At 32.6% G+C, this 144,179-nt stretch overlaps 10 protein-coding genes, 1 long non-coding RNA gene and 1 pseudogene across 44 annotated transcripts; 2 read left to right on the plus strand and 10 right to left on the minus strand.

The window, feature by feature from the left end:
- Positions 1-6,949: 6,949 nt before the first annotated feature.
- LOC112789516 (DNA-directed RNA polymerase I subunit 1) lies at positions 6,950-21,312 on the minus strand. The gene is made up of 21 exons (XM_025831451.3): positions 20,931-21,312; positions 20,684-20,853; positions 19,571-19,730; positions 19,200-19,484; positions 18,029-18,238; positions 17,742-17,912; positions 17,047-17,206; positions 16,507-16,691; positions 15,471-15,734; positions 14,697-14,785; positions 14,390-14,537; positions 13,930-14,148; positions 12,579-12,899; positions 12,346-12,490; positions 11,603-11,811; positions 11,065-11,267; positions 10,251-10,449; positions 9,886-10,148; positions 9,290-9,430; positions 8,355-9,156; positions 6,950-7,803 (listed from the first exon to the last, which is right to left on the minus strand). The coding sequence occupies exons 1-21, from the start codon at positions 20,946-20,948 to the stop codon at positions 7,207-7,209; spliced, it is 4,959 nt and encodes a 1,652-aa protein (XP_025687236.1). The 5' UTR covers positions 20,949-21,312; the 3' UTR covers positions 6,950-7,206.
- Positions 21,313-22,401: 1,089 nt separating this feature from the next.
- On the minus strand, positions 22,402-27,938 carry LOC112789525 (putative pentatricopeptide repeat-containing protein At1g17630). 28 transcript variants are annotated; one of them, XM_072234959.1, is made up of 6 exons: positions 25,472-27,938; positions 25,214-25,265; positions 24,967-25,053; positions 24,243-24,381; positions 24,081-24,138; positions 22,402-23,869 (listed from the first exon to the last, which is right to left on the minus strand). In XM_072234959.1, the coding sequence occupies exon 1, from the start codon at positions 27,641-27,643 to the stop codon at positions 25,478-25,480; it is 2,166 nt and encodes a 721-aa protein (XP_072091060.1). In that variant the 5' UTR covers positions 27,644-27,938; the 3' UTR covers positions 22,402-23,869; positions 24,081-24,138; positions 24,243-24,381; positions 24,967-25,053; positions 25,214-25,265; positions 25,472-25,477. The 28 variants fall into 28 exon arrangements, with proteins under 28 accessions (XP_072091060.1, XP_072091054.1, XP_072091049.1 ...); XM_072234953.1 differs by having other exon boundaries at positions 22,402-23,998; XM_072234948.1 differs by adding an exon at positions 23,951-23,998 and having other exon boundaries at positions 24,243-25,053.
- Positions 27,939-31,259: 3,321 nt separating this feature from the next.
- On the minus strand, positions 31,260-36,879 carry LOC112789565 (uncharacterized; annotated as a pseudogene).
- Positions 36,880-42,545: 5,666 nt separating this feature from the next.
- LOC112789577 (protein STRICTOSIDINE SYNTHASE-LIKE 7) lies at positions 42,546-59,510 on the minus strand. 2 transcript variants are annotated; one of them, XM_072234979.1, is made up of 5 exons: positions 59,016-59,510; positions 48,447-48,754; positions 47,209-47,341; positions 44,786-44,910; positions 42,816-42,990 (listed from the first exon to the last, which is right to left on the minus strand). In XM_072234979.1, the coding sequence occupies exons 1-5, from the start codon at positions 59,466-59,468 to the stop codon at positions 42,966-42,968; spliced, it is 1,044 nt and encodes a 347-aa protein (XP_072091080.1). In that variant the 5' UTR covers positions 59,469-59,510; the 3' UTR covers positions 42,816-42,965. The 2 variants fall into 2 exon arrangements, with proteins under 2 accessions (XP_025687319.1, XP_072091080.1); XM_025831534.3 differs by lacking the exon at positions 44,786-44,910 and having other exon boundaries at positions 42,546-42,990.
- Positions 51,327-52,303, plus strand: LOC112789585 (uncharacterized). Its single transcript, XR_011880904.1, has 2 exons — positions 51,327-51,899; positions 51,990-52,303. It is a non-coding gene; the product is annotated as an uncharacterized lncRNA (long non-coding RNA).
- Positions 52,357-57,596, minus strand: LOC140184388 (uncharacterized). The gene is made up of 6 exons (XM_072234974.1): positions 56,578-57,596; positions 54,647-56,341; positions 53,972-54,563; positions 53,432-53,874; positions 53,153-53,206; positions 52,357-53,044 (listed from the first exon to the last, which is right to left on the minus strand). The coding sequence occupies exons 2-6, from the start codon at positions 56,339-56,341 to the stop codon at positions 52,706-52,708; spliced, it is 3,123 nt and encodes a 1,040-aa protein (XP_072091075.1). The 5' UTR covers positions 56,578-57,596; the 3' UTR covers positions 52,357-52,705.
- A 3,696-nt stretch (positions 59,511-63,206) lies between the features above and the next one.
- LOC112789595 (uncharacterized) lies at positions 63,207-70,292 on the minus strand. Of its 4 annotated transcripts, none has more exons than XM_072235000.1 (8): positions 70,277-70,292; positions 67,290-67,335; positions 66,814-66,942; positions 65,454-66,452; positions 65,218-65,331; positions 64,293-64,475; positions 63,974-64,191; positions 63,207-63,760 (listed from the first exon to the last, which is right to left on the minus strand). In XM_072235000.1, exons 4-8 carry the CDS (start codon positions 66,357-66,359, stop codon positions 63,409-63,411), a joined length of 1,773 nt encoding a protein of 590 aa, XP_072091101.1. In that variant the 5' UTR covers positions 66,360-66,452; positions 66,814-66,942; positions 67,290-67,335; positions 70,277-70,292; the 3' UTR covers positions 63,207-63,408. The 4 variants fall into 4 exon arrangements, with proteins under 4 accessions (XP_072091101.1, XP_029150405.1, XP_025687337.2 ...); XM_029294572.2 differs by lacking the exon at positions 70,277-70,292 and adding an exon at positions 68,435-68,896; XM_025831552.3 differs by lacking the exons at positions 67,290-67,335; positions 70,277-70,292 and adding an exon at positions 68,435-68,973.
- Positions 70,293-75,183: 4,891 nt separating this feature from the next.
- Positions 75,184-78,475, minus strand: LOC112789607 (S-adenosyl-L-methionine:benzoic acid/salicylic acid carboxyl methyltransferase 3). Its single transcript, XM_025831572.2, has 4 exons — positions 78,324-78,475; positions 77,363-77,788; positions 76,327-76,581; positions 75,184-75,956 (listed from the first exon to the last, which is right to left on the minus strand). Exons 1-4 carry the CDS (start codon positions 78,396-78,398, stop codon positions 75,576-75,578), a joined length of 1,137 nt encoding a protein of 378 aa, XP_025687357.1. The 5' UTR covers positions 78,399-78,475; the 3' UTR covers positions 75,184-75,575.
- Positions 78,476-90,489: 12,014 nt separating this feature from the next.
- Positions 90,490-97,747, minus strand: LOC112710912 (serine carboxypeptidase 1-like). Its single transcript, XM_072233498.1, has 8 exons — positions 97,319-97,747; positions 95,754-95,861; positions 95,358-95,647; positions 94,740-94,994; positions 94,543-94,649; positions 94,367-94,453; positions 93,833-93,938; positions 90,490-90,831 (listed from the first exon to the last, which is right to left on the minus strand). The coding sequence occupies exons 1-8, from the start codon at positions 97,722-97,724 to the stop codon at positions 90,679-90,681; spliced, it is 1,512 nt and encodes a 503-aa protein (XP_072089599.1). The 5' UTR covers positions 97,725-97,747; the 3' UTR covers positions 90,490-90,678.
- Positions 97,748-100,951: 3,204 nt separating this feature from the next.
- Positions 100,952-114,364, minus strand: LOC112789616 (aldehyde dehydrogenase family 3 member F1). The gene is made up of 10 exons (XM_025831583.3): positions 113,928-114,364; positions 113,010-113,078; positions 112,399-112,495; positions 104,065-104,271; positions 103,437-103,561; positions 103,236-103,340; positions 102,375-102,547; positions 102,186-102,276; positions 101,917-102,066; positions 100,952-101,586 (listed from the first exon to the last, which is right to left on the minus strand). The coding sequence occupies exons 1-10, from the start codon at positions 114,126-114,128 to the stop codon at positions 101,344-101,346; spliced, it is 1,461 nt and encodes a 486-aa protein (XP_025687368.1). The 5' UTR covers positions 114,129-114,364; the 3' UTR covers positions 100,952-101,343.
- Positions 114,365-123,148: 8,784 nt separating this feature from the next.
- On the plus strand, positions 123,149-127,807 carry LOC112789626 (uncharacterized). 3 transcript variants are annotated; one of them, XR_011880916.1, is made up of 9 exons: positions 123,149-123,645; positions 123,773-125,191; positions 125,306-125,488; positions 125,569-125,623; positions 125,981-126,129; positions 126,546-126,749; positions 126,896-126,961; positions 127,078-127,206; positions 127,329-127,807. XR_011880916.1 is itself a non-coding variant. In XM_025831594.3 (8 exons), the coding sequence occupies exons 1-8, from the start codon at positions 123,580-123,582 to the stop codon at positions 127,440-127,442; spliced, it is 2,202 nt and encodes a 733-aa protein (XP_025687379.1). In that variant the 5' UTR covers positions 123,149-123,579; the 3' UTR covers positions 127,443-127,807. The 3 variants fall into 3 exon arrangements, 1 of the variants encoding a protein (XP_025687379.1); XR_011880915.1 differs by having other exon boundaries at positions 126,546-126,961; XM_025831594.3 differs by lacking the exon at positions 126,896-126,961 and having other exon boundaries at positions 126,546-126,632.
- Positions 127,808-135,933: 8,126 nt separating this feature from the next.
- On the minus strand, positions 135,934-142,752 carry LOC112789643 (E3 ubiquitin-protein ligase RGLG4). Its single transcript, XM_025831619.2, has 11 exons — positions 141,911-142,752; positions 138,773-138,857; positions 138,365-138,505; positions 138,184-138,297; positions 137,887-137,984; positions 137,741-137,820; positions 137,553-137,658; positions 137,339-137,466; positions 137,145-137,256; positions 136,978-137,034; positions 135,934-136,307 (listed from the first exon to the last, which is right to left on the minus strand). The coding sequence occupies exons 1-11, from the start codon at positions 142,235-142,237 to the stop codon at positions 136,221-136,223; spliced, it is 1,335 nt and encodes a 444-aa protein (XP_025687404.1). The 5' UTR covers positions 142,238-142,752; the 3' UTR covers positions 135,934-136,220.
- Between the last annotated feature and the right edge of the window lie 1,427 nt (positions 142,753-144,179).

Raw genomic sequence — 144,179 nt, forward strand, 5'->3', positions numbered from 1 at the left:
AAAAGTTATCCAAAATTACAATTACAGTTTGAACTTGCTGTTTCTCAACTTTATAGAAAAGAAGCAAATCATCAGTAAATATCAAGTGAGAAATTCTTGGACCCCTCTAGAAACAGCAACTGGCTTCCACATGTCCCTATCAAGTTGACAATTAATAAAACAGGAGAATCTTTTCATACACAACACAAAAAGATATGGTGACATAAAGTCTCTTTGCCTAAGTCCCCGACTAGGAGTGAAATTATTTAATCTATCTTCATTCCAAAGAATAGACAGCGAGGAGGCAGTGACATAATGCATAATTAGATTGACTGTAGGAATATGAAAGCCAAAACTCATAAGGGTTTGTTTCAGAAACTTTCGATTAACCCTGTCGTAAGCTTTTTCTAGATAAATCTTAAAAGCCAGGATGTCTTTCTTTGTTTTCTTCATGAAATGGAGAACCTCTTGCACAATAATAATGTTGTCAGGGGTTTTCCTTTCTAAAATAAACCCTCCTTAAAGGGGCCCAATAATATCCGTGAGATGAGAACGAAGTCTATTGACCAGGACCTTCATTATAACTTTGTAAACCACATTGCAGAGATTAATAGGTCTAAAATTCTTTATAGAGACAATGTTTCTACCTCCAAAATAAGAAGTAGAAGAGTCTCCATCATCCTCAAATCCATATCTATACCAAAGAATGCTTAGCTAACCCTATTCCAAACATCAAAAAATAAGATAATAATATTATTGTAAAGCTATTAGATTAAATTTGGATTAAGTACTAATGCGGTACTTATGATTTGGGATAAAAATTAAAATTGTCTTTGACTATTTTTTTTTCCTCAAAATTGTTCTTGGTGTTAAATTTATTATTAAAATCATCTGTTTGTTCCAATCATTATTTAAAAGACACAACTATCATTTTGTTTTGTTTCCTTTCTGCCATTCTCGCATGCAAAGCTTGTTTTCATTTATCCTTCATCACTTATCAAGTAACAAAATGTTTCACTATCCAATGTGGTTGCTTGAAGCCTCAACTTAGATTTGTAGCGATTGAAGTTGAACCGGTGGAGAAGAGAGTTTGCGATAGCGATTTATCAGAAGTGTTGTCTTGCCTAGTTTGTTCAGCATTCATTGAAGTGTTGCTTGAGGTATGGTACTTCCTGTTCTGTTGACTCTTTGTTTGACTTTGGTTCAGCTCTTTGATACATGCGATTGGAATAGGGTTTCTAGTTTTATTTTTTGTTGCATGTTAGTCATTAATGATTCAATGTAGGTTAAATGTATTTTTAATAAGACTAGGATTTGATGTTATTTTGATATTTTTTATTTTAGTATTATATTGTGATTATTGTTAACTGATAGGGTTTTAAGAGCAGAAAATGGAATATTTTAACGTGACTGAGGCATCATGAGGGTAGATTTGGTTATGGTAGTAGACCATTACAGTATCTGAGTGGACAAACAACAATTATTGAAGACATTGAAGGTGATTGGTGGTCTTTATTTGAAGAATAAGCAGAGATCAAGAAAATTTGGTTATATGGAGTCTAACATCTTGGCCTTATGGTATAAGGATCCAATAGTTGAAGACTTTGAGGGAACTTGAGTTGTTTAATGGCGATGTACTTGAAATGTGCAAAACAGTTGAAAAAGAAAATCATGTTGAGTTATTTGTAGTACACAAGGTTGAGGACGATAATGTGTTCCCTTCAGGTGGTTACATTGATGTTGGGAGACATGAGGAGGTTGGTAGGGTTGGCAATTCATACCCTACCCGCGGGTACCCAACCAAGTCCAACCCGTTCAGGTAGGGTAGGCTACCCTACCCACTGCGGGTAGGGTAGGATACGGTCCGGGTGTGCTTGTGGGTAGGGTAGGGTACGGGTTTAGGGTGTACCCTATCATACCCGCACCTTAAATATATAATACATATTTTATAAAAATTAGGTGTATAGTGAAAGAAGTGAGAGTTGAACCCACAACCTCTCTTATGTAATGACTTATAATAAGTAAACAACCGCTAAACTAGTTAGTTAATTTAGTAATTTAGAGTATTAGTTTGTTATTTTTTATGTTATAAATATGTATAAAATTTGAAATGATTGAATTTTATATTTACTTTGAAAAAATTTGATATATCTGCGGGTAGGTTATGGTTTAGAACTTTAGGGTGCGGGTAGGGTTAGGGTTGAGAGATTCTCAACCCGCGGATAGGATAGGGTAGAGTTTTAATAGAATTTTCAACCCGCGGGTAGGGTTAGGATAGGGTCCAAACCCTACCCTACCCTACCCATTGCCAGCCCTAGAGGTTGGTCATGAAGTTGCGGTGGATATGAATTGGTGGTTTATCACTACAAGAAAAATATTAAGTACTGTCGGATTTAGCATTGCACATTAGCGTCGGCTTTACTGACAGATTTATGGATGGTTTTCATGTGGAATTTGTCAGGTTAAATCGTTACTGGCGGATTTTTGTTTCTGACAGTAAATTTGATGGTAATGGTTGGAGAAAAAACGGAAAAATAAGCACTAAATATAGCATGAAATTTGGTGGAACATTGCGTTTTGGTGGCCGCAATGCGTAAATCCGACGGTAATGAGACCTAAAATTTAAAGTGCGAACCCTCTTCTCCTTCATTTTGAAATCTCTCTCTCTCTCTCTCTCTGTGTGTGTGTGTGTGCATGTGTGTTTGTGTGTCGCTGTCGCTATCCAGCACCATCACTGTATCTCTCTCTCCTGAGTTCTTCCTGTATTCGCTCTTCAGGTTCCATAGTCACTCTTTTTCTTTGTATGTTAATTTAGGATTTCGGATTTGATTATTATATGCTAATTTATTAAGAGTTAATTATACGTTAGTTTAAGATTTAGAATTTGATTATTATATGCTAATTTAGGATTTAAGGTTAAGTTATAGAATTTAGTTATATGCTGATTTAGGATTTGGTTATCATATGCTAATTTAGGATTTAGGATGAAATTAATTTTTTTTTGGTGACTTAGGATGAAATTAATTTAGAATTTAGGAACTAGTTATATGTTAATTTAGAATTTAGAATTTGGTTATCATATGCTACTTTAGGATTTAGAAGTAAGTTAAGCTTCATATTAATAATTAAAATGCACTTTCAAGTAAATTTATATGAGTATAAATTGCTTTAAATTTAGTACTATGATTCCAAATAGAGATAGATATATGTATATGCTAAGTAAAAGTGCGTTCTATATATACAACATTATATATATAGTATGAATTTAAGTATGAAAACAAAGTGAACTTAGAATAAAAAGATAGATGGTAATGGAGATATGAAGTTTCTTTACATGGCTTTCAAATAAAAAATTAAATATAAAAAGTATGCACTTTCTTAAAGTTGTTTAGTTATAGTGATTTTTGAATATTTCAAAAGCCAAGTGTGATAGTACATACACAAGAGAGAAACATTTATTGTATACTCTTATTTATATGTAATAATTTCTATGAATTAATGAGAATGTTGCCTTTTCAATGTATAAATAAGTTAATATATTCTGCTGGAAATGTTATGAATTTAATTGAATTTTGAGTGATGCTGTGGCTTGAGCTTGGTTGGATTTGTGGGAAGTGTAAAGGTGGATATATGTCCAATTTTAGGAGAGGTTATGTCAAATTTTTTTAAAATAATGTAAATATTGAAAGATTTATGTAGTATATATGCTATTTAGTATTAATAATATATTTTTTTTGTAGACATAATAACAGGTAGCAGAGGTAGATCAAGTGGGTTTTATGGTCGTGGTAGAAGGAGGGTTTTCACCGAATCCCCAGGTACTGTTCAGTCATCGCTCTCTACCCCGACTACCCCATCGACCCCTGTGACGTCACAGGCGGGTCCAACGAACCAACAGTTCATCATGGTCCTGAATCCGAACTACGTGCCTCCTTCTGCTATGCCTTCTACAGATCCAGCGGCAGAGCCTGCAGTGGGTGATTTGTTTAATGTGTCCTAGTAGGATGACCCTCCCCCACCGCCCGTCATACGGATGACGATTTGGCCTAATAGCATGCATGCGTGAGTTATTACTATTTTAATGTCTTTTATACAAATAAGGTTTATATGTTTTTATGTATTTGTTAATCTTAAGTTTTTTTCATTGATAGGTTTTCACCGAACAACAATGCATGTACACAAAAAATATTTGAGGTGATTAAGTCAATGTGCAACTACCCGTGGCTGAGCTACACGAAGATCCTTGCTCAGACTAGAGAGCGATGGTTTCAGAAGTGGGCGATAAGAACCCAATATTATTGAATTAACTGTATTTGAACTATTTTTTATTTTGACTAATTAATGTTGTTAAATCACTTTGTGCAGTTAAAATTTATATGAGATACAAAACATGATTTCATGATCAGGAAGATCTAAAACCACCTGGAAGCTAAACGACTTCAGCAGATGATGAGCGACGTTCGTCAGGGGCGCGACCAACGGAGAATCTAGATCCGTCCATCTATCAAGAAGGAACTGGAGGCCCATTTTAGAATTGATGAGAGCTTCAAGCATTGCCGTCTGATGAACGTCACTAACAGGGCTTCGCCGAGGTCGTCAAAGTATACAGGTGGGTCGGCGACCTTCATGAAGACGAAGAGCAGACTAGTAAATAGTTTGCTATGTTTGTTAATTTTTACTTGAATTAGTTGTTTCTTAATTTATTTTATTGGTTGATTTCAATATGTGTAGTCTAAGTTGTTAGATCATGAGGCGACACTGGCGGAGACCTTTAAGTATACCCATACGTTGAAGGCCAACAAGGAGAGATATGGTGATGAGCGGTCTGTGGCTCATTATGTGAGTTTCAATTAATTCTAAGTTTGAAATTTATTTGATTTAAAGTCAATTAACTACTATTCTAATCACAACGTATGTTACACAAGAGGACTGCACGCAGAGATTGAGGCCGCGACCCAGCAATCTCAGCCGCCTAGTGGGAACGATAACCCCGACTTTGATACCTCAGTGGTAGATCCTGATAGGATTTGGTTCGAAACTGCCTTTGAACCCATAAGAATCGCATCTTTAGGTTGGGATCGTTCTTCGCTAGTGGCCTTCGCGCCTCTACATTGGCGGCTTCATCTACTTCTATCTCTGTCACCAGTCCTACCAATCCTGAGGAAGTTGTCGATTTGAGGGAGGAGGTGCAGAATCTCACACAAGAGCTTCACCAACAAGCTCAGCAGTCTGAGCAGAGGTACAATGAGCTTCTTGTACGTATGGGAGACACCGCAGCCATTAACTCGTAGATGACGGAGAAACTGGAGCGACTTGATCGTTTGCGAAAGCAGATAGAGGTGTATAACGAGTAAAAGCACGTTGGAGGCAATGGCGATGCTAGTAGGGCACTAACTTCAGCACCTACTTCGTCGCCTCAGCAGGAGAAAGACGACGACGATTACCCGAATCTGTATGATTTAGGAATTTAATTTATTTTATGTCTATTTCATTGTATTCTACTTCTGTGATATTTTATTATATTTAGACAATTAATATTTAATAAAATCGTTGGTTGATATCCGATAATTTTAAATTTTTGTCTTAATTATATTAACAAGAATTTTTATTTAACTATTAATTTGAAAAAATTACCGTAAGATTTACTAGAAAAAAAATTCGACAATAATTAAACTCCAAAACACATAATATGGTGCCAAAAATTATTATCGGAATAATCGAAAATAATCAGCAACTTAGTGTGTGTTTGGATTACCGTTTGCAAACGGAGGTTTGTATAAAATTGATTTTGTAAAAGTGATTTTGATCAAAAGTGAGTTAGTATTAACGTGGTTTATGTTTGGTAATTTTTATTCAAAATAGATTATAGTAAACTAAATATTGTTTGGATTACATTATTCAAAATCACTTTTAGATAGAAAATTACAAAAAAGGACATGAGTTTAAATAATTATTTTATGTTATCTTATAATTTTATTTTAAATATTTAAATAAATTTTAATATTTTTTTAGTATTATTAGTATTCTTTAGTACTCTAATAGAATTAATAGAATCATAATACAAAGTAAAAAAAAATATTCTATACAAAAAAGAAATAACAATAACAGTAAAAGAACTCATAAAAAAACAGAAGTTTTATAAAAAAATAATATGCATAAGAAAGTATTAAAAAGATATATTATAAAAAAGAAAATAATAAATATATAAATAATAAAGGGTATAATTGGTACATAGAACATAAAGTTTAATCCAACGTGAAAAGCTGAACGGAAAAGCTAGAATTTTTAGCTTTTGGTAAACGTGGGTTGAAGACAAAAATCACTTCTACGTTTACAGAATAAAACCATTGCCAAACATGAAGATGAATCGTTCAAGGAGCTCAAACGAGCTTTTCTCTTCTCCAACGTAAATCCAAACACACCCTTAGTCTCCCCAAAGTTGATTTGTGCATATTCAGCTACTGGATGAAATGAAATGCCCAAATACATATTTGAACCGTTATTGTTTTATTTGACGAGTATAAGTCTTCGACGAATCAGTCTCTTTTCTTATAATTATATTTTTGAAAACTAAATTATTTTATAATAAAATTTGTTATAAAATTTTCTGTCTACTAAGAATACTAAAAATTTTATTAAAAGCGGTGAAAGACTAATCTGATAATTCTCGAGAATTTTTATTGAATAATAAAATTTTATTAAAAATCAAAATTCCATTCTAAAATTTATTAGAAACCAATTTTAATATTTACTTACTCTTACTCCTAAAAGACAAGTAGAAAACCTAACTAAAATAGTAATTATATCAATTGTCCTAGTTTAATTCATAGTTATGTCTTTTTAAAGACCAATTTGAAACGTTTGAAACGTTTAAACTTTCAAAAACTCTCCGTGGTTCTTATTTGTAAACAAACAACCTTCCATAACTCAAGACACAAAATAAATAAATATATAATATTAATAAAGAACATGAGTAAAATCACATTTTAAAAATATATCGTTAAACGTAGATATTATACATAAAAAATCGCATTATACATAGCTATTGATGGAAATGGGAATAACATTTCAAAGCATTATACTACTGCCTCTAAACAAACTACTACACAACCAGAGAAAAATGTGCCTGTAAAAATTTGTAAACAATGAATTGTACAAGGTGTCAAAATTTGCCAGATTTTCTAGGCATGAATCAACCAGAGATCTAGGAGTAACATGGCAACGACCTTATATTTCCAGTTTCTGTAACAAGTCATGGCAACCGGTTCCCATCTTCACAGGCAAACCAAGACAAATTCTAGAAGATGGAGTGTCCAAGGTGTCGACCAAGCCGTGAGAAGATGCTTCAACGATGAACTTGGACGCCGTCTCAAAGCACATCTTGAGGAAAGGGGAAGTAGAGAATGCTATGCCTCCGGATCTGCTCATCGGACGATACTTACCAGCGAAAGTCATGAAATCGGCGATAAGCATCAAGTGCCGGATGTCTACGGATATCCCATAAGACTTGAAGACATTTTTAACTTCCCTGATGATGGTCTCTCTGGCTGCTTCCACACCATAAGTCTTTAACATAGCATGGACATCGTTGGAATAAATGTACCTTACATCAAGATGATCTTCTAAGTCCCAAAATGTTTGAAAATTCACACCAGAAGTTTGAAGTGCTGGTATTTTTTCCTTTTCGGCGGCAGGGATATCTTCCCTTGAACGGTGATCTTCGCCGTAGTAGATTACTCCACTTTCTTTGCATGTAACAGCCTTACATTGGCCAACCTTTCCATACTTCTGGATGCAAACCTTATTGGCTGTTTTCTGAGCAATCTGCATAAAGTTAATTAAAAAATAAGTGAGCCTTTTTATGTTTGAAAGCAATGAGAAGGTAGAGAGATAACATACACTCATTTGTTAACCATCACTTGTCAACCAAACGAAGGTTACCATCTTCCCTCAACATCATTCATGCATTAATGTCTCTACAATATTTGCATGTCTAAGCTCAAATAACAACTTGACAAAATCTACAGCATATGCATCTTTTCTATAAAATTACCATGATAGCACCTTGCTAATATTTCCTAGTTGCAAGGGAATCAAACCTAGAATTGCAGAGGATACTGCATACAAGACTAGAATAACTATGTTGTTCTTTAGGCATAACCAAGGTAGAGAACATCAAGATTTATATCGTAAAATCGTCCGACCTAGTAGAAATTTGTAAAATCAGTTAACTCATTAAAATCATAATACCCGGAGATTTTAGGAGTTAAATAGAAATTCTGGCTACTATGGGTATAACCCACAGGTATTGAACATTCAGACTGATGCTGTGACACAGACCACAAGCACAGAAATCAACTATGAAATTAGTGTACCTGAGCCAATAAAATATGCGGTTCGTGAGTAAATTGGAAGTGGATCTCAAAATGCATCCCTTTTGCTTCCACAAAAATTGATCTATCATATTTCTTTCTTACTGGTCCAGATTTTTTCTTCTCTTTTTCACCACTAGATTTGGGCTTAGATTTCCGATCAATTTTTTCAGGTGAGACATCCCCATCAGGATCTGCCAGGTCTTCAAGTCCTTGAGAATCACGGGCATCAAGTGTGATGTTCTTATCATCCTCCTTATCACTTTCACCATAATCACCATCAGATACTTCTGATAACTCATTATCACGCGTCTCATCTTCAGGATCATCTTCATAATCAACCTCATCAGTAACTTGCTGTTTTCTCTTCTGTGCTTCAAAACCAAGATCCTCATCCCCTTCTGTTTCATCAGCCCCACCATCATCATCGTCACCATCATTACTCCGGCCTTTCTTTGCAGAATCCGTTTCATTGCCGTCTACATCATCCGAGCTATTTGTGGTGGATTTCTCTGTCTTAAAATCTTTAATGCCACCAATTTTGGAAAGCAGTGCCACATGATTCTGAATGGCATCCTCCAACTCCCTCACAAAGAGAACTCTTAGTGTGTCCTCCCAATCTTCAAGTGTTATATCCGTGTATTTTGGATAGTGTTTAGGTTTATATAGCTTCATCACAAGTTTATATACTCTGTAAATCTGACCATTACAAACAACTACTGGTACAACAGACACTTCCATACTTTCAATAATGTCAGCTACAGTTATTCTCTTCAACTTATCGGAAAGACAAATTGCATCTTCCCTGCAAGCAACAACTATGTCAAACATGTATTGTAGTTTGTATAAATATCTACACATAGGGAAAGCAAGGGGTGTTCAGAAACAAAACTACAAACAAATAGATTAGAGAACAGAAAGCAACGCCAGCATCTCACATTGATTTGTCAGCTCTCAAGGGGCATGTCATAAATGGAGTCAGTATATGTTCTGAGGCATTCATCACGATCTCTTGCAGACGCGGAATTCCAAGAGTCACATTCATTTCCCCTCGACCAGCAAGATGAAAAGTATTCAAGCTGCAGAATAAAAATGCAAAAAAATAAATAACAAGCACTGTTTACATCTTAAGTATTGAAAAATAGTAGCTGGTAAAAGAATAGATGTACAGTTCCAATCCCACTAGCTCCCCTATGAGGCATAAAATTTAAATGTTTATCTTGTGAAGTTTTACTCCCTTAACATTTTACTTCAGTGAAAAACAGAAAACCAGCTTTTGATTACAAACTCCATACGCAAGTATAAAGCAGTTATTCTTATTAGTTCAGGCTATGATTTCAAAGATCCAGCAATTTATATGAAAAATAGTTCAAATTAAGCATATGCTGGGCAATATCGAAGTACTATGCCACGTTAATAAAAATTGTTCCTTCCAAATTGCCATAAATTATCTGGTCATTTTACTTCAAATACAAAAAAAATAGCAACAAGGCTCATCAAGAAGCATATTCTCTCAGAAAAAATAGGGTCTTACGTCATTTGTGTTGCTGGTTCCCCGACAGATTGAGAGGCTAAAACACCAACTGCCTCTCCTGGTTGCGCAAGGCTTGACACATACTTGTGCTCCATCAACTTCAAGAAATCTGATCGTTTCAATGAACTACGATTTCTCTTCTTTGAAGAAAAATTATGAATGAAGTTTTCAGCTTTTCCTTTAAGAGCATCAGGCAACTTGCTAATATAAGGACTGGATCTGTCAAGCTCACGGCAACAGTTGCTGTAAACCAGTTCATTATTCTGAAATCGGCACAATAAACAAACATATAAACAACATACAAATTGCATGCATTATTTAGGATTTTCAAAAAATAACAATAATAGCAGTAAAAAAGTGCATACAGTCGACAAGGCTTCAAATTTGGTAATAAAGCTGGTTTGATGGATATCTACGCCATCTTCTCCATAACGAAATTGAATAACTGAACCATCAGAATCACGAACAGTGTGATCATAACTAACTTTGAGACACTCAAGATTTTTCATTAGACATCTTTGCAGGTAACCACTCCGAGAAGTTTTAACTGCAGTATCAACCAACCTGAGCAGCAAACATTCATTTGTTAAGACAACCATACTGTAATCAAAGAAATAAACCTTACATGTGAAATACTATCAAATTATTTATCCAAAATATGAATTGAAAGATTTTCCATTAGGGAAAGTGTTGTGGAGTGAAGAGAATGGTTCAGACAGCTTTGAAAAGAACATAAACAAATGAACAATGAGATGCATGTCAGCAGCTAATCAACGTGCACATTATAAAGTTGAAATGTAATCAACATGCATACAACATGCATTCCCAAGTTCAAGTTACTTATATACCAATACATCTAAGCAAATGTCACTCAGATTAAATTTAAACTCGCTTAAAATCGTTTTCTTTTTTACATATTTTTTTTTGGGTATATTGATAAAGCTGAAATGATAATGTGATTTGCAACGTGCATACGTTACCATGTATTAAGTGACATTATAACCTTTACTTCTTGACAATACTGACAAGCATACAAGCATATAACTATATATTATATATCAGTCCCTTCTTGACAATACACACAAGCAAACACCAATACAAAACATTAACAACCATACACGTATCAATAAAACATTCAGAACAAACTGCTATCATGTTGAGTCCATAAGCTTTTTTTACCCTTCACGCCCTGCCATGCAATGAAAGTAATATTCCTGTGGACGAAGGGCTGTGAGAAAACGATCAATAATGAACCCTCCTGCTCTAGGGGAACAATCCCAGGGAGGAAAGCTTGGCAAGGTCTTTCCAGAAACCATGCGTGGAACTCGTTTTCCTTCCAACTCTTGCTGGCCTAAATGAGAAGATATCTGCTGGAAATTGACCTGTTTCAAAACAATATGAATCAACTTAATATTTTTAAATGGTTAAATGCCATCAAATATATCAACAAGACTTGTATCAATTGGAAAATACTAACAAATATACAGAGAATAAAGTGATATTAACACTGAAAAAACAATCAGACTAACTAGTTCTATATCATCAACTGAAAAAAGCAAATGCCAGACTAGCAAAACTTGATTACTTTGTAAAAGAATCCATCCAAAATAGTCGCAAAAGCAAATTCATTGTATCTATGCCATTCTGTAACCTAACCTGCTAAAATCTAATATAGCAGTGTAACACAGACAAATTAACATCACAACAGTATACTTACCATACTACCCTTGGCTCCAGATGTAGTCATAAGAGAAATCCAATTTTTCCCAGATGGTTTCCATATACCTTCGGATAATAGCTCCTTTAAACCTCCTGAGCTTGTTTTGGAGTTAAGACTGCTTATCATCTTCCGATCCAAGTATGTTAAGGCTGCATCTCCATTACTGCGTATTTTTTTCTCAATATTCCACTGCAGTGTGGTTGGGTCTGAAATAACAAATATGCCACAAATCACAGATTTTACATAGGAAAACTAACTGCACTAAGTAAATGTCAAGTAGCATAGATATGCTGTCATGCTGAACTATAAGTTGGATGCATGGACCAATATATATTTGACCAATATATATATATGATAGCGTAGAAGAAATGCATTGGTCGATATGTCTCATTATATGATAGCTTAGAAGAAATGCATACCAAAATTTTATTTGGTTTGAAATATGCTTTAACCGGAGTATCTATGAAACAATACTAGCTATATAGATTCTGTGTACTCAGGAAACACATCCATATTAGATAGGAGTAATGAATTATCTTAGGATAGTAGAGTTACTACCAAAGTTTACTTAGTATTCTATTTTCACATCATAAACTCATGTCATTTAATAAATTAGATAGGAGTCATATAAGTAGAACGTGGATAGAAAGCTAGCAATTAAGCAATGTTACTACATCAGGAAATGGTATTTATTTTATAATCATATGGTTTGCAGCAGAAACCAAATTTAAGAATATTACCTATATTATCACCTTCCATGACTCCGACAAATTCCCGATGAACAATGTCACCAATTTCCTCGCAGCTTTTAAGTTGATTCATTCTTTCACCATCCTTTCTTTCTGTTATCAGAAGATCATCAACTCCACATGTGAACCCATGCATCTGAAAAACAGAAAAATATAAAGAATATTGAGGATAGATAAATCAATAAAGTAACCCAAGATTATATATTAACTCATTGGCAGCTAACCTGCAAGAAGTTTGTGAATAAACGACTAAACGCTGAAAGAAGGTTTCCCGCAATGTTTGAGCCATAAAGTTCTTGTACTGTATGTACTATACCATAGTCACCAAATTGAGCCTTATCAACCACGCCACGCACCAAATCATTTCTATATATCAACAATTTGTCCTCATCAGGCTCATCCTTCATCTTACTTGACTTCTTAGTGGTTCGTCCTTTAGTGTTTCTGTTTCGAGTCTTGAAAAAATTAGCTGGTATTTTCGCATTCTTCTCAACTGTAAATGGTGGGGAACCTCTAGTGACATAGTATAACAATGCACTAATGACCTGCAACATAGCCGAAACCAAATTCACTTACAAAAATTAAGGTCCTAATATAAAGAAGCAAATCTTGAATCATAACTCAGTAGAAAAGTAATGGTATGTACCATACAATCCAGTTTTTCATATACTAAGAAATCAAAATTACAAGAAAGAACAGAATTGACAAAACGAGAAGGATCCAGAAAATTTATCAAGAAAATAACTGTTAGATATTAGATAAACATCCAGCAATGTCTCCATAGTATCTTAGAATAGAATAAGTATCTTAGATCTCTAAGAATAATTTATCTATTTCTTTATAGTTCGTGATTTCTCTATATTAAATTAAGAGTATGATATTAGCACTCGTCATAAAATAGCTGATGCATCTTCTGAATTGCAGTATCTTGCATCGAATTCAGCTGCGCACTCACTCCTCTCCTGTTATTCTATCCTCGAAATTTCAATATAGTATCTGAACAGCAGCACCTTCCAAGTCATGTCCCATCACTATTCTATTTTCAAGTTGACCAGAACTTCAGACTCTTAATAATATGACAACTTTCATCCTACTATTACCGTAAGTTGACCAGAAATTGATGCTCTATTTAAATAATATGCCAAATTTCATCCTAGTATTACTGTAGCCAATCATGTCTTACGGATCTTTTGTTCACAATCATGACTGTTATTTCTCTCTCTCTAGTGGGTCTAAGTACCACAACACTACAGCATGCCCTTAAATCACATCACCATCAATATTCTTCAACACAGCACCAGGAGCTACTCCTTAGAAACTGCTACCACACTTATAATCATTGTTGCATCCAGTAATTCCCTGATCATCTACAGACAAAAATCACATATAGTTTCCTTCCTGCATTTTGTGACTTTTGATATTTGATTAAATCGGTCTATCAATACATGTTCTATGGAGTAATTATGGAGGAGAAAGGCTAAAGGAATTTTTAAATGACATTCTTCCAATGCCAAAGATAAAAGGCCCTTCATATAATAGCAAAAAAGCCAAAAAACGAACCAAATGATAGTATACCTGTTTTCCTGTCCAAAGGGGCTCTGGCTTCCATATGGCTGGAGGAAACAAAAACATTTCACTCTCGGAAGTTGATGTGAAAACTTTCTGCCCAGGTTTTGCATAGAAAGATCCCACCATAGGCATGGATACACCAGAACTGTAGAGAAGTTGATTGAATGCTTCACAGCTTAAAAATGTATCCTTTTTTGTTAGAAGGGCAGCACTTACAATATGATCCTGGAAATTTATTTAAAAGGCAGAGAGAAAAAATTCAGTATATAAAAAAAATAAAAAATAAATAATAATAACAAAGGCTGTCTATGCAGTTAACATGTTAATTATTTATGCAAATAGAGGGGTGAGGATCAGATTGCTTCCAATCCATTTAGCAATTCATGCAGTGTGCATGTAATTCTTCAATCCATAATGTTGGGATCTTCATTAAACTGCCACCTTTCTAAATTATTTATGCAAATACCTGAATCAAGGCTCTTATTGGATCACCACTGGTAGGCTTCACATATTGGTTGTTGGCATTTACAATATTGTAAGCTTCAGCACGGGAAATTTCATCTTGTGGAAAATGCACATTAATCTCGTCACCATCAAAATCAGCATTGTAAGTACTGAAATAATAAGGAATCGAGGAGGGAAAAGTTATTGACTGCATCAAAGTAAATTCTAAGGATACTTATTAATTTGAGGTATCAGAGAGTCAAAATGTACCCAATAATAATAATTTATTCCACAAGAACACCAAGCTTAAAACTAAAATAAAATATTACCTACAGTTCGCATAGTGCATACGCACTGTTTTCTCCCCCTTCAGAACACGAACTATATGCGCCATTATACTAGGTTTATGAAGTGTAGGCTGCAACAGAATGTATAGTTCAATTCAAACCAGAAAGTACACACTAGCAATGTTTATATCACATCTCTGATCAATATTGTCTTCACAAACCAGCATATTTACCAAGTCATGGAATCATAACAATTATGGTTAACTTAAAATTGAATATAGTTAAATATACCCAATTAGCAGTTCCAAATAGTATATGAGAATATTCAATCACCATACATCGGGTGTAATTATTTGATTTTCTTTTCTTGTATGATTAAAAGAAAAGAATTTCCAATTAGGGGAATAAAGTGCAGTAACATTACAAGGCTTGGTTTGGTAAAACTTTTTGAAGACGTGTTTGTGCTTTCGAAAAGCACCTAAAGTGGAGCTTTTTAAAGTTGACTTGTGCTTATCAAAATAAAAAATCTAATATAATCTCATATATTAGTAAATTTCCAAATTTACTCTTACATTTATATCTATTGTAGTATTTTTAAATTTTAGAAGCTATTTTACCAAACACAATGGTTGTTATTTGTGCTTATTGAAAATCATTTTTAATTTATTTACCAAACATAGATGCTACAACTTTTAGAAAGCTATATTTTAAAAGCTAGCTTTGATAAGCTACCTTTAAAAAGTAAAAGCTTTACCAAACCAAACTTAAATGTGCTGACAAAACACCATACAATAAGATTATAAGATAATGAAGTACCTGTCTATTGACAAGCACGACATCACCATCCTTCAAGTGGCGATACACAATTTTTCCTTCAAATTCTTGATCGCATATCTTTCCATTATGCATGATAACCCCTCTTGATGATGGTAATTTCCTTGATGTCAAAGCAAGCAACTTCCCTTTTGGTGGAAGCTTTACTATTGATGATTTATCGCCATAATGTGTGGCACCTGGATGGGTTTCTGGACCATTAAGAATAGCATTCCTTAACTTCACTACATTCCAAGGAGTAACTCTCTGTAGGTTACCAAGGGCAGAAAACAAAATGAGATACTCAGAGCTTAGAGGATGTGACTTTCCATAGCTAGTAGTCTCGTATTCCATGCAACTTATCAAGGGGAAAAAACATAATGACATACTCATCTTTGAAGATGTGATTTTCCATAGCCAGTGATATCATATTCCATGCAAGTTATCAAAGGCAGAAAACAAAATGACATACTCGTCTTAGAAGATGTGATTTTCCATAGTTAGTAATATCACATTCCATGCACAGTCCAAACATAAACTTAGACATCGGAAATCATCAATGCTATCAACTGCTTATCAACATTCAGTCATTTACAATATCCTACAGATTGTTTGATTTCCTTAATAAACACTAAACATTTCACTTCACAATAGAGAAATTTCCCATCCTATGTTCCTAATTCCCTGATATAATATGGAGGCCAAGATTTCACACTTCAATTTACAAATTATTTGCGGCAGAATACTTATTTTTCAATTTGAAACTGTATAGTTTTCTTCAAATTACATAGGTTGCATCAGATAAAAGGTGATTTGTCTATAAGATAACTGCATGTAAATAGCATAGGCAGAAAATTAACTAAATAAAGATGCAACGTCAATACCAGAATATATTAGCTTTTATTAGATCTGTAAGTAAATGTTTTGAAGGTATGAAATATGCAGAATGCTAAACTGAACAGACAAAATTCTTAATAGAAATGCAAATGAAGAACGTAACTTACATGCATATTGGGTAATACAAAATTATAATTCTCACCTCAGGATATGTTAACCTTAGAGCAAAATATGGGGGAATCCCAATTTCATTCACTGCTAAATAAGGATCCGGTGATATGACAGAGCGGCATGCAAAATTAACCCTCTTTCCCATCATTTTCTGGCGGAAGAGGCCTTCCTTCTTCTCCAGCAACTGACAAATTCCATTACTTGCATCTCTTTGGCCTAGACCAATCAAGAAGTAAAAGAAAATCATGTGTAACCATCACTAGCAAGAGAAATAAAAATATTTACATATTGACATGTTTATGAAGTAATCCACATTCGGCGTAGCCTGGTACAAACTACCAAGGACTGCACCCTTCATCTCAGTCACATAATGTAGTCATGTTGGGTATTATCATATATTGTGCACATATTGTTCTTTGTCCTCTCTTAAATATTCACGAGAAAAAGATGAGAGTGCTCAACAGACATTTATCACATAAAGAAATTTATAAAATATATTACCCAACTACACCCAAGTCCGCATGTTACAACTAAAAAAAGAAAACAAAACAAAACCAGCATAAGTTCTCACCAGAAGTGTTACTGTTAAAGAGCACATTTACAGATTGCTGAAGTTCCATCCACCTGGCTAAAACCATCGAGGGATCCTTCTTGTTTAGATGGGCATCCCCTAATCTTATGTTAGCCTGCAGAATCTTACTCAACAAAACAGTATGAGCATGCTCCGATACCTACAAACACAATTGCCCAAGTCAATAAGGTGAATGTAGAATAAAAAAGACAGTCAAGTATTCACAAAACAATGAAAGGACTAAAAAGGAGTAGTTATACTTTGAATGTCAGCAATTTACAAGCCTCATCCTACTAAATGAGATTAGCTACATTGAAAGAGTAAGTGTGTTCTTGTGATAAACCAAGAAAGAAACTGGATTTGCATTTCATCCTTATATCCTCCCTTCACATGATCTTTACATCCTGCTGGCTTCCCTTCCTAAGAATGGCCCGAATGATTCATGATAGAATTTTCTAACAAAAATCCTTCATTTCCAATCTATATATATCTGCAAACAATTTCATAAGTAAATTTTTCCTACATTTATATCCCACAACAATTTCAAATTCAGAGTACTTCCCTAAACCTATACCTTGCATTGACAAACTTTGGAAATATTCCACACTCCACAGTAGAACCAAGAACATGGAGTACAAACAAAGAAGATAGAGAAATAGTACAACTCATTAACAGTATTTATTATTCACACTTACCATATCACCTCCTTTAGTGGGAGGGCGGAATTTGATTGGTGGAACAAAAATATTCTCAAGAAAGAACATTGAGTGCCCTGCTTTCTTTCCATATCCCTGACCTTGAATATCATTAATATAGGAACAGAATCGAGCCTCATTTTTCCACAAAAGTTCTAACGTCATTTTAACCTGTAATTTGAATAGAATTAATATATGATTCTAAATTTTCCAACAGCATGTGAAACTTTTCTGTGTCCAGCTGACACTTTACATTGAGGTTAATTCAATATTTGGAAGAAACTAACTTGTGATGGTAACAAAGGACCAGAAAGTCGATTTTGCTCAGCAAGCTTGTAAGACAACTCGTGTCTTTTGGCATCACTTTTCTTGGTCCCAGCAGAGTTGATATCCTCTCCATATGTTGTATCCCTGTCATCGGTTATAGTCTCACTTGCCAAGATTGTATCATCAGAATTTATGACATTTGCTCTAGCATCAGCAGCTGACAGACCATCCTAGATACATAAGCATGTGGATTGTTGAAACACCCACAAGAATGAACCTATGTAAATAACATAATGTCCTTCGGAAAGAAGAAAAAATAATAAAAAGTTGAAAATTCACCATTAAATTCTATGATTTTCTACTTCTCATATTTAAAACGGCCAGCAACAAAAAAAATAGCGGGAGGAGCATGAAAGGTGCACACAGCACAATTGCAAACATGACGAATACTGTGCATAGAAAACAGAACAACAAATATGCATAGCAGCAAGCAATCATTCAGAACTTGAAAAATAAACCATTATAAATTCAGAATGCATCATCTATCATAAGACTCGAAGATGTTAGAGCAAGCTGTTAGGAACATGGGTATTATGGGTGGTCCAAAGTCCCACTTCGGGTAGTATGGGATACTTGATGTTGTATATAAGGAGAGTGGTTCTTCCCCCTTATCAGCTAGCTTTTAAGGTGTGGTTCCCCACTTCCCTTAGATACTTAAGCAAGCTCAAAATAAAAAAGTATAGCCTAAATATGTTAAAGACTAGGATATTAAAGCAAGCTCAAAATAAAAAGTAGCCCAAAATATTAAAGATTGTTTAAAAGAAATAAAGTGAACAAGAAACTATAACCAAAACAGACAAGATGAAAAGAGAAATCGAGTCAAAAGAATGATGAATGCCTTCTACCCAGAAAAAGAGATAATACGCATGTTGAGTGAAATGAACCCCCCCCCCCCCCCCAAAAAACACCCCTTCTTTTCCCTCAACGCATGTAGGCATTTACAATGTAGATATACAAAAGAAGAATATGTGTGTGTGTGAGTGAGAGAGAGAGAGAGAGAGAGAGAGAGCAGTAAGAAACTCAAATCAAGCTCTGTAAATTACCAGTACTAGCATAGACAAGATATAGCATTTAAATCTTTATGATACTTTAATATCAGAAAGCAATTTTAAGTGAAATTTAAGAATTTACCTTACGGAACCATCCAAAGGTTGGTTGGCTAATTTTAGGATTAATGGAACCACACCGTTGACATTTTTTAGAAGACTTCTTCAAAAATTTCTGTACAATAGAAATTGCCTCTTCGAACTGCAGCGAGGTCCAACTTTCTCCCTGCTGTTCAGAGCTACAAGACTGGCTCTTATCATCATCATCACTTTGATACATGGATTCATCTTTATTAATTGAATCCAATCTTTTTGCCCCAATGATATCCCCTTTCATAATAAGCTCCAACTGGGAACTACATTTTTCCACCTTGCAGCAACAGAAGACCATATGAGTAGTGACCAACAAATGCATAAAAATATTATAAAATCATGAGCTTATGGAGAAATATTTACCAGTTCTTTATTAGCCCTAAAATGACAGCAAGTGAAACAAGTTCTTTGTAGAATATTTCTAAGAAGACTGATCATCAAGGGGTTGTAGACAGGGGAAACAAGCTCTATATGACCAAAATGACCTGGACAAAGGTGATACAATTGACCACATGTTTTACAACTGCATCGAGGAAAAAGAGAGATCTCAATTATCCACCTCAAGAAAACTTTGTGCAATACCAATAAAATATCAAATTAAGATCTATTGATAACATGAAATCATTTCTGTTCCAATTTGTCTCATCTCCAGTCCACAGAGCTATATCAAAAGAACCAACTTGGCTGATTCAAAAGAGTAAGATACGAAATTTCCATCCAAATGTAAAACTGTTAGCTATCATCAACAAGAATACAAGTTTTGAAGAAGTCCTATGAAGAAAACCAGAACTTTTCAAGAATAAAATAATTTCTTGTATGCAGACTGTAGCCGAAACAATTCAAAGGATAAAGGATGAAAAATAAATAAACAAAGGATGAAACAAGAGAAACAAAAAATTTAAAAATATAATAATAAAATAAAATAAAACAAAAACTAATTAACAAAAAATGAAGCCGCCTCCAAAAAATAGGATTTCACAAGCATGGATGTCCAACAAAGCACCACCACTAAAACCTAAACCCAGCAAAGCACTACTACTACTAAGCCCTCTCCAGAATAGGATTTGACAGGCATGGACGCCCAGGAAAGCACCACCACTAAACCCTAAACCCAGAAAAGCACCTAGCACCTAGTAGTAGTAGTAATAATCCATCTATACCAATATATAAAGGGTAATGGAGTACTTAGGTTGGTGTACTTGGATTGTTCTCTTTAATCTCTCACTCATTTTTTCATGTCTTTCTATTACTAAATGAAAAAAAGGAATTTTCTTCACACCTAGGATTTAAAGTTTTAAACCATGAAATTAAAGACCTTGTCATATTGGCTAGCCTCAGGGTGATTACCATTTATTTAACACATTCACAATGACATGTAAAAATAAAGAGCAGATTCATAGTGACTTCACTTCCCGCTAGTAGTAGTAGTAATAATAATAATAATAATCAGAATATGCTTTATTAAAAAAAACATACGGCAATTTCTCTTCGGATGGACCCAAAGCTGGATCATATAAACCACCAGGAGCGGGGACACCGATAGTATCAAGCAAGTTAGCGTTTGTAATCTTGACGCGGCTGTTCTTCTTCACCTCTTCATCAGTGTAGAAGCTGAACACAACCTCCTCAACAGAATTCGAAGCACCCTAAAAAATAAGAGAGGTTAAGATTTTTAAGTGATTGTGAGAAAGGTAGATGAAAGAAAGAAGAGGTTGTGGAGTACCTGGATTGAGAGAACCATGGCTTGGCTTTGGTCGTTGCTTGAAGTGAAGAGAGAAAGCAAGAGTGGAAGAGTTATGAAGTAGGTGTGAATGGAAGTGAAAGGAGGGAATTAGTAGCAGTGTTGGAAAGAAGGGAAGGAGGGAGGCGCTGCTGCGTTTGATAGTTGGGAAGCTGAAATGAGTTGGACACGATGTATAAGAGAGTTTTGCTGTGACAGGGGAAACATCAGCTGAGCCGAAGCAACAGTCAGCAGAATTATGCGAGGCAGACAGGCAGTATATTAACTAGAGAGTTTTTTTTTTTGTAAAAAAATAGGGGCATAAGCCCAAAATAAAAAAACACAAAAATAAGGTTCAATTTTGGGAACAAGTTTTTCAGGCGGTAGTCTAGCGGTGGAGAAAGGTCCGATAATTTATCAGGTCTGACGTCTGATTTGTGTTTGATTCGGCTTGGCCGGACTTATTATAAAATAGATATAAAATTAGACTCTTAAAAATTTTAATATGTTAATAAGTTAGGTCCAGATTTATTAATTAATTTTATTGGCCTATAAAATTTAATTGGATTTGTTAAAATATAATTAAATATATAAATAATTTTTTATTATTAACAAAACTATAAGATATTTTAAATTTATTATATTTAATTATAAATATTTTTTTATATTTTAAATATTTTAAAAGATTAAAATTTTTTATAAATATTAAATATAATATATTATATATAAATATTTTAATTAAAAAATAATTTTTTTAATAAAATTTTTATTTTTGTAAAAAGATAAAATTATCAGACCTTTTAACAGATTTTAGACCAGAATAGACTAAATAACAGATTATACCTAGTACTTTATAAATAGTTTATAGTAGACTACAAGTCAAGCTCGAGTTAATTAACTACATGACAAGTCAAGCCTTTTAAGAGCAAAGTCTAGCCTAACTTGGCCTGTTTTCACTCCTAGACGGCACATCAACAAATTAGAATCCTTGCTCACAATCAAGATTTTGTTTAGCTAACCAATCTACACATGAGTTAGCTTCTCTATATATGTGTTTGAATTCAACTTGCCAAGGTTTCAATTTCATTCTCTCTATATTTCTGATTAAAGCATTGTGACATTTGCAGAAAAGTCTGGAGTTGGATATGCTGTTGAAGGAGATCTCTAAATCTGTTTTAACTATTACACAAGGCATCTCCGAAGATCTCTAAATCTGTTTTAACTATTACACGAGGCATCTCCATCTGCCACGCTATCTCAAAGTCATGAAGGATTTTTCATAGTTTAGCTTCATCAATGCTACATTGTCTCAATTTGAGGGGTTAATTTTTTATAAGAATTGGATTAATCTTTTTATTACCGTTGGACTTTTTTTGTTAGTAGATGCATTGGAATTTTTTTTTCAAGATATGAAATTTTATTAATAAAAATTGCAATAGAGTAATATTGGTCTATTTGAGGACTCTAGCAAAGATAAGGTGGGAATTAACCCAAGAAAATAATAATAGAATAACCTAAAAGGAAATAGAAAAAAAAAACTTCACAATTAGTTGTCTTAAGGTGATATTCCTTTTACATGTTTTGTGTCTCTTTTCAAATAGTATCTAGTATAATTCTTTTGCCATCAAAAAATAATTTGTTCTTAGATATCCAAATCCTCCATAGCACTATTGTAGGAAGACTTCGATACTTTTTGTTAGAACCCGTTTGCTTTATTTTTTAAAGCATCTTTCTCCACCAATTACAAAAGCTACCATCCCCATCAACTCCATTTGGACTGCTAAACAAGAGCCCCATGTGATTCCACACTTGCCGCAAGTGATTACAATTTACAAGTAAGTAAGCAATGGGTCAAAGTTTCGTCCTACATTTCACATCTTGGACAGATCACAGGGATAGCTTGAATGCGGGCGTGCAATCGGTGCCTAACCGGAAAGCCATTGTAGAGAGCTTTCCATGCAAAGACCTTAACTTTGGCCGGATAGTCAAGATCCCAAATCGAATTCCATAGATTTTTGTCTCCGAAAACTGGTGGAAGACTTTCAAGTGGCAGGTGAAAAAACTTGAAGCATACCTCATATCCTGACCATACAGAGTAAGAACCCTTTTTCCTTGTACCAAATCAATTTATCTTCTTCTTTAATGCTTACTTGAAGTATCTCTTGTGTAATTTCTGGTATGAAGTTGCTGGCTATAAGTGATGCATTCCAATTACCTTCCTCAGTGATGAGTTGAGAAACCCAAATTAAGCTTGGATTAAGCTCCTGATTCTATCTGTCTCAGTGTCAATGGTCCTTATCTTCCAACCCAACAATCTTTCCAAATCTTCACTGTTGATCTCCTCCCAATCTGCCAGCAAACCCCCTTTTCCAGAACCTTTCGTCTTTCTAATAGATTTCTCCAAGCCCAGACAGATTGTAGCCAACATCAGCTTTTAGAAATGAAGAGTGTCTAAAATACCTTTTGAATACTTTAGTCACTAGGGAATTCGGTCTGGTAATCAATCTCCATCCCTGTTTTCCTAGCGTAGCGAGATTAAAAGCTTTTCGGTCCTTAAACTCCAATCCTCTTTGATTTTTTAGTCTACACAGTGTGTCTCACTTAATCCAGTGAAGACTCTCTTCTTCTTGTTTCTGTCCCCACCAAAATTGCATAAATATTCTCTGAATTTCATCTATGAAAGTTTAAAGCACCCCAAAGTGTATATCGGGATAGCCGTACCCACAGATTTAATTAAAACTTCACGACCACTAATCGACAATAATGATCTTTTTCAATGCTGTAATTTTTTTGCAACTTTATCTTTGACATAAGCCAATGTTGCTTTTTTTTTTTATTTCTGGATTGTTGTTGGTAAACCCAGATATTTGTCTTGAGCGCCAACATTCAGGACCTGAAGAATGGTTGCAAAGATTTTCCTTTCTGATTGCGGTGTATTCCGACTGAAAAGCACAAAAAAAGAGTAGTATTCAATGATTTACCTTCGTTGATACTCTGTTTTTAGTTTGTTTGGTTTGCTTTACCAAAGTAGGGTTTCGAGAAAGAGACTGTGAGATGAAAGTAGTGATTTGCTACAAACAAAAAGCAAAAACACAAAATCACATAATGATTTGCCACAAATAAGAAGAAAGAAAGAAGAATCCAACAATTTACCTTCGTTGATGCTCATTTGGTTTGCGGTTCTGTGTCTTTGTTGATGCTTGTTTAGTTTCTGAGAGTGAGAATATAAGAGGAAGTAGTGATTATGATTTATGAGTGATTATGATTTATGCTGTCTACCAAAGGTTTGGGTGAGTGGGAGCATGTTTTACACACCCTTAGTGCTAAGAATGGTTTTTGTTGGGGTTGCAATAACTTGGTTGGACTTGGTTCACAAAAAAGTTTGTCCATGTAGCATCACTGTACCAAATATTATGAAAAAGTGCTGCCAAAGTAATTAGCTTCTCAAGACATCCTAAAACAGAAAAATTAAAACCAAAATCGAGTAAATAGTTATGGTAAGCTATATGGATGTTCTTCACAGAAAACAGAAAGCTATATGGATGTTACAATCTCAATTATTAGTATACCTTTTTTTCCCCTAAACACTATAGTTAAAGTATGCATAAACAAAAACCAAAGAGAGGGAGTATATGTTGATCCTGGTCTAAAAAGGTTACTCTTGCAGCAATCTCAAGGAAGATAACTCTTGGAAACAAGAGGAACCTATCTTGAGGTAGAAATTAAGGTTTCAATTAACTTTAGTTTCTTATTCGTAGTTCAACTACTCACAATTGCATAAGTTGACCAATCTTAGCCTTAGATGTGGCTGCGCTCAACCTTCAACAACTTATGAGTTTTTAAAAAAAGTACAATAACAACATATTCTCTCAGCTATGTAATATACACGAACTAAAAATTCGTACTAGCAGGTGTTAATTGCAGAACCAAATAAAAAAAATTAATGAATATGATCTTATAGAATAAAAACAGCCATAACACATACCAACTCCAACAAAGTCAATTAACATGAGAAACCCACCTTTTATAAATAACATACCATAGAAGAACTGGAGATGCAAAATGATTTTCCTGATATCTCCATTAGTAAAAGAGGATGGAAGTTGACTCCTTCATATTCAAAAACCTGCAGGTCATTCAAAGAATCTCATTATAAATTTGGCCTTCAATTATTTTTTCTCATCCGTTTGGGGGAACAGAGTATGGAACCTGTGTACAATGATAAGTGACATAATTCCCATAAATTTCTTATGGACAAAATTTAAAAATGATAAAGAGGTGGGTACCATGTCACTGATTCTCCCATGGGTGATATTATTCCAATCGCGAGAACGTTTCCTGAGAATCCACAACAAAGATAAGGGGTGTTATCATGTGGAAGATCATATGAGGATCAGATCTCTGGAGTTGTCACTGCCGAAATCATTGGATTCGACGTTGATGCAGTCACCCACAGCCGGATTAGATCACCGAGATTGTCACTGCAGCAAGAACTCCACTATATACTGCGACGACCCAGTGCAAAAAATAAATAATCTTCTTGCCTCTAATTAGTTTGTAACAAGCAAGAGCTCTGATTCGTCGTCAATACATTGCTGATTAAGGCAGCTATATCGTTTATTTATACTTGTCATTTGACGTGTCAATTCCTCAAGGATCCCATAAGTTTCATCTTGCCTCAAATGCAATATGCTTCCTGCTGAGAATGAATAAAATTTCTTTCTCACTTCAATCCAACTCTGTCCAGGTGTTTTCTTTAACCCTTTTGATTTTGCTGAGACCCTAACCCTTGCTGAATCCTCCCATCTTCCACTTGCAGCATAAATATTGGAAAGCAGCATGAAGCTGCCAGTTATTTCTGACTTCAGGGTCAGAATGTTTGATTCTGTTTCTTCTGCAATGTCTGTGTCTCTGTGCATTCTACATGAGTTTAGAAGAGCTCCCCAAACGCAGTCATTAGGTTCAATTGGCATGTTTCTAACAATGTCGCTTGCTTCTTGCAGAAGTCCAGCGCGACCAAGGAGATCAACCATGCATGCATAGTGCTCTACATTAGGTTTAATCCCAAATTCACTGGCCATCCGATTGAAAAGGCCACGACCTGCAGCCACTAATCCAGCATGGCTGCAAGCGGATAGAACAGCAACAAAAGAAATGTTATCTGGCTTCATTCCAGCTTCAAGCATCTCATCAAAAGTTCTTAATGATCTCTCGCCAAGTCCATGGATTCCATAACCACCAATCAATGAATTCCATGAGATTATATCTCTACCCTTAATATTATCAAATACCAAATGCCCTTCCTTGAAACCACCACACTTCATATACATGTTAATCAGACCATTTCCCACCAAAATATTGTCATCCATCTGAATCCTAATAGCATAACCATGGAGCTCCCTGCCAAGATTCAATGCTGCTAACTCTGCACAAACTGATAAAACACTGGAAATCGTCACACAATTGGCGATTACTCTGCAAAGCTGCATTTGCCTAAAAAGTTCAAGTGACTCCTCACAACGGCCCTTAGAAGCAAAGCCACATATTACTGCACTCCAACTTATGACATTAGGCCTCACTAGCAAATAACTATCCAATTTCTCCATCTGCAAAAACAATGCATAGGCCTCATCACACAATCCTGATTCAGCATAAGCTGATATTAAAGCATTCCAGCTTACTAGGTTCCTGGCCTTCATCTCAAAAAACACTTTATGAGCATCCTTAAGATGCTCATGCTTCCCATAACCACCTATCAGTGCATTCTTTACAAACAAATAATCTTCATATCCACCTTTAACAACATACCCGTGGATTTCACTGCCCCTGTCAACATCAACCATATCAGCACAAACAGATAACACCACAGCTAATCCTTCAGCACTGATTTCAACCCCCCTTGTTCTCATCAACTTAAACAACTTAAGGGTTTTATCATAAAATCCACATCTAGCATGGCTTGACAACAGTGAAGTCCATGTCACAGAGTTAGGTTGCAAACCTTCCAATTCCATCCTCTTAAAGATCCTAGAAGCACCAACAGGATCGCAACTCAAAGCGTAGCCTGAAACCATGGTATTCCAGGAGACAAGGCTTCTCACAAGCATTCTATCAAACAGGTGGCACGCATATTCCATTTTCCCAAGCTTCCCATACATGCTCAAAAGTTCATTAACCACATGAAGATGATTCCAAAAACCCATTTGCAAAACATGACAATGGACAATATTGCAGAAACCAGTGGCACCGACATTGGAACAAGCTCGAATTACCAGAGGAAGAGTAAACCCATCGGGCAAAAATCCAAGCTTTCGCATGGCAACATAAAGCTGAACCGCAAATTCATAATAACCATAAGTGACATTGGCTCTGATGATGGAATTCCATAGAAGAAGGTTCTGGAGTTCGTCAAAAGGGACCAAACTGAACACTTTGCGTGCATCAGAGACAAGCCCAAAGCGTGAATATAGGGATATGAGCCTGGAGGCCAAGAAGGGGGAACGATGCGCATCCGTGACGAAGATTTGGGAATGGATTTGGCGAGCTTGTTGGAGAGTAAGGGATTGCTGAATAAGAGAATCGAAATAACCGAGAAGTTCATAGTGGTGAGTGACGCAAGTGTGGAAATGGTGGAAAGATATTAAAGGTTTGAAAAGAAGAATGCGATGGAAACGTGAGGAGCGAGAGAAGAAGCAATCAGACACAGCATTGAGCATCACGGACCTAGCCAATGGCAGATGATGTCATCGCAGGTGAAAACAATGAAGGAAGCTGTAGCAACAATCCTATCCTACTATCTTCTTAAGGCCCCTGCTATGGTGATTTATGTGGAGAAAGTAGAAACCAACTTAAGTTTGACGACCAAATCCCAAACTGCTCCCGAGATTCATGTTACACTATTATCGTCTCGAAGAGAGATGCACATATTGGTTTTTCGCAAGGTTACAAGAACCAAACCCGTCGAATAATTGGTTCAATGGTCTAACCAATGTCTAACCATCGTTGGTCTAACCAATGTCTAACCATCATTGAACTGGTTTAATTAAATACAAAATAAAATTATTAAAAAATCAATATATAATTTCATATATTTAAATTTAATAATTTTTAGGCTAATAAAATTTAAAGTTTTACAATTTTATATAGTAACTTGTCTATAATTTATCGTTAAAGATTCACAAATAAGTTTAAACACTAAAGTTTATGATTAAAAATGAGTACCCATTTTGGTCCTCAAAGATTTCAAACTGGACACTTTAGTCCCCAACTAAAATTAATTACTCAATTGGTCCATAACAATTAACTTTGTCAGTCACTTAGGTCCTTTACTCCGTTAATTTTAACGGAGGACAAAATAGACCCTGACAACTCTAACAGGGGACAAAATAGTCCCTGATCTCCTCTGTTTGAAAACGACACTGTTCTCTTCCAATTTCCATCATATCTCACATAATACTAACAGTCTAACACTGTAACTTCAAACTACACAATGCACACTCTATAAATTTAATGTTCATAAGAAAAAAAATCCTCCACGGGTTGAGTTGCTGATGTGATTTGTAATTTTAAAAAGATTGAATACTAGAGATAGATTATGTAAGTTTAAGATTGTACCAGAAGCGGAATCCTTTTGTGTCTTATGTAAGGATAGATTGGAGACGGTACATCACTTATTTTTTTCATGTGATCGTATATGGAAGTTGTGGGGATCAATCTTGATGGATTGGAGTGTGATTTGGGTTTGGCCAAGAACCATCAAAGAATGCTTTGAGGTGTGGATGGATAGAAAGATAAGGAAAGATATGAAGGAAGTGTGGATGGTGTTATTTTTTTCTATAATATGGTGCACATAGAGATATAGAAATAACATTGTCTTTAATAATGGAGTGTTGGTATTAGAGAAGTTAAAGGAGGAAGTTGTAGAATGCACAAATCGATGGTGTCAAGATTGACAATATAGGAGTAAATGATGTACTTATGAGTACAAATATCAAGTCTAAGGTGAATAAGAAGACATATGAAGTTGATTTTTGATGCATGATTTACTGATCTATGAAAAAGGCCAATAATTCTGCAAATTAAAAGTTGGAAGGAGAATGATCATGATTTGATGTTGTATAACTGATCAGGTTCATCTTAAAGTGTCTTTAGAGGAGCCAAAATCATTATATTCTTTTGCTTCCTGTTTGCTGTTTTATGCTAGTTGTTATGTTTTCTTTGTAGTTATTGCTCTGTTTTTGTTACTGTTTTTTGGAATTACACCCACTTTGTTTGGAATTGAGTGGAGATGTAATTTGCATATGATGTCGAAAGAGAATCTTTTCATGATGTCCTAATGTCCAATAATCTATATTGCTTGTCGGAGAGTGGAAAAAGGCGTGCCCTTGGAGTAGTTGTGGAACTTGGTCTTGAGGATGTCGTGGAGGTTGTCGGGGTTGGAGGTGATGTTATCAAAGACGTGGAAGTGGATGCTTTTGGTGGGTGAAGTACAGAGGAGGTGGATGTATCAATCACAAAGATTTAGAAAGTGTGTGGTCCATGACATGTTGAGGTAGGTGCGATACGTTTGACAATTACACCATGGCTTAATCTTGGAGCTAAAGAGGAGGAAGGAAAAGATGGAAAAGAAGACTATGAAGGTGAAGAAGGAGAGTATGAATGTTAGGGTTATGCGAGATATGATAAAAATTGGGGAAGAACAGTGTCGTTTTCGAATAAAGGGGTCAGGGATCATTTTGTCCTTTGTTAGAGTTGTCAGGGATTATTTTGTCCCATGTTAGAGTTTTCAGAGACCATTTTGTCTTCCGTTAGAGTTGACAGAGCCAAGAACCTAAGTGACTGATGGAATTAATTGTTAGAGACCAATCGAATAATTAATTTTAATTGGGGACTAAAATGTCTTGTTTGAAATTCTTTGAGGACCAAAATGGGTATATACTCAAAATTTATCAAAACACCACCAAAAGAAACAACAACAAACAAGTTTTCTAGTTTAATTAATATGAAACTAGTCTAGTTTGAGCTTTTTCTTTTTTTGGAACACAAGATTTGAACCAATTTAACCAACCGAAATATTAGCACACCTTTAATTTTTATTGCATCTAAATTCAGATGATTATTTGCCACAACTATTCCCAAAAATCAAAGATAAAAAAGAATAACATACCAAGTTGAGAATGAGGGACATGAATGAAGAGATCAACTCCACCATATGGGAATTTCTCCAAGTCAATAAAGTCTCTAATCCAAAACATGCATCCAACATAAGAATCATAAGCATAAGCCAACGAAATCATATGAAGGAGGAAAAAAACTTGATGCAAGAAATCATAGAATTATAAGATGCCAACGAACCACTATAAAATCAGACTCGTTAAGATGGATGAATACTGCCCCTCAGAAATCCCACGGTTCTTGCTATCTATCTCAATTACCAAAACACCTTGATGCATTATCCACATCTTTGCATGGACAGTTCAAATAGATTGAAAATCTGCACTTCATGCAATTGATTTGCAACATAAACTTTAAACTAAATAATGGCACATGGGTAGAGGCCTCCAAGCCAATCAACCTAGTGTATGTAGCAAAGGAACGCCATATAGAAATCCAATGCAGAATTGTGTCAATATGTTTCTATCTTGAATCAATGATAGCAAAATAACAACTCACACAAAATGCATTTCCAGGGAACATGAAGAAGTAAATGTTGTAATAACTAACCTTAGCAATATAGTAATTAGTTTCATAGCAAAATAGAGCAGCATTATATCATATTAAAATCATAACAGAAACCAAATCAATTAAAATCAGAGGAGAAGAGACACTTGAGTTACCTAAGCAGAGGTTGAGTCACTCGAATCCAGAAAGGAGAAGAGACACGCGAGGAGCAGAGACCACCCAGCAGCAAGAGCAAGACACGACGAGGGGCAGAGAACCAGCGAGCACGAGACAGGGCGCAAAGCAGAGAAGCAACGACGACGAGACACGATGCGGAGCAAAGAGGCAGCGACGGCAAGACTGGCGGGGAGCAGAGAAGAGGTGACAGCCAGAAACGACAGGGAGCAGGGAAGCGTAAATGACGCACTGCAGAGGAGAGAAGCAGCGACGGCGCACAACAGGCACGCAATGAAGAGAAACTGAGCTGAGACGGGCAGTGAATACTGAATAGAGTGGGGGCTGCTACTTCGACGATGGTGGGGGCTGGGTGGAGACCGACAAAAAAACTATGCCAGAGACCGACAAAAAACTACCCTGTTATTTTTAGGGTCCAATAAAAGCTTATGCAACGTCGTTTTGACATATATTGGCATCTAAAACAATTTTTGCATATATCAAAAGAATTTTCACATATATCAAACAATTTTCACAGATTTAGTATCCTTCCTCTACCATCATAAATAAATAAGACAGATACCACACGAGAATCCGAAAAACCAATTTCACAATTACATTCCCGCTCGAAATGAATCTCTCTTGGATTAGTTTATATAACAAAGCAACTATTATAATACAAGGTATTTCTTTTTCCTGCCTGTGCTCTCTCCATATTCTTGTCTTCTCCAGTAGATTTAAGTTCCTTCAGTACGGGTGATATTATTGATTTCCTGAAAAATGTCAATCCATCCAAGCTTGCATGAAGGCTCAAAGTGTACATCCTGAGACTCTGGAATTTAATAGAAAATGTTGTCATCATTAGATTTTTGGACTATCATCCAGTATGCATTGATATCTCATTTAATAATGTAGTCATTTAAACAACCAGAGGTATAGAATTCACCAAATTACATGGGAGCACATCATTGGATTCCTTTTGTAAAGCTATATAACACTTAGATTAAAATCAAGTTCAATAGAAACTTAGAAAGTGGTTGATTTTGATGTGGTCTATGTAAAACTTTTAGGAACATTAGTTAACAAGAAATGAGGTGTCAAAAGAATATCTCTGGAAAAATACTTAATACATCAATATAGAAAAGAACTAGAACAAAGCTATTCAAAACCCTCGCCTAACCCCAAAGTGTGCACACAGTGTGTGCGCGCACACACACACACACATACATACATTAAAAGATGTAAACGAAGGAATTAACATAAATTAAAATGCAACCTTATCTTTGGCGATAGCATTTATCTCTATCAGTTAGGCTATCATATTTGTCAGGTAGTGGAAGCAGCGATTTTATGAGGATTGCAAGTGAAAACACAGAAAGTTCTCCTGCAGAAGGAAAAACAAGAGAAGGTCATAAAAGTATACTGATAACAGGCTAACAAGCAATTTCAAAAGACTCCCGACCCAACCCTACCCCTTTCACATTTTTTAAACTTTTACTAAGAAAAAAAAAAAAGAAAGGAAGACAACTATCTAAAACACAATGTATAAATAAAATAAGGTACAGAGAACATTCATCAGGAACAATATATATTTAAAATACTATTCTATTGGTAGTTTGCTTTTTGCATGTGTATGACCAAAATTCCAAAAAACTGTAAGCCCACAAATTTTTTTCCCATTTATGTAACGCTTAACACAAATGGAAGTATATGATATAAGCTACAACATTGAGGTTCAAATATATAATGTTAAAATACAGATAAGATAATTTTAATATAAAGAAGAAGAAAAGCTATTTAAGATTCCTACTGGATTTTACCTTTCTCTCTGTGTTTTATCGAACCTCTTGCAGCTAGTATATCACAATATTAACATGCGCTTTCAACTGTTCAAACTGATCATCTATGAGTCTCTCCATATCACAATAGAGCTGAAATCACTGATTTCAACAACTTCAGTTAGCAGCTTCCATAACATTCACTCCGAAGCGGAAATACAGCCTCTACCATATCTATTAATGGAAGGTATGCAGCTTCGCACACAGTTTATTAAATTAAAAGGGTGAAAAAGAGGTTTATCAACTAATGAAACAATCAGATGAATCACAAGCATAAAGAGTAACTGCTTTGTGAGAGCAGAGAAGAATAATGAATATCCACCCTAATCTGTACAGCAAAAACCACTCGCAGTTAAAATAATAAAATGTACTCAACAAGCAGCATTGGCTGACATTCCAAATCAAGATAAAAAGGGAGCTTATATTCTTGTTCTTCTTTGGTTGATTAATTTTTTCTCTTATTGTGCCATATACATCTTATAAAAGAAAAGCATTGAATTTTAAGTTGTTGAAATGTTTACCCTGGTGTACCTTTCCCCACTTCTTATAAGTAATAGTAGAGATTTAGAAGAACAATATAATTTCAATATTTAACAATGTTCAGTAGCAAATTAAGTCCTAGAAGTAGCAAGATAAAGTTTAACAGTCCTAACACAACCTAGAAAGCAAAATTCGTAATTGGAAAATGTTTATAATTCAAGAGACCAGGAATGGAGGACCCATTAATTCCAAAGGCATAAATCTGATTTACTAGAACTTCTTAGAAATAATATCTTTTTACAAACTTGTATTCTCAATTGTTCCTGGACTTTCAATCAAACAAAGGAAACCTTTATAACATTAACTGAGCCACATTCTAGTAAGGCAAAACAAGTTGTATACAACATCTAGAAGCATCTAAGTGAATAATATACTATTGAATTGAAATGAACTATGAAACAATACTTCTGTGATGCTCTATAAAAAATAATAAAACAAACTCATGCCTGAAAAGAATTTTTCCTGAAAAAATAATAACACAGGGTATGAAGTGTGTGAGCTACACTAACATTCAAGTATAAAAAAAATTACAAGTTCACCTCACAGATATGGATACAACAGTAATGAAATATATTAGACTTTACGAGCCAACGTCCTCTGCTTGGTTCCATGTTGTACAACCTTTTCTTCCACAGGAAGGCCCTTGCGCCGTCTGACTGTGTTAATTAACTTTCTAGCTGTATTTGGCAGAACACTAGAACCATCTCCAAACTCTTCAATTTCCTCTTCCGTTCTGGGTACAAAGAAAGGATCCTCTGGAAGTGCTTCCCAGTGACTAAGGACAAGAAGCGCACTTGCAGCACCAGAAGTCCCTTTGCGGAGCTCATCCGCAAAACCAAAGCTCTCAGAAACTGGAACATATGCATGCACAGTGAAGAAAGGGGAACCTTCCTGCATCTCTTCTTTCAGAACTCGGGCCCGTCTTCGGTTAAGTACAGCATACATTGGACCCAAACATTCAGTAGGTGTATTCAATTCACAGAAGTACATTGCTTCCACAAGCCGGGGTTTATTCTGAAGCACGGCTGCTCTACATGCATCCTTGACAGTGGCAATTACCTGCCCTGCAAAGATCCCATACTGTTCTGATTGTAGATGTGTTTCAGATTCATCGTTCTGTTCAATAAGCGGAGATATCCACGCCTCAACAAGAAATGCCAAACCCCACATAGGTTCATCACATAAGGGTCCGGCGGCAGTGGCCAGTTCGAACCCGGATACGACACTACTCTCAAGGCGCTCGGCTTCTTTGTACAAAGCTTGACTTGCATTTGAAGATGTCTCCGCAACTGAATTTCCATCACTAGAATCAGGCACAAAGCCCAACTTATCAGACACATGAGAACAACCCCGTACTAAAACAGAGTTATCCGTACCCTCTGCTTTAATATTAGGAGTTAAGAGAATGTTCGGACCAATCTGTCTAGGTCCTAGAGCCCATATCCTCCTCAAAAGTTTCAGCCACTCCAATTTACATCTCTCAGCATGATCATTATCAATCTCATTCCAGCTCAGCACATCACTCTCCACTGCATCTACAATGCGTTTTCTTAGAACCTCAGCCGGATTATCATTCTCAGTAACATTTGGTCTCTGGCAATCCAATGTTTTTATCGTCTGCGCTGACTTAATTCCAATAACATCACCAACTAAATCAGGACTTTCATCAAGCACCTTTGTAAGAGAAGGCAAAAGTTTTATCACACGCACACGGACAACACATCTACCATTTGGTGTTGTTTTCTCAACATAATCTGTGCTCTTAGTAAAAGCTTTTAAACTTTCCAGCATCTTGGATGCCTCTCCCTCAATGGTCTCTTTGTAGGACACAAGAGGCGGTGATACTTCCAAACTTACTTTTGCAAACCTCTCCTTCAAATCCTTTATGCATCTCTCCAGGTGAACCTCCCCGGCTGCAGAGAGCACATGTTCTCCTCTTGCAGAAACAGTAACCTCGACAAACGGATCTGCTCGATTCAAAAGCCTCAATCCTTTCAGCAGTGCACCCACATCCGCTGGATCAGACGGCTCAATTGCAACTCTCAGCGTCGGGGCAACTTGGAATGCGAGACTTGAAAACGGCCAACAATTCATGCTAGAACTGAGAGTAGCTGATTTCAGGATATGCTGGCCGAGGCCCCGAATGGCAACAACATTTCCTGCTTTGGCAGATGTCACTACTTTCAATCCCTGGCCCATCATCAAATACAAGGTCTGCAATTCAGCTTCCTGCACATGTTTCTGCATTGATTCCCTTTTCAATGGATCATACAAAGCAGAGAGAATGAAAACTCTCTGACCAGCATGCAAAACCCCACTAAATATCCTAGCAAATGCCAAGAAACACTCGTCCGACTCGCTTTCTCCTTCGCCGCCATAACTATTCCCATTCTCCCCTCTCAGGGGAGGAAGCATTTTAACCGGCACCGCAAACATCTTGGACACAAAAGCAACACAAGGAGCATCCTCCCTCAAATCACAAACCTCCACAGACTTCCTCACACGCTCTGTTTCCTCCAAAACACTCCTATCAACTCCAACCTCACTATCCACCTCAACCTTCGGCATCAATCGCGATATCCGGTATGTCTGTGCTGCAGCAGGGTCTGGCATACACCTAACCACCATCGACAACACAGCATCCGCGAGCGGCAGCCACCTGCTGATAACCGCCTGAAGCACAGCCTTGGGATCTTTATTCTGAAGCTCCCTCGCCGGCACCGACAAATTAAAGGACCTAACAACCTTCTCAACCACACCCTTACCCTCATCACCACCCTTAAGCGCACCCTCATAAACCTGCCACAGTGGTTCCAACACAAACTGAACAAACATCGGTTTCGCATTACCCTTACCAGTGTCTCCACCACCACCAACTTTCTTCTTAGCAATCATCTTCGTCTTCGGATTAAAATGCCAAGGTCCCCATAGAGCCTTCAACAACGCATTTACACTAGCACCAAGCTTGGAAGCATAAATCTCAGCGAATTTATTGATTCCAAATCCCCAACCGTCTAAAGCGCAAGCGAATATCACATTCCCTTTCTGCGGTTGAAACTCGTCAGCTTCATCATCTGCTTCCTCATTCTCAATCTCGTTAGGGTTCATACCTGACGTGGCAAGAAGGGAATCCACGTCAGATAGGTACTTCTCGGAACGGAATGCGCTAACGATGCCGTTAACTTCTTGAACGATGCGCAATAAGCGGACGTAGGCCTCGGACGGCGTGAGTTTAAGCTCCGTGATGAGGCGGTCGATCTTGTTGAGGACGAGGCAAGGGGAGAGGCGCTCGATCCAGCACTGGCGGAGGACGGCGTGGGTTTGGATGTGGACGCCTTCGACAGCGTCGACGAGGAGGAGTGCGCCGTCGCTGAGGCGGGCGGCGGTGGAAACCTCGCTGCAGAAGTCCATGTGGCCGGGGGAGTCGATGAGGTTGATGGAGTGGTCGCCGTAACGGAGGCAGATGGAGGAGGACTTCATGGTGATGGCGCGGCGCTGCTCCTCGTCGAGGTAGTCCATGAAGCGGACTCTTCCGGCGAGTTTTGGATGGAGGAGGGCGCCACCTGCAGCAGCGATGAGGTGGTCGGCGAGGGTGGTCTTGCCGTGGTCCACGTGGGCAAGGATGCATATGTTACGGATTTTGCTGGTCTCTGTTCCTTCAGAACTTTCTTCCATTTCGGATGTTGTGTGAAATGGGAATAGACGATGAAAGAAAGGAAGAAGAAGAAAGTGAAGAAATCAAACGATGAAAAACCCTAAACCCAATATTATATTGGAGTAGCGGTCTATAATTTAATTTTTTTTTTTTGAAATAATAATTGTTTGGGTTAATTTATAAAAAAATATTTTTTTTAAGTTATCTTCTTAAAAGATCTAATGAAAAAATAAAAATTATTTTATGTTTAGATATTTTATGTAAAAAAATTTTTTTGTCTATTAATTATGTTTGGGTATAACAATATAAAAATATTTTTTATTTATTTATTATATGAAAAACATCTTTTTTTTTAAGAAAAATATTTTTTAAAAAAGATGTAAATTACCGGTTCTTAAAAAATATATTTTTTATTTTTCTAGTGATTTTACTTTTACTACTAGAAATTTGCCAAACACGCTAAAAAATTAAAAAAATCTTTTTTTATCAAGATAATGACGCCCAAACAAATACTAAATTGGAGTAGCGGTCTATAATTTGATTTTTTTTAGAGTAAATTACCAGTATCTTTGAGAATGCCGACAAAAATAACCTCTACTTTTATTGACAATAAAAATACATTTATTTAATATTGAAAAAATATTATAAAAATATCTGACTACAAATAAAAATCTATTTTATTAACAGAGTTGGCTGAGCTATCAAATGAATTCAGTTACTTACACCTTTTTTCTGCTTCTTCATTTTCCCTAACTCTTTTCTTTTCTCTCAAACCTCCCAGAAAGAACTTATGTTTCATCCTTTTTACTTTCACTATGAATCCATGGTTGCTGCCTTCCGATCTTTTCTGTCTCGCACTTTTATACCCCATTTCCCGCTCTATTTCTTTCTCTATTCTCACTTTCACTTCTCCAACACACAGAATATTTGTTCATCAACCCACGCCACTTTCTCTTTGTCTTTAATGGCAGAACCTCGTTGTTGCCATTGCTGTTTGTTCGCTGCCTTTCTATTGTTGTCAGAAGTGGATCTCGCAGTTCCTTACCCTCTTCACTCTCGCAACAGATCTCTTGATCTTTCCTCTCAGATTCGCCCTCGTTGTCGCCTTACTCTCCTCTCTTGTAGTAAGCCAGCAGTAAACAGTCCCTCTTCCTCTCTCTCCAGAACGGTACAGAGCTCTTTCTCCAACTCTTTTTTTTATCATTCTTTCTCTTTGGATTCTACTTTTATTAGATTATTAAAAAACACATAATGAGAAATTCAGGAATTGCATATTATGGATTATTATGGCTGATTATTGCCGTGGCTGAGATGAAAAGGAGCAGGCGTAAGGTCTATTATGGGAGGAGGAGGGAGGGAGTCACTGAGATGTTGTTTATTGTTGTTGTAGTTGCTTTGGGGAGTGAGGGAGGACGGGAGGAGAGGGCAGCATCACCGTAGATGCCGTCATTGAGGAGAGAGAGAAGCAAAATAACAAGGAAAGAGAAAGAGATAGGCGACGAGAGAGAAGAATCGAAGAAGGAGAATTGGATGAGCAAGACAACACTGGCAAAGAGTAAGACCATTGTCGTACTTGAGGGAGAGAAACTGTAAAAGAAGAGGTAACATCGTATTTGAAGAGAGAAATAGTGAAGAAGATGTTGTTGTAGGAGCTTCAGCTAGGAAGATGATGTTGTTGTCGTTGTTGCAATTTCGGAGTGACTCAAATATGTTGTTGTTGCAGCGGCTTCTAGAAGCTTTGGGGGAGATGGATGTGGTGGTATGGTGGTGGTGACGATGACAATGACGATAATGAAAAAAATGAAGAAAAATGAGAAGGAGAAGAAGAAGAAGCAACAGGAGGAGGAGAAAGAAGAAGAAGAAGAAGACAAAATTTCGCAACGTAAACTAAATAACTTGGATGTAAAATTGATTGGATGTGTAGCTGAGTTCTTAAGCTTTTAGTATGTATTAGTTAGTTAGTGTTAGATGAAATCATTATTTAGCAATCTTTTTAGTTAATGAAAAATAAGCATTTTAAATATATTATATATAATATATTATTTAAAATGATAAAGTACTAAATTGATCCCTTACGTTTGGGTATAATCCTGTTTTGATCTTTAATGATTAAATTAAAGTGTCTTATTTGAATCCAAAAAAGTTTTATTTAGCTTCAATGTAATCCCACCTTAAGGTCAAAGTTAAATAATTAACGAAATGTCCTACGTGACAACAGTGCAAGAACAAAGTCGATAATCTAGAGAACAAGTACAAGCTCCAATAGTACAAAATCAATAATGGATGCATTAATACATTTATTTATCATTGTCTTTAGTTCTATAGAAAATATTTCTTTAAATTGTATAGAGAATGATAAATAAATGTATTGATGCATTAACGGTGAAAATGGATCCTCTCCATTTTTTTTAACACTTGAGAGAATAAAGTGTGATCTTTCATCTTTAATTCTATAAGTGGGACCAAAATTAAATAGGAGAGATAGTAATGAAGGGTGAGATTAAACACTGGACACTATCCAGTTTTTTTCCACTGGAGAGGATCCATTCTCATTGACGGTTGATTTTGTGCTTATAGAGCTTGTTCTTACTGTTATCACGTAGAACATTTCGTTAATTATTTAATTTTGACCTTAAAGTGGGACTACATTGAATCTAAATGAAATTTTTTTTGATTTAAATAGAATAATTTAAACCTTAAGGACTAAAACAGGATTACACCCCTAAACGTAAGAGGATCAATTTAGCACTTTATTCTATTTAAAAATATTTAAAATATGATATACATTTAAATTCAAATATATTTTGAATTTAAATATTAAATATATTTCAAATTCAAATATATTGTTTAAATATATTAATATATTATACAATATATTATTTAAAAAATATGTAAAATAATTTAAAAATATAATATATGTTTTTAAAAACTGAATGCCGAATACATGTTATATATATATATATATATATATATATATATATATATATATATATATATATATATATATATATATATATATATATTAATTATTAATTTATATATATTCAAATAATTTGTAAATATTCAATAGGAGTTAGAGAAATAATTTATAATCAATGTAAATAATATTATATATATATATATATATATATATATATATATATATATATATATATATATATATAAGACTAATTCTATTCGCAACTTATTTTATATTGTACATATTTAATATAAAAAGTGATTAACTCATATTCACACATATAAACTATCTCAAAAACTTTTTTTTTTAATTTGGGTCGAATTTGTAATATAACTGATAACAAAAATCAGATTAAAATCAAATCATAGAATAATTTAATAATACAGATATAACATTAAAATGAATACAATATAAACTAATTTGAGTTGATCGAGTGGTTAACTCACTCGTCCACTTAAGCAAGTGTGGAGAGTTTGAATCCCGCTTTGTGCATATAGCAATCCATTGTCCAGCAACAAATCCTTAAATGAAACTCCAATTTGTGACGAATTAATCTTTAACATATCAAGTTAGAAATACCGTAGACAACTAAAAAAATGTAAACGACATACAACACCACCTAAGTAGTATATAGTCCATATCCTATAACATACCTTGAAAAGAAGGTTGTTCCAGCAGTGGAATTTCAATATGTCATCCCTTATATTTATTCTGAGTTTCTATCAATATATCAATGTTTATACTCTTCACTCATCATGACCTTTATTACCATATTACTACTACATAAAATCATTTTCATTACACTTCACATTTCATGACCGTGTCAAGTTTTTTTATCCTATTTTTAAGCTTGCTTCACATGTACACACTTTCTTGAAATTTTAATTTTTGTAATTTTAAATTCAAATTTAAAATTAAAAAAGAGAATCTCTCCATTCTCTATTTCCAGTTTTTTCTCTTCCTCCTCAAAATTAAAAAAAATCTCTCCATTAATTTTTCTCCTCTGTTCACCTGTTCTCTTTTTCTTTAGTTTTTATTGGTCTCCTCCGTTCACTTTCTTGAGACACCCCAACTATCAGGCGGAGGCACGAAATTTTATAGGGAATCTGCTTCGATCACGGATTTCTAATGCTTTGCGATGACAAGTTATATATGTTTTTTATTATTTAATCTAACGTATATTTTCTAATTTTGGTAATATTTGAAATATTGATGTTGTTATGCATATGCGCCTTTGTTTGGTATGTAGCTGTTCATGCAGAAAAGCTAGAACCTCATTGTTGTTACCAGAAATTTATTTCCAATTCGCTAAAAGGTCTTAACCTCTTTTCTTCTTATATTCAATTTGCTTACAATATACAAAACCAAATGAGATTTCTTATGCCAATGTACGTCAAAAGGTTGGACCTTCTTTCATAATGGGATTTCATTGGAGGGGTTCTACATCATCAGAAATTTTTCTTACCAGGAGATGGCACAGATTTTGTCTTCAACTCGAAGGAAGCAAGGTCAAATTTGACGTTCCTGTTAATGATGAGAAATCAATAAATTTAGAAGTTTTAAGTATTTAGTATTTGTTAGGATTTTCTCTTCCATTAAACATTATAAATCCTTTTGGTTATTCATTATGCAGTTAATTTGTTTCTATTTATATATGTAATAGATATATTTATTTGAATAGTCTAATTATCATGCTCATTAATTTTTTTATTAATTTCTGTTTCCTTATTAATTTTTCTTCTAGAATGCTTTATACATAATTTTCGTTGTATTCTTACATGATATCCAAGTTCCTATTACAAAATTATTGCATTCTAATTATCAGATGACTCTGTACAGTAATATGATAATTTTTTAATTGATAAAATTTTGAACTAAATCATACTCATGTAATAAGTTTCAAAATTTCTCTTATATCATATGTAACGGTAATTTATATACTACTAAAAATTCATATAATCTTCATAATATGTTTCTACTAGATTTCTTCAATAAATACATAACTATTTGTATAGATGTATCATTCTGTATGTCTAAACATAAAGCGAGTTATTATAACTCAATGCACCCATACCATATATCTATTAATATTAAACTTGTTATGATAACTCAAATTTATATTCTTAAATACAATTTAACACTTTCATGTCGTATATAATTTTTGTAGTATTGATCATAATTTATATTTAGTTGTTACTTCAAAGTATTGGATTAGTTTCAATGACTTCTCATTCATCTTACACATAAAATAGTTCAATAAATGTTTTGACACTTATTTTATACTAATTCTTAATAATTTAATCTCTCTTTGAATCTACGTTTTTGTTCTTTTTTTCACTATTCTATTTTACTATTCACATCATTATTTTTTTGTTTTTATATTTAGTTACACTATCACTTAAATTCGTACATTTTATTTATTTATTTTTTTGTGTACAATATCATTATTCATAATTTTAATCATCTATCATGATTTTTTTTAGCGAATTATCTTAATTGTACAGCATAAAAAATTTTATGTTCTTCCTATTATTATTGATTTTTTTGTGAAAGTCATAATGATTGTTCAAATTATAAATATTACCTTCTCTCAATTTGTTTTATCACACTAAAACAACTCTTTCAGTATTATCACAAAATTAACTTGATTATATTTTTTGTTTTTTCATTTTAAACAATAACTTTATTTTTTAACTTGCTAAAGGATATTAAAACTGTCAACAAAAGTCAAAACTACAGAATAAATGTCAAAATTCTGAAATTATAATCAATCTCACCAAATAATTTAAATTATTATAAAACACTTATACATATGTTATTAATATAAAAATACTTTCATAGTGAATGTTTTCATTAAACTTACCATACTCGTGCATCGCACGTGACAATTAACTAATAAAACTAAAAAGTTGAATAACGTGCATATATAACTTATATTATTTTTTATTTTTATTTTTTTGAAGATGATGAGCTGATAGCAGGATATTGCTTCACATCAAGACGTAGTATAAAGGGATAAAAAAGGGAACCACAATAAATGTGATCACCAATTTTAATTCCACTTGCTAATGCTAATTTGGGATCAGAATAGTGACCAATTGGTTTTCCATCCAAATCCACAGATATAACTCCTCCATTTTTCGCTATACTTGGATTCACTACATACTTTGCGAACATTCCTAAAGCCTTCCGAATCAAGGGATATTTGAATATTATATCCAGTTCTGAGGTTGATCCCTGCATTAATTCAAAAGCACCAAAAAAAAAAGCATTATAATGTGTTATTACTTCTTATAGGCATTGATTACCAAATATTTAAACTATAGACATTTGATTGAAAAATAATGTTTGCAACATATAGTGATTTAAAGTTAAAAACAAAATATAAAATATGTTAAAAACAAGAGATTAAACTGAAAAAAATATGATGTATTATTAAGTGAATCGCCAAAGATACAATGTATAAGAGTATATATAGGTGCTAGAAGAATTAAAACAATAAAAGTGTATAATTTTACAGTAAATATACAGTTATGATATATAAATATAAATGATGCTAACTGATCTTAATTGATCTTAATTATTATACCCTGACATTTCCCTCAAATTCAAGTGGGAGTTAAGGATACCATCTTGAGTTTGGATACTAGAGTCCGAAAACGAGTTGGATGATGAGCCTTCGTGAAGACATCAGCGGTCTGATACAGAGTTCCAACAACTATGAGACGAACAACATCAAGAAGGAGACATTGCCGGACAAAGTGACAATCAATCTCAATGTGTTTGGTACGCTAATGAAAAACATCATTATGGACAATCTGAATAGCACTGCAGTTGCCACAAAAAATATCAGTTGGGGATGACTGAGGAAATGAGAGAGTCATCAAGAAATAAACATAACCAGTAGTAGAACAACGATCAGTAAGATCACTAGCCCAATCAGCATCTGAGTACGCCTGAAGGGTTATAGATGAATGGGTAGAAAAATGAAGGCCATGAAACAGAGTGCCTTTGATGTAGCGAAAAATGCGAAAAATTGTCGCATAGTGAGTAGTACGAGGAGCTGATAAGAACTGGCTAAGAACATGAACTGGATAGCCGATATATGGTCGTGTGACAATCAAGCAGACAAGACCTCCAACCAACTATCGATAAAGAGTAGGATTATCCAAAATAGTGCCATCCATAGGAGTAAACCGACCATTAGGCTCAAGAGAAGTAGACTCAGCGCGACTATCTGTAAGAGAGATAGATACCATCATTTGTGGATATAACTTCTAGGCCAAGAAAATAACTGAGAGAACCAAGATCTTTCATCTCAAAAGTGTGGTGAAGAGATGCTTTAAGATCAGAGATACCATCAATATCATCTCCAGTAATGATCATGTCATCAACATACAAGAGTAAAAGAACAACTCCACGTTCACTTTTACAAATAAAGAGAGCATTCTCATAAGAGTTGCACGTGAAATCGAGATTGCATATATTGGTGCTGAACTTTTCAAACTATTCATGAGGAGCTTGCTTAAGACCATAAAGAGCCTTACGAAGGAGACAGACTTTGCTAGGAGAACAAGGATACTCCAGGAATGGTTTCATATACACCTTTTTCAAATCTCATTAAGAAATGCATTCTTCACATCCATCTAACTGAGAGATCATTTTTTGACGGTAGCAATGGCCAAGAGAGCTGAACAGATGTGAGACGAATAACAAGAGCAAAAGTCTCTTCATAATCAACACCATACTCTTGAGAACATCTTTGAGCAGCCAATCGTGTTGTATAATGGTCAATAGAACCATCAAAGCGAGTCTCGATCTTGTTTACTCATCTGCTACCCACAATTTCGTAATCAGAAGGAGGATTAACTAAGTCCAAAGTGTGTGCATTTTCAAGTACCTAGATTTCTTCCTACATTACTTGCTGTCAATTTGGATTTGTGGAGGCTTCTCAGAATGACTGAGGTTCATGGTGGTGAAGAATAGTAGAAAAACAATGATAATCAAGAAGATGAGGAGGTGAATTTCTTACCTTAGAAGAACAATTAAAGGGAGGAGGTATGACAACAGGAGCAGGATCATCATGTGGTCTGGAATCATTGGGAGATAGAGAAGGCGGAAGAGTAGGAAGCTCGAGAGGTTCATTGGAGGTAGAACCTGTAGAATCATCACTAGGAAAAAGATCAACATTGGGGTTAGTGAAAAATAGTGACTGAGTAGAAGAAATGGACTCAAATAGGGATAACTTAGAAACTATGTGATGCTCCCTGAATACGACATGACGAGATATATAGATATGTCTAGAAAGAGGATCCCAACAACGATAACCCTTGTGTTCAGTATGGGCAAGACGGTGATGCTACAAGTGAAGGATAGATGGAGAAGAAATAGCACAGAGATTTGACGCAGGAGGAATATGAAGATTCTCGAGCTCAAACAACCTTCCGACCTTACGTCCAGTCTCGATGATTTGTCCTATCCGACAATCTTGTACACGATAGTCAGAAATAGAAAAATTGACATCAAAACCAAGATCAACAAGTTGAGCAACAGAAATAAGATTAAAGTTTAATTGTGGAATATAATAAGTATCAGGAAGATTAAGATTTGACTATGAAATAAAACCTTTATGTGTCGCATGCAAGAGGGAACTATCAACAGTATTGATAGAAGGTGCATTTGTAGTGGAGATAAAGACGAGAAAAGATTACATAAAGGAGACATGTGATGAAAGCAACTGGAATCAAAATACCATTCAAAATTACCTAGAGGAATGGAAAAAGCAGAAGAAGTAATACCAGAAAAAGAAAGAAGTTGCTTAAGAAGGGACTCAATATCTGATAGAGAAACAGGAGACGAGTGGAGAGAAACGGAGCTGGTAGGTTCAGTAGCAACAACAGCAGCAAAAGCAGGCACATTCTTGTAGAAGTTGGAACGACAATAATACTTGAACTGATCAAGATGTGGTGGGTGAGTAAGATAGATAGTAATCAAGTGTCCTAAGAGCTTGCAATAACGACAGAACAGTGTTGGACAATTGTAGCTAATGTGACATTTCTGCTTGCATTTGCGACACTCAGAAAAGGATAAGAAGAGGCACCTAGAACGATTACAATTTCAACAAAATTTTGACAAAGATGAAAGAGAGAAGAAACTGCAAAATTGGGGTAGAAATTGAGAAAACAGAGTGCAGAATCAAAAATAGTTCACCAAAAAACCTTAGGATGGGTCCCACAGCATGCCACGTTAGCACTACGTCAGTGCCACATTAGCGGATGGAAGACACGTGGCGTTGCAGGAGCGGAGGATGAAGCCACGTCAACAATGACGCGTCAATGAGCTGGAATGCGGATCTGGCCACGGGTCGGATTGAGCCTACACGCGGGCTGAACACGGGTCGAAGGAAGCTGCGGGTCCGCAACACATCGACGGTTCGGAAGCGTTGATCTTGGACGCAGATCAAGAATTCTAGAGCGTTTGGGAAGGAAAAAAAGATGATGGTGGCAGAGAGCTTGCAATGGCGTGTCAGAGCATTTCCGATGACGTGGTTTGGCTCGTTGGACTCAGAACGACGAGACGAAGAGGATGATATGGTCACTGACAGAGAAAAACGTCGGTAATGTAATAAAATACAAAGACAAAGAGACTGTCGGAAAAAAGAAAACATGAAAGGTTATGAACTATTTTCCATCAGAAAAAAAACCTAAGTTCTTGATACTATGTTAAAAACAAAAGAATAAACTGAAGAAAGTATGATGTATTATTGAGTGAGTCGCTAAAGATACAATGTACAATGGTATATATAAGTGCTAGAAAAATTAAAACAATAAAAACGTAGAATCCTACAATAAATATACAAATATATTATATAAATATAAATGATGCTAACTAATTTTAATTGATCATAATTATACTCTAACAAAATATATAATCAGAATTAAACTTATTATATATATGATACGAAAATTCAGTTATAAAATTTTAAATCATTAGAAGCTAATAATAATAATTAAAATTATAAGAAATTTTCAGATTAATTAAACCATAAAACATGGAGGTCAAGGAAAAGGTTGACGGGATACTACTCTTTTTGGTATGAATAAAAATTATTAGCATAGGAGATCGGATTTCCCCCTTAAAATTTACATAAATATATAGAAGTTCCATTATTTACCACATAAATGCTATATATTTATATAGAAAAAATATTTTTTAAAATAAAAGATTAATAAAATAATAAAATAAGATGATAATTACTATTAAATTTATAATTTTTATTATGTACGAGTTTTATTATTTTAAATATGATTACTAGATCTTTATTTTCTTTTACTTTACCAACTTACTCATTACCAATAAAAACACCATACATATATAATTATAATTATTGAAGGTAAACATAATTAATGATAAAAGTAAAAGTAATTTTATTGAAATTGATGAGAATTGTTTTACCGAGCCTAAACCAATCCAATATTGGCCTTGTTCATCATAATGAATGTTATCAGGGTAGCCAGGTAGGTTATCACAAAATTTTTCAACACTTCCTTTCTTAGGGCCTTCTATGTAATATTTCTTGCATTTCATCCTGGATAGATAATCAAAGAACCTTCAAATATATGCTCAATTTACGGTTAATACAATATAATTTCAATGGAGCACAAGCCTTATTATTAATTTGCCCATCGCTAATATTAATTACACAATTTTCTTTTGAAAATGTACCTTCCATGCATGTATTTAAATTACCAGAAGTGGTCTAATAGTGAGAGATTTAGATAATATTACATGAGATTATAGCTTCAAATTAAAAGAAATTGACGCGTATGATTAATAATTGTTTAATTAGAAATTATAATTTGAAGGGAAAAAAATTTTAAATGATGTGTATATATATGATTTTTTTTTTTTTTGGTATTAGAGTCAATAACTATCTTTATAATACACTCTAAAGTCCATTAGCCCATTAAGATTATTATTAGGATCATTATAAGATTATTAACAATCAATTAAGGGTATACTTAGTCTATAAACAAATGCCAATAATGGTGCAATACAAAAGCTCTATGAATATTCTTTCAAAAATAATGCTATTCGTATATTAAAATTAACTACTAAAATTAGTTATTAATATATTTGTGTATAATACATGTGTAGTTTAATTAATTTTTAATATATATTTATATTTTAACATGTATTTTATATATTAATAATTAATTTTGATAACTGATTTTAATATACACGTAACATAGCGAACTAAATACAAAAATTATTTGTCTTAAAAATAAAAAATTCTTTCATTCTAATAAAAAATTCTTTCATTCTATTATAATTGCAAGTTATTAAGGCATAAAAACCTAAGGTATCCATCGCTATTTTCTTATTTTTGTTTCTATATACTTTTTCATAAAAAAAAACCTAAACTTAACTAAAATAATTAAAGAATTTAATTTTAATACACTTATAATATAAAACATTTTATACTGTTATTCAATCATATTCGATTTTTTAACTGATTATTAATGTGATTAATATCAAAAGTAGTTCTTTTTATTGACATGTCTATATAATTAAATGTATGTATAAAATTATTTTACATTAATAACTAACATATCAAAATTAAATCATAATTTTTATATACCTTTACTTAAGCATTTTAATAATAGAATGTTCTAACAGAATGTAAGACTTACAGAACACTTTCACAGAAGATGACAAATTGCTGATCTGGTGAGACAGCAACACCATTGGGGAAGTAGAGATTATGGAGAAGCACTTTTGTTTTCTTGGTTGTTGGATCATAACTCATGAATCTACCATGAGGCTTACCCTCCAACAAGTCTAAGAAGTGGTCCTTTAATGAGTATTTGTATGAAGCATCTGTGAAATAAATGGTACCATCTTTTGCTACATCAACACCATCCGTTAATTTGAATTTCAATCCATCAACCTCATCGGTAAGAACCTCTACCTTCTTATCCTTTGTAATTCTCAACAACCCCTACATCATTAAATTAATTAAGTTGAATTCTGAGTGTACATATCAGTGTTTAAAAAATATAAATTAGAAAGTGCATATTATTGCCACACTGCATTTTATTTCTCAATTTTTATTATTATTAATTGATTCATCTTGTCTCATAATAATGTATAGCTTCTTTTTTTTTATATAATTTTTTAGGAATATTCTTACTTCAATATTAATATAATTAATATTTTAATGAAAAATTAACTATATAATTGATTTTTGGGTAAAGTACTAAATTGGTCTTATGCAAAAGCTAGTGCACTCCAAGTAAAGTAGGGAGTGCAGCACTCTTTAAAAGTTAACCTACTATTAAAAGTGATCAGGTAAATTAAATTTATTATTATTATTATTATTATTATTTTGTTATGGGGTGAACAAACAAACCGACACTAACAAAAAAAACTAATTCGCTCGTTTAATAGAGGACTATCTTTACACCAAAAAAATACTCAGAAAAATTTAATCGAATTCCTCCGTTACTCTGTTATTGTTGATGTGATGTCTTCAAGCATTTTCACTGTTTTGTTTACTAGCAGGTGTTTTTACTATTGTTCTATCTAGCCATAGATTTTGACGCTCTTGAACCCACTCCATTCCACCTCTATCATAAATGGACCTTCAAAGCCGAAAAAATTGCCGCCATTATAACAAGTTCATTATCTTTTATTTCAAATTATCCTCAACTTGTACGTAATAGACTGAAAAATTAAAATATAATTTTATTTAAACAATTATTTGTATTATTTTTATTAATTTATTCAAAAAATAATTAAATTTTGAAGCTAATTGGTATAAAATATTACAGATATAAAACTAAAAAAAAATTTTATTTGTATAAAAATGAGCCTAATAAATAATTATTCTATTTAAATATAATTAAGAGTATTTATTTCTTTGTCAATGAGTTATAATTCAAATGACATAGTCTCTATATTCACCTAAAAGTTGGTAAAAAAATACTTCTTTTTTTTATTAACTTTTTTAAACATTAATTATTTATTTTACATACTATATAGAAATAAATGAATATAATATTTATTGAGTAGACACAGTTACGTAAAAAAATTTTATTGTCATAGTATTTGAACCAAAGAAAAGAAAGTATTTATTTTAAGAAAAACTAACAATATATTTTTAATAATATTCTTAATACAAAATAATAAATTTTAAATATTTTTTTAAATAATATATATTAACTAAAATAATATAATTATCCCAAATAATATATTATAAATATAGTAAAATGACATATTTCAATAAAAAAATTGTTAATAAAAAATTATATGAATTTTTGTTTCGCACAAAATAAAATTATTATATGTTTGTTTGCTTTTTATGTTATATATATGGTTTTTTTAATTAAATTAATATAATACAAAATCTTTTATTATTCTATTTATATTTAATGTTTTAATTTTGTTTTTCACAAAATAAAATTATATATATATATATATATATATATATATATATATATATATATATATAACACAAAAAATTTTATCATTGTGTTTATATTTAATATTATAATTTTATTTCACCATAAAACAAAATTTATTTAAATTTTAATATTATATACATAAAATATATATATAACACAATTTTTTATCATTGTGTTTATATTCAATATTATAATTTTATTTCACACAAAACAAAATTTATTTAAATTTTAATATTATTTAAATTTTTTTTAGATTTAATACATGAATTTTTAACTTATTTTTTATGTATTGTTTATTTTAATTCTAAAGTCCAATAATTTTTTTTACAGACATGTTGTTTTTAATATTTATATACTATTTTTTTATTTTGAATTTCAGCCTGAGACTTATAAAAAAATTCTAAAACTTGTAAAAAATTATTAACCTGATTAACAGGTTACCTTTTTAAATCCAGACCATTCAAATAAAATATAATAAATGAAGAGTTTAGATTTAATAAATTCACAAGGTGTGCAGCACTCCATACTTAGCAAGGAGCGTTTAAGAATGAGCCTATGTTTGGGCATAATTTTGTTTTGATTCTTAAAGTTTAAAATGTCCTATTTGAATCCAAAAAAGTTTCATTTAGCATCAATTTAGTCTCACATGATGTCAAAGTTAAATAATTAACGAAATGTCCTATATAACAACAGTACAAGAATAAAATTGATAATCTGGAGAACAAATACAAGCTCCAGAGGCACAAAATCAACCGTTGATGCATCAATACATTTATTTATCATTCTCTTTAATTCTATATTATAAGAAAAATAATAAATAAATGTATTGATACATCAACGGTTGATTTTGTGTCGCTGGAGCTTGTACTTGTTTTTCAAATTATCGATTTTATTCTTGTACTGTTATTATGTGTGACATTCCGTTAATTATTTAAGTTTGACCCCACTGTGGGACTAAATTGATACTAAATAAAATTTTTTTGGATTCAAATATGACACTTTAAATCTTAAAGACTAAAACAGAATTACGCCTAAACATATGGACCAATTTAATACATTACCCTTGATTTTTTATATATATTTAGTTAAACTTAATTGTATGTTAAATTCGTTACGTTAATTTTTTTATCATCGTGCTTTTGTAAATTTAAATTTTAGAGTAAAGGACATTTTCGTCCCTGACCTTTGTTTTGGCGGACATTTTCGTCCCGGAGAATTAGGAAATACTTAAATGTCCCTGACCCCGTTAAAAAGTAGACGTTTTCACCCCTCCGTTTGAATGTCTCCGTTTAAGGTTGACGGAAAACGGTGACGTGGCTCCGTGGCGCTGACCTGGCCTTAACGGACTGCCACGTCGGCTGGGCTTTTTAAAAGAGGACAACGCGGTCCCCGAACTAAGAAACGCTGTCGTTTCTCAGTCATCCCCAACCTATGAAATCCTGGAGCCCTAATGCTTCGAATGCATTCTGAGGGTGATGTGGGAGAAGGAAGAAAGGGAGGAGTCCGAGCATGGCATCTGAAGGTGTGTCCTCAAGCTCGAGAAGAGGCCCAGTTCCGACCGCCAAAGATGGAAATGAGTGCGTGTCACCAAAGTGCTTCTGTGGAGAGAACGCAATCTTGTTCATGTCGAGGACGACCAGAAATCCGAAGAGATTGTTTCTGGGATGTCCCTTTTATAAGGTATGCAACGAAAATATGTGTAACTCCGTTTATGGTAGGGTTTATCCTTAATTCCTGATTTTCTGAACTTTGAGGGTTGATTTTGTGTAGGTTAGACAACCATGGTGCAAGTATTTTCTGTGGCTGGACGAGCACATAGCTGGTCTTGGTGTTGGTGTTACAAGACACTTAGGGCATGAGCAAATTCTGCATGGTGATGAGCATTACTGGAACAAAGACATGGAAAAGAGGATAAGATTGCTGGAGAAGAGGATAGAAGGGTTAGAGGTTAAGAAAAATCCAATTGGGTGGAGCATATGTGTGATGTTTGTATTGCTGATATTTGCATTATTTAGTTATAAGAAATGATGTAAGACCGGCCAAATGGTGAAAATGAAATGTATTAATCATTTGTGTATCTGACATATGTTTGGGTCATTTTTGTGATTATGTATGTATGAAAAGAAAGTTGGGAAAGTAGTAGGAAATCAAACTTTCAACCATTAACATGTACATAAAGTTGGCAAAGTTACAAGAGATCAAACTTTCATCCATGTACATAAAGCTGGCAAAGTTACAAACAAGATCAAACTTTCAACCATTAACATCAAAATAGAAGGAAAGTAGTATGACTTTCAACCATTAAAATCAAAATAAAAGGAAAGTAGTATGTCTTTCTACCGTTAACATCTTGTAACCTCACAAGTATTGTTTGAACCAAAATAAAGACCCAAACCAAAAAAAGGAAACAGTATCTAGAATTTCCGGTTATCATTTACATTGGGTCATACATAAACCAAAAAAAGCATAATATCGTCAGCCGTCAATCATGTTGATTCCTTAGAAATTTGTTCAGTTGGTGTTATTGTTTTGGGGTCTTCCTCAGCTGGTGCTACTTGCGGTGTGCTAGACTGTCCTTGAGTTAGTGGTGCCGGTGGCCTGAAGATCTTCTGCTTAGGTCTGAATTTTGAATGTTTAAGGCGAGAAGTATTGTTAACCATCGATGGAACCTTGCCTGGAACTTTACTTGGAGGGGTTGTTGTTGGGGCGGGTGGCCTGAATGGAGTGACTCTTGCTCCCGGAGTTGGTATCACAAGTGTGGATCTAGTAAATCTGGATGGAGCTGGTGCAACATTTGCAGGGTTTGGTGTAGCTGCACTCGTAACCTGCACGCAATAGCATACCAAAAGATGGGGTAAAAATAAAACACATCAACTGGTTTCAAACAAGTCATATATGTAATTGATCAGAAAGACAAGAAACTAAATAGTTACAGCAGTTGGTTGTTGCAGGGGTGTGGTATTGCTTGGTTGGCTACTTGAAGAATCCTGGAGAGTTAATGAACATGATCAATAAGCATGATAATAAGACAGATGAGTCCCCTAGAATTTCTATACTAAGACATATTGATCCCTGAGGAATTCCATACTAATATGCATTAAACCCTATCCTATTAGATAGTAAGACAGATCAGTCCCTGATAAAGTTATTTCTAACTCAGCAATTCCAGAAGAGTGTGTTATTCAAACCACAAATAGGGAATGCAAACTTACCCCTGCAGTTGGAGCTGACTGTGACAAAGGAAGCACAACCAGTTGTTGAGAGCTGCCTCCTTCTTTCTTCTTAGGCTTCTTTGTTTTCGGCTTCCAATTGGGGTTTGATGGAGCTCCTTTGCAGGTTTTGTAGTTGTGGCCCTTTTCACCACACTTACTGCAAGCCACGGAGAATGACTTCTTCAATTTTCCCCCTTGCATCAATGGCTCAGCAGGATCTTTCTGTCTGTTGTGAACTTTTGGCCGGCCAATAGGCCTCTTGATGATGGGGGGTTCTGGTGCTGAGTATTCAGTTCGGGGCCAGAAATCTGCACTGGGGACTGGTTTGATGCAATGTGAGTAAGTCCGTTTTATGGATTCCATACACAACCAGGGGTGCACGTAATCTTCAGCCCTGTCACGCCTTTTCATTATAGCAGCAAGGGCATGTGTGCATGGCATTCCTACCCAAAAAAATGTATTCAGGCTTAACTCAGAGTATAGAATAGGTAAGTTACATGTGAAGAAACAGTTAACAACTATAGGTGAACAAACAATTACCAGTAAGTTGCCATCGATTGCAGGAGCATGTGTACTTAATCAGGTCCACATCAACCTTGACTCCTTTGCGGCTCACCTCAAACCTTTTTCTTTCATTATCTCCAACCCACTCTGCCACCCACTTTGTGCTAAGAGTCAGTAATTTTTCCAACCGTTTTTGCTGCACTGGTGCTAGTTTACCAGGGTGATTTTCCAAAACTCGCTTGTGGTTTACCATCCTCCTCATCAGGTAACACCTGATCTCTTCACACATAGTGAGGATTGGCTTGCAGCGATAGTTAACTATTTTGGCATTGAACACCTCACACATGTTGTTGGTGAGGTTATCAACTTTCGGGCCATGTGAAAAATAAGCCTTGACCCATGTCTCTGGCTCAAACTTGGAGAGGTATTCCCAAGCCCCCTGATTCACTGCCTTCAGCCGTTCCATACAGTCTTTGAACTCTGCAACTGTTGTGCATCTGGCACACTCCCAGACAACCTCTCTTATGTATAGATCTTTGAATCTATTAACGAAGTTCTTCCACATGTGCATCACGCAGTTCCTGTGCCTGGCTTTTGGCATGACTTCCTTTAAGGCAGGGAGTAAACCCTGCATTGAACATGAGCAGCCATCATTTAGAACTCAGCAAATATATAGTAAGTGTGCAACAATGAACCAAGCAAACATCAAACCTTTTGTTGATCTGAAATGAAGTTCCAGCCATGATTTATGTCGTCTCCTATGTCTGCCTGAAGGTTAGTGAGGAACCATTTCCAGGCATCCTTCGTCTCAGCCCTGACGACCCCATATGCAACCACATAAAATTGGTTGTTCGCGTCTTGGGCAACTGCTGATAAAAGCCACCCCATGTAGTATGTCTTGAGAAAGCATCCATCCAGGTGCAGCAAAGGCCTACACCCTTCCTTGAACCCTCGCTTACAGGCATCTAAGCATATGTATATCTTGTCGAAAACAGGGGGAGCTTCAGGAAGTGTCATAAGTTCCAGCCTTGCAGTAGATCCTGGATTAGAACTTAAAATCTGCTCACAATAATCCCTTATCCTCTTGTATTGTTCCTTCTCGTTTCCCATAATCTTATCCCTGGCCTCAACCACTGCTCTATACACCATTTTAGGATGGGGAGCAAGAGAAAATTCCTCCCTTAGGAACTCAGTTGCCTCCCTAGTAGTCATGTGTGGTTGGGTAGCCATCCTCTTCACAATTTTCCTGCTGATCCAATGCTGGTCTGCTGCGTTACTCCCTAAATCCCTTGCACAACTATGCTCTGGCTGGTAGGTCTTAATTTGGTAACATTGCAGAGTTTTGTTGTAAGAAAGATGAACCAAGAAATTGCATTCTTCATCCTTGCAGCCCACTCTCACTCTCTCCCTATCATTTTTGATCCACTTAACCTCCCTACCTTCAGCAATTAATGAGTCCTTCACCACATCTTTAAACCGTTCAACACTTGCAAACCTCATCCCTAACTCAAATCTGCCCTGACCATGAGCATAGTCATCGTCAAACTCTGAAAACTTGTGGCCTTCACCTTCATCATCTGATCCCATAGGTGTGTGCAACTCCTCCGACTCATACTCAAACATGATTTCCTCAGGCTCTGTGGGGACTTCACTTACATAGTATCTCCATGCATTATCCAGTCCTGGCCTACACCCACCACCTCCTCCATCACTAGGCCCAGCAGCAGACCCTAAACCAGCTTCACCAGCCGTCCCCTTTTTCCCCTGACCGCTATCTTCTCCAGTTGGATGCTCCCTTTTACCATCTTGCACCTTCTTTGTGAATTTCTTTTTCGGGGTTATCACCTTCTTTCTTGGCTCCCTTACTCTTTTCCTCTTGCCACGAACAGCCTCTTTACTACTCTCAGAATCACTTCCATCACTCTCCAACCCAGCTGGTGGAGGTTTATATAATACATCTTCGGTGCTCTCATACCCATCATCCGATGAAGAGGATGTCTTCAATTCCTTTAATATTTCATCCACATCCACTTCATCGTCACCATCCTTGCCAGCATCAAATACTTCCTCCGGAGCATCAATGGGGTGGTCAAAGTAAATGTGGAACTCAAGACTCTGTTGGTGCTTCACTAAGTTCTCCCGCATTGCATTGATCCCTGCGTCCCCGGTTAACTCGTTCAGCCCAGACTCAAGCAACGCACTTGTTCGATCATACCAGTATACTGCTTTGTAGGACTGGTATCCCAAACCCTTAAATAAAGTTACAAGGTCCCCGAAGTTCACAAAATCTAAGTCCATCTCCGGGAACCTCTCTTCTTTACCATTCGCATAAACAAGAACACCATCACTACCTCTCACGAAGCTACCACCGTGGTGAAAAACTGGCACCACAAAAACATCCACCATCTGAAAATTACCAACCAACAACTATGTGTGAGTACTACATTACATTGAAAATTTATTACAAAATCCCCCTTTGCCCTAACACAGTACCTCCTACGACTACTACTAGACACCATGCTCTAAAAACCATTTTTTGCCCTCATTACACCTCTGTTACATACATTGTCAACATGCACGCATCATCACTTCACCCTTACTACAAACTACAGAAATTTCAGGAGTAAGGAGGGCGATCTTACCTTGAAAGGAAGGCAGCGGTGCTAACCTCCACGGTAACCTTCTTTCTTGCCTCCGACCGCTCACTCACCGAACGCCGATTGCTCTTCCACGTAGTGCAATTTTTGGAGGGAGAAACAGGGGAGGGGTTTTGATCGTCTTCGTGTTATGTGTATTGCGTGGGTGAGTTGTGCTTAGTTTCGAAAGGTTGGGGAGAAACGGCTGCGTTTTGGGCTCTGGGGACATATTTGTCCTCTTTTACAAAGCCCAGCCTACGTGGCAACCCGTTAAGGCCAGGTCAGCGCCACGGAGCCACGTCACCGTTTTCCGTCAACCTTTAACGGAGACACTCAAACGGAGGGGTGAAAACGTCTACTTTTTAACGGGGTCAGGGACATTTAAGTATTTCCTAATCCTCGGGGACGAAAATGTCCTCCAAAACAAAGGTCAGGGACGAAATTGTCCTTTACTCTAAATTTTATAATACTTAATTGGATATTAATAACTTTTAGTTAAAAATAAAATGATTTGTATACTACTATGTTATTGTTTCGCTCTTTTAATTTAAAATTTGTATTATATATTATCTTACTGGTATATAATTAATTAATATACTTATTTCATGTCAGGCAGCTTGTTCATATCTTATGTAAGCTTAACTGTATTATATTATATTCGTCCTTTTTGTCATATATAGTGATATCTTAATTAGTACTAATAATTAATAATCCATAGTTAGCTTCTACACCAACTTGTCAATTTCATTAGTAAAGTAAGGGAAAGAAGAAACAAGTGACAATATTATATGCAAATATAATTTCTCTATGCAAATTATGTATCTGACATGTATATTAGCTACTAATAAGTTGTATCTGCGTTTGTTTACAGGGATAGGATACTGAAATAAGAATACTGAGACATAAAATCATGTTTGACAGAGGAGACAATGTGTTTAAAGATACTAAATTAGTGTATTTTATGTCCATCCTGACAGAAAGAACACGGAGACACTAACGAGAGACATAATTTATTTTTTATTTTTTCTTTCGTTATTCTTGTTAATTTTTCATAATTATATTTTTATTGTTATATTTTTTATCTCAAATTTTTTGAATTAAAAAAAAGAAGAGAATAAATTGAATTTTCGTTATTTGTTTTAATTTATCACCAAACAAAATATAAGAACACAAAATTTTGTGTTTCTATCCATCAGTGTTTTATTCTATTCTATTCTCAGTGTCTTGTCTTATACTGTTCTTAAAAACAAGCCTTAGTTATAACTTATAAATTTATAAGAATAGAAAGTAAGTTTCATTTGTATCTTTCTTTCTAAACAACATATTACTGCACTATATGTTTATTATTGTATAACAAAAAATATTGCTAGCTGGTGTCTGAGTATCTTTGTATTCATAACTGGACTTATATATTCATTCATTTAGTTGAGTTAATTTGCATGCCATATTAATTCATCAATAATACAAAATAAATAAATGAAACTCATTACAAATTAAAAGAAGAGGATTTAATTTTGTCATACTCAAATACCTACTATATTAATTTAATTATCTTAAGAAATTAAAAATGAGAAACATGTCCTATAATTGATCAATGATAATCTAATAACAGCTAGTTTAACTTTAGAAAGATGAAGTTCTAAAACACCATAATATAATAGACAACAATGACAGACATAAACTAAAATATTTAGTAAATAAAACTAAAAATTATTTTCAATAAATAAAAATATTTTAATTTTTAAAATTTTAAAAGACTTTAATAATAGATGTAAATATATAAAAAATAAATACTATATACCTACAAAAAATCAATCACCAAATAATTATTATATATGTATATTATTTAATTTATTTTTAATATATATATATATATATTATATTTCAATATGAACTAATTCAATAAATTTATTCTTTTTCACGCATAATATAATTATATTTTTTATTTTCAAATAAAAAAAATATTTATACTTTTAAAAAATATTTACACTTCTTCAAAATACCTTATCAAACCTAACTTTGATCTAATTATATATACAAAGCCATCATATCATCTTCATTTTAAAATAGAAAGATTCTTTCCAAAACATAAATAAAAATGGGTAGAACTATCCTGTAATTATTTTTATGTAAATTATTAGTTAATAATTATTAAATAATTTAATATATTTAACTAAATTATTATCTAATAATTTTCGATTAGCATTTTTATACAAAAATAACGACTAAATTTTCACCATAAAAATATAAATAATTTTATACGTTATGTTACGTGTATATTAAAATCAGCTATTAAAGTCAATTATAAGTATAAAATACATGCCAAAATATAAATACACACTAAAAATAATTAAACTACATATATTTATACACAAATATATTTGTGGCTGATTTTAGTATATAAATAATATTTTTGTAGTTTTATATATATCTAAGACGGGTACCTTATTGGCATCGCCAACAATGAGTGCACCGCCGTGATCCAAAGCTACCCCAAGTGGTCTTCCACCGGTGTTGACCCAGTCTTCCACCACTTCCGAGCCACTCACCGAGTCATCACTCAACTTGACTCGCTTGATCCAACCATCCCTACACCCCGTGTAAACCACGTTCGTCGCCACGTCGTAAACTAAATCTTCCGGCCCCGCCACGCGTCCATTTCCGATAACCTCAGACCCTCGTCGCATGTTGTCGTTGCGAGCCAGCGTGCCAGCCACCAAGTTGGGCCGGCTTATCTCGTGTTCTGGTAACAGAACCGGTTCAAACGGGTCGAGCCGGAATAAAACCGCAGCGATAACCACAGGAAGAAGGACAATGACAAAGAACGTTGTCCTTCTTCTTCCTTGAAGTTCAGAACGAGTTAGTGAAACTGAGTCACAACGTTCTGAACCTGACATTTTTGTTGTCAAACGGTGTTGACTTTAGTATAAGGTGAGAGATGTGTTAATTGAAATTGAAATACGTTACTTTATATATAGAAAGTTATCAAATTAAAGTATATTATATTTATATATGTTGTATTAAATTAAGAGAAATAGTAGAGGGTCAGTAATTTTTATAATTTATAATCATTAAATAGTTATTAATAATGATTATAATAGTATGAGATTGATATAAAATTTTATCTCACTTTTTTTATTAGTTACAAACCGAAAAAAATTTGATGAAGTTACTTACCCTAAACTTTTTCATAAACTAATAATATCCACACACATGACACACTCATATAACAACCCATAATAATACTAGGTAGACAGCAAATCACATATCAACAACGAGGGCTAAAGTGTAAATTTGATTAAGTTCGAGAATCTCAGTTATTGCTATATTTATTTATTAATTAAGAACTATATGTAGAGCAGTTGTAACTTTTTTCTGTATATTTGAATTAATAAATGAGTTTAATTTTGATATAGTGACAATATAAAATATTTTATATATTTGTAATTATAATTTTTTTTAAATGATCATTTACGCGATTAATGTAAAAGGTGATTATTTTTGTTAATATGACAATTAGATATATACATAAAATAATTTTATACTGATCGTGTATCAAAATTAAATTATTAATGAATATAATGTAGCTAGGGTTTTGTGTTTTACTTTCATTCCATTATATCCTGAAATACAATGAATATTTATAGTGACACAAATATTCTAGTGAGTATAAAACTGTATTAGCTTTATTATTTTTGCTTAAAGTTAAACTAAGGTATAGAGGGACTACATTTTAGCCCACTTAATTAACCCAATAGAAAAAATAGTTTTTCTTTTTTAAGAGAGTAAAGTATTATTTTTGTCTCCGATATTTGGAGTAAGTTTTAAAATTATTCCTAATATTAAATCGTCCTATTTAAGTTTGTAAACTTTAAAATTGGCTTAATTTTGTCTTGCCATTAGAAATCTGTTAACGGAATTAACAGCGGAACAAAATTAAGACGATTTTAAAACGTTAGAGACTTAAATAGGACGAAAATATTGGGGACAAAAACGATACATAGAAATATATTTTAATTTTATCCTTTAATAATATCAATTTTTTACGGTACATAGTTATTCAATTATTTTTTAATCACATCTAAGTAAATTACACTTAATCACATTACTTTCATTCTAAATAAATTTATTTTTTTATAATTTTACTCTTAAAATTTTTTACTCATAATGAAATATTTGTAGAATGACTAGTACATAAACTTGCAGGAAAAAAATGATATATATACAATAAAGTATAAATTGTACCTTTTATCTCTAATGTATTGAAATTCTTTAATGTTTAATTTAATTAAACTTTATTTTTAATAATTTTAAATGATTTTAATTTAAGAATGCCTATAAAGTTTATTGAATAACTGCAAATAGATTTAATTATTGTGAGTAATTGATTGATTATGTGGATTGTGAATTGTTTGACAAATAATTGTTGAAAATATTGAATCTTAATGGATTATATTGGTTGATTACTCTTGAACTGGTTGTTAGATATATTGTAATGGTGGTAAAATTGGTTGGTGATTGTTTTGAAATGGATTGAGAGGTATTGAAAGTTGAATCTTGAAATGCTAAATTTTTGTTAGAAATTTGATTTTTGAGATAGACAATAGTTTTGAAAAGCGAACCAATAATTCAATAGTAATCGAAATAATATGAGATTAAAAGTTAAAGTGAATTATAATGAATATAGTTGCTTAGATTCAAATTTTAAAGATTTCATATTAACTGGAGAATTAGTTATGATTTCTCAAAGTTGAATTGTGAAATCTGATTTTCTGCCCTATTTTTAAACGAAGCCAGAAACTTTAAAAGTTTATAACTAATTTTGTGATGATAAGAATTATATAGGATCAAGTCTAAATTAAATGTTGAGAACAATAACAATATTTTATCCTCCTTTAAATTATTTTTCCTGTTTTAAGGGGGCAGCCAAGCTTAACAGCTAACAAAATAAATCTTTCAATTTTAAATTTTATTTAAAAATACATATATAAGATATAAAATTTACAAGAAAACGAACATGCACAGTCAAAAGTCAAAACACCAAAGTCACCAAAAAAAAAGTCAAAACACCAAAGTCATAGATATACATGTTCAACATATTAATATTTGACTATTTGTAGTATTTCGCTATTTAGTTAAGTAAAAAATAAAAATAAAAAATAAAAAATAAAAAATAATAATAGCAATAATAATCAGGTGACGACACCCCTTAATCAAGAGGAGCCGCCCCTAATAGAAAAACACATCTGTTTATTCGTCGATCAATTTGATAATCCTTATAATATTTAATTCGTAAACATATAATCACTCTTATTTAGTAGGAAGAAATAAAGCAAATGATATTTGGTCAACGCCCCAATAGGGGTTAAGGGTTTAATGGGCATAATAAAATCCTTTCTCTAAGTCATTCTACGATTATTTTTTAAAAAGTTCATTATATATTCTCTCTTTTTTTAATTATTTTATAATAATGTAAAATATAATTATTCATGTAAAAAGTTTTTCTTATTGATCGTGTATTTTATTTTAGAAATCGCTCCTTTTTTTTTATTACCCTTTCTCCAGAAAGGAACAAAGATTTTTGAGTCACGAGTCTCGATGCCTTGTGAGTTGTCACTTTGAAGTTTGAAATGTGTTGGTTTTATGTTGATTACTTCTATTGAAAATATTTTTAAGTAAAGATAATATCATAAATGTTAGATAATTCAATTAAACCTCTCAAATCATTTAGGTCTAATTTAGATAATCAATTTAATTAAATTCTTCTTGATAAAATAACTTAAACAATAAATGATTCTGTTAAAAATAATTTCTAAATAAGTTATTTTGTATTTGAATTTTTAACTCTAAAAATATTTATTTTATAGAAATGTAATAAAAAATAAAAATATTATGAGAGAAGTTATTTTTTTTAACTTCTCTATAAACTCCTAAATAGCTTCTTAGAAAATTGCAATTTAATTTTAAAAATTACACCAGACATTAATACTACTACTTTTCATAAGTCAAAAGTTAAAAAAATTACTTCTAAATTTTTCCAAACGGACCCTTAATATGTTGAAGAAGATATTCTTATTGTAAACTATTTAATTTTTAAGAGTAAACAACCTGAAATATCCATCAAATTAAAATATCATGAAATTTAAATAAAAAAATTATATGAAAAAAAATAATTTTTCAAAAATAATTTTAAGCTTTTGATAGTGACATATTTTTCTTCTTTTGAAAAGGTGGAAGCAGCCCATCTTGAGAAATAAAAAAATATCAACTATAAATTAAATAGGTTTAATTTATAAATTTTAAATAAAATAGATTTCTATTAATAGTATCCTAACATAACTCACTTATAATACCTTTATTATCTTAATGATATTGATTCATCACCATCCAAAACATTAGTCTTCTGTGTACTTCCAAAAGAAAAATAATAGGAAACTTCAAATTAGAATTATTGCTGCTGCCTGGTGCCACAACCACAGCAGAAGATTGTTGACCATTGTGCCCAAACAGAGGTTCACAACCAAAACCACCACAAAAACCCGATGTTGCAAAAATTATTAATTCCAATATATTTGATCAAATGCTTAAGCACCGTAGCAGTGGATTCTATGGATTCTATACCTATATTGCTTTCATTGAATTAAACATGATATTATATAAGAATAAGACAACCAAATTTTGATATTCTAACTTAACAACTCTTTGCTTCTAAAAATCTCAAATGTGATAGTTTATGCAATTGAAAATTAGTGGAATATACATTTTATGCCCCTTAAAGAATCTATTTGTAATGAGATGAATTTCCCAAAAAAAATACTAGGGAAGGATGTATGATACTTACAACACATTCTCAGAAGAGAGAGGAGGGTCAAGCATCCCTCCAAGACCCACACCCATAAATTCTGCAGCAAATTCCTCATCATTTTTTCCCAGCATATCCTTTAAGCTACATTCAATATGCCTTCCCTTGAGTACAAAGTATCTTGGCTTTATCTTCTTTTCTAATGAATAGCTAAAATACCGAGGGTAATCAACAACTTCTCGTACCGGCCTCTTCATCGACTTCACTAAGAATTCTATTTTTGGCCTCAGAACCTCCTCTATACTGTACCCGAAGAGCGGAGAAAACGTGCGCACCATAAACCCAATCTCTTTCTCCGAAAGTCCTAACTTCATCAGGTACATCAGCCTGCAGAACATCACAGATGAACTTATGAAAATATAGAGAATGTGGGAGGTATACAATTATGATACTATAGAACAACATTAAACAATGATAGCAACAACTAATTTTTTTTCAACTAGGTAGGATCAACTATATGCGGATCAAGCAATCTCAATTTGTTCAATCATAAACTGGAACACAACAATCGACAAAAGACTAAATTGATGAGGACAATACCGATGTAGTATGGTTTTATCAGTGTCCGTTACAAGTAATTCCGGATACTTTCTGATTACCCCAGGAAGATATGCTTCCGAAACGCCAACCCCAGAAAGGAATTCAATCTTCCTCTTAAGAGTTTTATTGATGCTGGCAGCGAAAATTTCTGGGCAGCGAGAAAGAATTCTCCCAACAATTTCTCTATCCAAGCCCATATTTTCAAAGAACAGAACAACCTGCAGACAACATGGAACACAAGCTTCTTAACTGGAAAATATAAAACTAAAGAACAATGACATGCATATAGCACGCGTGACCGTAGAAAAAAGAGAAATACCTGTAGAAAATCTCTGGGCTTCCGCAATAGTAGCTGCGGGCTTCTAGCAATAACCCTATCTAACTTATTTCCCTTAACTCCAAGATCAGCCAACTGATCCAGCATCGACTTCAGCTTGCCAGTTGAACAACCCAATAGGTATGGTTGGCCTCTGATTGCAGAGTCAATACATATCTTTCTAACCTATAATGAAGCATTCCTTTCGTTACTAGTCTAGTATTTCAACAAATAAATTTTCTACTCATACTAATCAAATATATCTAACTCAAGTACCTACTAACTCATCCATAAAACAAGTATCACTAGCATCAATGGATACAAGCACATAGGCATTCAACAAATTCAATTCATAATAAGGCATGAAGAGGATCAAGCAACCAGCCAAAATCATGTGGATATGACATACTGCTAAAAAACTCCACATAATCTGATATAATTATGAAGATCCTAAAGAAACAACTACACAAAATTAAATCTGGTAAGTACTAATTAATTTTATAATTAGTTTTTGAAAAAGTTCTTACCATATTTTCTTGAATTAATCATACCACCAGCAACTTGTAAAATCCTAAAAGGTCAGATATTGGTTAACTTGATGCCTAAAACTTTCACCTAAAACACTGCAATAGCACATCATACTAGAGTGTATGCCAACTAGGAATTTTGACAGCATTGACATGGTTGTGATTTATGATGCTAAGAAAGGATATTTAACTTGTAAAGTACAATGCAACGGGTTTATTTCAGTTTGGTATCTTACTCAATTTAAATTTTTTGGTCTCGCTATAGAGTATGTTTAGGGAAACACCACTTCAAACTAAAGTCCTATTTGATTTGAGTAATATTAGCTCAACTTACAAAAAGATAAAGTCACAATGCATATAATATCAATAGGCAGAGAAGCATTGGCCTTACAAAATGATACCTTCTCAGAAAGAAAAAATCCATGAACCTCCTCATAGTTCTCTTGAATGCTTGTAGATAGAACCCAAGGATATCTGCTCAACAACTTGATATAATCTTTATCCACCAGATGAATCTGTAAAAGCATATATTATAGCAATTAAAACTTGGTCGAAAGTAGTCATGGTGCCAAAAGAGGATGGAAGGAAAGGAATAGACTCGAGAAAAAAGGAATAAACAACATGGATGGGAGGATACCTGTTTCAAGGCGAGGAGTCTAGCTTTAAGGAGTTGAATATTCCAGAACAGAATAGGCGGAAAAGAGAGTATTATGGTTGTGATGTGAACTCTGGGAACTCCAATATTGTGGAGAAAATCGATAATAGGAACGATGTGGTTATCCAGTGAGAGTGAAAGTAAACGAGGAAAGGAATCAATCAAATGGCGGAAGGCAGTGTCTTTGTCAGAAAGAAAGACATTTAAGCCTCCACGCCTGGCTTCAAGCTTCTCAAAGAAGGAGAGAGTATGCTGTAGATCATCGTCGATTGGAATGGACAGGTGGAGCATCATGCGACGAATGTTGTTGATGAGGAGGTGATCAGCTTGATGAGAAAAGAAGAGATCCTTGATGGATGCAACCTTGTGCATGAGGGATGGGAGGTTCTGAGAGGAGAGATACCTAGCAAGGGCGATAGATGAAGAAAGAGTGAAGCCGAGACTCTCAAAGTAAGGGAGTTTTCCATTGTCACCTTTGAGGGACGCAATGTGAAGAAGCTTTTCCCTGAAGCCCAAGGAGGCCGAATCGGAATTCCACATGGAGTGTTGGTCCAAATCCCTGACACTCTCCACCAACATGTTGGAGTAAGAGGGTGACTTGGATGCGATGGATAAGGACTCCTCCTCTGACACCCCTAATCCTTGAAGGAAAGTTGACACGGCTATACCTGCTTCCTTAAGTTCCCACTCAGAGGCAGAACCACAACAACAACAAATGCTGCTGCCTCGTCTTGGCCTTGGTCGTCTTCTACTTTCTAATCGAAAGTGAAAAGTAGGAGTACGTCTACATGCATTGCTCGACAGCAGAAGAAAATGATGAGGCCGGGGAAGCTCAGGCAAGAGAAAGGAGGCTGTGTGAATATGGGGAGGCCACAACTGAGACAACATGCTCACATCAATTTCAAGTTCATCAAAGCAGCATCTCTAGTTTGCACGGCAACTTGCAGGTCCAAAGAAAAATGAGGCACACCACAGACGTCTCTGATAATTGCAATTCAGGAGGAGGAAATCATGATTTAAGGACCTATGACTTTCTCTAGTAATATTGTCATAGTCACAAGTCTAAGTAAATTTAGCCGAATATAAACATTCTAAATTAACAATTTCACCACAAAGCACATAGTAAATTAAAATAGTAGTACAGGTTACAACAAATGCATTCAAATCCTTAACTTAACTCTAATCATGCACAATTAAAATTCTTAACAGCCAAAATCATCAACAATATCAAGTTACTAACAACAAACTTGGTAACAACCATAAACAATTCAAACAGACTAACAGGGTAACTCAATTGTGAGAACTGAAAAAGATGTGATGGAGAAGGAGAGTGGAGACGTACACGAAGCAGTGACGGGCCAAGAGCAGAGCTGGAGAGTGACGTCACGAAGTGCTGCTCAAAATCGGCGAATGAAGGGGCAGAAGCAGCAAAGCAAGAAGTTGAGATCCATAAATCCCAATTTCATGTACCCTGGAAGAAGATGCGGGAGTGAAGAAGATGAGGAATTCATCGAACCGCTTTAGTTACTGGTTCACTGGTTCATTGGTTCAATCGATTCAACTATGGTTTAACCGAAAAAACCGTTTTATAATAAACACTTGATTCTATAAAAATTCAATGAATAAAGCAACTAGTTCTAAACACTCTGCTACTGTATTTTTTTACTTCAAAAGGGGATCATAAACAACTAGTTCTATGAATAAACAAACTACAATGATATGCAATGCCATAAATAGGCCAATGATGAAATAATAAAGCGTTTTTCTCTTCAATTCAATGTTCAAGCTTGTAGCAGACCAGAATCAACAGAGTAATACCGTTGAAATAGTCTTCCTTCTTAATTCTTATAAACCTCAGAATTTCCTACAAATTTAACACAACACACAGCCTTAAAATAAAAACAAAACAACACTCAAAAGTCAATCACCTCTTCCAAACACAGCCTTAAAACAAAACAAAACAACATTTAGAGTATGAGCATTGATCATAAAAAATTGATTTCTGAAATGAAACAAAACAAAAACAGCAGAACAACATTCAGAGTTTGAACATTGATCACAAAAAATTGATTTCTGAAACAAAACAAACACAGTAAAACCAGCAGAACAGCATTCAGAGTTTGAGCATTGATCACAAAAAAATTGATTTCTGAAACAAAACAAACAATCAAGAAAACAATGAAAACAAAATTTTTTTCCTTCAGAAGAAGAAAACAATGAAAACATGAAGCATATAATAAATCAATGATCACCAATATCCAGCAATAATCTCAAAGACAACAATAAATACACAACAACAATTTAGCAAATAAACAAGAACAAGACCTAAATAGAAAATCCAACAAATTAAATCGCAGTAACCTAACAATTTAGCAAATTAAAACAACAGCAGCCCAACAATTTAGCAAATTATCAACTTATCAAGTTCAAGAACAGAAAATCACAACAAAAAGAAAAAAAAAATAAAATAACAGAAGAACAACTGAACAACAACAATATAAGAACAATTAGCAAATTAAAAGTTCACAATAACAGTTAAAATTTGCTAGAAGAACACTAATGCAAGTGGAATCATAATGCTAATAGTTTTCTGCAAAGATGCTATTTGTGCAGCTAAAATTTCCTAATTACTAAGATCCAATTATTCTAATTTCACATGCAATCAACTTACTAAGTTTCTAACAGCTAGAAATTATAAAACCAACCGGAAATATGGTTAAAGCATTTCATCAAACATGTTGAGTGCGGTAAAATTAAAACGAAATAAGAGAATTCAAAGCTTAATATCAATGTGATAGAGAAGAGAACATAACTATTGTATACTTTAATTTAGTCTGAAAAAAATCCAAACCACTAACAAATCAAAGTTACTTATTGTAATAGAAATCAGAAGTTGCAGAGCTTTAAGCAGAGTATTGGTATTGTGTGAGCGTATTGTCTGGTCGCGGGTTTAGGGAACTCACGGCGGCGACAAAAGAGAGCAGTTCAACGGCTAGGTGGAGTGTGCGGGTTGGTCGCAGAGTTTGAAGCAGAGCAACGTGGCTTCCAGACGAACGCGAATGCGATCCCGAACGGTGAACGGCGAGTGAACGCGAACGGTGAACGCCGAGCGAACGTGAACGGCGAACAACGCGAACTAAGACGACGGCTGAACAAAGACGCGAACGTGAACGGCAAACAAACGGCGGCGGAAGCGCGGCTGAGCAGACAAAGACGACGGACGCCGAGCTGGAGGAAGCAGCTGCGATTGGTGACAGCGAACAGGAGTTGAAGACTTTGAGCACGAGGGAAGCTAGATAGACGGACGGACGGCGAACTTTGAGTGCGACGGATGGCGGCAGTATGCCACTCCTTGCAGCGGTGGCGTAGGCTTACAGTGCTATGGTTTTTGGGTTGAGTTATGAAAGAAAGACAGGGAGAAAGGGAGAAAGAAACGAAGGAGCTTCCGTTTATGTGTCCGGCCGGGTCCCGGTTCGGCCGTCCGGTTTTCAACTGATTCAACGGTTTTTCACCAATTTTTTTATTAACGATTTTACATATCTAATCGAACCGGTAATGTTGTCGGTTCGTTATTGGACCGATTCGACCGATCAATTCGGTCCGATTTTCAAAATCATGTCAGGAATTTATTACACTATCCGGATTTTTTTTTATTTGTCATTGGGTCTGACCGAAACAGCCCAATTTTCTTGAGTTGGTCCAAACTGACCTGAAATGAGAATCCATTTCCCTTTTTTTTTCTATATGTTAGACCAATATTTTTGTTAACCACAAAAAAAAAAAGAGAAGATAATAATTTTCTTGAATACATTCTTATTATAAATTATTTAATGTTTAACGGTAAATGGTATCAAATATCCATGATGAGATTAACATATCATCACATTTTAAAAATAAAAATATTATGAAATAAATTTTTTAAAAATATCTCAAACATTTTATTTATAATTATAAATATTGAAGTACTTCGTTAAAAAACATTTCAAAAGTTAATATTTAAATTAAGTAAATTAGTAAAAATAATAGAGTATATAATTTTTCTTCGATTGTCACATTAAAAATAGTAGTTATTTTTGTATTTATTAGTATTATTATTATCATCATCATATATAAAAATAAGGGATAAGTATTATTTTGGTCCCTTACGTTGAGGGTCGGAATCGAACTCATCTCTGATGTATCTTTTGATTTAAAATCATCCTTAACGTGTTTTTTTGTATTAAAATCGTCATTTTAATTTTTTCTGAACAAAAATACCCTCCACTACCACCAGCACCTTTTCTTCAATCTTTCTCTTCTCCTTTCACTACCACGAACATCATGATCTTCAATCATCTTTGAAAGCAAACCCAGTTACACAAACACTTAATTCCACTTGAAATCCCTAATTCCACAAACACCTAACAGTTACACTTGCAGTACACTGAAAGCAAACCCAGTTAACACACCAAAAATCCATTCAAATCAAAATCCACACAAAAACAAAGGTCTCATAGTGCAGAAAGTAACCAATTCCCCTGCAAGAACCAAGTGTCTTTCACAAATTCAACAAATCCAAAAATCAATTCAACAAATCCAGAAATAAAAAATTTAACAAATCAACCCAAATTCAACAACCAAATAAAAAAACAACAAATCAAAATCAGAAACAGAGGCAATCACAAATGTAGAAGCAGAGGCAGTTATCGAATCAGAAACAGAAACTCAAGCAGAAGCAGATGCAGAAGAAGAAGATGCCGATGCAAAAGCAGATGCAGCAGAAGAAGAAGCAGAAGAAGAAGCAGAAAAAGCATATGCAAAATCACCGGTGCTTGGCCACCCATCTCCAGCGGTGGAGACGGAGCGTCCGAGGACCGGCGACGCACTCCACCCTCGGATCCCTCTCTCTCCTCGGCCACCCATCACCCGCGGATCGACGACGGAGCATGCACGGATCAGCTCAGCCTCGAATCCCTCTCTCTCTCTCCTTTGCGCGCCGCCCTCCTCGCGTCATGCTCCTCTTCCCGGTGACGCACTCCACGGCTGCAGAAGCATGCATGAACGGTCCTCCCATCCACCAGCGCTCCCTTTCTCTTTCCCCTCTTCTCTTCACCCCCGTCGTAGCCCCTCTCCTTTCTTCTTTCTTCCGGCGACGGTGACGGCAACTCCAAGCTTCGCCGGCGCCGTCCCCTCTCCCCCCTTCCCCTTCCCCCTCTCCGATCCCTCCCCTCCCCCCTTCGCATTTCCTTTCGCCCTATCCAAAAACGCGTTTCCTCCCTTCCCCCCCCCAAAACGTGTTATTTTTTTATTTTATAATTTTTTTTACAAAAGGACGACTTTAATACAAAAAAAACACGTTAAGGATGATTTTAAATCAAAAGATACATCAGGGACGGATTCGATTCCGACCCTTAACATAAGGGACCAAAACAATATTTATCCCTAAAAACAAATATTACAAATTATATAATAACAATTTTAATACTCTAATCTGATAATTATATTAATACCTTAAAAAATAAAAAAGATAATATAATCGATATGACCATGTTATTAAGATAGGATAAGATTTTGAGTCAACTTTAATTCTATCTACAATTGAAAATATTTCAATTTTAATTTATCTGTTTTTAACCTATAGATATTCGATTTTATCTGTGAGTTATAAAAAAGATGCAATATTATTATATAAAAAAATATTAAATTATCAATATCGACTTTGAAACATATTTTATACCCTTCGTGCGTGTCAGAGAAACAATGTTTTCTGGTACTTATTGTGATCAACTTCTTGTATGTTCTCATTCAATATATACTTGGGTGAAATATTTCCTTTTAATCTTCTGACTGGTCTGAAATTTGTTATACATGCCCAATCTGTAAAAGGTTAAATTCTCAAACATATTTTTAAGGCTCAAATTAAAGTCTGTAATTAATATTGTTTATGAGTTTGCAGTCTAAACTCTAAACCATCTACCTAGAGTTTTTGATAGTGTCATTGAAAATGAGAATATGGTGCAATTGTGTGTGTAATGGGCTTTATAGAGAGGAGAATGAATTTTCTTCATTTTTTTAATAATTAATAGAATAAAATATGATCTTGTATTATTAATTTTATAAGTAAAATTCAGAAAAAATAAAAAAGAAGTATTGAAGAGTTAGAAATCATATTTTATTTTTTTAATTGTTAAAAAAATTGAAAAAATATATTTTTATAGGTAGATGAATTTTTTGGTGACCAAAATAGTAATGACCAATAATAACTAAAAATTGATCTATAAATAGAAGGTTAATATGTGAAATAATTGATTATTGTGAGAATCATTTTAAGAATACCCTTATGTGAATTACGTTAAAATAAATGAGATAATTTTCATGTTTTAACCATAATTTTTATTTTGGGCCTTTGACAACGTGGACAAAAAATGGAAAAAGCTAAGTTATAGGGCGAAAAAAAAAAGAAAAAATATAAATACATTGAAGGGGAAAAAAGAGATGAAAAAACTGTGAAGTTAATAAAAATGAGAAACTATGACATTAATTTAAAGTTTATGAAAAAAATTTAAAGTTTATAAAAAGAATCTTATTATTTTTTATTATATTTAAATTTCTGTAATTCAGTTCTAAACCAACAAATTGAGTAAAATCTAATTTAATTATATTATATTTGTTTTTTAATTATTTTTTTATAAAAGAATAAAATAAAATCTAGTTGATTACATTTTATTTTTTATTATATATTCATTAATAATTATTGATTCTTTCTTTAAATGGATAATATAAGAAGGAACAAGTTGAAAATTTAAAATAAAAATGTGTTGTATTACGAAGTTTCAAGTTTATTTTTTTATTTAAATATTCATATTGATAATTTGGTTTCTATTATATATTAGTTATATCTCTTAATTAATTTTTTTATAATTAAAATTTTGAGTATATATCCATTTTGGTTCTCAAAGAATTTTAAACTAGACATTTTAGTCCCCAACTAAAATTAATTACTCGATTGGTCCCTAACAATTAATTCTGTCAGTCACTTAGGTCCTTGGCTTCGTCAACTCTAACGGAAGACAAAATGGTCCCTGAAAACTCTAACATGAGACAAAATGATCATTGACAACTCTAACAAGGGACAAAATGATCCCTGACCCCTTTATTCGAAAACGACACTATTTTTTCCCAATTTTTATAATATCTCGCATAACCCTAACATTTATACTCTCGTTCTTCACCTTCACAGTCTTTTTTTCCATCTTTTCCTTCCTCCTCTTTAACTCCAAGATTAAGCTGTGGTGTAATTGTCATATGTGTCGCACCTACCTCAACATGTCATGGACCACACACTTCCTAAATCTTTGTGACTGGTACATCCACCTCCTCTGCACTTCACCCACCAAAACCATCAACTTTCACGTCTTTGATAACATCACATCCAACCCCGACAACGTCCACGACATCCTCAAGACCAAGTTCCACAACTACTCCAATGACACGCCTTTCTCCACTCTCCGACAAGCAATATAGATTGTTGGACATTAGGACATCATGAGAAGATTTTCCTTCGACATCATATGCAAATTCTCATTTGAAATAGACACCGAGTGCTACATTTCTTCTTTTTCGGAGTCCAAGTTGGCAGACAGTTTCGACCCCGCATCCAAGCTATTACAACGAGCAATGTCGCCGTTGCCGCTCATATGGAAACTAAAGTGATTACTGAACATTAGTTCGGAGAAGAAGCTGAAGGAAGCGATCGGAGAGGTGGACAATGTGGTCATGGAGATGTTAGGACAGAGGAGGAGGGAGATGGCAACGACAACGACGAGTCTTAAAAAATCAGACTTGCTGTCTAAATTCATGGGACCCGTTAAAGACGACAACTAGTTGAGAGACATAGGTATTATTTTCCTAAGTAAGAATTGGTTGAGAACAAGTTGAGGATTTTTTTTCTTATGAACATTAAATTTATAGAGTGTGCATTGTGTAGTTTAAAGTTACAATATTAGACTATTAGTGTTATGCGAGATATGATGGAAATTGGGAGAGAACAGTGTCATTTTCGAACAGAGGAGATCAGTGACCATTTTGTCTCCTGTTAGAGTTGTCAGGGACTATTTTATCCTCCGTTAAAATTAACAAAGTAAAGAACCTAAGTGACTGACGGAGTTAATTGTTAGAAACCAATCGAATAATTAATTTTAGTTGGAGATTAAAGTGTCCAATCTAAAATTTTTTAAGGACCAAAATGAGTATATACTCTAAAATTTTTAATTGAGTATATTTTTATTTTTTTAATTTATTCTTTTAACTGATATATATATATATATATATATATATATATATAAGGAAAGTGATCCAAATACTTGCACAAAAATGTGGCCATCAGCAATCTTTTCGCTCATTAATTTTACATAGTTTAATTATTCTATTAGTTCTTATAGTTTTATTAAATTCATAATTAGATCTTTATATTTTTTTTAATTAAATCTTTACATTACTTTTAATTTTATAATTAAGTCATTACCTGTAAAAAATGTTAGAGTTAATAGAATATTTTATTGTGAACTAAAGTATGCACAGTATATCTTTAATCATATTTTTTTCGATAAAATATTCCATTAATTTTAACGTTTTTAACACAAAAATGACCTAATTACAAAATTAAAAATAATATAAGAATCCAATTAAAAAAATAGTATAAAAATTCAATTACAAATTTAATAAAACTAGAAAAATCACTCGAATATATAATTAAATATTTTATATATTCAAATTTCTATATTCATAATTAATTAATTTCCACTATATTAAGATTATATTGATTGATTCTTTTTATAAATAAAATATATATATAATTCATTACATTCAGCTGCAACAACCTCTTATTGAGTACTAAAATCTACATACAAATTGCTTCTACTAGCATCATTCCTAATCCCAATTCTAAGCTGAAGACGGTAAGTAAACTTCGTCGGGATGAAAGAAACAGTAGGACGACCATAGAGCTCTATGGGTGCGTGTATTTGTTGTTGTGACATTGCTGGTAGCATTGAATTCAAATTCTTCAAGCATTTAATTGGCAATTCTTCTCCTTTGATCCAATAATTACTACAGAAAAATGCCCTTAAAAATTACTGCAGAAAAAGTCCCTAATGAAACTCCTTTTCCCCTCATGAATTAATCACAGAGAAAAAAAATAAGAATTTAAACCAAAGTTATATACTACCCCATCTATATTTATGCTGTCCATTTTTAATTTCCTGATAAAATCTGGGTCGCAAAGGCCTTTGTGCCATCAAAGCTTATACCACTTTCGAAAACCCAATACGCCCTTGTACCATACATATATCAATCTTTTGCAACAATTGGTCTTCAGTTTGATTGCATATATATATATATATATATATATATATATATATATATATATATATATATATATATATATATATATATATATATATATATATATATACATATATATATATATATCTTTTTTTTTTATTAATTTGCAAGTGAAAAAAACGAAAAGGATGAAATACAATTCACTATAATTACATAATATAGTATACACATAAATAATTTTGTTTGAGAACACACTGTCTTTAGCCAGGGTGCTGAGCGCAAGTACCCCATTTTGCAGCTAAGTACTTAAAAAAAAAAAACATAAAAATACTCCCATTATCGATATCTGTATTCATTTTAGGTGCTCGAAATAAACATAAAACTAAAGCAATATAAGAAATTAAAGTGGATGCTAAATAAATAAAGATCCACTTATTTATACCTTTTTCTTTTAGTACTGTTTATAACGAGTTTTTAAAATAAATACAATTTGATAATACTATTTTGAAAAGAAAACTCACGTACAGTTGAATAATTTAATAACATTTGATTAAATTATGGTGAAAATTCAGATGCAGTTTCACGTGAAATTGATAGTTGAGAACTGTTAGATGAAAATTTAGTCAAATCAATCTCAGTCAAATCATCTAACCACTCTCAGTTATAACTTCACGTAAAGTCGACTGCACCTGAATTTTCATCTTATTTTAATTATTAATTGTTTATAAGAAGAGAATCTGTAGGTGAATTTCCTCCTTATTTTGTGAAGAAAGGGATTGTTGTTCATGCGTTCCTGGTCAACGATACAGTGACGTTGAAAAACTTGGTCTTCTCCTTAGACATACTGTCAGTTAAGAGCGTCTGGTAGCGACTAAACACGTTTTCAATGATATCTTCACCGAAGTGGCTAACCAGCAAGGGTTCAGCAACGGCTCTCATGCACTGCGCCACATTGTATCCGCCATCGATGAGTGATTCGAATTCTTCCGATTCGGAATCCATGGCGTTCCAATTGTTTTCATAAGCATTCCAATTCACTTCAGACACCTCTAGGCGGTTGATGGTGAAGGATCCTTCGCTTTGAACTTCAAGTTTCACTTCCGATGGGGACGGTGTATATTGTGGGATGTTGAAAGCATCCATTTGCTCTTCTTTTATGATTCCCTGCAACACACAAAACAAACGGCTGCTTTTTTACATAAAGAAATTATTACATAATTAAATATATTTAATAAAATAAAAATTCAAGAGACTCAGCAATTTTTTAATACTTTTAGTTATTATTTGATTAGTATAAATATTAAATTATTTTTAATAAATAAATTTTATTAATTTATATGTATAAATTTTAAAAATATGAGTGTAACTTGTATTTTAATTTATGCATGTAAATTTTAGTAAATATAAATATAAAATATATATTTTTTATTCACAAATATATATATAAATTATTATTAATCAAATACTAATCTAAAATGATAATATTTACTGTGCTGTAATGAAATCAGTTATATTTAAGTAATGTATTGTGTACCTCCAAGACCATTTGATTGAGAGCGGCAGCCATGAGTTCCCAAATGTAGCAACACTCCTTAGAAGATGGATCATCACTTCTTCTTCCCAAGAATGTTAAAACCATGACACCTCCTTCAACCACTTCCTCACCACGACACTTGAGAAAGAAAGAGAAGTCTCTTCGAAATTGTTCATAGTAAGCGTTCAGAACGTTTAAGGGGCTTGTGCTTGACATGTAAATGTTGCCCTTGTTGTTCTCTATTCCCTCAGGAACCTAGTTAATCACCAATAAGTTAGAGAAACATATAACGCTGCTTTATGTGTCCAATAATTTTGAATAAAAAAATTATGTATATCCCAAAATCAGTTATTATATAATTATATTAAATATATATTATTTAATTTATATTTTATAGTTTTATATATATTTTATACTATCTGATTTTAATGTACAGTAATTAATACTAATACAATTGATATTAGTAAATATTTTGGATCAATGTTTTTTTGTACTATTAGATTTAGGATTTAAAATTTAATATAAAATAATAAATTTTATTGATTATGTAGTCTTGTTGAAAAAAAAAAGACATAATTTTTAGGAATTAATATCTTAAGATATACTGCTTATTTATCAACAATTGAGGACTAAATAGTCTATATATATCACTTACAAAGAATGACGTCGTTTTGGAATTAAAAAACAAAAACTAACATTTATTTATTGTGAAGAGACGTGTGTATTTAGTATTTATCCTAAAATTAAAAAAAATATATATAGGGAGCCAAATCAGTGAATGAAGTATTTGTATAATGTGTATAATAGGATTTATGAATGTTCGATTCAATAAGATATCAGATGTTTATTATTTTTGGTATTGAGATGGTTATTCTAAATAGTATAGATGTATTATGTTTGAAAAATTAGTAGTATTTTATTCTGGATGTTCATTTTTTAACTCATATTAAGTTAAATAAATAATTCATTATATACATTGTACAAATACTTCATTGACTCCCTAGCAGAATTAAAAAAAAAATCTATATATAGATACCTTAGATAGCCATTGAAGGCTGTAAGAGGCATGAACGAAATGAATACTTGTGTTTGCAAAAAGCCTGCCATAGAATGAACCTGGAGCTCCAAAGAGGAAACAAGGACCGCAACTATTTTTTTCAAACTTATTATTATTATTATTACTTATCATGAGATTCTGTTTGAAGCTGTCAAGGGACCTGAAAATGTTGTTGAAATCATTCCCTGGGAGATCATTCATGAACACATTGTATTCAGGGGAATTCTGGTTCAGCTCTCTGCAAAGATTCTCAATGGCTTTTATGATTTCTGTGACAACAAAGAAAGTGTTGGGGCCAGAGGAACACCCCAAGTCCGCAATTGATACGGTTCTTGGGATTTTCTTGTAGTACAGGCTGGTTATGGCTTCCTCTCTTATTGGTCTTGTTAGAGAAATCACCTTTTGCTGCATAATTAATAATAACATGCACATGATTAGACAATAATTCGAGTTTAATTTGATGTATTAACGGTATAAATATTTTAATAGGATAAATAATATTTTTTTATTTTTTAAAATTTATCAAAAATTTTAAAAATATTCTTAAATTTATATCAAATATATTTTTATGATTAATTTCTTTTAATAATAATAATTTTATAAAGACAACTTTTAACGCAAATCAGGTATAAAATTTTATTATTAAATTTTAATTATCAAATATTATTATTGAATTGGTCTTATATTTTTTAAAAATTTAATAATTAAGATATATTTGATGTAAATAAAAAAATTTTATAACTAAATAAAACTTACTAATAATATTTTTAAAATTTTTAATAAAATATATGTACAAATTAAATGTGGCCAATACAATTTTTCTAGAAAAAATATAATTATATCCATTTTTTTTAATACCTTCAATATAAAAATTAATTTGTTTTAACCTAAAATCAGACACAAAGTAAATGCAGCGAACGGTAATTTTATCACTGTGTACCTGAACTAAGGAGTTATTTGCATAGCTTGCTTCTCCAATTCCTCCATTCATGCGTAGTACCTGTTCTACTTCCATTTTTCTGATATCTCTCTTACTCTCTCTCTCTCACTTCTCTTCTATCTGGGTTTTGTTTTAATTTCTTGCTTCGGTGCGTTCGTAGAAGTCCACACCACCCATATATATAGACGCGAATCCAAAGCCATTTCGTTTTCAATAAATAAAATAAAACAAAATAAATTCAAAAAATATTTATTTAAAATATGTTTCCTCAATACTAAAAATCAAGTAGAAATTCAGGTACAGTCGACTTTACGTGAAGTTGATAGCTGAGATTCATTAGATGAAAATTTAGTCAAATCAATCAAAACATCTAACGACTCTCACCTGTCAACTTCAAACTTCATCTGAGTTTCTACCAAAAATCAATTACCAATCAATAATATATATTATGTATTTATGAATATTTATATATGTATTATTTCACTTATTTTTTTAATAAAGTGATTAACCACCAAAATAATCCATCATTTCACAATAAAATAATTAAATATTATTTATGAAACTTAATTATAAATATAAATTTAGATATTAGATTATACTATTTATAAAATTTAATTATGAATAATAAAACTATACTATATTATCATACAAATAATTTTATTGGTGTAACTTTTTTTTTCTTGTCTATATAACATAACTATTTAACTTAATTTTGAAAGCAATCATCGGAACCTTCTCAATAAAAGCCAAAAACGATCAAAATCACTATTTTCTGAATTTTTAATGTTACGTCGCATATCAACAATATCGATGTCTACTAGTACATGGTATCTGGTACTTCTAACTTAATAAAAGATATTTCGTTCAACTTATCGGTTATTCTCGTATTTCAATGCAAAATTCAATCATTTCTTAACCAGCTTCTATCTTTATTCGATCCCCACACAATGGTAAGCACAAAAGCTGGTATAAAATACTTTTACTTGTAAGATGGTATAATTGAATAACATATTTTAATAACGCTATTTTATAATCAATTCTTGATGTTAATCAATTGCTTAATTAAAATACAAATTAGTAAATAATCACAATTATTATGAACCATAGAAAATATAAATAAAATTGAGTAGTTTTAGACTTATCCTCCGTCTTAATAAATGTTTATTTAAAAAAAATTAATTTAATTTTAATACACTAATAATATAATTATATATATAATTATCTAATCATATCTATTTTTTAGAGAATCATTTATATAATTAATATAAAAATTAATTATTTTTATTAATGTGTATTATTTATGTAATTGAATGTACGTATAAAATTATTTAAATTAATTTTTTATTTGTTTCACAAATATTTATTCATTTAACAAATTAATGTAACATTGATTTTTTTTTTCAGTTATGCTCCTAATGATAGTTTTATATTACTATTAATGATAGTTTTATATTACTTTTTAACTTTTAAGATTTGGTTGACAACAACTATCCTAAAAGATGCTTGTTAAAAATGTAAAATGGAAAAGTTTTCATTAAAAAAATTACTTATATATTTTTAATATATTATTAAAAATATCAAAAACATAAAGTTTATTATTCTTTGTTCAAATAAATGTTTAAAAGTATAGATTTTAAGAAGATGAATATTCTAATAAAAATTTTATAATTGTCTTCGTCTAAAAATATTTTTTTAATTCTTAAATGATAAATTGTATGTAAGTTAAATTTTAATATATTATAAAAATATTTTTTTATTTAAAATATAATTAAATAAACAAATTATATCTTTAAATAACACATTTTTATAAAAAAATATTTTTAATATCTTTGTTTGAATAAGGGCCTTTTAAAAATCAATGTCAGAAGTTATTATTAGAAGTCCTAGGGGTGGAAGATTGGAAGTGAGTCAAGTTAGCTTATGAGTCAATTTGAGCTCGACTTGTTAATAGTTCAATAAGTTAAACTTTTGAGCTGGTGAGCGGAATTTGAGTTTAGAATTGAACTTATAAATTAAATGAGTCAAACTTAAGCTTAGATAAGATCAGTTCATTAGTTTGAGAACTGACTCGATTATATATATATAATATTAAAAATATATATTAAATGCATATAAAATATGCGTATTAATAATTTAATATATATAATAGTAATATATAATCTTACATATATATATATATATGAATATTTTTAATTATTAAAAATTTTATATTTTTATATATAATTTTAATTTAGGATATAAATAAAAAATTTATAATTGATAGATAGATAATATATAAAATTTATATTTTTTAATATATTTTAATATATAAAAGTTATAATTTATTGATATAGAATTATAGATTATATTTCTATTATCTGAATCAGTTTGTGAGTTTGAACCAGCCCGTGAGATTTTGTTGAGTTGAGCTTGAGCTTGCGAAACATATTTGATTGTTAATAAATTTAACCGTGAGTCAAATTTATTTTTTGTTAGCCGAGTTTAAATTTAGTCTAACTCGACTCTATTCGACTCACTTCCAACACTAAAAAGACCAATTACAATTACAAGATATTTGTTGCGTGTATGTGTAGTGTGTGTGGCTATTAATGGTTCAGAATTTCAGATCCCATTTGCTGTCCTCGAAAACATGCATTATTACCATACGCGTTGACGCTAACCACTGAAAATTTGGAGTATCTCAAACCATGATTTGATGATTTTTTTTTTCCGTTGAGTACGAACGGCCCCTCCTGTAGTCTAATAAAAATTATAAAATGACACTTAACAAATTTCTTTTTGTTGTAATAGCACAATGCTATTGAGTATTGAGCACGATATTGCAATATTTGTTGATGTAATAGCACATGAATACAATTTTGCTGTAACATGCGATATTTGAGCACGCTTATTGAGACATCAATATGGTGAATTTACATGGAAAATTTGCAAAATTATAACAATCAGTATTGTCGTGAAACTTTTTTTTTCTTTATAAATTTTAAGTTGATCTAAAAATAATATGAATGGTTATGTTATTAATACATCTTTTAAAAAAAATTCTCTTGAATTTATTTTAATTTTTATATAATTTTTTTAAATTAATAAAATGAAGCACATAAATAAAAAATAATTATATTTTTAATACGTATTATTATTTATTATCTCAACAGGTTTTATTTTATTTGTATTTATTTTGCATAAATATAAGAAACCATAGTATTTGCGCTAATTCAAAGATTCCTTAGAGAGAGAGTAGTGTATATATAAAAACGATTGTTATTATTGACAAAACGTGGTATCATTAAAATACGTCAGTAGCATGAAATCAGCTTCTTACCGCAGCATGGCAATTATTTGTCCTATTATTATTTTATTTATTTTTCTTTTTCTGGGCAAATCAACTTGAACTATCTATCCTATCTAGGACTGAAAATGAGTTGAATTGGATTGAGTTAGATCAAGTTTAAGCTCGACTCACGAAAATTGAACTTGACTCACTTTCGACTCATTAATAATCAAGTCTATTTCTTAAATTCAAATTAAGCTCACTGAAAACTCACGAGTTAGTTCAAATAATAAGAACATAATCTATAATTCTATATCAATAAATTATAAGTTGTATATTTTAAAAAAATTAAAAAGATTATTTTTATATACTATTTATCTATCAATAAATTATAAATTTTTTTATTTATATCTACATCAAAATTATATGTAATAAATAAATATAAAATTTTAAATAATTAAGATCATTAATATATATAAATTATATATTATTATTTCATATGTATATATATAATATTAAAATTATAGATTAAATGCATATTATATATATATATATATATATATATATATATATATATATATATAATTAATCGAGTCAAGTCACGAGCTAATGAGCTTAATTACAGGCTTAACCTTGGCTCATCAGCTCACGAATTCAACTTATCGAGTTATTAATAAGTCGAACTCGAGCTGGCTCATGAGCTAACTTATCTATCTCACCACTACTCGACCGAACATTATGTATGTCACTCAACAATTAAGTCAATTTATGACATCTCCAATTGAATCTCATCTTGAAGCTGCCAAGCATGTGTTATGATATCTGAAAACTAGTTCCGACAAAGGACTTTTTTTCCCAAGAGAATCAGAAATTCAGCTTCTCAGCTTCAGTGACTTTGATTGGGCTGGATGTCCTGACACTCGGTGATCTTTAACAGGTTATTGTTTCTTCTTAGGCAATTCTTTAGTCTCTTGGAAGACCAAGAAATAAACCACCTTTGTCCGCTCATCCACTAAAACAGAATATCATGCACTTGCTAACACAACTTGTGAACTTCAATGGATACTAAATATGTTACAATTTTTACGCATCTCTCCTATTCGCCTACCAGTTTTATATTGTGATAATCAGAGTGCTCCTCATATTGCTGCTAACCCGATTTTTCATGAACAGACTAAACATTTAGAGATTGATTGTCATAGAAAAAAAGCTCAAATTGGAGTGATGAAACTTCTTCCCATTCCATCTTCTGGGCAGCTAGCTGACATTTTCACCAAACATTTATCTTCTCAACCATTTCATCTTAATTTAAATAAGAGCAATGCTAGGGAACCAAAAGGGTATTAGCAAAAAACCAGCAAAATCTCTACGAGTTAATATATATGGATGTTTCTTCTACTAAGTATCAGAATGTTTCTTTTTCATACTAAATAGATGTTCTTTTATATATTTTTCGATTTTTTTGTATTGCAAATGTAAATGTCTCTATTTCTTTAAGAATTTCATATTTTTTTTTAAATTTTATAGATATTTAATTATTTTTACTAAAATATAATTAAATGTTTCTTTTGTTAAGTATTAGGATGTTTTTTTTCATATTAAATGAATGTTTTTTGAAGATGGACTATTACTCCCATATTGTTGTTGTTGTTATTCAATGAAGCGCATACTGTCCCCTAACCTGTAAGAAACAAATTCAATTTTTTGGAGATAGTGGGGGTTCATCGGCAATCATAATCACTACTTCGAGATGCACAGAGACGAATTTAATTTCCCAATAATGCCAAAATAACACTAAGATATCATCTTCCACAAACAATTCAAACAAATTAATTCGCTTAATAACCTTGGGAGTGGCTCCAGCAACCCTCACAGTTGCCACAGTCACAGAGATTTCCGCCCACTCCTCTCCCTGGAAGGCCGGCATTGGGATGTCCTCATTGACCTCTCCGCCGCCGCCAAACTTGCCGGCGTTGACATCGGCATCTACCTCTCCCTTGTGTTGAAACAGTTGTTTTGGATGCGCTTATTGAGAGTGTCGCAAAGAGCATGGAAGTCGGCGGCGCTTCCAACAGCATTGGAGAGAGAGAGAGATGTGTGTGTGATTGTTGGAGGTGGGTAGATTAATATGAGAGAGAAGAGGAAGACTTTTATAGGTTTTAATTAGGTTAACTTAATTAATTTTAAATTTTTTAAATTATTATTAATATAAATTAATATGATTTTGTTTAGTTTTTGATTGATAATCTTTTGTTTCTATATACTTTTTCTTTAAATAAATTTAGTGTTCTTCACATCTTTCATCCTCTAACTTGGCGCAAATTCAGTTATAATTTTAGTTTTTATTATTATCTTATCTTTATCTTATTTTTATTTATTTTTATCTTATCTTTATTTATTTTTATTTTTTATAAATCAATGCTCTATATATATATTTAGTGTCACCTTCATAGTTTATAATTTTAATCATTTAAGAATTAATCAAATTTCTTCATCTTTTCTTTCGTTTTATTAAATATGAAAGAAAAATAATGTTTAGAAGAAACTGATGAAATATAAATAAATAAATTTAACTTCACAGGATCGGATGCGAAGTTAGAATTTTAATCACAGTAAAAAGGAAAAGATCGAGAAAACATAACTTAAATAAAAATGAAATGAGAAGTGTAAGGAACATTTAATTTTTCTTTTTTATATCCAAATTATTTGTATCAATATGTTAGGATGTTTAGAATATTTGATAAATAGTTCAGATCCCTTTTTCATGATCTTAAGAGTTCTATTTATAAAAAATTTTAAAAATTAAAAGTTACAATTATATCTTAATCCTAATAACGAAGTTTTTTTTTTTTTGTAGTAATTAAATATAACTGTTTGTTAAAATCCTCGTAATGTTGTCCAAGACCAAGCGATTAAAACTTTATTCACATTTGATAATTACACTAACCATTTAATTGAAGTGTAGTTTATGTTTGGTTTAGCTTTTGTAAACTGAAATTAGGTTTAATTTGATTATATTAAAATTGATTTTGATTAAAAATGAGTTTGTTTTAACATACTAATTTATGTTCAGATATTTTGATTCAAAAGTAATTATAATTACTAAAATATTATTTGAATAACAATAATTAAAATTAATTTTAAATGTAAAATTACTAAAATAATAAAAATTAGATTAAATTTTTAAAATTATTATTTTAATAATTTTTATATTATAAAAATTTAAATTATAATAAATTACACATAATATTAAATATATATACACATAATTGATAATGTCTAATAATTATAATCTATATTAATAAAAAGAAAATAAATTTATAAAATTAAACAAAAATAACAATAAAATACGGAAAATAAAATGAAGATAGAAAATGAAAGATAATTAAAAAATAAAATAAAGATGATCTTATATGTAGAAAATATAAAGAAGATGAAAAAAGATAGTTAAAAAATAAAAAAAAATATTATGTATGTATAAAAAGAAGAAGATGAAAAAAGATAGTTGAGAGAACAAATTTTGCTATCAATTTTCAATGATAAGAATTGAAAATAAAAATTACAAAATATTACTTTAAGTAAACGTAAGTCTGTGGGTAAAAATTATATTAAAAAAATAAAAAAACATCTAAACAAATTTGGTCTAATTTTAAACCTTAAACCAAACACACACGCAATCTTCGAACCAAATTGTATATTACTATTACATAATTGATTTTTACTAATATTTAAAAAATGTTACCAAATTATATTAAAATATTATCTATATATATTAGTAGCATTTTAACAAATATTAAATATACTATATGTTACTAAAGAGTTTTATTAATATTTTTTTAAAAATTTAATAACATTTAGTAAAAATATTACGACAGATCTTTTATAGTAATATTATGAAAAATATTATAATATATTTTCTTTGGTAACACTTAAAGAAATGTTACAATAGATATATTTTGTAACACTTAGAAAAATGTTACCATAAATAACTTTTATACACTTAATAAATATTACAATAGATATTTTATGTCACATTTAAAAATTGTTACTATAGATATTCTTTATAACACTTAAAAAAATGTTAGCATAGATATTTTTTATAACACTTAAAAATATTACAAAAGATCTTTAGTAACATTTTTTTAGTTATATTATACTATTTTTTTTATATTATACACAATAAATATATATATATATATATATATTAAAATTAATTACTATAACATAAAATATTTCATTAAATTCACAAATTCACAAAATAAAATTTTTATAACCTCTTTCATTAATCAATAATCATTATGCAAGTTTGTTTCGTAATGCAAATTAAATGAGAAAAGAAAAAAAATACTTATAAAATACACTAAATGATGAGGGTAAACTGAATGTGGTACATCTTCAACTTCATCTAGCACAATTGAGGATGTTCCCAGTAGAAGTAGAAGGATAGGCATGTCAGATGGCAATTTGTCTAGCAAAGTCAAGAGAACAGCTCTGCGTTGTTCATGAACTTGCAGGATTATGAAACCAATCAAACTCAGATAGCATTGAAGCAGCCCCATAACATAAATGAACACATGCGTACAAAATATAAATTTTGGGCAGGGGGATCATTTCCATTTAACATGCAAATAATTAAAATATGAATTTATAGTTTTTCACCAAACATCAAATTGTGGTAAATAGAGAATTGATGGTGTAGTTCTTCTAGCTTCACCAAATATGTATACCAATGCCTTCTCTAGTGTCTTAGCACTGGAATCTGACAGCAGAAATGAAAGTCCTAATGAAAGTTCTTGTTAAGATATAAACAAGAAAAGTATTCACTTATTAAGATATAGAGAATAACAAATCCAACAATGCAAAGCAAATATATATTCTTCTCGCTGCAAATAAATCACAGGAAGAAAAAAGTAATCATCATAAATAATAGATAGCATAGCTGGAAGGACAGTTTCTCCATTATCAGAGAAAAGTCACACACCTTGCCAATATTGCTCAAATTTAAAGAACTCTTCAACAAAACACAGTCAAAATAACAAATTGAAAATAATATCAATACCTTGACTTTCAGAGCCGTTAGACAACTAATTCCAACTGCAACAAGATATTCCTTTTCCTCTCATAGTTCTTGCGTTTTTGAGCAAATTTTACTAAAAATACTGCAGAGTTTAAGTATTTAACAACCACATCTTAGCAAAGAGTAAGACACCATAAATTTCATTAATTAAGAAAATTACACCTGAAAATGTAGAAAAGCACAAGATAAAAAAGCTAGCAGAACAAACCTTACCAGAATTGACAACAACCAGTGACAGGTAGCGTGCGGTGAGCGCGAGCAAGAGAAGAATGATACTAGAACGACTGAAATGAGTGAGGGGAAGCATAATGAGACTAGAAGACTGAAAAAAGACAATGAAGATGGCGAGGCGAGAGTGAGTGAATGTGGGGGTCAGCAAAGAAAAAATACAAAACTTTTAACAAAGAAGCGAGAATTAGAAGAAACGTTGAAAAATGATAACCAAGATATGAAGGGAAAAATTGAACTTACATTAACAAATTCAATTAATATATGAGAGTGTATACTTCTAAAACTTAGAACCATCCAAGATTCACCATCTTTCTAATTTACTGAAAATGCTAATTGTTACTTCTTGGATTTCTTTAGTGCTTTACACAAAAGATATATATTTGACTATTTAAATTAAAAAAAACACCATACATAAATTACAACTATGGCATAATCATAAGTTGTAATACTCACTGGGTAGGCTGAAATATTGTAGCAGATAGAGCATTAGGTGCTGTTGCTACTTTCTCTCTAAGACCCTAAACATTTCAAATACATTATAAGTGTGGAAATTTTAGTTATACAAAATGAATTTCTTGTTCTTTATTATTATAAACAAGTTTAAAACATTGAAACGCACCCTATGATCATATTAGAATAATGTTATTCTTCTTCTGCAAGCAATTTTTTTGGAACAAAATAAAAAATAAATCATCATTACGTTGTTAGAAAAATATATAGTAGTAGTGTATATTACGTCATTACGTCATTTGCACTGCAGGTGATCTATGAATCGTGAAGGAAAGAGCTGCATCGGTGGTGAGAGAGAAGGGGCTGCGCAATGAACTGCGAATCGCAAGGGGAGAAAAACTACGATGGTGACGGATCGTGTGGGAAAGGACTGCGGCAGTAGTGACGACATCGCAAATTGTAACAAGCACGGCAATACGGTGATGACAGACTACAAATCGCGACGAAGAAGACGCTGTGATAGTCAATAGCGCTGCGAATCGCGACGAAAACGATATTGCGGTAATCGACAACGCTGCGAATTATGAGGGAGGCATTGCAGTGGTTGGAGCATTCCGGCGCAAGTTCTAAGCGCAAAGATAGTCAAAAAAGGGTGAGAGGATATGATTAAGAGATTGCGTGACTTCTTCTTGATTCACGTTATAAATATTTACTGTATTACAATTCTAATTTTCAAAATTTTAATTAATGGATATCAATATATTTTTAATTTTAATTAAAAAATAATAATTAATTATTATTGTCAATAGTTGATAGATTAATTTTTTTTCTCCAATATTTTTTCTAACACATATTACCCGTACCAACCACACATTTGACATTTTATATATATATATTCAATATCAGTTACATAATTGAATTAACCCATTATGCCCGTACCAACCATTTTCTGGAATATTAATGTCACCTGATCTTGATCACGTAACCGTGTCTAGATATTATCGAACATGACTACGGATCTAATAATCTAACCCTTGACATTTTTCTTCAACGAACCGATTATTGTCCATATCCTGGAATCTTTTTTCCGGTCGAGGACTTTTTGTAGTTTTGTACCCCTATTTTCACAATCCCGAGATTCCTAATCTAGAGGAAATTCAGAAGCAAAAATCAATATACGCTCTCTCCAGTTTCATAAATCAATATACCTAATCAAGATACTCGCTGCATCGACCAGCCTCGAAAAATGTGGCTATTGTATCCAATCTATGAATGTAATGCGAATGGATAAAATTTTAGGTTATATAGTCCTATTTTTGACATAAATTTTAAATGTTTCGAATAAAAAAATGATTAAAATAAATTTAATTAATTTTAAAAACTTCACTGATTTTTTAAAATTAGTATACGATAATTTGTTATAAGTTTTATGGTTTAGTTTGCAAAAAATCAATGTATTATAATAAATAGTTACAAATTTTACGATAATAAGTATTAAAAATAAAAGTGGTTCTTTATTAAAAAATAGAAAATATAATTAAAAGTAATAAAATATTAAATTTAAAGGTCGAATAAAGACTAAATTTTGTTGTACAAGTAACTTTTTTTAAAATATAACTATAAAGTATAAATATTTGTGATCGCATCTAAATTAAGCCATTTATATACTCATTGACTATTTTGGTTTCAATTGCCAAAATATTAATTTATTCTTTGAGATAAATACTTATTCAACTCACTAACTAACTAACCAGAATAAAGGGTGCCATGTAAATTTGACTTGACTTAGATTAATTTTAAAACACACAAGAATAGACGTACGAAATAAAACAGTCGTATAAAAGTATAAAACAATCCAAACAAAGAGTCATTTGGATAATAACTTGTTATGAATAATTTATTAAGGAGCTAATTAATTTGTTTGATTTGCAAGCTCTACATGCAATACACGATGTAGGAGTGACATAATCAAATGTTGTCGTGAACAACATATGTTATTTTCGTGTGATCTGTTTTGATGTATCCACATAAGGCATGCTTTTGCTTAAAACAGTTGGATACTCTTTGAACTTTGAACTTTCAAGATTATAGATAACAATAATATTTTGTTGCAAGTTTTTATGACCACATAATCCATTTATATTGGATCCACGGAGTAAATTAAGCATAGGAAAATCGAAGCATGTTACATAAACAATAAATAATAGAGGCAATTATTGATCAAAGTTTTATGCTGAGCTAACCTTGTTAGACGCAATTCATGTGACGTAATGAGTAGCCATTTCATCCTTTTGCATTACAACTCAATAAATGACATTAATGACATTTCTTATCAAATTTATTTAGATTGATGTATTTAATAAATCTCACATAACAAAAACAAAAAAGTTATGCTACGTGTATATCAAAATCAGTCACTAAAATTAGTCATCAGTATAAAAATATATATTAGATTACTGGAATATAAATACACATTAAAAATAAATTAAACTACACATATAGTTATACATAAATACATTGGTGGCTAATTTTAATGTACAAATAATATTTTTGAAACAAAATTATATTGTGTTTATGGAATATTTCTCTTTTTCAATTACTGGAAGGAATTGTTAAAAAATAAAGCTGGCATATTCACGAATATGTTGTGATTGTTATTATAACATACTAATAAATATATTAAAAAAATAAAATAATATAATAATATATAGAATTAAAAAAAGAAATATGATGTATTTAATATTTTTTAAAATTTATTTTATATTTAGTCAATATTAACCAATTTTCTTTCACATTAAAAATATTGGTATGCCAGCTTTAGAAAAAATATTTTTCTATAAGAGGGTTCCACTTCATTCTAGTATCATGATATGATTATTCATGTCGCTTCTTTTTATTAGCTTAAACTTTTAAAAATAAGTGATATCATGACATAAAAATAATATAAGAAAATATGCTTGTTTATTTAGTGATTTGCAAGAACAAGACATATTACACAGATTTATTATGTACTTTTCACGCGCTTTATAATAGACTTTTAAATCAATCTAAATCAATTAACGCGTGAATGTGTAGCAGGCCTGTATTGCATATATGTTCCGTTTTCTTTTACTTTTAAATTTGTCTGAGCTAAACCAAAAGAGAGGAATACATGAAACTTTATTTCAAAATTCAAGATACAAAGTGAAAGATCTTTTAATGCCATATACATAACAAAGTACGTGATACGGCATATGATGAGTCAGCTAATGAAAGTTACAAAGAATAAAATCCAACTTTATTTCACTCAATATGAGAAGCAAGTAGTGTTTAATTCTGAAGTAGAGTGATCATTTTGGTGAACCAGGAGGGGAGGGATATCCACTGAGGAATGCTAAGATCAAGTTGAAAGCCCGTTCTGGCTGCCAGCTTGGAACCATATGCCCTGCTCCTCTCACTGTCGCAAATACCAATCCTTTGTATTGCACCGCATATCCTCCAATCTATTATAAATTACAATCTTGGTCATTTTGCTCCAAACTAATTTTATCCAATTTAGAGGGTAGATAGGTAAATAAAAATATAAACTAGAAAAAAAAAACTATACCATGCACGTCCAATTTCAACTGTTAATCAACCATCTATAATACGCAGGTCATTTTAATGTAATGAACTATAAGACCTTACGAGAACCATTATCACAAAAGGTAGCTCATATGGTGAGAGAGTCTAAGGTCTTATAAGCTGCTTTTGGAAGGAACCTTCGCATTGAGACATTCAGACGGAGGCATAGAAATTAAATTAAGTTTTTGTATTATTTTTTGTGTAAAATATAATAATTGTTCCAGTATTATATTTAGTTTAAGAAAAATGTAGAGATCGAATGATAAATTTAAAATTTAAAAAGTTAAATGAAAATATTTTTAAAAAGAAATATTATTATAGTTTTAGTCTGTATTTTTTAAAATTTCAGACATAATACTAAATTTCAGTCCTAATTTCTAAAAAAACGCTGCCATAAGATTCTTTTTTTGGTATTGGCCTTTTGATGTGGGACTTTTTTTAAGTGTTAGTCCAAACTCATAACATATTTTTTTTAGAGTTCTACTTTGTGGAGGGAGATGGCAGAAGTTATTAGAAGAACAACAAAAGAAAGTTTTGGTGAATCTAAAGGAATAGGACCAAGAGACAAGGAGTCCTGGTGGTGGAATGCGAGTATACAAGAAAAGATAAAAATAAAAAGAGGATGCTTTAAAGAGTGGTCTTAATGCCGCAATGCAGATAACTTGAAAAAATATAAGGCGGCTAAGAAAGAGACAAAAGTGGCTGTAAGTGAAGCAAGAACAAGAGCATATGAGGGTCTCTACCAGTCTTTGGGCACGAAAGAAGGAGAAAAATGTATATATAGAATTGCAAAGAGCCGGGAAAGAAGAACGAGAGATTTGGATCAGGTTAAGTGCATAAAGGATAAGGATGGAGAGGTGTTGGCTCAAAAGGAGAAGATTAATGAAAGGTGGAAGAGCTACTTCTACGAGTTATTTAATGAGGGACAGAAGACTCTTCCGAGCCTTGGTCGATTATGCACAAGGGAAGAAGATCAAAACTTTGACTACTATGGAAGGATTCGAGACTTCGAGGTAAAAGAGGCTCTAAAACAGATGAAAAATGGCAGGGCAGTAGGACCTGATAATATCCCGATTGAGGTTTGGAAGGGTCTTGGAGGAAAAGGCATCAACTGGTTAACCAAGCTTTTTAATGAGATTTTAAGGTCAAAGAAGATGCCTGATGAGTGGAGAAAGAGCACCTTGGTACCTATCTACAAGAATAAGGGGGATATACAAAGTTGCGGAAATTATAGAGGGATTAAACTTATGAGTCATACTATGAAGTTATGGGAAAGGGTGATAGAACGGAGGTTGAGAAAAGAGACGCAAGTAACAGAGAGCCAATTTGAATTTATGCCAGGCAGATCTACCACTGAAGTGATATACCTATTAAGAAGGATGATAGAGAGGTATCGTAGTAATAAAAGGGATCTACACATGGTGTTTATTGATTTGGAAAAAACGTATGATAGGGTACCAAGGGAGGTCTTATGGAAGGTTTTAGAAAAGAGGAGAGTAAGGATCGCATATATTCGGGCAATTAAAGACATGTATGATGGGGCCACAACTAGTGTGAAGACTTAAGGTGGTGTGACAGAGGAATTCCCTATTGGTATAGGATTACACCAGGGATCATCCTTAAGTCCATACCTTTTCACATTAGTCTTAGAAGTACTCACAGAGCACATCCAAGAGCCTGTGCCATGGTGCATGCTTTTTGCCGATGATATCGTCCTTATGGGAGAGTCAAGGGAAGACCTAAATAAGAAGTTGGAGTTATGGAGAGAAGCTCTAGAAGTGTATGGTCTGCGCATAAGCCGTAGCAAGACGGAATATATGGAATGTAAGTTCAGTCTGAGAAGGGAAAACTCCAATATAGAGGTGAAAATTGGAGAGAACACCCTACGAAAAGTTAAAAGTTTTAAGTATCTTGTGTGCATCATACAGGATAATGGAGAGATTGAACATGATGTAAATCATAGGATCCAAGCAGGTTGGTCAAAATGGCGGAGTGCATCTGGTTTTATATGCGACAAAAAAGTGCCTTTAAAACTTAAAGGTAAATTCTATCGCACCGCTATAAGACCGGCTATGCTGTATGGTACGGAGTGTTGGGCGGCTAAAGGGGAGCACGAACATAAGCTGAGTGTGGCAGAGATGAAGATGTTGAGATGGATGAGTGGTCATACGCGATTGGATAAAATAAGGAATGAAGATATAAGGGAGAGAGTTTGAGTAGCACCTATTGTGGAAAAGATGGTTGAATCGCGTCTCAGGTGATTTGGACATGTGAGAAGAAGACCGATAGAACATCCAGTCAGGAGGGTGGATGAGATGGAAGATGGACAAAGGGCAAAAGGCAGAGGAAGACCTAAGAAGACCATCCATGAGGTGGTCAAACGAGATCTACATGTAAACGGTCTCTTTGTAGACATGATACATGACAGAGCACAATGACGTCGTTTGATTCATGTAGCCGACCCCACTTAGTGGGACAAGGCTTTGTTGTTGTTTGTTTACTTTGTGACACTTCACTGATGAGTTGCATGTCACTCAAACTTTTTTCTATAGTAGTAATAAGATTGTTGGATCAATCTATATTCCAATTGTGATTACTCAAACTAAGATGTTTGTTGCCTTAAATTAGAGTTTATCTGTTTCTAGAATCGACTATGTATGGTTGGTAAACAAATATTCAGCTTGCAAAATGATGCAGTTGCTCGCAGTTATTGCAATGCAAGTGTAGACTGTAGAGGGTATTACAACAACAATATGGCAAATATAATTGGTATTTGTAAACTGTAATTTAAAACCATGTCATTCTTTTCCTTTTATTAATTAATGGGTCAGGAAATTACACGTAAAACTTAGGAGTGAGAAAAATGTAATGATTGCATACCTCGTTTTCAGAATACCATGGATACCAAGGGGTCACAATAGGGAGCTTGAGGACGTTGAGTGCATATCTGGTAGCTGTGACTGACACTCTTGAATCTACATCACCACTGTAAAAAAAAAAGACCATTTAAATTTAGGATTTTGCAAAAAAGAAAAAAAATGATAACTTTCACAATTCATCATTTTGTTCATGTCATATCGAACTAATTATTCATAAAAAATACATAGTATTCGAACTCCAACACTTGCTTTAGCGGACGAGTGAGCTGACCACTCAACCAACCCAAGTTGTTTAATCGCTAACTACTTTGATAGCTGATGTTGTGCGCTATTGCATTTTTGTTTCACCCTAACATTTATGGTTCACGAGATATTCTTATACAAAACAAGTTTGGTACATGATTTTTGAACAGACTCAAAAAATTTGAGAATGATATATCAAAATAAAAAAGATTTTCATCCAAAGATTTTGTGGGTTCAAATTTAGTTTGGAATTGTTTAGTGGTTGTAAGAATTAGAATGACATTGAACTTGCCTGTATATCCAGACATTAATATTGTGGTCGATGAGCTTCTTGATGAGGGGTAGGACTGTAACTGGGCTGTCCTTCCACTGAAAAAAACTATAACAAGACAGAACTGGGTCAGAATAATAATGTAATAAAGGATTCAAAGTTACGATTATGCCCTTTCATAAAATATTCAAATTTACCTGCAGTGGCTCCATTGTGTGGGTTTTGCATGAAGAGCTTCTTGGACCTCTGGCCTATTTAGATAGGCTTGCACGTACACATCAGAGCATGGGTCGAAATTGTATACCTTGCAATATAAATAAAATCGTTTAATACGTGGTTTGAGAAGTATAGATTATAAATAAATAAATAAAATAAGGCAAAATATATAACTTACAGAGCCAGTTTGAGAAGGTTTGAGAGAGGTGTCGTGACAGAGTGGTGCGTATATATTATAGGAGTCAATGGGTCCTTTCTCAGCGAAGGCATTTCTTGTTGCATTGATACAAATAGAGGAAATGGGTTGATGGGGTTTGAAGTCACAGTATGTCTCAATGAGCTCATGAGTTTGGTCTGAGTTCAAAGCATGAGTCCAGAGGTAATCAAATAACCCCTTTACACCAGTAAAATCATCAACCCATGGGTTCCCAATCTGAAATTTCAAGCGTGTGTATTAATGCTCATCCCGCTAAGGAATGGAGTATTCGTACGATGTATACAATGAGCTATTTATTTGGCCTAATATAAGTTAAAAAATGAACATTCAGTATAAAATACTTCTCATTTTTCAAACACAATACACCCATATTATCTATAATAATCATTCAGATACCAGAGATAATAAACATCTGATAACTTATTGAATCGAATATTCCTAAACCCCCATTGCACACATTATACAGATACTCCATTAACTCCCTATACTTCCTCTGATTAAAATGGCAGAAATGTCCTTGGTAAGAAAGTTAAAAGCAAGGTATGCAGTGTGCAGCTTAAAGGTAAATTTGGAACTTACAGCAATGCCTTGAAGGTTGATAACAGATTGGTTGGCAATTTGTCTGAAAAGATTGTTGACAACAATAGTATATGCAAGCTGAGGCACATAGTGACCGGCATAGCTCTCGCCAGTGATGTAAATTTCACGGTCTTTGTACTCTGGAAACCGGTCTAGCCAGTTAACCAGGAACACGTAGGCATCCTTTGCAGCAGCCTTGTCACCGGAAGTAGGGAAAAATGTTTGTGAGTCATTTTGTGTGTACGAGAATCCCACTCCAGCAGGGGATTCCAAGAACAGAACATTAGCCACTGCAATTAATTAGATCATTGTTAATTAGAAAATAGTATCATTTGAGTGATGATTGTGTTATATATATATATATATATATATATATATATATATATATATATATACCTTCGTTCCAGGAAAATTGGTTGCGGTATAGGGTTTGACCATCAGGGTTGACTCTGAAGGGTCCCAACTCCTCAAATGCACCGTAACCCAGTGAGGAGCAACCAGGTCCTGCATGTAAGTTGCAATTTCAATTTTCAAGAGTTTTTTTTTTTTTAAATTCATGTGCAGTAAGGTGAAGTTGATAGTTGAAAACTGTTAAATAAAAATTTAATCATATTTAACACCTCTCAATTATCAACTTTACGTGAAATCGACTACACTTGAATTTTCGCCTTTATTTTTATGTGTGCGGTATTACATGACTGTTCTCTTCTAATAGCATCTTCAATCAAATATTCTTGGGTATTCCTTAAAACTTATAAGAAGCAAATCGATTTATATTAAAATTGATAGATAAAATAAAATTAATCTTATTTTTAAAAAGTAGTATTATTTTTAGAGAAAATTAATAAAACTTTATTATTTATATAAGAATTTTTTTTAGGTAAAGTATATTTTTTATTCTTGAAATTTAACCAAAGTTTCAAAAATATTCCTAAGTTTTATTTTATTTCAATTTTGTTCCAAAATTTTTCGATTTGCATCAAATATACCACCGACATCAATTTTGTTATATTGGTCTTAAATTTTTTGAAAATTTAGCCGCCAAAGGTATATTTAATACAAATAAAAAAATTTTAGGTCAAAATTGAAACAAAATAAAACTTAAGGATATTTTTAAATTTTTTACCAAATTTCAGAAATAAAAAATATATTTTATCCTTCATATAACTACTTTAATAAATAATTTAAATTTAATTAAAACTGAACATTAGAATGACAAATTTTATATTTAGTTTTAAATTACTATTTATGATGTATGGTTTCACAGATATTGATATGATATTTTACAATATCCACAACGAAATTAAAATTAAAACTAGCATTAGAGTTATCCTAAAAAAATTAAAAGATAAAAAGACATTATGACTAAATTATCCTACTTAAATAAAATACAAAGAAAATTATTAAAACTAATTGATAATTATTATTTTATGTTATAAAAAATTTAATTACTCAATTCTGAAAAGTTTTATTATTTTTAAAGTTGATTATTCTCTTGAAAATATATGTAAAACATGCATAAATATATATAGAGTTGATCACTTATTTCTAGTATTTATAACTAAGTTGTTAGCAATAGTTGTCTATTTGAGTTGTTAACCAAGCGTTACTAAATAAAAATAAAAAAACAGAAAGACATAAGAAAAACAGAGGTTATCAACAAACAATGAATAAATTACCATTTGTATCCATAAAAGATATAGACATTAACAAATGTATCCATATAAGAATAAAACGACTTTTACAGAAAATAGCTTATGTGTGCCAAAAATATTCTAACAGACTAATTGTATAACCAACATCCGAATATTTTTAACACACGAAAGCCATCTTCCATAATTATAATTGTTATTTTATTCTTATTTAGATACATTTGTTAGCGTTTATATTTTTCATGAGTATAAATGATAATTTATTCAACAAACAATTTAGAGAGAATATTTCATCCTATTTTAAAATACCTCCATTGAGCCACAAAACCAAAGGGTTGTACTGAGAGGAATTAGCTGGAGACTCCACAAAATAATAGAAAAGATCTCTCCCAACATTTGGATCAACAGTAACATACCCTGCATATTGGTCAAAATTTGACCCATAATATGGTTGACCTGGCAATGCAGTTATTTTATCAGCCAACTTTTGCTCCTCTTGTGATGGAGATGGACCAATAGAAGAAGTATGATAATATTTTGGTATGTATGCATCTTCTTTTGTCCATGAAAGAGTCTTAGGAGCATTCTCTGAGCTTCTTGAATTAATCAACTCATCAAGGTTGTCAACTTGGTTGGCTTTGCAATTTGAGAATACTAGACCCAAAAGGGTAACAAGGAGGAGTAAATAAGAACAAAGAGCAAAAGTGTTCTTCATCTTGTTCACAACAAACAACTTAGTTGGCTGTGTGGTTATTTTTGTGTTGAATTGTGTTTGAATATTTATAGATCAAAGTGACAGCACTACCAATGTCCATTGGCAAATGTTATGCTTGGAACCTTGTGAAAGAAACAAGGGAGATGGAAAAAAAAAAAAGAAAAAAAGTTATTGGCTGAAGGAGGCAATTATATATAGAAGTATTAGGGGACAACAACTTCTGTGATTTGTAGCCATTAAATACTTATTAATGATGATTTTAATGATGTGAGATTGGTGTGAGATTTTATCCAATAACTCACTTTTATTTATTAGTTACATGCTAGTCAAAATTTAATTGTACAACTATAATTTTAATAAAAATATTGTAATTATTTTTTATAGAAATATTTTTCAAGCATATTTTTTAATAGAAATATTATACTATTTAATTAACCAACTAACAATACTATACTACCAACACTTGGCCAACAAACATAATTTTAATCGCAATGTCAAAAAATATATTGTTGGTTATTTTAAATCTTAAATTAAAAAATTCTAAATCTTAAATTTTAATAATATAAAAAAACGATATTAGTTTAAAATATTGACTAATATTAATAGAAAATATTAATTTTTTAATATTAGACCAAACAAATCGATTTAATCAAAAAATTAATAAATCAAACTTTAAATGAATCTAAATTAATATTTTTTTTATAGAAGACAACTAAAATATTTTTATTATAAAAAATAACTAAAATATCTCTATTATATATATTAATTTTGTTAACTCTATGACGGTATAGAAAGAAGAGAAGGGTTAGAATATACAATTCTCAAAATTAATATATATATATATATATATATATATATATATATATATATATATATAATAGAAGTATTTTAGTATTTTTTATAATAAAAATATTGTAATTATTTTTTATAAAAAGAAATATTAGTTTAAACCGGTTCAAAATTTAATTTACTAATTTGTTTAGCTAAATCGATTTATCCGATATTTATTTTTCAGAAACTTTAGAACTACACTTTTTTTTTTGAAATTTTAGGGTCTTGTCATTATACTTGTAAATTTAATATAAATTTTTAGATGTCTTTAACTTTTTATATGAGTTAGTCATTTAATGCATTAAAAAACAAAAAGTTTATTTTCCCGAATATCTCTCATTTAATAAAATATGCGGTCTCCAATTTTTTTTAGAAAAAAAAAACATAAGTCTCATGCAATTTTGTAAATCAAAAGAAACAAGCGAGAGGAAACAATGCTATTATTATTTTGACCATGCATTTACAGCTAGCTAGCCGGCTAATTATATATAACATTGTTTTTCTTCGCATTCTTTGTTGTGTTTTCTCTAGAATAATCATATGAAGCTGTAGTTAGCTTTATGATAGATACAGAACTTCGTGATTAACACTCAAGATTCCACCTTAGCTTCTTTCTTGACTTGGAAGGTAAATACAAAAATACGGCTTCGTTGTAATCTAAACTAAAATTAAAACACACTGTAATTGGAAGGAGAATACAAATTAAAATACAGACAAGAGCATAGTGGTAAATGCTAATTCACATTTTCAACGATATTTCATGAATAAAAAAAATTAGTCACCAAAATTTTATGTATATTCCATAAAATGTAAGTATACATTTAATAGTATGCCAACGAGTAATGCAAATATAATTTTTCATTGAAAAATATGTGAAATAATACGTATAAATATATATAATATGTAATAACTAATTTAATGACAAATTTTGTGTGTTTGTGAGATTTTTGTTTACCTTTTAAATATTGCGTCTTAGCTTTTGTATAGAATTTACACTTTGGAAGTGATAATAAACAGTAGATTTTTAAAATTCAATCAGGGCACAATTGGAATTCATACAATGGTAAAAAAATGTGAAGAAATAATTATGAATATTTATATATTATTAGATCCATGTATCCAAATATAAGGTGTATTAATAATTTAATTTAGTTAAAACAACAAAAATATTTTTGAACAGATAAGGTAGATATTTTAATTACTTTACTGATAAATTTGACTAAAATATTTTTAAAAATGTTATTTGTACACTAAAATCAGCTACTAAAATTAGTTATTAATGTATTTGTGTATAAATACACGTGTAATTTAATTTATTTTCAATATGTATTTATATTTCAACATACATTTTATACTGATGATTAATTTTGATGATTAATTTTAATGTAGACATAACATAACTCAATATTTTATAGTCACTAAGAGTGTCATTGATTTTGAATTTAGTTGTTTACCAAAAGAGCTAGTTTCACTTTAATTTTTACTCCCAATTAATAGTAATCATTACATATATTTTGGGGTTGTAAATGATATAGATAGTAATGACATTACATACTGTGATATAAATCAGTTATAATTAGTTAAAAAACTCACTGACATTATTCTTAACAAAGCATAATTTATTATGTACTATGATATTGAGTTATTTTGTAATAATCCATGCATGTAGAGCATAGTTTTATATTTTGTGAATTTAAACTGAACTTTGTCCAAATAGAAATTGTGAAAAAAACTTATTATAGATTGTTTCATGACTAATTGTTCCTATATTTAAGATACTTTTATATTAGCAAGAATTGTTTCATGAATTTTTCGCCAAAATGTTTACAAAACATTACCATATTTTGCATCCTTGAATCAACAATTTCCACACGCAGTAACTATAATTTGCACCCATTAGTAAATATAATTTAGACGCATCTTATTTTATTTCTAACTTCCTATTATGATTCCACCATTGATGTGGAAGAGGGTTTAGCAGTAAATTGTATCAACTGATTTGCAAATAAATGATTTGTTAATATAAATATTACAACATTACTCCAAACTAAGGGTGGCAAAAGAGCATGTCCACTCCACTCTGTTTATTGAAATGTTCTTAAATTTTTATCTATTTTGTCTAACCATGGATTAACGGGTTAGTAGGTCAAGTCCGCCAATTCTTTTTTTTAATTATTAAATATTAAAAAATATATAATTTCATAAACATTTCAATAAACTTGTAATTTTTAAAGACATAAAAAAATTATAATTTTTAAATTTACAAATACTAAAGTTTTTATAATTTTAAATATCTAATAAGTATAATCATCAACTAAGTTTTTAAAAACAAAATAATAAAATTAACATTGTTCAAAACAAAACAAATATTGTTGAAATTTCTAATCAATCAAATATAGTCCAAACACTAAATTATAACTTAAAGTAAAACAAACAAATATTTCAAATAAAAATATAAAAATAACATTTCAATTTAATTATCATCTTAAAGGGCAAAACTTGCTCTCCTCCATCGAAACCCGCCAAAACCCCTCGATTAGGCGGTGCAGGTTAGACTGTCTTTTTTATTATAGTGATCTCAAATTTTTAGCCTGACTCGCCTTTTTTTTTTCGCGAGTTACGCGAGCCGACCCGACAAGTTTCGACCCGTTTGCCGGCTGTAGTCCAAACACACAAATGTAGGTTATAAAAATAAGTTGATTATACCCAAATAAGAATGTCAATTTGGTACGACTACACTTAAGTATAACTTCATATATCACTTGTGTACTCATGAAATCAACTTGATCTACTTGTATCTTTTCAAACCCAGGATGTGGAGTAATAGTCCAAAATAGTTAAGTTTGTATGCCAATCTGAGAAATTCTAGCTTGAATTTGCTCCAAGGAGGGTATCTTGGCTCAATTTCAAGGCATAGGCTTCTATGCATTACTGCTTTTTCATGGCTGAATGTGTCAAAAGAATACTTCCCATGGTACCTTCCAAAACCACTTTGCCCAACACCTCCAAATGGTAGTGTATCACATAAAAACTGCACATACATGTAAATAACTAAATATATATACATTTATGAGTTTGTCTAAACATTTAATTTAGAAAAAGTTATGAGATCGATTAGCACCATTTTAAACTTAAAAACTAAGGTGCACACACATGACCTAAAATTGAAATGAATCCTACTACGTAATCGGAAAGGTGGAAACTCAGGTGCAGTCGACTTCACGTGAAGTTGATACTTGAGAGCCGTTAGATGAAAATTTAGTCAAATCAGTCAAATTATCTAACAGCTCTCAGTTACGTGAAGTCTGACTCCACTTGAGTTTTTACCAACCAAAAAATGCAAATTAAGATAGAGAATTACTTGAACCATTGTGTCATTAAATGTGACACTCCCTGAGGAAGTTTCTGTAAGAATCCTTCTCTTTAAAGTCTCATCTTTGGTGAAGGCATAAATGGCAAGCGGTTTTGGCCTTGAATTGATAAACTCGATACTTTCCCCAATTTTATTCACCTGTCCATATGATATTATCATAAATTATTATCGGAAATTCTAACATGGTATCAGAGATATAATATTCTCTTCAGTTTCGTCATATTTTTCTCTGCAATTTAGTTACTCTTAGTTCTCACCGTGATTATGGGAAGCAATGGACCAAAAATTTCTTCAGTCATTACGTCAGCATCTAACGGAGGATCAAGTAAGATTGTGGGCTCAATGAACCTGAAAAGGTAGAAAGAAACTAATGAATTGAACCAACTTACCTAATCTATTCATGGAACTACTACATAGATTGGAACAGAGGAGGAGACTGCTATTACAGGTGTTTTTCTTCTACCGAGCCACCATGAACAATGGAAGCTGCAACAAGAGGATCTTTAAGAAGATTGCAGAGTCTCGTGAAGTTCTGCTTGTTTACTATTCTGGAAATCACCTTTGACTCTATTGGGTTGTCCCCATAAAATCTTCTAATTATCTTCTTTAACAGTTCTACCTAGAATTTAACAAAAACATTGTTATTGTTGCTACGGTTAGAAATATAATCACTCATATATATTAATTTAAATAGAGTAAATACCCAACTCAATCCTTGTCCATTTCTATGAAGGACAAAGCGATTTCTATCCAAAAAAGGGGACATTTTCGATTCTCTTGAGTTTATTTGTATTTTGTGGGGGTTACATAATTAGAGGTAAGAATAATAATAATGAGGATGAAAAAAGTGTTAGTAACACTGATAGTAATTGATTATATTGTTGAAAAGATTTGTGTGGGAGGTTTAAAAATTAAAACCCCCACAAAATACAAATAAAATTCACACAAAATTAATTTTTGTTATTATTTAACAATTTTTTTAATAAAAGAATCGTATTGTCCCAAAATAAAAAGATTGAAGATTAAAGTGTCTATTTTTTAAGACAGAAATCGCTTTATCCTTTGTAAAAATGGACAAGAACCAAATTAGATTTTCGTTCATTTAAATTAGAACTTTAACAAACTTTGCTTGTATTGATTTCGAAAGACAATGTTTTAAAACAAAAATACTGTTTACATTAAAGATCAATGTCTATATATTTGTGTATAAATATATTTATTTAACTTAATTTAAATATATATTTTATATTTCAACTTATATTTTATCAAATGCAATAAGAAGTTATTTCAGAATAAATGGCAGTTACCAAATGAGAAGAGACTTTCTCCTCAACAAGCACATAGTCTATTCCAATGCATGCCTGTCCGCTGCAAGGTCCCCATTTCCCTCCTACGATTCTTTTCACCGCCAACTTGATCGATGCCATTCCCACAAATTAAAAAACGTAAACAAAAGCCATGTTAATCTATATACACATCTTGCATAACATTGAGTTGAAAGAAAGTACCTTAAAATCTGAAGGATTAGGCAGGGAATCAAGAATAGCTGGGCATTTTCCACCCAGCTCTAAAGTAACCGGAGTCAAGTTCTTTGCTGCGGCCGACATCACAAACCTTGCTACCCGTGGACTTCCTGGATACGTCGAAAGCGAAACATGAGTCAACTATCTTAGGTGGCCACTAAAATCAATTTTGTATAGAATTGTGAAACATAAATTATGTTGCCACAAATTTATTTGTACTCAAAATCAATTTTATAAAATCAAATTTATTCAAAATTCTAGATTAACAAATATCAATCCAAACACATATATAATGGTTGATTTTGTGGCTATTTTTGATATGCATATAGTATTTTATTTAACTATGCTAGGTATACATTAAAATTAGCTATTAGTATAAAACACATATTAAAAATAAGTTAAATTATATAATTATATATAAATATATGGTAACTGATTTTGATGTGCAAATAACATTCTTGAACTTTATCAGCTAGCCAATCTTATATATTGACACAATTTAATATAAGAAAAGCACCAAGCAAAAGGCATTAGATTACTCAACATACATGATTAAATATCTCAATACGTAATAATTAAACCAAGTTGAGTGTTGCCGAAAAGAATAAGGTACCAGTGAAGAATATTTTGTCCCATTTGTGTAGCAGAAGTTGTTGAGAAACGGCTGCACCTCCCTCAATGACCCTGATAGCATTAGAGTCCAAGTAGCGAGGAATCGTGTTTGCAAGAAATGAAGAGCATGCTGGAGCTTGCTCTGAAGGTTTTATTACAACAACGTTTCCAGCAGCTATGGCACCGATTAATGGATCCAATGCCAGCACTGCATTCACGCATACTCTAATTAATAACCACTTGCTTGAAGAATATATGCCACAAAATTAAAACTTTCACTAGATATCTTTAAGGAAAAGTCCAGGGACCAACAAAAGAAAAATGAGTAATTCCACACCATTAAAAATATTATTTATAGTTATTTGATAGCTATAAATTATAAAAGTTGCTGGTCTTCTAGCACTCCTCAACTCATTAAGTGCCTCTATAGATGTCTGTTGAGTTTAGAAATAATAATTATTGATGATGACAAATATATATGCATTTAGTTGGGTTAAAAGTCTAAAAATTAGTTTAATTTGATAGAAATTTTATGACTAGGGATGTGTGTGAGTGTGCTTGTTTGTATGACCAAAAAAAAAAAGAACAAAGCTTGTTGCTGCTGCTGCTGGAGATTTACCGATCCGAGTGAAGCAAATCAAAGTTAAAGGTAGTTCACTTTTTGTTGGTACTAAAACCTTTCATCAAATAAGCATAGAAGGAAAAAGTCAAATAATGAAACCACAAACAAAATCAAAACGTTGATTTGGTTTAAAAGAAAAGTGTTAAAGTTATGATAATCAAAATATATAAACAAAATAGTTCTTTGAAATTACTATGAACTGCTGCAACAATTCGAAAAAAGAGAAGGAAAAAAGTTATTTTTATTCAAATCAAAATGAAGGGTAAAAAGATGAAAAATTTGAAGCCAAAGTTTAAGATCATGGGTGCTGATCTTGCAAGTACTTAGAAGACATCATCAACTCCAAAGACCATCACTAAGGACAGCAAGAACAACTCAAGTATCTATGATCCTGCTTTTGTAACACTGCGCCACTTATTAATTATGGCTTGTTTTTTTAATTTATAATTAAAAAAATCTTTGAAGAAGTCATGCTTGTTATTCATGTATTTTTGTGTACTCTTAAATAACGTTTGGTTTGAGAGATATAGACACTGAAACATAGACATGGTAGTATACGTTCATTGTTTGTTTATTGAGATATGAAATTTTAGTAGACACGGGAGGACACGCAAGTATATAAATACACAAAATTTGTGTACTAAACCAAAGGGTGGAACACAAATTTTTAGACACAGACACAATTTTTTTCTTTTTTTTTTTCAGTTTTGCCCTGATCTTTCTTCTTCTTCCATTTTTTACGTTATCCCTCTCTCTACATCAGTTCTTCTTCCTTTTCTCCCTCATACCCAAACTACCATCTTCACCTTTCCCCTCCCTTTCTCCAACCAAACAACCATTGCCTCTCTTCCTTCCCTCCTTCTTCTCTCCTTTTTCTTTGTTCTTCGCTTCTATTTCATCACCGTCGGCGTTGCCTTTTGGCATAGTTGCCTTCAGATCTGTTTTTCACGTTATCTCCAGATTCGTTATTCTTCTTCCTCTTTGAGTCTGCCACTTTCACTTCTCCCATGTCGCCTCTCCACTGTCGCATCTCTCCTACTTTTTCTCTTTGCCCACTCTTTTTTTGATTTATTTTAATTTTTCTTCTTAAAAAAATAATTGTTGAATTAATTATTAAATAGAGTTCTTGCAGCCACTGATAGTTAAATTTATTGTTAAAATTATTAAAAAATTTTGTTATTTATTTTTTGGATTGATGAAGAGTCTGATAAATAGTAATGGTGGTGGTAAAGGTAGATGATGAGAATATTATAGCCTTTTTAATAATTTATGTGTCTTGTGTGTTTATGTTCCAAACATAAAATATGTATACATGTATTTTGTGTCTGTGTCTTTTTTATTTATGTCTGAGTGTCTATGTCCTTTGGTATACACTAACCAAACGCAGCTTATATACTGTTTGGAGATCTATATACTATTTTGGAGACGATAATATGGATTAAAATCGCCTGACGCGCACGCGTCATATGACATTTTGGCACATATCCCAAAACGAACAGAGGGTTGTGCAAGCGCCACGATGCCTTCACGCGAATAGCACAAACATAATCACGCGTACGCGTGACCGACACCTACGCGTCACCCCCTCAATGAATCCTGTGCAGCCTTGTTTTTCGTATCTTATCTTTCTAAATCATACTTTCTTTCTTCTTCTTTCTTCTTTCTTTTCTTTCTTCTTTATTCTCCCATCTTTTTCCATTCTTTATCTTTCTTTACTCTTCTCTTCTTCTTCCCCCTTCTCTCATATTTTCTCAATCTCACATTCTCCATCATCTCTCTTTATCACCTTCTTCTCAAGGTTTTTTCTTTCTATTTTCTCTCTATTTTTCCTCTTAATTATTTACTTTTGCATTATTTTATTTGGTGTTAGAAATCTAATTGGGTGACTACTTTCTTCTAATTGCTTGTGATTATTATTATGGAGTAGTTTGACAATTAATATTAAATATTTTTTTGGATGCTTGCATGTTCCAATTTAATTCTTTCTCTATCATGTTAAACATGCATACTAAGTGTTTGTGAAAAAGCCCGTATGGTATTGTGTAATTTTAATTGTTCTATCTTTTTACTCTAATACCTGTTTTTCACAAAACCCTTTTCATATTTTATTAATTTAATATAATTGTCAATACAAACATGATTGTTAGTTTGTTACGAGTGATAATACATTTTAATAATTGATGCTTGATCTATGCTACTCATGCCTTTGCCGACTTGCTAATAAACATCTTGCATCCATTACCTACAATGTCTTGCAATATTTTCATTGATGAACTGATCTCATGAAATTGCGACCATGCCTTTCGTTCACTATTTTCCTTACCTGAGCATTGGTTATTACTTGTCGTGTCCTCTTCTTTGCTCTAACCTTTGGACTTACATGTACCTTTCTTTTTCTCTTTCAGGATGACCACCAAGAAGGAAAAAGAGAAAGCCACTACCAAACCACCAGCAAAGAGAGGAACAAAAAGAGCATTGGCGGAAGAATCGCCCTTAACATCAGTCAAGCCTTCAACAAAGTGGGTCAAGAGAATCATTAAGGTTGAGGAAACTGAGAAAGTCTTTCCAGCAAGGGACGCTGCGCGGTTCACTAACCGCTACTGTGAGCAAATGTTTCCCATTTTACCTGTAAGGAACTACAACAATGAACATCTTCTTATCCTCCCTATCAACATTGTTGACTTGGTAGAGCCCCGCATTGACAGAAGACAATGGGATTTCTTACGGAAACAGCCACGGCAGGTCAATCTCTCATGGGTAGTTGAATTCTACTCCAATTTTCACATGCCAACCCTGCAGTCTGTCTATGTCCATCAGAAGTAAATCCCCATATCGGAAGGAGCCATTCAGTGAGCTTTAGATCTTCCCCTTGCTCCAGAAGGATTGGATGCATTTCAAGAAGCCTCTTTCAAGCGCCAGAGATTCCAATTTGACTGAAAAGTCGTTCTCAGAATTATAGCACTACCTGGCAGCAAATGGATCTATGGTTACCATCGATCCCGACCTAAGGGCATATTGACTTTAGCACTTACCTTGGAGGCTCGAGTGTGGGCACAGATTATATCCCACTATGTCTTTCCGAGCACTCACGAGTCCTCCTTCACTGCGGACATGGCCGTTCTCATCTGGTGCATCCTCACAGACCAGCCTCTCAATTTACCAAGATACATCCGGCAAGTCATGGAACACGTGCAGATTGCGGGCAACCTACCTTTTTCCGCTTTAGTTTCAGATCTCGTCTTCGCAGCCGGAGTCTCCTACAGAGTTGGGGACACCAAAGTCATGATTTCTCGAAAAGATCAGTATGTCCCAAACGGAAAATACATCAGACACCCAACAATCACCGCCAGCCGAATTGAAGACCCGGCCAGAGATATCCCTTCTCCTTTCACATCACAAGCACCTTCAACAAATCAGCTGCTCCTTCGGATACTTCAGAGGTTGGACCGGCTAGACCAGTAGGCAAAGCGCAGGGAGTGCCGTAACAAGCGCCGATTTACATACCTCAAGGAGCTTATTGTGGGAAACCACCCACCTGAAAAAGACCCAGACACTCCGGACTCCACTTTAGCTACCAGCACTGGGAGCCATGACGACCCCGACTGTGGAGATGCTGCTACTAGCCCCCCTTTGTTCCTGACTGATGGTACCGAGGACGGTGCCAAGCTTTAAGTATGGGGAGGTCGGTCAGTACCTGACTTTCAGAGGTAATCTTTCTTTCTCAAGACCAGTAGATTATTTTTTATTTTTCTTCTGTTAGATAGGATAGACTGCATAGTAATAAGTGTTTGCATATATGTTCTACTTGGTTGAAAAATAATAAGTTCTTTTCAAAGACCCTATTTTTGAAAATTTCACTAATTCAAACCAAAATTTTATGTTAAACTTGTTTGAAGACTGTAATTTGGAACATGGTTTAGAGTTAGAACACACAACCCAGTAAGATTTTGAGCCTAATTGTATGGTTACATTATTTGATCATTATTTTTATTCTTGTGTGTTTTCTCTCCTTTATGATTGCAATCTATGGTTTGTTCCACTCTATATGTCCATTGTTTAATGTATGCATGCATATGTATGATTGAGGCTATCATTTGTTATTAGCTTACTATCCTAAATGGCCTACCATTCTAATTACCCTTGTTTGCCACCTTGAGCCTATATATCCCCTTTGTTCTTTATACTACCACATCACTAGCCTTAAGCGGAAAAACAAGTAATTACCCCAATTGAATCTTTGGTTAGCTTAAGATAGAGATTGTGTGTCAATTAAGTGTGAGAAACTATGGGGACTTGGGTTAATAAGGATGTGTATTGCTTAATTAATGAATATTAAAAGTATGAATGCTACTCATGTGAAATTATGAAAACCAAATGCATTGATGTTATAATGCTCCCTCCCAAAAAAAAATTATATTTATGTCTCGGTTTAATTTTAGGGGAATGGAAGCACGCCAATGATAAGTTTAATAAAAAGATCAATGCATATGAGGTGAAATAAAAGAACATTTAAATACATGAGTAGGTGCAACATACAAAGTGAGATTATAGGTATTTAGGCATGATTTTAGAAGCATAGGGAGTATGTGTGTGTATGTGTTAGGTGAGAATTCAGGATAATCAAGGATTCAATTTTCAGCTCACTTGGCCATACATGTACCGTCACTCTTACCTAAGCCCCATTACAACTTTATGAAAGACCTCGTGATGTTTGCATGTGAGCATTAGATATTTGTTGATTGGTTAGATGAAGAACAAAGTTTTAGAAAGCATGAATGGAGGAGACTAGAGTGGACTACCCTATACACCTGAGTGACTAGAGTGCATATACGCTCCTAGTGAGGGTTCAAGCTTGACTCTATATTTTCGGCTTTCATGAGCTATCTCCTCACAAGTTTACTTGTCTTTTATTGTGTGATTTGGATTAGTGGAATTTGATTTTTGTTTGTCTTGGAGGACTTGTTTATTTTCTTAACCAAGTAGGCTTAGACATTTCATCATATAGTTGCATTCATATGTATAGGTTGCATTGCATTGCGTGAGTCTTATTGTCCCTACTCATTCTTTTTGATTTTTTTGAACTTAGCATGAGAACATGCTAATATGTAAGTGTGGGGAGGTTGATAAACTGCTATTTTACAGTTTATCATGTGCTCAATCGAGTGGTTTTTATTAGATTCTTCCCATATTTATCCATGTAATTAGCATGTTATACATTTGCCTTCCTGATCTAATACTATGATTGAAAACCTGCTTCCTAAGCCCTTAAATTGTTAGATAATAATCCCTCTCTATACCGTTCGATGCCGTGATCTATGTGTTCAGTGTTTTCAGGCTTTATAGGGCAAGAATGGCTGGGAGAATGAAAAGGAAGCTTGCAAAAATGAAAGGAACACAAAGAAACAATGAAGCTGGCCAGCGAGACGTGACGCGCACGCATAGCTGACGCGTGCGCGTGATCTGGAGCATTCTATAGCGATGCGCACCGCGCGTGCGCGTGCCTAGCGCAGAAGATAAGCGCGTACGCGTGACTGACACGTACGCGTGACAAGGAATTTCGCCAAACGACGCGCACGCGTGACATGCGCGATGTACAGCAGTTGCAGAAAAATGTTGGGGGCAATTTCGGGCCGGTTTTAAACCCAATTTCGGCCCAGAAACACAGACTAGAGCAAGGGAACAGCAGAGACTCAATACACATTCTCATTACGCATAGTTTTAGTTTTGAGTTTTGAATCTAGAGAGAATTCTACTACTTCCTCTAGATTTTCCTCACATTCATGGTTTTTAGAGTTTTGTTGCTTTTTGCTTTGGATATTGAGAAGAGTTATTAACTCCGTTGAAGACTTCATTATTCTAGTTAGTTTCTTTACTTGTTACTTACTCTTTCATATCCTTAATCCTTATTCAGAGTTACAATTGGATTATTTTTAGGATTTATTTATGCAAAGAACCATTTTTACCTTTAATTAATTTTCAGTTATTATTTATCATGTCTTCCTTTTATTCATCTCTTAATACTGTGAAAGTCATATTCATGTTAATGGAGTAGTTCTCCAACTTGACTTGGGGGTTGATTAAGAGGAGACCCTTGAGTTGGAATGCTCAAGTGATTAGTTAAATTGGAAGTTGTTAGCTAATTCTCTATTTACTGACGCTAATCCTTCCCAAGGGAGAGGATTAGGACTTGCGAACAAGAGTTAGCTTAATCACTTGACTTTCCTTTATTTAGTAAGGGTTAACTAAATGAAAATAACAACCTCTTGATACTACATTTGAGAAAATCCAACAATGATAGAACTTCCAATTAATCATTCTCCCAGTCGAGACATTTTTATTCTGAATATATAAATCTTTTTTATTTACATTGCTTTAATTCACGATCCTTTAATTTTCTGTTCCTTAACTCTTAAAAAAATTCTTGAAAAATCTCTTATCAATAAAATAGCATTCTTTTGTCAACTCGTTGGGAAACGACCTGAGATTCATACTCCCAGTATCTTATTTTTAAATTTTGTGACAACCCTTTCTAAATTGATAAGCGAATTTTTGTTGGTTAAGAACTGTATTTGCAACGTATTTTTTATATTAAATTCTTAATTAGCCAAATGTCCAAAAAAATCGTATTTAAAAAAGTAAAGTTCAAAAATCGTATTTTGAAAAATAATAAAAATTTTTATTTTATTGTAGTGAAAAATCCCCTAAATGCATGCCAAGAGAATTTGCAAACAAAGGAAGGGTTATGGTTTTAATTTTTTTATTTTTTGGTTTTTTGAAACAATAAATTACCAATTGTTCCGGTTCACGCTTCACACACACAAATTAGAAATGATAAACACTAACGATAATCTATCATTTTAATTCGAAAAGTGAGTGAAAACTAACAATAGTAGATCAAATATACAAAAAAAAAATCAATTTAGATTATTTTAAAAAAAAAATTAAATCCTTTTATTTTTAAATGAGTCTTACTGTAAGTGTCTTAACAACATATTTTGAAAATAATACTCTCTCTTTTTTTAAAAATAATTATTTTTTTAAGTGCATATTTTTGTCAAAATATATTTTTTACTAAATCTACGTTTATTTACAAATACATGACATTTAATTTAGACATAGATATAAAAATACAAAATCACATTTGACAAATGAAATATACATTATTTTGGAACACAAATTAATATATTTTGTATATATATTTCTTGTCAGAAAAAATTTAAAGATAATAGACGAAGACACACTTTATTTTTTTACTTTTTTAATTGCCACTATCAATTTTTTGTAATTATATTTTTTATAATTCTATTTTTCTTTCTAAATTGTGTGAAGAAAAAAATAAAGATAAGTTGAATTTTTTATTATTTATTTTATTTTATATTCAATTTATTATTAAATAAAATATAAAAATATTATTTTTTATTATTTTTTATCATATTCTCAGTGTCTTACCTTATTCTCAAAATTAGCAAACACAATTTAAATAAACTTCTAAAATAAAAAAGATAATTATTTAAAAAAAATCTTTAAAAAAATCGAATAAAAATATAAATTTTTTAGACCTTAAAAATACTATTTATTAGCTAATTCCTAAAAATAAAACTAACAGGAGAGACAGAGAGAGAACGAATGAAGAAAAAAAATATGCATGGTGCCAATATTAGATTAAAAACTGGCAAGTCATATTTAGATAGAATCTGAAATTTTGACACTCACTGATTGGGAAGTTCCAAGAAGAAAATATGAGAACCACACCTAGTGGTTCTGCCAATACTTCTCCTTTTGCTGGGAAGAAAAGCAAAGGTATATCACTCTGCAACCTCCAACCAACACACACAAATATTAATACCTCATAAATGCATCAAATATATATATATATATATATATATATATATATATATATATATATATATATATATTATTCTTAAAAATTTTAAAAAGATTTTAATATTTTATTTTATTTTAATTTATTCTAAATATTTTTTATTTACATAAAATATACTTCTGACAATTAATTTTTAAAAAAATTTAGAACTAATTCAATTATAATTTCACAATCTTTAACACAAGTAAAACATAAAATTTAATTATTAATTCTTAATTATCATATATTAATGCTAAATTAATCTTAAACTTCTTAAAAATTTAATTGTAAAATATATTTGATATAGATAAAAAATTTTAGTAACAATTAAAATAAAATAACTTAAAAATATTTTAAATTTTTTAATAAATTTTAAAAACAAAAAATATCTTATAAAATTATAGAGCTTGCTAGCATAGCACTCAGATAGCATTATTAACAAATAAATATAATAAGAACCTGCCTTTTTAGGGGCCATCCATTTCTCAACGCAGCTCAAGGAATAGGTGGCTGATTTCCCAATCGCACCAATCTACAGAAGGAATAATAATCAATGACCAATAGAAATTAAAACAAATAAAGGAACAGAAAGAATCCATAACTACTACTGCAATCACAAACGAATCATTATCTGCTGTAAAGTGAATATATAAAAATACTTAGAAACATTTTTAAGTGTTTTAGACTCTCAGTGATTTTAATTACTAATTTCAATTATATACCTGCAACATTGGTTCATTGAACTGTTTTACGATAAAAATCGTTTATTGATTTTTTTTAATATAAAATTTCAAAAAATATAAAAAACATTTGACTAAAACCACCTGTCTTTTATATTTTTTTCCTCTTGTTTTTAAATAGTTATCAAACTAAAAAACGTTAAACTTAAGAAAAAGTATAAAATATTAATATATTATCTATTAAGTTATTGCTAACAGTAATTAATTATTATATTTTATTATTTTAAATATATATACAAAGAGATATATTTAAGAGATATATCTATAAAAATACTTTCATTAAACACAATTATAAAAAAGGGATTTGGATTTTTTAAATTTTGAATTTTTACTTTAGAGGATAAAGTGTGATCTTCTATCTTGAATGATTTCTCTTTCATTTTTACTCTTGGCCCCACTTATAAAATAAATGGTGAGAGATCACACTTTACTCTTTAAAGTGAAATTGAAACTTTTGAAGATCTAAGTTCATAAAAAAGACATTTTTATTAGACACATTCACAACGACACTTTCATTAAACAATGTTTATAAACAAGAATTACTACTAGAATCCTTGTTAGTAACATAGCGAGATTATAAACTTAAATAGCAAAAATAAGCCGTAAAACTTGATAATAAACTCATCAATTTATTAATTAACCTCATCGCGGAAAGCTTCAACAGGATGCTTCCCAAGATCTTGGTAAAGAGATTCAGATATGGCATCTTCATTCTTGTGAACAAGATCAAGAAGAGCTGTGAGCTGGTTCTTCCTCCATGTAACACTTCTTGTGCTTCCACTTCTGAAATATTGCCTCAACTCTCTCACGGTTTCTTCCAAAAATTCACCGTTGATTTCCATTATTGCCACTTAGCCACTCTCCTCAATATGACAAACAACCACTAGAACTAACTCTTACTTCTTTTCTTCTCTTCCTTTCTATTTATGTTTCTCTTTTTCTTTTCTTTTCATTTATTTATTTATTTTCTTCCTCTCAATGGCAGCCGAGAATTTCTTTTGGTGGGGCTGGCCTCATAAATGACATTGTTGATGCAATCACCTAACGAATCGACCTCGTATTCAAGAGAGTAAGTCTCAACTAGTAGGGTGATGCATTATTAAGTATATTTAATGTACATTTTAAGACTAGTTATACTTGGTTTGTTTGATATAATTATATAATATGAGATAAACTGGTCTTATAAACAATTTATTCGGAATTTAAATTTCAACTTGTGCATGCAGTAATAGTAAATTTTTAAATAAAATTTAGATCTGTGATAAAAAAAGATAAATTAATATTATGATATTATATCATGATTTTTATAAAAAATATTTTATAATTTATTTATTGTTAGAAAATTAATATATAACAATTGAAAAGAGAAAAATAAACTCCAACCAAACGGGACAAGTATTAATTCGTCGTGGATTTAGTTTTTAGAGTAATACCCCAAATAGGTCCCCACAAAATTTACCATCCGACAGTTTTGTCCCCCACAAAATTTAACTAAGATTTCGTCCCTGAAGTTCTCAGATATCCCCCATATACGTTCCCAAAACCGTTTGATCCGGTTAAAGTGGTGACGTGTCAGGTTAACTATGACATGTCACTTTTAGGACATTTTGGTCCCATCCACGCTGGACAAAACGACGTCGTATTGGAACCAGGGGCAAAACGAAGTCGTTTTGGGAAGGACAAATTCATCCCCACTTAGACAGAGAATGCAAACGGCGCCATTTTCATGTTGGGGACTTATTTGCCTTATAAGAGTATCTTAGGGGACCTATTTGACTTATAATTCGTGATGTTAAAATAAGATATATTTACTTCAACGCAAATCTTAAAAACACATTAACATTGGTCTATTCATTTATCAAAATGGTAACATAAACCTGAAAATCCAAATATGTTAACCACACAAATATTTGGCTTCAATAGCAACACAAACCAAATCAAGTCAAAAGAAGGTTTATTTTCTTCAACATAAACTAAACGAAATCATTCTAAGGTTTATTTTCTAATGGTTTCGTTTAGTTTGTGTTGAAGAAAATAAACTTTCTTTTGATTTGATTTGGTTTGTGTTGCTATTGAAGCCAAATATTTGTGTGGTTAACATGTTTGGGTTCTCAGGTTTATGTTACCATTTTGATAAATGAACAGACCAATGCCAATGTGTTTTTATGGTTTGCGTTGAAGTAAATATAGCTTCTTTTAATATCACAAATTATAGGTCAAATAGGTCCCCTAAGATATTATTATAAGGCAAATAGGTCCCCCACATGAAAACGGCGCCATTTGCATTCTCTGTCTAAATGGAGACGAATTTGTCCTCCCCGAAACGATGTCGTTTTGCCCATTGGTTCCAATACGACATCGTTTTGTCCAGCGTGGATAGGGACCAAAATGTCCTAAAGGTGACATGTTACAGTTAACCTGACACATCACCACTTTAACCGGATCAAACGATTTTTGGGACGTATTTGGAGGATATCTGAGAACCTCAGGGTCGAAATCTTAGTTAAATTTTGTGGGAGACAAAATTGTCAAATGGTAAATTTCTTGGGGATCTATTTGGGGTATTACTCTAGTTTTTATTTAGAAATGGCAAAAAAACCGGCACACGTGGAGATTACCTACGATGGAGAGGTTAACGGGACCTGCGAAATTTTCATGGAAATGGAGACTTGCTCTCACGAATAAATAGGAACAGGAGTGGAGATTGAGATACTTGTCCCACAGAGATCTGCAAAAATTTCACGAAAAAAAAAGTTACTTAAATGTTCTTATATATATAAGTTATGTAAGTAACTCTAATTCATTTTATTTTAATTTATATGTTGAAAATTTTATGTATATGTTATTATGTTAAATTTATATTTGATTTGATATATTTAGTTGAATTATATAAGATTTTATTATGATTGTATTAATTATTTTTAAAAAAATTTAAAATTTAATAATATCCAATTATCCATAAATATCTGCGGGCCACGGAAAGAAATAAACGCGGACCTGTAGCGGGGATCAGTGGTGGAGCTTAGTTCAGACAAGGAGGGGCCATGGCCCCCCCAAATTTTTTATAAAAAAATTAGTAATACTTTTTTAAAAGATAAAAAATAGTTCGATTGGTTTACATACTTTACTATGACTTAAAGTACCTAATAAATTCAATAAGCAACACTCTCTCTATCTTTAAGTTCAAATATAAAAAATTAGATATTTTTATTTATTTAATTTAATATTATTTTATATTTTACTATTTATTTAATTTAATTTTTTATATGATAAAAAATAATAAAATATTCAATAAGTATTAATATTATTGTATTTGTATAAATTGATAAAAAATTCAATAAATATTATAAATTTTAATATTTGTCCTTCTAACTTCTTCTTTACATATTCTATAGGATATATATTCCAATTTTTATATAAAATAATAATAAAAAATCAAAGAATTAATACATTTTTTAAGAAGAAGGCTAATATTTAAAAAGGAGAACATATAACTTTTACAATATCAACACCTGTAGATAGTTCTTCTACTTTAATGAATCACGAAGAAAGTAAGATACAACCTTCAAAAGGTCAAAAGTTACATCTGATGAGTTTGACCTTAATTTTTTGGAACAAGACTTGAAAACGGCTTTAAATTTGGCAATATCATCCAAATCAGAGAGATGAAATTAGACGAGTTTATCTTAAATGGAGTTCATATCAAAAAATTTTTGACAATTATTTTCTATCATGCCCCCCCCCCCCCCCAAAAATTTGTTTCAAGTTCCGCTTCTGGCGGGGATGGGGCAGGGATGGAGGATGGGGGAGGGGTCTTCACTCCTATGGAGACTCATTGCCATCCCTAGTTCCATTTAAGTGTTTGCCACTGATTCCATGCACAAGTTATGATTCGAATCATTGACACTTACTTAAGCAGACTAGTAAATTAACAACTAGACAAATCTAAATTGGTTATATATATACATACATACATACATACATACATACATATATATATACATACTTAATTCTGGTATAATTTCTAAATAAACAGGGAGACTTTGCTTAATCAATTCTGTTGTAGCATCCATTCTTTTCTATCATATGCAGGTATCCTATTTGCTAAATTGGATTTGCGATAAATTCTCTTTTATGACGAGACAGTTCCTTTGGAAGGGTCATGTTGATGGCGGTCTTTCTCTTGTTAATTGGAGGATGGTGGTCACTCCAAAAAAATTTGGTAGCATGGGTGTTAGAGATCCTGCATGTACTAATATATCTTTACTTGGTAAATTGGTTTGACAATTTTTTTATTATCAGGATAAGTCTTGGGTTGCTCTATTGAGGACGAAATATTTGAAGAATGATGGAGTTTTAGATGGCCCTATTCCTTGCAACGTTTCTCATGTTTGGAAGAATATCTCAAAGGCTTTTGATACACTTAAGGATACCTTCTCTTGGTGTGTTGGGTCACTTGATTAATCTTTTTGGTTTGACAAATGGAGTATTGAGGGCCCAATTACTCAAGATGTCCCTTTTATTCATATATCTAACTCTGATTTAACTATTAGAGATGTTTGAAAAGATGGCCAATGGAATCTCCATGATGTTTTCTCTAACATTCCATAAGATGTCAGATAGCGTTTGAATGCTGCTGGGGAGAGTTCGGGTTGGGCGTGGAGTGTGGCATCTTCTAGACTCTACTAAGCTTGGAGTGGATACAGCTAAGTAGCCAAAAGAAATTTTGACTGGAATGAGCGTGATAATTGGTCGTGGGTATGGCGATTGCATATTCCTAAGAAGTACAAGTTCTTGATTTGGCTTAGTCTTCATAACACTATTCCTACGGCGGAGTTTCGATTGGATCATGGCTTAGTTTTATCTTGCACTTGTCATCGGTGTCAGAGTGGTTTTAAATCCATACTTCATTGTCTTTGAGAGTGTCCCAGTGCCAAGGAGGTCTGAAACCTTTTAGGCCTGTATTCAGATAACTCGGATTTACATGATTGGCTCTATAGAGGTGCAAGAGTGGAGATGTTTTTCTTTTCTTCTCGACCATCTGGTGGCTAATTCCTAAAAATAAAACTAACCACGATTGTATTTCTAACACCGGTCCGCGACCGACCCAGTGAAGTTGCCATATCCGGACTTGGCTCGGGTAGCGTCGGATTGCGGGTAGCCAACCAACACATGAGCTGATGATCTCCATAGGACCAAACATGCATCATACTTGATTATTGCATTTTCTCTGTTTGTGAATGCTTACTTGCTATGTAACTGCTACTCTGTTATATACTTGTACTTGTGCTTGTTTGCGTATAAACTACTATTTAAGCCTTGTAATGATTAGACTTATGCTGTGGACCCCTTAGATTTTCCGTATAGTACCCAGTTGAAAATCTTTGGTTCTCACCCCTTTTTCTTCCACGTTCGCAGATGGGGATCAATATTCTTTTCTTTGAGTATCCTACCTACGGCTGCTACGTGGATTCCGCAATGGGAGGCGCGGTGTTCTAGGAGAGTTCGCATATGCGTCTTTACTACCTTCCTGATCGTCCCTTCTCCCATCCTCTACTTAGTCAGGAGTTCAACCTGGAGATGCCATACGACATGCCTCTCTTCGAGCTACACCCTGGTAGAGGCCAGTATCTATTCTCATCTCATCCTCTAAAGATGGTGGAGCTCATATCAGAGTTCCCGATAATTGATTTACCCAGGTGTCCGCTACCCACCATGGCTTGACTCCAATTAGGATCAAGTAGTCCCCGATATATCTATGCCCGCTACTCCACCACCATCCCTTGTAGCTGAGCCAGTCAACGATCCTTGGGCAGAGTTTGACGGGCCAAGGATCCCAAGAGCTCTAGGTCCACACCTTCATCGGAGTATAGCTCAGAGACATGAATTGATCAGAGAATGATAGACCTGTAAACTAGTTCTTTCGAGACAGGAGAGGAGGATTCTGCTGAGGATGCGAGCAGCAGCAACATCATGGGCACGTCCGAGTGACTCTTCTCCCAGTAGCATGTCTCTTCAGCTTTTAGTTATCTTTGACCTGTACCAGCATCAATATCAGTAGCAACAGCAACAGCAACAGCAGTAATAGTAGTAGTCAAGGTCTTTGTCCTTGCACTGTATAGACTTTTTAGAGGACTACTTTTTGTGAATATATATATACTGTAGAGTGGGTCCCAGTCTAAGGTGGCTCTTATGAGTCAGGGACTGTTAATATAAATAATAGAGTCTGTAAATATTCCTAAATGAGCTGCTATGAATGAACTACGAGCATGTGGTAAACTAAGCCCTCGGACACATATGTAACATAAAACTATGCTTTTATATGATTATTTGTTCCTTGTATTATCTGCTTAACTTATAACTCTCCCGATATATTAAATTAACCTGCAACCTCGATAAATGTTACAGGCTCATATGTAAATAAATATATTATAGTCGTGAGTCTCTAAGGTCAATTGAATAGTAGTGCCTAGCTGCTAGCCTTGGTCATGACGGACTAGAACTTCAGTCGTTACACTGTTAGCATACCTCATTGTATAGTTAGACAATGAGAAGGTTAGTGGTGTGAAAGAGCTGTTTCAAGTGTCTTCGGTAGTCTTGGTCACGCTTTAACCGGTTATCTATAGGATATTGGATCCATCGTATGCATCCATGTTAGTGTAATGGTAGAATTTTTGGAATAATCTCGTCGAGGATCGTTGTGAAAAATGGGTGGAAATCTTTGCGTCTGCCTTTACTGTCTGTTTGTAAACCATCTTGGATTTTTTGCTGGGTAACCGGTTGGCTTCTGTCCTAGAGTAGAAGCGTTATGGGATCTTCGTGGTGTATAGTAGATTTGAATTTGAATAAATAGTTATCTTATCCTTCGATTGTGTAAGAGATAATATTAGTTTTTGAATTTCAAATTGTTAGGAAGTTAGAATATGAATAAGTGAACAAGGTTCATATCGAGTCATTAATTTTAAGAGTCTACGAATCAAGAAACTCTTTAGTTTTAGGTTATTTTCTAAATCTTCTCTTGTTAAAGGTTAGGAGCTCTGTTTGATTTTATGAATTAATAATGCAAATATTTTTTTATTTTGATTCATATTTTTTTTATTTTTTCAAGATTGAGTTTCATTCTTCATTTTTAATGGTTAGAAGTATTGGAAAATATTTTAATTTTGTCTTGGATTCTGTTATTGCTTTGAAAAATTTAATATTGGAGTTAACTTGAAATTCTTTCTCATAATATTCAACTTGACTAGGAATAGTATTTTGAAAGTTGTGTGACTTTAAATCAAAACTGTTCTTAACCTTTTCTCTTAACTAGTTGACCAAGAAATTGACAATTAATTAAGTTAAGAGAAATTAGATTGCTAAGTAATTAAAATTTAATTATAAATGATTTTTTTGTGAAAAGATTTTTGCACCAGTCAAAGTAAGAAAACACAAGTATTGCTCTTTCTAAGATTAAATATCTTGGAAGCTTTTAACATCCATATTCTTAATTATTTCTCTAAAGTTTCTAAGCCTTCTCTCATTCACAATCAACGAACTTTTTTCCTGTTCTTTGCTCTACTTCAAGATTCATAATTCTCTTGCCAAGGTTTGATCGATCTAATTAGATATTCAATTAGATGTTACTTGATTCAATCCGTTATCCTTGTGGAAACAATATCCACTCACCTTAGTATTACTTGAAGTGATTTATTGTACTTACCAATATACAAACGTAACACTTTTGCCTTATCAGATATTACGATAGACTGACTAGCTTGATTCTAAAATTGTCATCTCCTGCTTTTTTCCAAATAAATTTGTCTAGTTGTTCTATTTTGGATATTGAAATTTTCATTATCTATTGGGCTTCAAAAGGTAGGAAGATATGCCTAATTAACTATGCATTCCAACTTCTTCCACCTATATGCATAAGATTTGACACTATTAAGTCTGGTTCTAACTGAATTTTGGGAGGATGGGAGCTCCAGGACTTGAAACAAATTTGCTTTGGTAATTGTGGATTTTTTCATATTTTATATTTCTCTTGTTTTCAACTCTCCAATATTTATCCCTTTCCAAAACTCTTTTTGCTTGCTAAATACTCCTCCAGCTATGGCTTGGTGCGAATACTAAGTATGAGTTTAGGTAATTTTTCCTATTGTAGTGCTTGCTTCTAATGATTTTAACTACCAAGCATTCTGTATTTTTCATTAATCTCTAGCCTTGTTTTGCTAAGAGGGCCATATTAAAAGCCTCAGTATCCCTGAGTCCTAATCTTTTATTTTGCTCCGGAACGCATATTTTGTCCTATTTCACTTGGTGAAAATTTCTTTTTCCATTCTTTGCTCTCCAGTAAAATTTGTTTATCATGGTTCCAATGTTATAGCATAGTCTAGAGGGTAGTCGAAAGCATCCATTAATGTACGTAAGTATTGCTGGAGCCACTCATTGATCAACATTTTTTTTTGGTCTAGTCTCATTGATCAACATTTGTTTCCTTGCTTTGGGCAAAAGCTTTTTTTTCACCATTTGAATTTCTTTCAACTTGCTCTTGGATATAGTCAAAAACCCGCTTCTTGGATCTACCTACAAAAGTTGGCAGCCCAAGATACTTAGAGTGTTTTCTACCGTCTTAATCACTAGCCAATCTTAAGTGATCATCTGTCTATAGTAAGTATGTTCAGTTAAAAATTAAGTTGGGTTAATCTAGTAGTTAATTCACTAGTTCGCTTAAGTAAATGTCGGGGTTCGGATCCTGCCTTGTGTATGCAGCAATTCATTGGCTAACGACAAACCTTTAAATAAAGTTCAGTAACGCGGCGAATTAGTCATTGACCTCCTAAATTGGGAGATACCGTAGAAAACAAAAAAAAATATGTTCAATTAAAAGATAACTCGAATTTCTCTAAATTAATTCTTTATTTTGATGCATTTTGGTAGAAAAATATAGTTTTTTTAACTGTTTGTATTGTCCGATTTAATTCTCTAATAAAGAAGATGTTATTGTCTGCAAAAAAAATGATAAATCTTTAGACTATTTTTTGCTATTTTAATCTCTTGTATTAGTCTCCTGTTTTAAACTATGTAAAATATTTGATAAAATCTCTATAGAAAGGATAAAAAAGTAAGAGGGATAAAGAATCCCCTTGTCTTAATCTTCTTGTAGGGAGAAAAGTTTTGCTCGAATTACCATTCAACGAAATTGAAAAACATGTAATGCTCATAGTTGTGAATCGTTTAAATTCATCTTCCTAAAAAGTTCATAGAACTGTGAACTTCCTTTAAAAACCTTCATAAAAAAAGCTGTTTTCAAACCTAGATAGTGAAGATCACATAATAAACAAAAATTATTTATACGCTTAAAAAATTTATATAATACATTTATATAAAATATTGATATCGATTGATTAGAATCATTTTATTATGAGAAATTTAGATTTAATCGGCTATAAAATTATGAATAAGGAAAAAAAAATAGAGTAAGAATCAATATTTTTAGTTTAGATAGAATTGATATAATGCGTCAATTATGAGATCATTAAAATAGAATTTGAATTGGAATTATAAAATTTAATAAGTCAAAGACTTTCCAAAAAAATTCAAAATAAATAAATTCACAAAATAAAAAATTTATTTCGCTGCTATTTTTGTCATTACTAATAAGCTAATTTTTTTTCTTGATTTTGTTTATCAATTATTTTACTAATTGTTATATTAAATTTCAAATAAATTAAATCAAGTAGTTAATTGAATGAATTAATGATAATTAATTAAATTTAAAAGAATTATTGAAAAATAGCATGGAGAAAATGCAATATTAGTTATGTTATTAAGTGAAAACTGATTTTAATTATATTTTAATAGATAAATAATAGATAATGGATAGATTTGGCCGTACTTACACTTACAGTTACAGCACAAGAATGGTCATGGAGATGGCACTGCCCCTGGCCCCCTGCAGGTAAACCGGGAAAAGGGAATCATTCCGTGGAATATGACTCTCTTCTAAACATGTAACTGTAACCGCTCTACAATGTAGAGACGACACCCATGCTCACGAGCTTCACCACCCTCTCTCCCACACAAACCACACCCATCCCTTCTTCCTTCACAAATCATTCCTCTCTCTCTCTCTCTCTCTCTCTCTCTCTCTCTCTCTCTCTCTCTCTCCCCAATCGCCACGCCTTATAAATTCTGACCACTGACCACTCCTCACTCACTCACCACTTCACCAATCACCATCGTAGCTCGCAATTCCCCAATTCCCGAACCCAACGCAACGCTCAGATCCATTTCCCTTCTCCTTTCGCCATGGACGTCTTCGTTTTGCCACCTTGGATCCCCGAAGATGACCTTCTCTTAAAGAACGCCGTTGAGGTACCTCTCTCTCTCTCTCTCTCTCTCTCTCTCTTGCCGCGGCTTAAGCTACCAAACCCTTGCGTCTGGTGTTTAATTCGCGCAATTCAGTTCAATTCCTAACATATTTGTGGTTGTGGTTGTGTAGGCAGGTGCGTCGCTGGAATCGCTGGCGAAAGGAGCGGTTCAATTCTCGCGAAAGTATTCTATTGCTGAATTGCGAGACAGGTGGCGTTCTCTTCTCTATGACGCGGACGTATCAGCCCAGGCTTCGGTTTCCATGGTGAATTTGGAGCTCTCCGGAAAGTCCGCTAAGGAAGGAACAATTGGTGACGCACACAATGGCGTTGGTGTTGTGGCGGCCAAGCGGAAGAGAGGTCCTAGCATCCGGAAGCAGTACTACGCCATGCGGAAGAGGCTTTGCAGACAGGTTTTTCACTCTCTTGATTCTTTCGACGAGGCAGTACATGATGAATTGGATTTGGTTAAGCTTAAGCGTGAGGGCGAGGTTGAATCCGGGGGAATTGTAACTTTAGATAATGATAATAATGATAAGGATATGAATAATAATTCGGTTGCTAATAATTTGGTTGGTTATGGGAGTTACTCTGGATTGGAGGATGTTGTGTTGTCTCATTCTATGAGCGATATTCCTTTGTGGAGAACAATTGAGGATGTGCCAGCACCGGCCATGCCTGTCGAAGCGAGTCCTAGAAGAAATGATCGCGATGGGGAGGAAGCAAGGGCAACAACGCTTCCCCCTTCCCATGGTTTGAAAGGCAAATGTGCAGTTGATGTGTCGAATGCTTTGGCATCTATGTCGGGAGAGGACCAAAGGCGCCTTTCTGGTCCACTTTCGAACTTATCAAACGAGGATGAGCCTTGTTATGAGAACGTTGATTCGCTTCTGTTGAGCTCTCCTTGTGAAATTCAGGGAAATGATGCCTCTGATATTTGCGAATCTCGGAAGGTGGATATGATGGTCAAAGCTGGTGAAATGCCCAGTAATTCATCTACAGCTGGATTGGTGGTTGTTGCCAAACCATTAGACTACAGTTGTGGTGACGTGCCTTATGATTGTGATCCTTGTAACAATGCTGTGTCATCTGTTTCGGTCCGAACCCCTCATCGGGAACCCAGTGAAGAGTGTGAGTTCTGCTTCCTGAATGCCGAGGACGCTGATGTTCCATCTGAAGACAGTGCAGACTCGTCAATTATAGTTCCTTGTTTGTTGACTAGGAAACCCCAACCAATTGTCAAGGATGCAGGTTATACAGATTCATCTGTTAATAACCAAATGAAAAAGGAACTAGATAGAAGCTTGAAGAAAGAAAATAATTCACACTCTTCAATGTCTTCCCAGCGACAGATAGTTAAGGCAGTGTTAGTGCCAAATATAAATTCAACTCAGCCACCTGTCGGTGTTGTTACGAGAGCTGAAAATCCTGGAAGGAACCCTATTTCAGCAGTTTCTAGTCAGAGCAACAGTGTCAGTATTAACGCAACTCGCAAAAGATTAGTTCATGCTGCTATCTTGACAGCCATGGATGGACATCCAAAACAAAAGGTTAATGCATGAATTCCATCAGTAGTTCATAACTACGTGCAAAACTTGTTAGGAAAGTCATTTATGATTTTTCTTTCATTAAGAAAGTTCATTGAAGTTGTATGTTGTAAGCAGGAAAGTGTTGCTTCGGCTTCAGCAAAACATCATGCAGATTCAAGGGCAGGGCAACAAAAGGATTTACCCGAATCTGAAGTAAAGTCATTGTTTCTCAATCAGGAAAGGGAGGCTGATGATGATGATAATGACGAAGATGACTCTGATAATGAAATTCCTTCTTTTTCTGATATTGAGGCAATGGTAATTATTGTATGTTGCATTGAATAGCAATTATACTACATACTTTGTTATTTCTCATATCCTGGATCTCTCTTGTTCAGATTCTTGAAATGGATTTATGTCCGACTGATCAAGATACAAGTGCAAGCAGAGAAGGTAACTTATCTGACACATGCAAAAATAAAATAATCACAGTTTTGTTTGAGGTTTTAATTTATGCCTCAAAAAATGTTAGAAGTTGAATATTGAAGTGTGTTTAACAAAAATGGATTTTCATGATTTGATTAGAACTTTTTCACTGGATACAATGAGTTTGCTTATAACCCAATGAGCATTTTTTTTTTTTTTTTATAGTATATGCTTTCCATATGTCATAATTAAAGTTTTCAATATCAATCGTCAACAGATAGGGTTTAAATAGAGCCGTGGGTTATCCTCTGAAGTTTTATTAATGTGTTTTTCTCAGAGAATTTATTTTAATGATAGCTGTTGTCTTCTAATCTTTTACTCCAGTGTTGAGATATCAACATGCTGAGACCAAGAGGACCATCATGAGATTGGAGCAATGTGCACAGTCCTTTATGCAAAGAGCCATTGCATCTCGGGGGGCATTTGCTGTATTGTATGGGCGTAATCTGAAGCAATATATTAACAAGAGCGAGGTAAATTTATGGAGTTTTGACCTCTTGTTTTTCTTTAAAATGTGGATGAGTGACCTTGTACGAGTGAGAAAATGGTTGTTGTTGTTGTTGAACGTTGTGAAATACTAAGATCTCTTTGTAATGCATGTTACCTTCACTTTGGATTCCCATGCTGTGATTTGTTATCTTGTAGGCCAATTAATGCTTTCGCTTTGATTGCAAACAAAACAGAACCAGACTAGCATTATCTCTGAACAAATTGAACTCTATTGAAGTGAAATGCAATACTTCTGTTGATCTAGTGTTCCTCAACACTAAAATATAAAGTTTTAGTTATGTTATTTTCCTGATTTGGGCTGCTGTTTTTAGTTTGTGATGTTATTTCCAAGTATAATTGATTCTTCTCTGCTTTTGTGCAATTTCTTTCTACTTAACAGGTCATACTTGGAAGAGGAACTGATGACCTACATGTTGATATTGACTTGAGAAGAGAAGGGTGTGCTAACAAAATATCTAGACGACAAGTAAGATTTCTCAAAAGCTTCAGGTGCAAAATTTCTGTGCATGGATAGCTTTTATGATTGGATGTGATTTATGTTTCATAGATTTTCATTTTGCGTGGATGGAGGAGGGGGCAGTTGGTAAGACTTTGTTGTATTTGAAAAGGAAAATATATGAACTTATTTCAGTATCGGAATCACAATTAAATGATCTGTATATGCCTGGAGAAGGAAAATCTCTAGTTTTAATGTGACGGTGTTATTGTGTGTTTTTATGGTAATTGAAGTAACTACCGGTACCATGACGGTGTCTGCATCTACATGATTTTCGTGATGCAATGGACATTGCACTTGTAAGGACCCAGATAATAAGATATCCAGACATTTTTTATCATATCCTTCATAATTTTTAATTTCCCTATTCAAATTCATAGTGATTCAACTTTGACACCTACTTATTATCCATTAGGCTTTAATAAGGATGGAAGCAAATGGCTCTTTCATTATTAAAAATCTTGGCAAGAATTCTATCTTCTTGAATGGCAAAGAGGTTGCTCCAGGACAGCTGCGGGGTCTTAGTGCTAGTTGTTTGATCGAGGTAATCGCCTTTTCTTTCTACCTAAAAGTAACGTTTATTTATATATATTCCAATTTACAATGCTCAAATATTATTGTATACCTTGAGAGCGTTATAATTCGAGGTAAATGGCTTGCGTACAGATTAGAGGCATGTCATTCATCTTTGAAACCAATAACAAATCTGTGAAGACTTATTTAGAAAATATGAATTGCAAGGGAGAAGACAAAGGGAAGGCTTTAACCATGGTTGCCTGAGACTTAAAGAGATTTCTAAGAAGAGTAATGAAATCGAAGGAATAGCAGTATTGTTTAAGTGTAGCTTCTGAAGTTGTAGCAAGATGTTTTAGGAGTAGTTTCTCGTGTCATAAAAAAATAGTTGTAACATTAATTGTTATTGTTAGTATGCTTTGTAAAGCGAGAGAGCCCAGGTTGTAGTTGTACATATAGATAGAAGTTAAAAAGCTATTAAGCTACAAAGGTATGATATGGCTGCGCTGTAAAATAGGAGGACTTGTGTTTTATGTCTTACCTTCGCTTCAGTGTAATTGGTCTCGTAGAAACTTCCCTGGCTGAAGTAATGGTTATTGAATGAATAAAATACAAATAGAAAGTTAAAATTACATTTCTTTCTCTTGCTTAGTGGGGATATTTATACTTCACACTCCCTTTGATTTCAAGTTGGCATTAATTCTGTTTTCTTCCTATTGCAACAATCTATTTTCTGTTGCTAGGTGTTTTTGATTTGTTTGTTTCTTGTAGATATCTCTTTCTTGAATTTAGATTTTCTAAAGAAAAAAGTTGGTAAAGTGGTAAAGTGAAAGATTAATCACTATTGATTTTGTAATTCTCATAAAATGTGTATTTCATTATCTTAATTTAAGAATAATTAATTCCTTATTTTACCAATTTTTTCACTTTAGAAAATCTTGACCGCTTTCTCTTTGTCTTTGACTATTTCTGAGATCTAGTTTTCTCTGTCTTTGAATATTTCTGAAGATGTAGTTTGGTTTGTGGGCTTTTTTACCTGTTTTGTTGGGTTTCATATGTTCTTTGATTTTGTCGGGCTAATTTGACTGAAAAAAATTTCCCTATCTTTGATGAAGAGAAAAAAAAAAGTTAGCATATGTTTATTTTAATTTATTTGAAAACATTACTATTGAATTTTGAGTAAAGGACATTTTCGTCCTTGACCTTTTTTTCGCAGACATTTTCGTCCTCAAGCAATGAAAAATACATTAAAGTCCTTGACCATTGAAAAACGTGGACATTTATGTCCTTCCGTTGAATTCAGCCGTTTGCATTGAACGGAAAAGGCTGAGTTGGCAGAGGTGGCGTTGAGGTGGCACGTAACGGAGGCCAGGTGGCATGGAGCATTTTGTAACCGGACATATAAGTCCCTGGAGAGACGGAGCATTTCGTAACAGGGCGTATAAGTCCCTGGAGACGAAAACGACGCCGTTTTGTCTCCTCCCCCATCTGCCCTTTTCTTTTTCCTTGGTCCCTTTTCCCTTCCATTCTTCTTCCTCAGCCCTTGCCTCCATCACCTCCGCACAGCCGCGCCTCCGTCAGCCACCATCAACGCCGGCGACCTCCTCCTTCCTCTCTTCTCGCGTCTTCTTCCCTTTCTCACTCCCTTGCTCCCATTAGTCTCTCTCTCTTGCCAGCCTTCACCAAAGGTCAATTTGTCAAAAAACATTCCATGTATCGAGGGATAACACCGGAGGGTCCAGACAGAGAATATAAAAATAAAGCTGAAGCAAAAGATATACCTCAAAAAGTAGTTATAGTTCTCTATCACTATCTAGTTGTTGTGCTTGTGCATTTGTTGCTGCCTTATCAGCTTCTTCCAAAAGAAAGTTCTTCAATGATCAACATCCCTTGAACCTGGCAATTCAAAAAACATGTAAACTTAAAATTCGATCTATTAATGCTTCCTCAAACGTTGGTTAACACATGGGGTGAGAGTGCAATGGGAAATAGATAATACAGGCATCCAACAAGTAAAACAAATAAATAATTAAGTGGATAAATCAGTTAATAATTGATGGTGAAAAAAGCCATGATGATGTTTTTCATTGAGTTAAAGAATACCTTTCTTCATTCATGGCTGCTTAGATAATTAGATAAAGCAGTAAAGAATCACACATAAATTATATCTAATAATCCAAGACCATTCAAAAATATTTTTCTCCATTCACGCACTTGTGTCTTGACAGTGTTGATACTCAATTAACTGTCAAATGCAATTCAGAATTTTACAAGAACAAAATATATCGATCATTGAACTCATAAATGTAGAAGCAGAGTGAAGAATAGACTCAAACATAGCATGAGATTTTAAGAAACATGCGACACTACATTATAAGCATATGCCATAAAGCTCCTTTGATGATCACCGCAATCCACTTTCCCAATCTCTATTTCATCAGTTTCTTCAATTGCTTTTTCCAAATCATCCCACAACATCCCCAAGTTCTTACTGTAATAATAAGCATATCATTTTACAGCTTAGAAATCACTCTTAGCTCAACAATATAAAAGCAGTTAAGAGAATGAATGAATCAATTACCAATGCTTGCACTAGGGAACGCAGAACTTGACAAATCACGAAGTGTCCTTCTCCTTGATCTATGAAGGGGGAAAAGTAAAAAACATTCCATGTGAATCTCATTGAAATTTTCACTCCCCATGAGAAGAAAAACAACATCCCAAAGGTCAATTTCAACGGTTTTCTCGCAAAACAAACAAAAACAACATGGGGAAAAAAAGGGAAAAAGAGTTCACCTTTACAATTATGCAAATTGAGGACCAAATCGGACTGGGCAAGGTCCAATTCGAGCAAGCATGTGAAACCATCGCCAGGATCGAACGAAGCTCGTCGTCAGTGAGAGTGTCATTTATGCAGAGGTTCGAGGATCCCAATCCGACACTGTTCATTATTGTTGGTGCGGAGAAAAACCTTAACCCCTCGAGATTTGAGACTAATTTTTGCAGAGAGGCGGCGGCGTGGCGGTAGTGGGTCGCCGAGAAGGTTGTCACGGATGAACGGTGGGTGGAAGAAGGAGGGTGAGGAGAGAGAGACTAATGGGAGCAAGGGAGTGAGAAAAGGAAGAAGACGCGAAAAGAGAGGAAGGAGAAGGTCGCCGGCGTTGATGGTGGCTGACGGAGGCGCGGCTGTGCGGCGGTGATGGAGGCAAGGGCTGAGGAAGAAGAATGGAAGGGAAAAGGGACCAAGGAAGAAGAAAAGGGCAGATGGGGGAGGAGACGAAACGGCGTCGTTTTCGTCTCTAGGGACTTATACGTCCTGTTACGAAATGCTTCATCTCTCCAGGGATTTATACGTCCGGTTATGAAATGCTCCATGCCACCTGGCTTCCGTTACGTGCCACCTCAGCGCCACCTCTGCCAGCTCAGCCTTTTCCGTTCAGTGCAAACGGCTGAATTCAACGGAAGGACATAAATGTCTACGTTTTTCAATGGTCAGGGACTTTAATGTATTTTCCATTGCTTGAGGACGAAAATGTCCGCGAAAAAAAAGGTCAAGGACGAAAATGTCCTTTACTCTTGAATTTATTTTTCTTGAATTTTATTTTTTTAAAAATATTAAAAACTATACAATACTTTACTCTAAATTGTTTAATTTATTTTCTTGATGATAAACTCGAACATTGTTGTTTTGAAACACAATCTCAAATATAAAAAAGGGGATTAAATTGACAAATATGAAGAACACTTCTAGTATGAGGCTGGCCTAAAAATGCTTTTTGATATTTGGTTTATCACTTAATTGATTTTGGAGGGAGATTGTTGGTGCATCACCCCTTGGAGCTATCAACAATTCTACAATGGAAATTTAACAATTTCAGCACTTATTATTTTTTATATGCTGCACGGGAGTGTGTATCACAAAAGGATGAGATAGGAGATGTGTTTTTTAATGGTATAGGATTAAAAAATTCGGTGCCTCCAATTTCTTATTTGGTTGCACAGTAATATCCAAAAATCAGATATACTGATTTATTTTTTTTTTAAATGAATTACAAAATGGGGCTGATTTTTTCAATATGAAAATAATTATGGTGTAACTCAACGAAATAGACGTGTATCAAATATTTACACTATGTTATAGTGCCAGGTAAAATCGTAACCTGCGTTTTGTTTTTTCACTTGCATTTTACTCCAGTTAGCTTTTTCAATTTTTTGTCAGTCAATTTTTTTATTATTTTTTTGAGATACTAAAACGCAGGTTATATTTTAAATATGTAAATTGCTTTTACCGAAAACTACAAAACGTAGCTTGTGTTTTGTACAGGCCTTACCTATAAATATGAAACTCAATTCACCCCAACTACCTCACTTCTGCTCTCATTCCTCTTTCTTTCATATATTTCATACTTGTGAATTTTTTTTTGGCAAATAGTTGTATCAAAAAAGTCAGGTTAGTTGAAGTTGAGGTTATAGAAGGTATTGTAAATTTGCGAGTGTATTATAACAGTGAGATTATATCAAACACACACGAAGAAGTGACTTTTGTTTATGAATATCTGTTTTCATTTGCTATTCCATACACCATGAGTTTTGTAGAGTTGCAAAATAGCATTTGTGAGAACATACAAAGTCACATTTCGAAAAGGGTGAGCAATATTTTGTACAGAAATCCTGTACAAGTATTCGGTAGGTTGATACAGTTTCAAATAATGTCCATCACTGATGACGCATTTATGCAGCAGATGTTCTATATTTATCAACAAACCCAATTTCACGCGCCGATGATAGAGTTATACGTTGAGTTGGAACAGCATATGGGGATGGGCGCGGTTGGCGAGGAGGCCAATGTTGATGAGCTTGAGGATTTAGATTGGGAAGATAACAACGACAGTGAAGAGAAGTTTGAAGCCAATTATGAAGTCAATGACGAAAACGATGACGGAGACCTAGTAGGCAATTCGGCGGTATAAAATGAAGCGCATGCGATTGTAAGTCAGCACCACCCCTTTGGTGTTCTGTCTTTTTTGCGGACTCTGGATCTCGAAGTCATGCATGCCCCGAAATTTTCTGAGTATGCGAATATGGGTATGTTATGGTTATTAATTAAAGTTACCATTACCATTTATTTTATTTGCCTGTCCGACTAACGGTGGTTTGCGTGTCGTAGGTGAAGTCAATGTTGCGATGGAAGATGATGAGTTTAGTATCAGAATGGAATTTAGTTCTAGAGAGTCGGTTATATGTGCAATCAAAAGCTACATTATCTCTAGAGGAGTTGATTACACTGTGTATGAGTTTGAGTCGTAGACATTCTATGCAAAATGCAAGGGTTACGTTGTAGGGTGCGATTGGCTTATCCGAGCTGGTTTGATTTGAAAAAAAGGTTGTTGGGAGATCATGAGATACAATGGCAAACACAATGGGGACGATTTCACAAGATCATGCCAAGTTAGACTCAAACACAATTATAGATGCTATTAGGCCGTTGGTTGAAGCAGACCCGTCGATGAAGGTGAAGTCTATTATTGAAGAAGTTCAATCCAGATTCAACTACACTGTAAGTAACTCCAAGGCTTAGTTGGCAAAACAAAAATCTGTGGCAAAAGTTTTCGGTGATTGGGAAGTTTCTTACCAGACTCTGCCAGTATGGTTAAAAGCAATGATTGCGAAGATGCCAAGGTCTTGTGTTCAAATAAAAATGCTTCCCGTTTACTGTGATAGTGAAGAGGTTCAAAGTGTAAGAGTTCTCTATCGCATTTTTTGAAACTTCTAGCATTTAGACACTGCAAACTATTAGTGTAAGTTGATGACACATACTTGTACGGAAAATATAATGTGCACTTTTAGTTGCGGTGACACTAGATGGAACCAAAATATTGTACCTATTGCATTTGCGATAGTCAAGAGTGAGACGGTAGATACGTGGAAGTTTTTCCTAACCAATTTGTAGAGATATGTTATTACCATTGACAGTGTGGGCATTATTTCTAATCGGCATAACTCCATCGACTCAGCAATAACTCGCAATAACAGTGCATAGTCATCACCAAGAACGTAGCACATGTTTTACATCAAACACATCGGATTCAACTTCTTAAAAAAGTTTAGGACTCCGTATTTATATAAACTCGTAGTTCATAAGAATAAATTATTATTGTCATAACAAACAGCATTATAAAAGATTATTATTTTATCATAAACATCATTATAAAAAATAATAATATATTAATTATAATATTAATTACTCATATATACCGAAAATACTAATAATAATAATAATAATAATAATAATAATAATAATATGAGCCGTACCATTTTTTGTTTTTTCTTTAAATAATCGATTAATAACATTAATATATTAATAATAATAGTTAATAATATATTAAAAATAATAATAAAAACAAAATAATAATAATTTATTATTAATAATAAATTATTAGTTATCATAAATAGTATTATAAAAAATTAACAATATACTAATTATAATAATAATTTTTTTTGGGTCACTTAATTATAATAATAATTACTCATATAACAACAACAATAATAATGAAATTAACAATAAAATTAACAGTTAAAATATAAATAAATAAAATATAAATAAATAAATTTATTCATTATAAAATTAAAAAAATACTTACCCATTAAAAATGATCTAAATATTCAATAATATGTTCTTGAGGTAATGTAAAATCATGAACCATTTTTTTCTCTTAATTTCACTTTTCACTCAATAAAACTATCCTTTTTCTATTCTTCTTCCTCCCTCACTAAAACCCTAAACCTTCTTTTATTCTTCTTTCTCCTTCGCTAAAACCCTAAATCCTTGTACCCTACAATGCAAAATACTCCTGCAATGTCACTTTAACAAACCCTCAATGAAATCAAATTTTTGGTTCTTTCCTCCCAACTTGTGTTTTGCATTTTAAAGACTCAGTTCAGCATTCTCTTCCAACACGTATTGTCCATGCAGCGATGTTCTTGCCAATCGCAATCTGCGATTTGCCTCTGCCGCTTGCCAATCGCAGCCTGTGTTTAGGAAGCTTTAAGGTGGTCAACCCGGCTGATCCTATCTGTATGCAGGGGACATAGGACACGTTTCGATACGTGATTGTCCCTCTATGCCAAACGCAACTTGTGTTTTGTAGTTACATGTTTATTTTTTTTTGTTTCACCTAAAATATTACTTGCATTTTGCAGGTGACTGATCATGACACATCTACATATGTGAATAACATATCATATACCAATATAATTAAATTTTACTAATTTTTACTCCATTAATAAATTAGTTTCTAACAAAATGACAATATAATTTATATTTTTGAAAATTAAAAAATTTTTAATATTGAAATCGAAATTTTTAATTTTTGTTTTAAAAAATAAAAAAATTTAAGAGTACAAATTAAATTCTCCAATTTATTATTTATTTTCTCTCTTCAAACAAATTGTTCAATAATAACATATTACACATATATTTAACCCATATAAAATAAAATTAGCCTAATTTCAATGCCAATCTAAATATTAACTCGCGTGTTTGGATTTCACTTCATTTTCATTTTCTTTTGTTTTATTATTCTGTTTATACAGCTCATGCTTTTCTTCAAGCAATTATTCATCACCATCTTCTATTCTCAACCAAAAAATTCTCACTTTTAGTTCACGATTATTTAAATACGAAACTTGCATTTCCTTCCTCATAGTGGGCGTTTTTGTTTGTCATGAGTTTGGAAGAGTGTGAAAAGTAGTTTAGGGTGATGAAGAAGGTTACGGAGTGACGGTAGTTTTCATTATTGTTAATGAAGTTGTGTGAGGGTTTTAAGAGGTTAACGATTATTATAGTAGAGGTAATTTAAAAATTTAATGTGTTCTTTTAGCAAAGTTAATAAAACTTTAGCAATCAAGCATTTTTATCAAAACACAGCTCATTTTTGTAGATATAATTAAATAAAGGGAGTCACTTAGATAAAGATATCAAAAACATCTTTTTTAAAGATGTTTTTTAAAAATCAAAATTTAACACATATAATCAATTAAATTATATTATTTTTATTAAAATTAGACTGGATAAATCAGTTTAACAAAACATTAATAAATTAAATTTTAAACCGGTATAAATTAATATTTTTTATAAAAATTATTACAATATCTCTATTATAAAATACAACTAAAATATCCCTATATATATATATATATATATATATTAATTTTGAAAACTTTAAATTTTAACCCTATAACTATAGAGAAGAAAAGGATTAGAATTTAGAATTCTCAAAATTAATATATATAATAAGAATATTTTAGTAAATTTATATAATAGGAGTATTGTAGTCATTTTTTATAAAAAATAATATTAATTTAGACGGAATTAAAATTTGATTCACTATTTTTCGGTCAAATTAATTTGTGTGACCTAATTTTAATAAAAATAACATAATTTAAGTGATTATATGTGTTAAATTTTAATTATTAAAAAATATCTTAAAAAAAAAGGCGTTTTTTGCGTCTTTACGGCAGCGTCTCTCGTATAATATACTTTGTTTAATTTCATGCTTATATATATTTACGGTGTATTTTACTCACGCAAACGCATAACATTACATAAATTTACTAAGGACGAATGCGACAAGCTCAATACTATATAACTAAATTCAGAGTATAAAATCTTAATAGATTGACCAATGAGTAATATTCGACGATTAGATTAGCATTTGTCATGACACGTTAAAAGTTAAGTGATTACACATGACCAAACTAGACTAAGCAACGTTCCATTAAACATCCATATGCCAGAACCATGACCATATGCCATTAAACATCTCAATTTAACAATTAGATTGATAAAACTTATTAGGAATGGGTGAGGATTCCAATTGAAATGAACTACTACTGAGGCGGCAAAAACACGAACAAATTAGAATTTTGCACATCCACATTTCAGCACACTGAAACCATCCTTGAAGAGATAACAAGGTATCATGTTACAACAAATAAGTACATTTCCTACGAACCTAATAAGCCACACCATCATCATTCTACTAATCAGCCAGTGAATACCCTGAGACGACTAGTGATCCTCTCACGGCATATGGGACAATTACTTAATCTTGATGCACAATCTCTGCAAGTCTGCTCCCCCAATATATATATATATAGTTAGAACTTAGAAGTTAAAAACCACTATTAATAAATAACTTTAAGATGTCGTTTTTATCTGTAACCAAACATTTCTTAGGTAGTCTTTGTTTTAAGGTATTGGGACAGAGACTAGTACTAAAATTTCTCTCTCTGGGATTAAAATTTCAGTATTTCAGTACCTCCAAAAAATGAGGACACATGGGACTGAAATTTTTAGAGACAGAGACTGAAACTTTAATAACATTTTATACCTAAAATACTCTCATTCCAATTAATTAATTCCAATTTTACCTTTTGTACAAATTAAATTAGAGTTTCATTCTTGTTTTAATTTCTGTCTCCCACTTAGCACCAAACAGAATACTGAGATTTATTTCTGTCTCTATCTCTTAGTCTCTGTCGCTCAGTCTCAGTCTTTCAGTCTCTGTCTCTCCACCAAACGCTAGCTTAATGTTGTGTTTGGCATGTATCTCAGGATAAAATGTATAAAGACAATATAAAGAGACAAAATAGGTTGTTTGAAATCAAGTCATTTTGTCTCATAATGACAGAATATTTTGCCTGTCTCTATATTTATCTCATACTTTTAACAAGTTATATCATGAGAAAAATATGAAATAGAGCCTGATGAAAAAAGAGTTAGGGATTTAATGAGGCTCACCATGTGGCCACATCCAAAAGCCAGTTCCTTTGCATTGGTGAGACATACAGGGCAGGCCTACAAAATTCAATTGGTTGCATAAATAATAGAGCATGCAATATTTGATGATACAAGAGAAGACCCTGCTATGTGTTCATGTATTTGGAGACATGATTCTTTAGAAATACCGTTTGGTTTCGATCATCTGCTGGTGATGCTTGTGCATTGCTCATTACATGCCGGGAATAAGGAACTGGAGGAGGCTTTGGAACTATTTTCTTCGCTCTTCCTGTTACACGTCTGTTGTCCAAACTCCAAAATTCAGTTAAACAAACATAGATCTAAAAAATATAGACTCAAGTACCAGTCACAAGGATCATACCCAAGTATTCCAAATTCAAGGGTTGCTTTGTATTGGAAAGGGATCTCCATGAGAGCAGCTAGAGCAAAAGCTGCTTCTTTCTCAGAGGGGCCAATATTTTTAGACATTATGGCAGTGAAGTTAACAAACTGCATAAAAGGGTAAGTAGGATATTTTCATTGCAACAGAGTGCTGGCAAAGAATGTAGACTTTCAGCTGCAAGTAAGTTCTATACCTGAAAATTGTCGAAACCACGCGCCGGTATCTTGTCATCAAACTTCTGCATGTCTTCCCATGGACCATCACCAACCCCAACCAGAATAATTGCAAGGGGGTATTCACTGATATCAGAAATTAAAAAGATTGGAAACAACAAAATGGTATAAGCATTAATAGGAATGGTGTAAGATTATCTATGTGTACCTTGCATCAACTATAGCTTTGATTGTCTTCTGTTCTTGAGGACTCAGTTCTCCATCTTCAGTGTTGACACTCCTAGTAACCTTACAAATCAAACAAACTCATATGAATAAGATTAGAGACATAATGAGGTAGCATTAACTATGTACCTGCCCATCTGCAATGATAACCAACACATGAAATTGGCCGTGATTTTTCTCAACAATGTCTATTGCAGCCTCGATCACAGGAGCATAAGAAGTTGGTCCTGCAAACAAAAACCAAATCATTTCTGAACTAAGGCCTCGTTTGGCATTTGGTAATTGTCTCTAGAAAAACGGGAAAATACAAACCTATTTAGAGAATGAGACAAATACCAAGGACAGTGGAGACAAGGATATAGACAACTTTTTGGTCTTGTTTTTTATCCTGAGACACGCTTAAAAAAAGCTACATATGAAAATAACCTGAAAGTTTCAAGTTTGGAACTATCTTTTGGTAGCACGCAAGAACTTCCTCAAAACCATGACAAGGTGTATGATCACTGTGAAAGCTAAACACTTCTTGATCATGGGTTGTTGCTGCACAATAAATAAGTAAAATTGAACAAGATGTCAAATTGATTAAACTTGTCAATTTAGGACTTACCATCACCAAAGCCAAAACATGGAATCAAGTTATCATCATCAAAGGGAGCCAAAGTCTTGCCAACAATAGAGATGGCCTTCTCATAGGGGTTTGATGTCTCTCCAATGGCATGCAGGCTTCTATTGTTGAATGACATTCTGCCTTCAATAACAACATGGTTGCATTGGCTTCATAATAACTTAATAACCCAACACTTAAAATCAAACTGTTTAAAACCCATATTTTATTTTCTCATGTCAGAAACCGTAGGATTCTCTCAAGGTTTAAAATAACACATATCCTCATGAATCTTTTTCTATTACTTATTATTTATTCTTTTGGCTTACTTCTATTTTACTATATATAGTAATTGAATCAATCGTGAATATATGAACATGAGAGGATCCAAATCTACGTGCTACAACCTACCAGTCCATTCATTGCTTTTTGTGAAATCAATTCCAAGGATGAGATTTGATGATTCTAGACCTTCTTTCCTTAAGGCAGTTGTAACCTGTATAAGTAATCGGGTAATTGAGAAACTTTATTTGATGCGAGATTCATTGAACACAAATGATATATTAGAAACTTTATTTTATTTATTTATTTTTTTAAAAGTCTATATTACAAAATTTGAACTAATGAATAAGGTTAAAACCAAATTTCAACCCAAAACCTTTAGTTAACGAATTTATGATTTATGAGCCGTAGATAATATATATCTATTTTCAACCAAACTCACATTAAGGAAAAATAAAAGTTCAAGTTACAAACACACCCGAAAGCTGGAGAGCATTATATCTTGGTGATGATAAAAATAATTATTATTAAATTATGGATTGTGTTATACATCAAAATAATCCAATAATATATATATTTATCTAAAAATGTATATGCTTTCTGGTTTCATTAAACATTTTTCACGAAGCATTATTTGGAAAAAGCAGCATTATTAATGGGGGATGATGCACGATGCACGATGCATGATAGAATATGGTTGAAGCTTGATAGAATGGAAGAACATAAATATTGGTTCATTCTCATATGTATAAAGGTACAAGCAATCTATCTATTTATAATATATAAAAGTTGATACCAACTTTTTCTATAATGAATTTAAGTTATCTTTTTTTTTTTGTTAATGATGCCACATCAGCAATTCTAATAATTTGACAAAAAATTAAAATCAACCAATCACTATTTAATAAAATATTTTTAAAAAATTAAAACAAAAAACTCTTATTTATTATTATTCAATTGAAACATCAAATACTAATGAAATATAATAAATATACATTAAAAGTGTCATAATAACAACGATATTATAAAAAATTTAAGTTACAAATATTCAAATTCTACAACGTATACATATTAAGACTCTTACTACTCTTTATTTTTTAATATCTTATATTAATTATAAAAAATTTCTTAAATTTAATATAACATTTTTATATGTTTTTCATTCTCATTCATTCATTTTTTTAATTATTTACAAAAAAAACACAAAAGGTAGGAAATTAGAATTCTAAGGATTGATGAATGCAAAACACATTACTATAACGAATAGTATAAAATTAAAAAAATATTTTAAGTAAAGCTTAAAAAATATCAATTTATGTCACAAACATCTAAAAAATAAAAATAACATTAATATATGCAAACATATAAATAGAATGCAAATAAATAAAAAATATTTTTTATAAACAAATTGATTATATAAAATAAAATATAATTGATGATAAGATAAGTATGAAATTAAAAAATATTTTAAGTAAAGATTAAAAATATCAATTTACGTCACAAACATTTAAAGAATGAAAATAATATTAATATATGCAAACATATGAATAGAATGCAAAAAAATAAAAAAATATTTTTTTATAAACAAATTGATTATATAAAATAAAATATAATTGATGATAAGACATAATATTTGTAGGACATGGTTGTTGAAATAATAAATAAAAATGACATTACTTCATAGTAAAAATATGATTTTTTTAAACTAATATATATATATATATATATATATATATATATATATATATATATATATATATATATATATATGATATCATATGCCATTTGAACTATAACTCATTAACAAGAAAATATCCTTGTTATAATATTGATTTTCTAGTGCTGAGAGCAACTGTTGTCCAAACAAAACTACATTCTTTGCTAAGCGCATTAATTAAATACAAGTTCTTGAATTTTTTTACTTTTACTCTCTCAATATCTTTAAAAGATTCTTTAACTGAATCTTTATTTTTTACAATAACAAGAGCACTAGGGGGAGAAATAATACAATTGACAAGAAAATTTTTAAAAAATATCTAATTTTGGATTATCGGTCTATAAGGAAAAGACTTGCTAGTTAAATAGAATCCAACATTTTGTTGAGATTCAAAATGGATTAAGAAAATCCTAATTTTTCCCAAAAAAAAAAATTCTAATTCTGAAAAACAAATATACTTATTCAAACTAGATATCATGCTAATAAATATTGAATGATTCTAACAAAGACCAAGAAAGATACTTAGAAACACAAAAAAGTAAGTTTCTGCCAAAATTTAGAATTTAAGTTCACCTGTCTCCCTTTGACAATTTAGTATACTTTTAACTTCAAGAGATAAAATTTGAAATTTAAAAGCAAGAGCCAAATTTAAAATCTTGTTTACTTCAAAAGTCGTGAGTTTTTAATATAATAACTTTGAAAGATGTGAAAGACATGTTAGCCTCTGACAAATTTTTTATTTTACTTATGTAAAAAACCGCAAGATAAATTAAACATAAATTAACTATATATAATACTTAATTAATGGTTATATCAAGAAATAGTTATAAAATTAATTTAATTCTCAAACATAGGATTAATATCTTTACCTTGGTAACAAAAAGTAGGTGGATATTAAAAAAATTAAAATATTTATAAGATTTTGAACTTTTCAATTATATTAAATAAAATACATAAAAAAATCATACTTCAATTTTATTAATTTTTTTTGGAAAAATTTAAGTTGACTTTATTGAGCTACTAAATTTCTACCACATAAGTCACCCAAAAAAAATCTACCACATAAAACTGCAATTTGACTTGGTCATCTATTTTCCAACATTTTATACTATTCAAATTATCTCAAAAAATATCCCAGACTAGGAGTTAACTAAAAAATATCTCATTGTCGCATTTCAAAATCAGAAGATGAAAAAGAAAGAGACATATGAACCAAAACATATGATAGGTGAGAATGAACTAACAAGAGAATCATCAGCACAAAAAGCTTGGGAAAACAGAGAAATTCGTACATATTCTAACTATTTCTAAGGATGAATGTGATATAGCAATAGGGAGACATTCATAAATTAAATTAGTTTTATATATATTTTTATCCATAAATCCAATTCTTGAATTTTGTTTTCACAATATGCATATAGATTAAACGGAAATAACAAAAAAATACACTAATAAGAGTATATTTTGATTAGGCAAATGTGTAATTTTTCCCCTAATCGAACCTACACTAAACATGTTAATGAGAAGGAATAAAGACAAAGGAGCAAAACCTGTTCAAGAGAAGTGAAATTATCCTTAATCAAAGCATATTTCTTTGCTGCATCCTTCTTTCCCATGGCTGCTGATCCCTCCTGTCCTGACTTATTTTGTGCCCTAGACATGGATTGTGCTTGTTGCGGTTGCAGTAAAGGCAGCGGCAGCGAAGGATACTGTGGTGGAGCTAACTGTCGCGGTGGCCTTAATTGTGATAACGATAAAGGTCTATTGTCAATGGCTGAAGAATTATTATTACTATTATTTCTTCCACCACTTCCTTTGGTATTGTTTCTTGAAATTCGAGCACTACTGTTTCTATTTCTGGCTATGAGGTTGCCCATGGCATCTTCCGCTATAATAAAGGCGTTACAAGAGATGAATACATGTTTTTGTGTGTCGAGAGAGAGAGAGAATTTATAGTCAAAAGGAATATTGAGGGCAAAAGAAAGAGGAAGGTAGAGCGTCTATTTGAGACTTTTGAGTGTGGAGCTTACTTTGTTATAGAAATCACTGGAAATCACTGGAAAAGGTCAATTTATTCTGATCTGATTGAAGAAATAAGCTAAGTAGGGGAAAGTATCTTATTCTAGCTTACTTTGTTAGCTTGCTTGCCAGAATTTTTTTTGAAGGTAATAGAAAGCTTTTCTTTAGTTTCTTGCCCAACACATAAGCTGAAGAACACAAAATAAATACCGAAACTGGCTTTGCGTGTCATACTGGTGTAAACATTAAACTGCATTTATGCTCTAAATTGGGAACTGTCATTTGCATACTCATGTATAAATTTATGGGAAAAAGACAAATGTGTCCTAAACTTTTAAAATTGTAGTAAATTAGTCTCTCATAAATTTTAATTAGATTTATTTATTTTGTGTCTTAAAAATATATCTTAAAATTATTAAAAAGTTTTTATTTGAAATAGAATGTACTTGTTTTATATTTATTAAATAAAAAATTTCAAATTTTTTACTAATGATAAGTTTATTATGTATCTTTAAGTATTATTTTAGGAATTGTCTTAACTCTTCAAATTGAAGTCAGATTCTATTGCAGCATTATAGTCAGAGAATTTTTTGTGTTTAAGATTGTGTTTTGTGGTAAGCGAAAAAGCTTCTTCGAGCATGCAACGAATCTCATTGTCCTCTATCATTCATTGCGTGCAAAATGGAGACGAAAAGAATAGCATTGCTCCAATATGCAAATGTGGAGTGTATATTATATTGTACAAATCCACGACATCAATTAACCCCAACAGGTTATTTTTTGGGTGTCCCTTCTTTAAGGTAAGATAGTTATATAAATCTTGAAGTAGATTGATGTAGTTAATTGAATTTTTTTATCCATCCCACTGTAAAATTTTTGTTTGTCTTAATGATCATGTTACATAAATTAGAGGCACAAAAAATTAATTTGTGACAGTAAAATTGATAATGTGAAAGAGTATTTGTGCAAGAATAAAGTGGAACAGAAGCTGATTAAGTTGGAGAAGAAATTGGCATATATAGAAAGGAAGAAAAAAAACTAATATGTTGGTTGTTCTTGTATGTTTGTTAGTAACTAATGTTGCTGTTTTTGTCATTAAGTCTTGAAAAATAGACAATTAAAGAAGGTCTATTATTGTTGTAATAAACTGTGATATGAGTTCACAAATTTCAATTATTTTATAATTAATAAATGATGTTATTTTGTTAATATTATATCATGAATTTAAATGGGCTATTGTTCGGATGCACGAGTATGGTTGGATCTGGTGGTAGTAAAAGTGTGGGAGACTAGGAGATGGGTGCTGGAGAGCTCTGGTGAATGACTCTTTTGGCCTGACGGGTTGAGGATGAGGTGAAGCTACCTGCAAGGACTCCAACGCTCAAGTCAGTGTCCGTACAAGAGGCGGCTGTTAGAGTTAGGATTAGGTGACGTACCTTTGGGGAGGGATAGGTCCCTCCCCCTTTATAGTCCGTACTTGGCCTGTACTTCGGGTGGGCTCTTGATGGCCAAGCCCATACATCTGAAAGCTTCTGTCAGTTGTCCAAGTTCACGTGGGAGGGGAGGTGACGTGCAAGTCACCTCCCGGTTCGGGCTCGGTAAACCGTCGGATCGGTCGGACATCCGAACCCGAATCTTTGGTCTGTTGGGTTGGGCCGGAATAGCTATATATAGTAAATAATAGTATAGCTATGTGAATTTTATTAAATATTTTGGTACATTAAACATTCAGACATAAGATATGATAAGTTATTGAAAGGATTACAATCCTAGCAACATAAGCTAACATAACAAAGTTGG

Source organism: Arachis hypogaea, chromosome 1 (assembly GCF_003086295.3).
Source record: "Arachis hypogaea cultivar Tifrunner chromosome 1, arahy.Tifrunner.gnm2.J5K5, whole genome shotgun sequence".
NCBI classification, from domain to species: domain Eukaryota; kingdom Viridiplantae; phylum Streptophyta; class Magnoliopsida; order Fabales; family Fabaceae; genus Arachis; species Arachis hypogaea.

Bases quoted from the DNA above. Each gene is read 5' to 3' on its own strand.
- LOC112789516 (XM_025831451.3), bottom strand. The intron at 19,731-20,683 runs GTATGTTTTTTT...TCCTCGATGCAG, and splicing joins CCATCCGAAGAGAAATTGCC to TTGTAAAACATGTGGTCAAT. The intron at 19,485-19,570 runs GTAAATATTTCT...TGTTGCTGCAAG, and splicing joins TTAGGGCTAATAAAGAACTG to GTGGAAAAATGTAGTTCCCA.
- LOC112789525 (XM_072234959.1), bottom strand. From the start codon at position 27,643: ATGCTCAATGCTGTGTCTGATTGCTTCTTCTCTCGCTCCTCACGTTTC.
- LOC140184388 (XM_072234974.1), bottom strand. From the start codon at position 56,341: ATGGTGGATGTTTTTGTGGTGCCAGTTTTTCACCACGGTGGTAGCTTC. The intron at 53,875-53,971 runs GTAATTGTTTGT...TTTTTTGGGTAG, and splicing joins CAATCGATGGCAACTTACTG to GAATGCCATGCACACATGCC. The intron at 53,207-53,431 runs GTAAGTTTGCAT...TTAACTCTCCAG, and splicing joins AGTCAGCTCCAACTGCAGGG to GATTCTTCAAGTAGCCAACC.
- LOC112789577 (XM_025831534.3), bottom strand. From the start codon at position 59,468: ATGTCAGGTTCAGAACGTTGTGACTCAGTTTCACTAACTCGTTCTGAA. The intron at 48,755-59,015 runs GTACCCGTCTTA...TTAATGATGTAG, and splicing joins TTGTTGGCGATGCCAATAAG to GGGTTGTTGAGAATTACAAA. The intron at 42,991-47,208 runs GTAAAACAATTC...GAATTAATGCAG, and splicing joins ATTGGATTGGTTTAGGCTCG to GGATCAACCTCAGAACTGGA.
- LOC112789595 (XM_072235000.1), bottom strand. From the start codon at position 66,359: ATGTTGTCTCAGTTGTGGCCTCCCCATATTCACACAGCCTCCTTTCTC. The intron at 64,476-65,217 runs GTATCATTTTGT...GCTTCATTATAG, and splicing joins GATTTTTTCTTTCTGAGAAG to GTTAGAAAGATATGTATTGA. The intron at 64,192-64,292 runs GTATTTCTCTTT...TGTTGTCTGCAG, and splicing joins AGCCCAGAGATTTTCTACAG to GTTGTTCTGTTCTTTGAAAA.
- LOC112789607 (XM_025831572.2), bottom strand. From the start codon at position 78,398: ATGGAAGTAGAACAGGTACTACGCATGAATGGAGGAATTGGAGAAGCA. The intron at 76,582-77,362 runs GTATCTATATAT...GTGATTAACTAG, and splicing joins GCCTTCAATGGCTATCTAAG to GTTCCTGAGGGAATAGAGAA. The intron at 75,957-76,326 runs GTACACAATACA...TGTGTGTTGCAG, and splicing joins TCAATCAAATGGTCTTGGAG to GGAATCATAAAAGAAGAGCA.
- LOC112710912 (XM_072233498.1), bottom strand. From the start codon at position 97,724: ATGAAGAACACTTTTGCTCTTTGTTCTTATTTACTCCTCCTTGTTACC. The intron at 95,862-97,318 runs GTATTTTAAAAT...ACTTACATGCAG, and splicing joins GGTTTTGTGGCTCAATGGAG to GACCTGGTTGCTCCTCACTG. The intron at 94,454-94,542 runs GTAAATTTGAAT...GTCTTGTTATAG, and splicing joins ACACAATGGAGCCACTGCAG to TTTTTTTCAGTGGAAGGACA.
- LOC112789616 (XM_025831583.3), bottom strand. From the start codon at position 114,128: ATGGAAATCAACGGTGAATTTTTGGAAGAAACCGTGAGAGAGTTGAGG. The intron at 112,496-113,009 runs GCAGGTTCTTAT...TGGAGGTTGCAG, and splicing joins AATGGATGGCCCCTAAAAAG to AGTGATATACCTTTGCTTTT. The intron at 102,548-103,235 runs GTAACTGCCATT...GTTAAATTCTAG, and splicing joins AGAAAGTCTCTTCTCATTTG to GTAGAACTGTTAAAGAAGAT.
- LOC112789626 (XM_025831594.3), top strand. From the start codon at position 123,580: ATGGACGTCTTCGTTTTGCCACCTTGGATCCCCGAAGATGACCTTCTC. The intron at 123,646-123,772 runs GTACCTCTCTCT...GTGGTTGTGTAG, and splicing joins TCTTAAAGAACGCCGTTGAG to GCAGGTGCGTCGCTGGAATC. The intron at 125,489-125,568 runs GTAATTATTGTA...TCTCTTGTTCAG, and splicing joins TTTCTGATATTGAGGCAATG to ATTCTTGAAATGGATTTATG.
- LOC112789643 (XM_025831619.2), bottom strand. From the start codon at position 142,237: ATGGGCAACCTCATAGCCAGAAATAGAAACAGTAGTGCTCGAATTTCA. The intron at 137,467-137,552 runs GTATAGAACTTA...CCTTTTATGCAG, and splicing joins GTGGTTTCGACAATTTTCAG to TTTGTTAACTTCACTGCCAT. The intron at 137,035-137,144 runs GTATTTCTAAAG...TGAATTTTGTAG, and splicing joins CAGATGATCGAAACCAAACG to GCCTGCCCTGTATGTCTCAC.